We start from the raw sequence: 144,179 nt of genomic DNA, 5'->3' as shown, positions 1-144,179 counted from the left end.
GAGGCCTAGTGTGGGTCACCAGCTTCTCTCAACATGCGATGTTGTCACAGAGAGCTGTGGGGAGCCAGACTGAGTTCCTCCGGGTCAAGGCCTCCCGTGCAGTGTGAGCCCTCAGTGTCAGTGGAGAGGCCTCATGTCCACGCCTGCCCTCTGCTGCTTCTCCCAAGTTTTCTGAGTCCTCCAGACAAGGTCAAGACAGAAGGCATTTTCCAATGCCATCTCCCAATTGATGTTTCCCAACTCCCAGCATCTCAAGAACACTTGGCTCCTCCATGTCTGATAGTTTAATAATTTGTCTCCTCTCTCTCCAGAAAGGGACTGCAGGGTAGAAGCAAAATTGCCTCTGAGTGGGCCATGTTCACTCTGATTTTTCATGTGGTAGAGGATCCTTATATTTGTAAGTCCTTGGTGACCCCATACAGGGACATGAGCGGGGGGGGGGGGGGGGTGTGAAGCTGCCACAGCCCGGCCTTCCAGAGACAGAGCTGTAGGGATGGTTTTGGAGAGAGGCATCTCTAGGCCATTTTATCCCAAGGCCATCAGCAGAAAAGGGATATAAAGAATAGAATTCTGAAAATCCAAAAGCATTTTTGATGACTTACCAGAATGGAAAGACTTTCTTAGACTCTAGAAAGACAGTGCAGGCTAAGGAAGGGCCTGGACAAGGAGTCAGAAGATATGGATTTGAAGACACACACTGATATTAAGAATTATGCTCTTGGAGGCACTTAGGCAGCTCAGTTGGTTAAGTATCTGACTTTGGTTTAGGTCATGGTCTCGTGGTTCATGACTTCAAGTCCCACATCCGTCTCTGTGCTGGTAGCTAGGAGCCTGGAGCTTGCTTCAGATTCTGTGTGTCCCCCTCTCTCTGTTCTTCCCCTGCTCATGCTCTCTCTCTCTTTCTCGAAAAATGAATAAACATTAAAAACAAAAAGAATTGTGGTCTTGATCAAGGCAGCTAATTTCTGGAGCCATGACTTCCTCAACTCTCAATTAGGGGTAATAACTTCTTTTTCTCATGTTTGGCGTAGAGACTTCGTGGGGATTTGTGTGGAAGGCATTTAAAAATGATGATGTGCCACACAGCACTATTATTATAAATTATGAATAATAATGATAGCAAGAAGGGGAGTCTGAAGGTTAGGGTTCTTCAGTCCTTTTCAGAATTGTCTAAGAAAAGAGGACTTTTTCCAGGTCAGTGTGTTTTGAAACGTTATTTAACATGACCCTCAAGAAGAAAAATCATTTTTAATTGTGAGCCAGAATCCATATACACATGTCTGGGTGTACACATCTATATTAGTCAGGGTTCTCCAGAGAAACAGAACCTATAGGAGACTCATTTAGAAATTATAAGGTATTGGCTCATGTAACTTTGGAGGCTGAGTCAGCCCATGATCTGCCGTTGGTAGACTGGAGACCCAAGAAAGCCAGTTGTGTAGATGCCAGTTAAAAAAATCTCTTTTATCATTATTTAATTTTGACAGAGAGAAAAGAAGTGCAAGTGGGGGAGGGTCAGGAAGAGGAAGACAAAGGATCTGAAGCAGGCTCTGCACTTGAGTGCAGAGTGAGATCATGACCCGAGCTGAAATCAAGAGTCAGAATAGGCCACTTAACCGACTGAGTCACCCAGGGGCCCCTAGATTCCAGGTTAAGTCTGAAGAACCAGGCACACCAAGGACAGGAGAAGATTGATGTCCCAGCTCAACAGTTGGGCAGAGAGCAAATCCAACCTTTCCCCACCTTTCTGTTCTAAGCAGGCCCTCAACCAATGGGATGCTATTCACCTGCACCAGAAGGAAGGCAATCTGCTTTCTTCAGTCCACCGATTTGAATGTTAATTTCTTCAGGTAACACTTTTAAGACACATCCACATATATTGACCAAATATCTGGGTATCCCTCGGCCCAGTGATGTGAACCCATTAAAAGAACTGTCATAACGTATAAAAACAAAGGCTTCACAAAATAATACTTACCTAGAAAACAAAAATGGGCTCTGATATTTTCCATTCTTTTTTTATTCTACTTGAAATAAAATGCTGGTCATAATTCCTTAAATTAATTTAAAAACCACTACTAGGTCACAACTGTTGTTTGAAAAACTCCAGACTAATAGGTCAGGAGTCATTAGACCCCTGTAAAGGGCCTGATGCTAAATCTTTTAGGCTTTGCAGGCCATAGAATTTCTGTTGCAGGATGCAGCCACAGGCAGTGCATAAATGAATGCGCATGGCTATGCTTCAATAAAACTTCATTCACACAAACAGGTGGACAGCCCACTGGCCACAGTTTGCTGACCCCAGGTCTGGATGAACTCAAGTCCTTAAGGTAGAACGGTACTAAAGGACTATAAGATTATAACGCAAATAACCTTCAAACCCATCTGGGGCCCGGAGTCCACTGTAGAGCTTGCTAACAACCTCAGTTTGGCCTCCTGTATCAATCTGCCCTCACACGGAGAGAGAATTCTTCCAACAGCATAAACAGCCAGCCCCAGGTCACATGACAAGTTCTCCCAGTGCAGATTAACAAACTGGCATCTGGTTGTGAGTTGAATTACTGTGAGTCATTGCCCATGAGCCTGATCAGACCTGATTGAAAAGAGAGGTCCTGTTCCTGCCTACAGAACTGAGGACCAGCTTCCAAAACGTTACATCTCACAATGTGCTATGTTCCCTGTCCCACTCCCTCCCCTTGTGTCGACCTAGAGAGGCAAGAATGGCAGAATATTAACTATGGAAACCAAAACAATCCTACACTGGAATGTGCAGTTGCCTTCTCATTAGGGATTTTCATGTGACATTGCATGGCTAGGAGAAAAGAAACTGCAAAGATCACTCTGGTGAAGGGTACATTTTTATCTGAAATTTTCTAATACACAATTTAAATTGTTTAAAAATTGGAATATTCCAGAAAATCATCTCGTTTCTGTTTCAAAATGAGCCAAGCCCATCCTGGGCAGCCCCTGACACAGACAGGCTGCGGTTCTTGCAAAACGTAACATGGGGAACCAATGACCTTGAATTATTTCCTTTTTCTCCTTGCTTAGTGCCTAAAGGGCTTTGGCTTCATTGTGAGCCCACACAGGGGTCAGCAAGCCTTTTCATATGAGACCAGATAATGAATAATTTAGGTTTTGGAGGGCCAGAGGTGAAATCAAAGACATGATGTAGGTACTTATAGAACTATTTTTAATGTAATCATCTAAAAATGTAAAAATCATTCTTAACTCAGAGGCCTTACAAAAACAAAAGTAGGGCTACATTTAGCTCATAGGCTATAGTTTGTGAACCTCTGGCTTAGAGGGATAGAGATCAGGACAGGACCAAGGCAGCATTATTTAACTAGGAAGAAACAGGACAGATTTGGCTTTTGGAATATACACTTTCAATGTCACTGCCCTTTTTGAAGGGTAGTATTAACCAAAGGGAATTTTTTGTATAAAAGTAGAGATATTTCGTAGGTTAAAATTTATATACATAAAGTACACCTGGTTATAAGATTTTAAAGGTAAAATTATGTGGTTGAGTTTGCTTATAAATATTCTTTATGATTTAGTGTAGAAATATGCTATTTTAGTATTCTGGATTTAGGAAAACAAGTTTTCAGCAATAGGTTGAAGACATTGGTATGGTGCTATAGAGTAAAATTCCCCAAAAATGCCATATTCTTGAGACCTATACAATAAAATGAGAAAGGGAAATGTTTAGAATCTGGCTAGTAGAGCAGAAGTCACCATGAAAATTACACCTGTGTGTCCTGTTATGGGACCTCGAGCACATGTTAATGACATATAGAAAGCAAAACCATATGAAAATGGAAAATGAAGGACACAGAAACTCAGAGACGAGGAAAGATTATAGTTGAGTTGGACAAAGAACAGAGTGAAATAGTGGAGACCTGACTGGAACATACAAGAAAGAAGCCTGAGTCCTTGTGAATGCGAGCATGTGAGACAATGAGCATTTCTGCCAAACTATCCATCTTCATAAATTCATGTTGTCCCATCTGTTCTGCTCATCATTATTGCTGAATAACCTGAGGCAGTGTAACCAGAAAGAGAATCAATTGGAAATTTTAGTCAAGGAGGAAAGCATGGTCTTGGTCAGGGAAACAGGCTCAAACATCAGGGCTTAAGGATGAGATGAGGCTTAACATGGGAGAATGAGTACAAAGAAGCAGTAATGTGTAGGCATGCAGACCTACATGGTGAAGTACAGGGATGAGTACACAGGAGAGCGATGAGCCTCAAAACTTAAATGGCACCGGGGATACTGGATCCAGATAGTTAATATAACAAAAACATAGCCAGAAAATTTAAGAGCATATTTCCTATGGGAAATCAAGATAATTTTGATTATTCACCATTGTTATGCTCATAAATATATCTTTGTGTGTGATATCTACATCACAGATGGCAGACACTTAACAAATGTGCTGTCAGTAAGAGATAGTCACTAGTTGATCATAGTTTTTTTTCCCCCTGAGCTCAGAGGGAGCTTCAAAATGCTTCTCAAAATAGTCCTACAGTATTTCACTGATAGTCTGTTGTGGTTGGTACATGAAAGAAAACAAGTATGCCATTCTAATATGTGGATTGAGCTGTGAGTTTAAATTTTTAGCACAACATCCACCAAACTTTTATTCTAAGTACTACCTTGATAGCTTATTACACTCAGTTCAATAATTTTACCTGAGTTCTTGCCACTGGGTTCACATTTCAACAGATATTCACATTGAATTTGCCATTTCTTGTCCCTTTCAGGTAAGTGACATAGATTCCATAAATTGTCAATCATTATTAGTTTTATTTCCAACGTAAAGATTACTCCTCCCCTCAAATGATATAGAGTGCTCAGGATTAAACCGCATTCATCTCTGAGGTCTGGAAAGGTAATTAAATTAAGTTTAGTTTTAATTGATTAAAAATTCATTATAATTTAGAATCTTGATGATAGTTTTTCTTTGACTATTTTTATGACATAGATTTTTCATTCTCCTCATGGAAATGCCTGTCACTGAGGTAACATCATTTAGTTGCTAGAATCCCTCTTTACTGAATAAAAGATAAAGGGCAAGATGTTATCCATTTCTGGTAAAATAGCTTGTTGCAGACTAATTTTTCCACTAAGAATAACTAGAAAATCTGGTCACAATTCAAAAAAAGTGCCATTTGAAGGCACTGGAGAGCTATCAAAGCAGCAGAGAAGAGAAGCACATTGCTGTGAGCCTGACATTCTAGATATTTTTCCTTTGAGGCATTTGCTAGTTCTAAAGCAGCTTAGAGCCAAGAGACTAAAAAGTAGAGTATAAAGCAGTATCTAAGAAATTGAAAGGCTATGCAGAGATTTTGGTAACCTCATAGAGCTTGAAGAAAAGATATTGAAGGTCACAGCTCACCACCAAATAGAAGGATTCCTGGTAAACACCCCAGACTTTTAGTTAGAATCATGGGAGGGATAAACCCTAGGAGTAAAGATAAACTGGAAATAGACAAGTCCCCACAAAAACTGAAGCCTTTGTTCAAACCACTCAATCCCAAACTGAATTAAAGAGATCTGACCCAAGTTTAATTGGCTGCTGAAAAGAAAAAAATAAATCCTCTATGGAGGAAGATGTCAGCCAGAGATTCATATGATCTTCATAACATTCCACACAATATTTGACCCTCAATAAAGAAATGACTGGACATGATAGTAGTTAGAAAAGCTCATTAAAAATCAAAAGAGGAAGACAGAATAAAATGACAAGCTGGAAGATTTCATTAGAGGTTTTTTTTTTTAAAGAGACTAATGAAGTTCTCACACTGAAAATGTAAAAACCAAGGACTTATTAGATGAGTTAAGCAGTAAATTAGACACAGCAGAAAAGAGGATTAGTGAACTGGAAGACAGGTCAATAGAAAATATTCAGACTAAATAATAGAGATAAAAAAGCATCAAGGTACATAAAAGGTTTTATTAGATATACAGGTTACATTAATAATATTTAACACTTGGTCAATTAGTGTAACAGAAGAAAAGGTAGAAAAGTATGGGACAGAAGCAATATTTGAAGAGATGATAACTGAAGAAAACGCCAGCAAACTGAAAAAGACACCAAATCAAAGACTCAAAAAGCTATTTGACTCCTCAGCAGAGTTGAAAAAAAAAAAAAAAAACCTTTCCACAAAGAAAATTTCAAGGTAAGATGGCTTCCAGACCATATAGACTAGATTATCTTCAATGATAATCCTAGTCCTAAAACTTTGACTATATATAATAGATGCATTTTTCTTATGCATCATAGAGTAGAGAAGAGCTGTTTCTCCTGTGCCTTGCCTGAATTTTTGACCCATAAAATTATGAAGTTAATAAAATGGTTGATTACACATACACGCACATATACTTTCTTTTAAAGAAAGCCCCAAGACCAGATGCCTTCACTGATAAATATTTCCAAATAGTAAAGGAAAGATCACAATAATCTTCAACAAAAATTTTCAGAGAATAGTGAACATTTTCTTTTATTTAAATTTTTAGAAATGTTTACTATTTATTTTTGAGACACACAGAGAGAGAGATAGACAGACATACCATGAGCAGGGGAGGGGCAAAGAGAAAGGGAGACACAGAATCTGAAGCGGGCTCCAGGCTCTGAGCTGTTAGTACAGAGCATGACACAGGGGTTCAACTCATGGACCACGAGATCATGACCTGAGCTGAAGTTGGATGCTTAACTGACTGAGCCACCCTGATGCCCCTGTAGTGAACACTTTCTAATGAATATTATGAGACAAGTATAACCTTGATTCTCAAAACTGACAAGATATTCTAAAAAATTAAAATTATAGGTTAATTTTTCTCATCAACATAGATAAAAAAATTAAATAGCAAACTGAGACCAAGAATATATAAAAAAGATCATGCACTAGGACTAGTTTTAAGCTTATTCTAGGAGTTCAAGTTTGGTTTTAAAACTCAAAAATCAATTCATTATTGATAATTCTTCCCACTAATAAAATAAAGGGAGAAAATAAAATAATTATCTCAATAGATGTAGAAAAAATATTTGACAAAATTGTACTATGACTCATGATTTTTTAAAAAAGCAAACCATCTATAAAAAGGAACCTCCTTGAACTTACTTATAAAGAATGTCTACAAAACACCAATAGCAAACATCATATTTGATGATCAGCTATTGCAAATTTTATCAGATACTAGAAGTAAGACAATGACTGTACTGTCTCTATTCTTATCTGACTTTGTATTAGAGGCTGTGACCTTTACAATATATTATTAAAAGAAAGCATACATACACATCTAAAATAGCACGCGTGAATTAAAATGGAATAGCAATAAAGCTGTCATTCACAGACAACATGATTGTATACATAGAAAATTTTTAAATCTACAAACTATTAAAATTAGTAAATGAATTTAGCAAGTTTTTTTGCATGTAAGGTCAATCTCAAAAATAAATTTCGTTCCCATATACCAGCAACAATTTAAGAAATGAGTTAAACAAATAATACCATGTAGAAGAATATCCAAATAAAATTTCAAAATCTAAAACCAAGCTAATGTGCAAGCCTTCTATAATATAGAAAGAACAATATTGAAATAACATAAATAAAGCCTAAATAAATGGAAGGAAATATTATATTTCATGGATTAGAAGAGTTAATGGTGTAATTTGCAAAATTTTCCAAGTTGACCTAAATTCCAGCAGGCTTATTTGTGTGTGTGTGTAGGTGTGCAAATGAACAACCTAAATTTTGAAATTTATATGGAAATGCAGAGATCCAAAGGTAGCCAGGATAAATTTGAACTACTTCTACCATCAGACATCATAACTTACTGTAAAGACATTGTAATTAAGATATTAATTAGTATGAGCTTAGATAAGTAAGAGTCCAGCAACAAACGCACACACAAAGGAGCACTTGATTTATGACAGAATGAAAAGAGGGTGTTGTTAACAATAATGGTGCTGGATCAGCTGAATATTTATACAAACAAACAAGCAAACAAACAAAGGGAACTAAAACATGGGCTTTGCCTTAACCCACATACAAAACTCAATTTTAAATGGATTATAGAAGATACAGGAAAATGCTTTCAGGGCTATTCAGTTTGGTAAAGGTGTTTTGTTTTTGGAGGGGGAGGGTTGTTTTGTTTTGTTTTTTCCAAGAGAGAGAGTATGAGCAGGGAAGGGGGCAGAATGAGAGAGAGAGAGAGAGAGAAAGAAAGAAAGAAAGAAAGAAAGAAAGAAAGAAAGAAAGAAAGAAAGAAAGAAAGAAAGAAAGAGAATCTTAAGCAGGCTCCATGCTCAGTGCAAAGCCTGATGCAGGATTCAGTCCCATGACCCTGGGATCATGAACTGAACTGAAATCAAGAGCTGGACGCTTAACTGACTGAGCCACCCAGGTGTCCCGGCAAAAATTTCTTAAATGGGAAAACATAAGCACTACTTGTAAAAGGAAAAATAGGTACATTGGACACTATTGAGAGAATGGAATCACAAGTCATTGATTTGGAGAAAATATTTTAATTCACATTACCAGCAAAAGACACATATCCAGAATATAGAGAGATTATACAAATAAGGTAAAAGACCAATAGAGATTTAAAAAAATTAAAAAATCAATAGAAAACGAGCAAAGGATTTGAACATACAGTTTAAAAAACATATAAAAATCACTAGGACAATGCAAATGAAAGCCACAGTAAGATAACACTGCACGCTCAGAAGAATGAGTGAAAGCAAAAGGATTGGCCATACCAAATCCCAGTCAATTGTGGAGACTCTGGAATCTTCATGCATCTCCACAATGAGTGCACCTACTTTGGAAAGCTATTTGGCATTCTGAAAAAGCTTGTGCTCTGTGATCCAGTAATTCCATTCTGAAGAACACATGTATGCAGCAGAAATGCACACATGGGTTGACCAACTGACATGTTCAAGAATACTCACAGCAGCCTTATTTATAATAGCCACACCTCATAAACAATCCGAATGTCCATCAGTAATAGAATGAATAAATAAATGGAATATTGTAGAGCAATGTGATGAACGAGTTCCTTCTTCATGCAAAATATGAGTAAAACTCATGAAGATAATGGTTCATTTATAGGAAGTTCAAAAACAGACAAAGCTAATCTCTGGTGTCTATAAATCATGCAACTTTGGCAGAACCGCATGGTGGTAGCTGGGCATGGAGTGACTGACCGTTCTGAATTCCCTTGGACTAAGTAAACCAGACACAGGGATTTCAGTGTGAAAACAGGGTTAATCCCAAGCAAACCAGGATGGTTGTGACCCTAACCAGCAGCGTCCCAAGGGGTACCTCTACTGGGCTGGTGAGGTCCTCTTTCTACATATGGTGATGGTTACATGGCAATCACTTTGTGATAGGCTCTCTAGTGATACGTTTATGATTGGCCATCTCTCTTTTCATACATGATTCATTAATATATTTAAGCTGTTCAGCCTATCTAGTATCTATTGACAAATGTAGAATAATGTAGGGATATACAGAAAATGGATTGTCCCCAAGTTGTTTATTGGTTAATGTACGCTTTTCCTGCTGATTGGCAAGGCATCACACTGATACTTACTCACTCACTGTCTATGTGATAGGTGCCTACGCCCAGGTAGGCACCATTCCAGGAGCTGGGAATATGAAGGCGAACAATGCTCCTATTCTCAGGGGACTTTCACTGAGGTGGCAGGGACAGGCAATAAACAAGCTCTAGATTATATAACACACTATTAGGTAGATAAGTGTAAAAACAACAACAACAACGTTAAACGGGTCAATATAAAGGGCAACCGGGACTGCAATATGGAAAGAGTGATTGGAGAAGGCTGTTCTATGTAAGACCAGAAGGGGGTGAGGAACACGTTAACATCTTGGAGGAAGAGAGGAAGAGGGAGCAATGAGTGAAAACTTCCTGAGATGGAAGCATAAAATCCATCACTTTCAAGTACTCATTCCAAATAAAAGGATTTGGGGGCTCCTGGGTGGCTCAGTCTTTTGCGTGTCTGACTCTTGATCCCAGCCTCAGGTCTTGATCCCAGGGTTGTGAGTTCAAGCCCTATGTTGGGCTCCGTGCTGGGCATGGAGTCTACTTTTTTAAAAAGGAGGGAGAGGGGAAGGCAAATAAAACTATCTGTCTAAAGTCTGCCTTCCCCACCACCCATGGGTGGCTCCCTCAGGGCAGGGACCATACCTGACTTACTCACCAATCTTCCCCACTATCATGCATGGTGCGTACACTTCCCCAGTACGTATCTGTAGAATGAATAAATCACAGAACTACATTTTTACATAGCCTTCTGTGTGTTCCTGAGCTATCCCTTCTGTCCCAGGAATCTGTTTCTTTGTGCCTTGGTCCCAGACTGGTTTAAATACTGGGGCTTTAGAGTTTGCCTTACCATTTGGTGATACAATTGCGGGAAGCATGATTCAAGCAGTGGGCTATGTCCCGGAGATATAACCATGAGTAAAAATAGACAGACGATGTCATTGTTCTCATGAGGGTCAAATCCTAGTAGGATCGTGGAGGAAGAAGAGCTTGATTTCAAAGGAGAAACTGGCAGTGTCTTCTAGGTCTGAGGAATAAATGCATAAAAGCGGGAAATGAGTAGAATATCTTATCAGGATGGATGAACAGCTTTTCAGATCAGACATAGACAAATCTACAAAATGAGGCTCGGGTTTTTATTCGAGGTGAGCTTCTTGGGAGCCCTTTGTCAGTTCTAAAAAGGGCGTGCTATTTCCAGTCCCAAAACCAAGTGGTGAGTGTTAGTATCTGTGAAACAGAGCCCAGAATAAATTCCTGCTGAGACTCTATGACCGGTGTGGTGCATGGTGCGATCCGTTCATCTGATCCTCCCAAAGTAGCAGCCACACAAACAGCTCGAACATTCCCCTGTGCCCTCACTTTGAACCGGTGCAGGCCTGGGGCCCAAGGGTTAAGTGCAGATCTAAAAAATTAAACGGCTATCTGAGAAAGTTCCAGGCGATAACCCAGTTGTGCCCCGTGGCGGGTGCCTGCTTCTCCACTGCCCTGGTCAGAGATAGTATTTCGGGCTGTCCTAGATTTTGGAGGGTGAGATGGCAGAAGGTAAAAATGTCACTGTCCTTGGCCAGGTGAGGATGCCAAGGCAGATTTAGAAACCTCGTCAACTCCGTGCGCAGGAGAGCAATCAGACATGTATTTTAGTCTTTGCACCTCGATTGCAAGTATTTCCAATATTTTACTTTTACGTAGTGCTCTCTCACTGAGCTTCCACCCCAGTAGGTGAGACTGGGCTATCTTTTATTTTATAGTTCATATTTTGGTGTAAAGTTTGGTTCTGACCAAATCTTCAGAAGCCCAAATCATGCCCTATGTGATCTTGATAGACCATTTCACAATGCACATAATTACCCAGTTTTGTATGTTTGTGTTTTAAAATCTGACCTTCAATGGGCCAATTGAAGGACCATGGACCCTAAGGACCTTCAATGGACCTTCAACTGCCTGCGTGGCGCAGTTAAGCGTCTGACTTCAGCTCAGGCCATGATCTCTTGGTTTGTGAGTTCAAGCCCCGTGTGGGGCTCTGTGTTGACAGCTCAGAGCCTGGAACCTGCTTCGGATTCTGTGTCTCCCTCTCTCCCTGTCCCTCTCTACTCACTTTCTGGTTCTCAAAATAAATAAATAAATATTTAAAAATAAATAAATAAATGAAAATCAAAGCTGAGCTTCAGTAAAGCCAGATAGCACTGTAGTGAGGCCTCACCTCTCTGGTCTGCAGGCAAGCATGGATGCCGCATCCGGGGAAGTAGCATCACGTGCAATGTGACAGCTGAAGTCACAGGAAGGTAGGAGAGGAGAGAGGCTGACTTCTCCATTCATCAGCGTTCTGTGTTCCTGGTGTGGACCTGCTACCAGAGCCTCATTACCGTCTTCATCCCTATGTGTTCAGATTCTCATCTTGCAGGGAGAAGGGATGTCTCCCAGGGCCTTGGGGTGAAAAGCATCCTTGGCCCTTCCTGGATTCTCTCCCTTACTTCTGGGAACAATCTCACTTCTAGGAAAGTGGTTTGAGTACTAAGTACTTGGAGGACTTGGAGCCAACAGACAGCACTCCTGGAGCACTGTGTGGTCTCAGTCTTCCTGAGTAGAGCCTGTTGTTGACTTGGTCTTGTGGGATACCAGGCTGTGACCTTCCAGAGGGCAAGGAAGCCTGAGTATTTCCATTTGGATGCACACCTACTGAAGTGAACCATTAGGCAGGGGAGATTTGGTTGGTGGAACATGATCTGGAGCGAGTCCACCCCACCTCCTTCATATGGACACTGGACTTCTATTAGCACGTGATGTTCATATTGATTTGTTTTTAAGTACCCCCAACGCGAGGCTCGAACTCACGACCCTAATATCAAGAGTCAAACGCTCTACCAACTGAGCTAGCCGGGTGCCCCTGTATTGATTATTTTTTTAACTACTACATCATGTGATTTGCAAATATGATACAAAAGATTACTTTAACCCTTCATTTTCAAGTGAAATGCACTGAAAAGAGGTCTTCCATTCTTTCTGCCCTCCATTTGTCTTTTTAAAACTTAAGAGTTTCTAATTTATATCCGTATACAGGGTACATATTTTTTTTTTGTCTCCTTTCATTCTCGAGACCTTATTAAAATAGAAAAGAAGTATAAAAAGGGTTAAACCACTAACAGTAAAGAAATAGAGTGGGGAGGGTAGGAATTAAGAATAACACAATTATTGGCTAATGAGAAACTTCTAATACTTTCCAGAAGGCAAAAGCCAATGGGAGCATTTGATAAAGGGAACCATGAAAGCAGGAGTCGGAATTAAATCATACCAGCCTTAGATTTAATTTTGGGGTTGGGAATTTTTGGAGGGAATCTGGGACCTTGCCTCATCTAAGGAGCAGGTGTGAAGATCCCAGATCTTTATCTTGACTAAAAGAGCCCTGGGCAAATATCAGGTCCTTTCCTTATTAATTTGTTGATCCAACACTTACTGTGTCCTGAGGAGTGTCAAGCAATTTTTCAGAAGCAGAGGATCCAAAGATGAATAATATACAGTATATGTCTTTGGGGAATGGCAGGGCCTAATGGGAGAAACAGATGTGTAAACAGCATAATTACAGTGCAGCATGAGAAGCGCTATAATGAAGTGCTTACAGAATCACAGAGCATGTAGTGGTGCCTGGGTGGCTCAGTTGGTTGAGCGTCTGACTTTAGCTCAGGTCATGATCTCATGGTTCCTGAGTTTGAGCCCCGAGTAAGGCTCTGTGCTAACAGCTCAGAGCCTGGAGTCTGCTTCAGATTCTGTGTCTCCCTCTCTCTGACCCTCCCATGCTCATTCTCTGTCTCTGTCTCTCTCACTCTCTCTCTCTCTTTCAAAAACAAATGAACATTTAAGAAGAAACAACAGGCCCCAAATGGAGTCACTTTTGCTAAGCCTCACCAAAGCTCAATATCTACCTGAACTGCAGTGTCAGCCTCTCCCACGAGTGGAATTTTAAACCAATCAGTCTGGAATTTCCTGATCAGCACTAAGCGAGGTAATCTGTAAAATAACACCCCCTCCCATCCTTCTAAGGGAAGGTGACTTTGCTGGAAACAATCTTTTCTCCTCCCACCAAACCCCATGTCTGCCTATAAAACGTCTCCATTTTGTGCAGCTAATCGGAGCTCCCTTCTATTTAGTAGATAAGATGCTGCCTATGAATCATTGAACAAAGCCAACGGATCTTCAAATTTATACCATTGAATTATTGAATTTTGTTTTTTAACGAATGAATAAACAATGTCATCAGTTTTTCTGGGCATTTAAAAAAACACAAACAAAAACTAAAATCAAGCTCCACCATGTTACGGAGGACCAATTCAGCTATAGCTTTTATCAGAGTAGACTGGAAATATCCAAGAGCCCACCGCTCAGCAGATATATCACTAGTATCATTCATAAAGGAAGAAGATCTATGTGGGTCAAGAGCTCTTGTTGAGATTTAAAAACCCTCTCAGAGATGCAGGTATATTAGTTACACGGCAGTGCCATTTGCTTTAATCATATAATCAATACTAAATACTCAGATTAATACCTGAAATAAAATTTGTTCACGTGTGCATGGAGAGAGGTTATCTTAATAGAAGACTTAGGCTTTCATGAAGTAGGGCATTTGAGATAATCATATTATAGCTATCATATTTAAGTGCGTACCTGTAAGGTAGGCAATCTCATAAGTGTTTATCTCATTTTCTTCTTCCAAATCTCTATCAAAAAGAGTATTATTATCTAAGTTTTCCATAGAAGGAAATTGAAGATAAGAGAACTGAAGGACAGAGTCCAAGTTCAACTCAGGTGGCCAGTGATAGGATCAAGACTTAAACCAAATCTGCTGTTTTTACCTACCACTGGGGCTGGCAACATTCTTCTAGAAAGGGTCAGATAGTAAATAATTTTAGTTTTGCAGGCTATACAGTCTCTGGCCTAAGTTTTCAACCCTGCAGATGGAGTGTGAAAACAGCCAGACAAAAATTAAGACACTGAATATGACTGTGTGCCAACAAAGATTCGTTTATGGACTCCAAAATAGGAATTACATATCATTCTCATGTGTCAAAAATATTCTCATTTTTTTTCAACAATTAAAAAATATAGAAACCACTTTTAATGGTGCCTGGGTGGCTCAGTCAGTTAGGTGTCACACTTGGGTTCAGGTCATGATCTTGCAGTTCTCAGGCTGGAGCCCCACATAGAACTCTCTGCTGTCAGTGCAGAGCCTGCTTGGAATTCTCTGCCTGTCTCTCTTTCTCTACCCTTCTCTCATTTGCATGTGCTCTCTCTCCCCAAAATAAACAAACATTTAAAAAATTAAAAAAAATACTTTTAGCTTCAAGTTCTACATATATATATTTACTTTTATTGTATATATAAAAATAATATAAAATATCCATCCTATGACCTTCCTATTGAACTATGCTCTTTCATTTGAGTCCTACTTTAGCCTGACTTATCAATGCAGTTTTGTTGGCATGTGAAGGTAAAATACTTCAGTTTACATTTCAATTAGTGTATTCTCATTTTTCATAAGTTTTCTTAATAGAAAAGTCATATATGATCGTTACTTTATCATAATTATTATTTGAGAGTTTATCATAATTATTATTTGAGATTATTTCCATGCGGAGATAATTGATTTCTTGCTCTTCCTTCATCTATCATTTATGTTAACAATTAGCCAAACTCTGGTTCTTGATAAAATTTCATAAAGAATGATTATTTTATCCATAAAATTTTTTATAGTTTATTTGTTTTTTGAGAGAGAGAGAGAGTAGAGAGAGGGGCAGAGAGAGAGGAAGAGAGAGGATCCCAAGCAAGGTCCACACTGTCAGCGCAGAGCCCAACGTGGGCTCAACCTCACGAATCATGTGATTATGACCTGAGCTGAAATCAAAGAGTTGGACTCTTAACAAACTGAGCCACCCAGGTGCCCCTGTTTATCATTAAAAAAGAAAGAAAGAAAGAAAGAAAGAAACAGGCAATGGGCTGGATTTGGCCCTTGGGTCAACTGCTGACTCGCTATGTTCTACTTCCCTCCACTTTGGAGGCAATAGGAAGGCTAAAGGTGCCTGGGAAGCAGTTTTGAGAAAAGGTAGAGAAGATCTGGGGGGAAAAATGTATGTCCCTTGAAGTCTAGCCAAGGAATGAGGCGGCACTCATGTGCCAGAAGAACTTCATCTTTCTGTTTAATCTGATGGTCCTGTAGCACCACAGGCTGATGCAGCACCCGTTCGATGCCAGGAATAACCTTGAAGTCTGCAAACTTCAGGAATCTCTGGTTCAGCCCTTTCTCGCCAGGCCAGTGCAAGTTTTCTCATCTTGTTTTCACTTCCTCACCCTTGGAGAAGGGAGGAAGCAAAAGAAGTGGGAATGTGACAATCACACATCGGAAAACAACATGGTCCAGACTCCTGTTCTCACTCATTCCCTCCTCTCCATCTGAATTATTTCATATTTACTACTGACAACTGGAAATACAAAATACAGGGGTCTGAAAAACAAGAAAGAAGTGTATTTCCTTCTCTTAGAAACTTAAAGAGTCAGAGTGGATCTTTTCACCTGACTGTCTGGCTGTTAACTGGCAGCGTTCAATGGATGGCCCGAGATGACTGCTCCCTTCTGGCTGTCACGTCTGCATTCCTAAGAGAAAATTGTAGAAGAGCGGGACTTCCTCTTTTCAGGGCACTCCCATTTCTGCTTACATCCTGATAGAACATGGTCATTGTCACACCTAGCTGCAAAGGAATCTGAGAAACGTAGACTCTGACTTTTGGCATTCAACTATGCAGCTAATGTTTACGGTAGCAAGAAGGGGAGAAGAGATGTTGGTGCATAATTGGCAGTTTATGCCACACAGTTCCTTCATGGAGAAGAACCCTTCCCACCTTCTGCTCTTGACTTTTACATCTACCGCACTGATATAAAGGATTCTAACCCCTACTTCTCTCTTGGACAAAGCCCAGAGTTGCTCATCCTGACTTTACACTTTCCCTGTGTATATCTGCCTCGCCTGGCCACCACTATCAACATTCAGCCTGTCTTCCTGTTTACCCTCTTTCTTTACTTTTCTTCATTATTACCTCAGCGCCTTTCAATTGGATTCACGACATTACATTTTTGCAACAGACTTCTGGACCATGGTAGGAGCTTCCAGTTTGAGCTGATTTGTTGGACCTCCCCAACCTGATCCCCTTGGGTGGCTCTTCCATCCATCTCACATTGAATATGTCTCCCAGACTGAACCCATTACCTTTATGCTAACGTTGAATATCGGAAGCACAGACATGAATCCATTTGGATCTCAAGGGTACATTAAAAAATGATAAAGGGAAAACCACAAACACAGGGAAAATGCCTAATTCACCATTGTTTCTCCAAGAAATCAAGTTTAAGTAAAATTTAAAGAGCTACAACACGCTCTCATTATTAGACATTATCAAATCAGTGGTAATAAATTTGATTTTCTGATATGCAAATCTAAGTTTTGAAAAACAAAACAAAATAAAACATTAGTTGAATGGCATTCAGTAGCCCGGCTACTGGTAGGATAAGGTCATCAGTGGAATTCCTAATATAGGTTTGGGTTTTTTTTCAGTTCTGAAAAGAGCAAAATGAGACACTGTCTTTTGTTCTTTTTTTTTCATATTTAGAAGTACAATTAAATGTCATCAGAAGAGATATTTTAAAAAATGTATTGCAGAGTCATTTCTTTGTAAGAAGAGGGGACATTTCCATAGGATAAACTTTTTTCCTGAAGGCTCTTCTCTCCCACGCTGAAGTCCCCTGGTTTTAAGGTTAAAATGACATAAACATGAGATGTGCTAGTTGTGTGTCCTGGATTATGCAGGATAACAAATAGACTGTTCTAGAAATGCCAGTCATGTGTGATATGCAGCCACCCAAGCACCCCGAGGCCAGCATCACTCCTTGAACTTGTCTCTCTCTTATTGGTCAGATACCTTTGTTTACAGTCTGGATATGCAGCTTTGAGTTTACGAAATTGGAAACAAAAGCATGCCGTAGGAGAAACTTATTTTACTAATGAGCCACATTTAGTGGATCATCCTTTTGAGGTTTAAGAATGTTGTGATTCAAAGTATTTTTTTTAATCTTTTTCCTCATCTTTGCCTCCTCCAAAAATCTCCTCCAAATGCTTACATTACTTTTCAAGGCTCTTTTGAGTCTGATTTATGTCTTTGGGGTGTTGTGCTGTGCAGAAATTGTCCTGGAGGCCGTCCAGGATGGTTTTGTTTATATATATTTGATTTAGATTCATACTTTCTACAGATATGGAAGAGTGTCCCCAAAATGGCCTCCAGCAATGTGTTCAGCACTTCGTTTAAAGCATGGGACACGATTGCAAGCAGGCAGGGTCAGAAGAAGCCATATATATCTGCATATGTTGGAAACTAAGTGGGCATAAAATAAGGACATTAGAGTATAAGAGTTTTAAAAAAACATTACCTCCAGTCCCTTCAGCTTTTCTCAGTGCATCTTCTCCAAACGTCTTCAGACTAGGAACTAAGGCCCTTTTCTTGTTTATGAAAATCTATATGCTATGACCAGCATGGTGCTCTCACTATGGTGGCCATGAACTCTTTCAATATCAAGCTTTCTTGGGTTCACATTTGTGAATGCCAGATGTTTTAGAGAACTTCCCAAAGAAGGTGGTGGCTGAATTTTTTAAAAAGTTTTTTGACTGAAGTGTAGCTGACATGTTTAATTTTTTAAGGCTGAATATTTGTTGAATTCTTACTTCCATACCAGCTATGCATGAAGAGACAGTTGAGAAGTTAGTTGAGAATTTTCCCTCTTACAGTTTTTAGCCCGATGTTCAAAGTGACAGGATTTTGTCACTGCCACTGCTTTCTTTGTGTTTAATTGGGTTTTGAAGGACCATTAAGAGTCTTCCTCATGAAATAGTTCCTGAGAAAAGCAGAGAAGATTGAGAAAAATATTTCCAGATTCATAAAATTGGTGATAGGTATAACATAAGAGGCATAATAAGCAATCCAGGGTTGCCAATGAATGAAAGGTGAGGGTAAGTGGGGAATGAGGCTGGAGAACTGTGAATCAAGAATATATAGCTCCTATAAATACTAAAAAAAAAGACAAGATATTAATTTCACAGGTATCACGTTTATAGAATTTTTTTAGTCATTATTAAATAAAAGTCAAGGGCTGCGTGATGAAATCCACCAAAGCTTGTTCTGCTTGCACTGTTTTGTTCTTATTATGGAAAGGAAATAGCTTTAACAAGCAATGGAAAGACCACATCCCGGCAATTACTCTGGTTTTTGCTATTGGTATGAGCCTCGTGTCGCTAAAAGCCTATTGGAAAGTAGCAATTATACTGGAAATGTAACTCTCTATTATCATCATCAGAATTACTTCCTCCACATGTTGCTAATTCAGAACAGACACAACATGGACTTCTTTATTGGCCAGAGGGGAATTGACATTATCTCAGTCCTTGTCCATATCAAAAGAGATTTCCGTTTCCTAACACATTTTCCATAAATGTACTACAGAGGTTTAAATCAAATATTGTGACTTCAAAGTCAAGGGCTTTAGGAGATTAGATCATCAGAGTTGGCTGAATCAAAAGGTTGAGTTGCTGTTGGATTGTCAGGATGCTCCTAGAGAGCAATGGGTCCAATCTGAGGGGTACCTGCGACAGGGCCTATTGTTGTAAGTAGGTTAAGACAAAGAGATCACCTTGGTCTCATCCCTTGCCTAAGGGAGACATGGCCTAAGACAAAAGAAGCCAATATATTTCTGTGAGATTTGGGGTGTCTCATGGATTGGAAAAGATGTGGCTGTTATCCCCTGGAGACATTAAAAAGATAATAGGGGGATGCCTGGGTGGCTCAGTCGGTTAAGCTTCTGACTTCAACTCAGGTCATGATCTCACGGTTTGTGAGTTCGAGCCCCATGTGGGGCTCTGTGCCGACAGCTTCAGATTCTGTGTCACCTACTCTCTCTGTCCCTTCCCCATTCATGCTCTGTCTCTCTGTCTCTCTCTCAAAAATAAACAAACATTTAAAAAAGTGTAAAAGAAAACAGACATTTTGAGAACATGGTTGGACTACGCTTGGCGAAAATGGACCTAAGTTCTAATGATCCTGAAACGTAACATTATCTTTGAAATTTGCACATGGTTTATTGTTTTAAGTGCCATCACCCTAGGTCCCCAATGCCTTGGTCAGCGCATTCAGTAGAGGCATTAAAGTAACCACAAACTTCTTAGTCTTCATCCCCCTTCCAGTGAGCTGGCTCCTTTGCTAGCATTCAGGCCTTCTGGGACCAGTCAATTATGAAATAATATCATACATCTCAGTACTAAGAGTACCCAAGGGCTCAGTAGGGGTGGGACAGGGGAGGGGCAATGATGAAATAAATGTACCCTTGGATGAGTTCCAATTATAAATGGGTCCTGAAGTTTAATGGGTTATCATGCCATAAAAGAATCTTTGATTGGCTTACTGAATGTCATTCTGCCTTCACAGTCTTCTTCTGTCATCTCTCATCTCTCTATTCTCCTCCCATATGCCCCACAATCCTGCTGCATGACTTCCAAAGTACCTCCTCCATCCCATCTACCTTCTCATTCTCTGATCTGCGATGATCAGCAGATATGAAAGAACTTAAAGTCTGTAGTGAGACAGTGTTTCCTATGCTTGGCAGTACAGAAGAAACTACAACCCATTCTACTAGGGACTGAGATGGTCCACATGAAGGCAGCAGCATCCAGGGTTTGGCTTCTGAGAGAGGGGCCTCTCAAAGGAACCAAGAACAGAAAAAGACAGAAGGTGTGCTTAAGTTAAAGCCTGGAGATAAACACTGTGATGTGGTAGAAAGAGCAAAGCTTGGGTGTCAGAAAGGCCTGGGTATAAACTTCAACTCTGTCCTTCATAAATTGTGTGGCATTGAGAAAGTCCTTTCATACCTATGACCTTCAATTTCTTTGTCTGTAAACTGAGTATAATAAAAGGTTATTATAAGGATTGCAAGAAATATATGTTGTGTCTGGCACACAGTAGGTGTGCAATGAATATAAATTATTACTCCAGCATCAATATTATCATGAGGGTTGAGGATCACACTGAAGACACCAAATTCAGTTGGTAAATACAAAGAGGAGTTATAGACAACATAAATAGTAGACAAAAGTCAAGAATCTGAATGGGAGTGAAGTGATTTCTGGGCAGTGTGTCATGAAAGTTGAATGCCTATAGCCTGTCTACATTGGTCTCAAGTCACATGATATGTGAATGGGTTAGGCTTGTTTAAATGTATATGGTGGGTGAACAGTCTCTACTAGTGGGTGAATCTAAAGCTCCTCTTCTGTCCCCAAACCCAGGATGCAGCTTGTCTGACAGGACCTTCTGGACAGAGCCCATCCATGGAGACACCATCTTTTCTCTCCCCTCTACTGGGGCTGGGCTTCTGTGAGTCTGAAGGTGAAAGAAACAATGGAACACAGTCCTGTCTGCAATAGACCCAAATTCAGTTGTTTGGAAGAAGGGTTCATATTACTTTCTTGGTTCAGGCATACCTATGAGAAAAGAGAGGATCCCCAGGGAAAATGAGTGAGGAGCCTCTGCTAGGGAGAAAAAGACATCCAGGACTGAAAAAAACAAAGAGGTTATGCTTTTTACATTCAGTTCTTATGAGTGAATTTTGGACTTAGGAAAGTGATATCCTCATTGCTAAAATTAACAATGGACTTTAGGTAACCACGAACATTAGGCAAGAAAGTAAACCCTTCTATTTCTCCATTTCCTCATCTATAAAATGGGAAAGTATGAGTCTAGACTCCATTAAAAATTGTATTGACTTTTCCTTTGTCTTACACCCTAGTGGTATGTACTCATTAATAGCTGCAACTGGTTGTATAAGAAACAGAGATCAAGGGGCACCTGGGTGGCACAGTTGGTTAAGCATCCGACTCTTGAGCTCAGCTCAGATCATGGTTTCTCCATTTGTGAATTGGGGCCTCCCATAGGGCTCTGCACTGATGATGTGGAGTCTGCTTGGGATTCTGTCTGTCCTCTCTGCCCTTCCCCTGACTGCACACTCTTGCTCTCTCTCTCTCAAAAATAAACTTAAAAAAAAAAAAAAGAAAGAAACAGAGATCAAGGAACAGAGATCTCCCAGAGGTCCCCACCCAGAGGTGCTCAGCCAAATGAATTCCAAATTCAGGAGATTTTGGATTGCATGTATTTATAAAATGAAAAGATAACACCTTTGCTTCTTCTGCTCACATTTCCCCAGGACTAATTTAAACCTAGAAGAAATAAAGAGGTTAGGAAGAACTTCCTTTTGTTGAGCTTGTTTTTCTAACATCATATGTCATCTCATTGCATTGATAACACAACATGATGACCAAAAACATGTTAGTCTTCTTAGGTCAATTGAATTGGTTTCTAAGTAATGGTGGGAACAAAGCCCATAGGGAAATTTTACTTGCCAGACACGTGGCTGATAGGGAGTCTTCGAGAATTAATGGCAGCCCTCTTTATCTTTTTTCATGATTATTATCCAGTTTATTCAAACTTCCAAAAAAACATTCACCCAGTTTTCCCAACCCCAGCCCCAACTCTGGCAACCAACAATCTGTTCTGTGTACCTATGAGCTTGGGAGTATTTTTTTGGTTTTGGTCTTGGTTTTTTAGATTCTATACAAAATAGAAATCATACACTACTTATCTTTCTCTATCGGACTTACTGCACTTCACATAATGTCCTTGAGGTCCATCCATGTTGTTGCAAATGGCAAGATTTCATCCCTTTTTATGGCTGAATGATATTCCATTGTGTATGTATACAAGTTTCTTTATCTCTTTGTCCATCAGTGGACACTTCAGTTGTTTCTATATTAGCTATGTACATAATGCTGCAATAAACAGGATGCATGTATCTTTTCAAATTAATGTTTTCATTTTCTTTGGGTTAACATACCCAGAAGTGGGATTCCTGGATCAAATGGAAGTTCTACTTTTAATGTTTTGAGGAGCCCTCTTACCTTTTCCACAGTGGCTGAACAATTTGAATTCCCACCAATAGTGCACATGGGTTCCCTTTTCTCTACATCCTCACCAACACGTATTCTTTCTTATGTTTTGATGGTGGCCATCCTAATAGGTGTGAAGTGATATTTCATTGTGGTTTGATTTGCATTTCCCTGATAATGAGTGACGTTGAGCATCTTTTCATGTACCTATTCCTATCTATATGTCCTCTTTGGAAACATACCTATTCAGATTTTTTGCCCATTTTTATATCAGATTGTTTGTTTTATAGCTATTGAGTTATAAGCATTCTGTATATGGTTTGGTTACTAACCCCTTATTAGATATGATTTGCAAATATTTTCTGACATTCAGCAGGTTGCCCTTCATTTCATTGATGATTTCCTTTGCTGTGCAGAAGGTTCTTAGTTTGATATAGTCCCACTTGTTTATTTTCATCTTGCTGCTTTTACTTTTGGCATCAGATCGAAATATCATCAGCAAGTCCTATGCCAAGGAGCTTACCACCTGTATTTTCTTTTAGGAGTTTTACAGTTTTGGGTGTTACATTCAAGTCTTTAATACATTTTGAGTTAACTTCATATATGGTGTAAGATAGTGATCCAATTTCATTCTTTTGCTTGTGTTGACACCATTTATTGAAGACACTGTCCTTTCTTTACCGTATGTTCTTGGGTTTTTTGTTGGAAATTAGTTGACCATCTATGTGTGGGCTTATGTCTGAACTCTCTATTCTGTCCTATTGATCTATGTGTCTGTTTTTATGCCAATACCATAACTGTTTAAATTTTTATAGCTTTGTTATATAATTTGATATCAGGGAATATGAGGCCTCTAGCTTTGTTTATCTTTCTCAAGATTGCTTTGGCTGTTTGGGGTCTTCTGTGGTTCCACACAAGTGTTAGGATTGTTTGTTCTATTTCTGTGAAAAAAAATGTCACTGGAAATTTGATAGGGATTGCATGGATTCTGTATCTTACTTTGGGAAATAGGGACATTTCAACAATGTTAATCATGTTAATGATCATATTTTCTGTCTCTCTCTGTTGGAGTCCTCCCTGTGTTCACCTGTTATTCTCCCCAGTTCACAGAGCACCTTTATGGCCATGACTTGAGATTTCTTTTATCTGATAAGTTACTTATCTCCATTTTATTAAGGTTTTTTATTTTTTCCTGAGATTTCACCATGTTCTTTCATTTGGAACGCATTCCTGTTTCTTTTCGTTTAATTTAGTTTTTATTAAAGGTCTTTTATAACATTTGTTTATTTTTGAAAGACAGAGAGAGACAGAGTGTGAGTGAGGGAAGGGCAGAGAGAGAGGGAGATACTGAATTGGAAGCAGACTCCCGGCTCTGAGCTGTCAGCACAGAGCCCGACGCAGGGCTCGACTCTCACTGACCAAATAAGCCACCCAGGCACCCCTGTTTCCTCATTTTGCTTCATTCTCTGTGTTTCTTTTCTGTTTTTAAGTTCATTTATTTATTTTTGAGAGAAAGAGAGCATGAGTGGGGGAGAGGCAGATACAGAGGGTGGGAGAGAACCCGATGCAGGGCTTCAACTCACTAGCCATGAGATCATGACCTGAGCCGAAAATCAAGAGTCGGACACTTAACCTACTGAGCCACCCAGGTGCCCCTCTCTGTTTGTTTCTATACAACTATCTCTCCAAGTCTGATAGGAGTGGCTTCGTGTAGGAGGTGAACCTTACTGTTCAGTCCTGTCCTGGTTCTTTGTGGCCTTTCAAACCTTGGTGCTTGTCCAAGCAGACTCTTACATTCTAACAGTTCCCAGTAGTTAGGGATGTGCCAAGGGGAGACTCTCCACACCTAGATTCAGGCTGACTGGAAGCCAGACCCTCAGGCATCAGCTTCCAAAATTGTACAAATATATCCGGTTCCGTGGGACCTCTATCATAAGCCCTGCTAGCTGCCAGAGCCAGGCGATCTGGAGGTGTTCCCTGGACAGCCACCACAAAAACTGGGGCATCAGACATAAAAAGCAGGACACCAGGCGTGGGTAAAGCTTCCCTCCAGAAGATACTGGTGCTCCGGAATGTGGCAGAGGGTGGGCGCAAAGATAGCACCTGCCCTCCGGGGCTCTGGAAAGGATTATAGTTAGCTCCTAAATGCATGTTTAATTAGAAGCCTGCCCCTCAGGCCACGGTCATGATGATTAGCTAATAGCCCTCCAGCACAGAAACTTGAGCTCCTGGGTCTCTAACTTATTGCTGTACCCTGGGGGCGGTAGCTGTTTAAGAATTCTTTCTCAGTTGGTTACAGTCCTGGGGGACTTGCAATCATAAGTCCCACTGGCCATAGGAGCAAAGTGATGCAGAGGTGCCTTCTGGAAGGAGTTGCATAAACTGGGGTGTGTGAACGCTTTTTTTGGTGACTTGGATGATTGCAGTCAGGAACACAAGCTCCCCTGGCCTTTGAAGCCAGGAGATAAGGAGGTATCTCCTGGGGCAGGGAGGTGGTGGGGGCGGGGGTGGGGGGTGGGGAGCCACAAAATTTAATGCTCCAGACAAAAAGTAAAGGAGGCAGTTGCTTCTATTAAAACCTCAGCCCCAAGGGCAGGCATCTAATTTAACATGCCCCTCTAGAAGGCTGCAGAACACTCTCCAGGGACGGAGTCTGCCAGGTGCCATCTTTACATGTTCCTTATACCATACTCCGTAGTGACTTTCAAGGATAAGAGATCCAGTTTTGTGTGTGTGTATGTGTGTGTGTGTGTGTGTGTGTGTGTTTGAAGGGTTATGTGATGGTTGAAGATGCATACAAACAACTACCACTGATTTTCTGCTACAGGCCAGGCACTGCGTTCAGCATTTTTGCATAAATTATTTCACTTAATCTTCATGACCATCTCATGAGGTCAGTATATATTATTGACTCCATTTGAAGAGGACAAACTTAAAGCTGGAAAATTTAAGTAATATGCCCAAGTTCACACAGTTAGAAAGTGGCATGATATAGGGCAAACCCTGATACCTTCACACACTGACTCAGTAAATACTGATTAAGCACCTATGGTGTTCCAGACACTGTGTTAAGTACTTTGGTACCGGGCTGATTAAAAACAGATACAGTCCGGGACACCTGGGTGGCTCAGTTGGTTAAGTGTCCGACTTTGGCTCAGGTCATGATCTCATAGTCCGTGGGTTCGAGTCCCATGTCGGGCTGTGTGCTGACAGCTCAGAGCCTGGAGCCCTATTCAGATTCTGTGTCTCCCTCTCTCTCTGCCCCTCCTTTGCTCACTCTCTGTCTCCCCAAAATAAAATAAAGACAAAAAATTTAAAAAAAAAGCAGATACAGTCTAACCTCCATCTACCAAGGAAGAGAAATAAGAATGAGCTGTGCAAACAACAATAACAACAAAAACAAACAACAAACAAGAACGCCATGTGTTAGAGTTGTAACAAATACAAGAACTAGAAAGAAGAGTGACATGAAACTTGGAGAGCCACTAGTCAGGAAGGTTGGGAAGATCTCCCTGATGTGTCTGGAGCTGAGGTTTGAAGATAATTATGGGCAGAGGGAATAGCATGAATAGCATGTGCAAAAGTCCTGTGGCAGGAAAGATGATGGCGACTATGAGGAACTAAGAGAAAGACTATGTGACTGACATAGAAACAGCAAAGGTAAAGGTGGTACACCGTGTAGCTGGAGAGCGAGACAGCACCAGGCCATGCAGAGCCCTATGGACCGAAGTGTAGAGTTTTCTTTCTAAAAGGAATAGAATCACATTGCAATTTCTGAGCAGGGAAAACATGGAGCTACTATATTAGATACAAATTTTCTTCCTTACTTTGCCAGTAGAAATGAGGTCAAGTAAACACCCACCTTATGGAGAGAGAAGAACAGAAGAAACTTGGGGACAGTGTTTTATGCTTTTTGTCCTTGAGGTTATTGGCCTAACCAGAGATCATTAGCAACAGGGTGATAGTCTACAGTGACAAACTTTACATGAAAACCCATGAAGGGCCCAACTTGGCTTCTAAGATGCTTTGCCAATAGAAATCTTGCCCCAGTTCTCAGTTACCCTTAAAACACAGTTGCATGAGAAACAGATGAGTTTTATTTATTTTGTCTATAAACCAACAGATTTAAGGTGCCTACTCACCGAATGTGGTAGTTAGGAAGACTAAACACGCATGGAAATCAAACACACTAACAAATAACTACCAATGTCCTGCATTTTAAGTTATTGCAGGTGTTTTTTGAGTGAGGTATGGGCAGTTTTCTCTCTCTGTTCAAGGACCCCAGCCATTTTAGATGCACACGATTCCCCTAGAAGAAATAAACAACCAAGTCAAAATCGATTTCATTTCTTTTATTCAAGAGAGCATATTGTTATCAGCTCTGAGAGAGAGAAATGTGGCATAAGAGGAAAGGCTTGAGCACCAAAGATGCTCAACAATTTCTAGGAAAATCAGAAATTTTGTGCTTCCTTCCATATTTGTGAATATTAAGTTTTTGAACTTGAAGCAGTTCCTTTATAGATTAAAAAGGGAAAGAATCTCAAGTTCAGTTCCCCATACTTCAGGAAGTACAAGGCTGTATAAAAGATCTAGAAAGAAGCAGAAATGGAAGGGAAACCCAGAATATTCTAGAAAATATGTCTTTTATTTGGTGGGAGGTGGGGCATAGACAGCAGAGTGTACTCAAATAAGGCCTTTCCATGATCTCATGTGTCCTGTTCACAGAGTTGATATTCACATATTAATTTCTACAAAGGTAGCGGGTAGTCCTTGCTGCCTCCAGCTGGGATCTCTCAACTCTTCAGCAAGCCCTGCATGATGCTTCTGAGTTTGGCTTCCACCAGTATCTCCACTCTGCTCTGATCTCTCTCCTGTACTTTATGTGGTGGTTTTAAAATATGTCCATGGCACACCTGGGTGGCTTAGTCAGTTAAGTGTCCGACTTTGATTCAAGTCATGATCTCACCATTAGTGAGTTCGATCCCCACATCAGGCTCTCTGCTGTCAGTGCAGAGCCTGCTTTGGATCCTCTGTCTCCCTCTCTCTGGATCTGCCTCTCCCTTGTCCTCTCTCCCTCAAAAATAAATAAAAAACTAAAAAGAAAATATGTCCACAAGTTCAAATTCCTCCTTCCAAAAGATGGGGCTAATTATTCGCCTTCCTTTTGGGCTAGACTTCTCAATTCACTTCTAACAGATAGAAGGTAGTAGAAGTGGTAGGATCTGGCACCTGAAAATAGGTCATTGAAGATAATCAGCTTCACCCTTCCTTTATTTCTTTTTTCTTATTTAAATATTTTTTGTTTGTTTGATGTTTATTTATTTTTGAGAAAGAGACAGAGAGCACAAGCAGGGGAGGAGCAGAGAGAGAGGAACACATAGAAACCACAGCAGGCTCCAGGCTCTGAGCTGTTATCACAGAGCCTGATGCGGCGCTCAAAATCAGAAACCGTGAGATCATGACCTGAGCCGAGATTGGATGCCAAATCTACTGACCCACCCTGCCACCCCCTTCCTTTCTTTCACAGAATGCTCACTCTGTAGGAAGCCAGTTGCGATGTTGTGTAGACACTTGGGCAGCCCTAGGGAGAGGCCCGCATGTGAAGACTGAAGGCTTTCCATCAATAGCCACATGAGTGTGCCATCTTGGAAGTGAATCCTCCAGCCCCAGTCAAGCTTGCAGATAAAGGCAGCTGCGGCCAGTATCTTGAGTGGCCCTGGGGCACCTGGGTGGCTCAGTCGGTTAAGCCTCCAACTTTGGCTCAAGTCATGATCTCAAGATTCGTGAGTTTGAGCCCCATGTTGAGCTCTGTGCCGACAGCTCAGAGCCTGGAAACTGCTTTGGATTCTGTGTCTCCCTCTCTCTCTGCCCCTGTCCTGCGTTGAACTCTGTCTCTCTCTGTCTTTCTCTCAAAAATAAATAAACATTAAATATATAAATATATATATATATATATATAGAAAGAGAGAGAGAGAAAGAGAGTGGCCCTGAGCCAGAGCCCCCTTGCTAAACTGCCCCTCAATTCCTGGCCCATAGAAATAAAGAAAATAAAGGTTTGCTGTTTTAAGCCTCTACGTTTTGGGATAATTTGTTACATAGCAATAGAGGACTAATATATCATATAATAATAGTAACCAAGAAATTTACTAACACTTTAGTAGAATATAATCTCCTTGGAATAAAAGAATCACACATGTGTTTCACCATTGGGACCTCATGCACTGGCCCTAAATCAGTGCTCAATACATATTTGTTGGTTAAATGAATGATAAGAATTCACTTATATTGACTGGTATTATGTTATTCATTTTACATGTATTTTCTTACATAATTCTCCCAGCAATTCTGTGAGGTATATTTTTTATCTTTGTTTTATAGATAAGCAATGTGAGATGCCCCAAGATTATGCTTGTACCTTATGGAATCTCTGGGACTCTAGGACCGAAGGCTTATATAGAAGTCTGCAGAGGCCCTGTGGACTTAGGGCTAGCCACCATATCTGTTTTTGCACTTGCTGTACCATTGGGTAGAAAGGCCTTCTTCCCACACCTCACCTCAGACAGAACCCTGACAACTGAGCCAAAACATGCCAAAGCTCATGTGGAGGTGTAACGGCCAGATATTCCTGCAAGAAAGCGTGAGAATAAGGTCAGTTGCTTAGGATGGAAAGACCCAAGTCTGTTTCTAGAGGAAGAAGGATGGGCAGGACCCACACAGGGCAAATAGGAATAAGCCATTGTTCCTCTCTGCGGAGCCCGCCTCTTGCCATGATTTTACACAAATCAAATCTCTAGCATTGGCAGCAAGGCTTCAGGCTGGTTCAGAACTGTAGGAGCAAAGTGCCTAGCTCTAGGCAAGATCCGCAAGTCTCCCTGGGTGCTCTGAACACAGCACACTCCAGAGATTTTCTAAGGCTCCAGGTCTCTAAATTGCATTCTGGGCCCCTCTCTAAGCCTTGATGGAAAAATATTGAGTTGTTGAAAACAAGGTTAAAAGAGATTAACCTACCAAATCCAATCAACAATCTACTTACAGTGAACACTAACCAGATATGTTCCTGTCTAAATACACAATGTCTTTGTGGTAACCTACTTTTTCCTTTGAAAACATAAAAATCTGGAATGCCACTGTAATTTAGGAAGAGCTCGAGAGTTTACTTTGCACACTGACTTTCTGCACATTTCATGAAATGCTGTGGCTCTGGGATGAGATATTTCAACTTGGAAATAATCTTACCCCTCTTTGCCTTTAATATCTTCAGTCCTTCCTTTAGAATGGCTAATTTTTTGTGTATGAAATTAATTTTTGAATAGAGTTCTAGAAGCTTTTATGGCCCATGAGAGAATCTTGAGATAATGCATTTTGATATTTTCCTGATATGCAGCTTATTTTTTCTGGTGGGAAAAGAGAGAAATAGGGATAACATTTTATATTTTTTAATGTCAAAATAATTTTAGAAGAATATTTAGTACCATAGAAAGAAGCTTACTACTGCTACAAATGAAAAAGAAACAGTACGTATGTTATCATGTACTCATATGAAGCATATAGAAAAATGTATGTCTATATATACAAAAGACCAGAATAAATATGAGATATTAATAATAACCCTCCCTCTCTTCTTCCCTTTATCCATCCATTCTTTCCTTCTGATGTCATTTGCGTGTCTACTTAGCATTGGGCGCCATCTTGGGCTTCAGGTATCCAGAGACAACATTCAATTCTGCCGTCGGGTGGCTCACAGTCTAGTGAGAAAGTTGCTGAAATAAACCAACAGAAGAAACTAGATTTATAAAAGGCAGCATGGCATAGTGGTTCTGAGAACTTACGAGTAACACATACCTGAGTACAAATCATGGTTTTGCATTTAACAATGTTTTTAACAATGTGACATTAAGCAAATTTTCTCACCGCTCCAAGCTCCAAAGTCCACATGTGTAAGTGGGGATGGAAAAACCCACCTCACAGGACAGTCGTAAGGAACCAATGACAATCCTATGAATGTGAAACTCCGATCTGGCCATAGTAACCTAATTGAGGGAATATAGGGCAAGCTGACAGGCTGCAAACATCTCGCCCCCCTCCCAACTCTCAGGGGTGATATATGTGATATTCCTGGACACTCCTGGCTGCCCAAGAACAAAGGAAAGGGGGAAAAACAAATGGTTAACTGATAGAGGCCATAGTCCTGCAGGACCTAAGTCTCTATCACCCTCCATAGTGATGTGGGAAACAAAGGCAGAAGGAAATGTCAGATAGAACTAAATTTCCTTATAACCTGAAGCTCATTGGCAAATACTTGAGGCAGACAGAATAAAATATTTCCCCAGGAACTCCTTATTAATGCTAATATTTTGCTAGAGGGAAAAACAACCTTAGCTTGACAATAGGTAGGCCTCCAGTATCCTGGGTCTTCTTTGGCATATGCAAATCTCACTGGAAACTTCCCCTGGACTTCACCTTCCCCCAATCCAAAGTATATAACCAGTCTCTCATCATGGTCCCCAGGCAGCTCTTCCCGCCCATGGGTCCTGTCCCCCTTCTTTAATAAAATCCCCTTTGTGCACCAAAGGCATATTCAAGAATTCATTCTTGGCCATTGGCTCTGGACCCCATGAGCTCCACTATCACCCCTCAAACCTCATCCCTAACCACTCAATAAATGGCCAACATTGGCTGTTATCACAGAGGGCAGAATGGGAGTTCAGAGAAAGCCAACAGGCTTCTGAAGATATAGATCCTTGAGTTCGTAGTCATATGACTAACCCTGAACTGGCTATAACAAACCACTAACCTAGAGTTTGTATTCTTTGCAAATCCAATCATTGGTCAAAACCTGCCATTGTTCTCTTACAAAAATGTCCATGAAGTACAATGCCTGACTCCTGTCTGACAAAGCCACTCTTTTTTTTATATATAAGCTTTTAGCCACCCCCATGTCTGTGGGCTCTTCAGAAGACCCTAAGGTAGCCCCCTACCACATGGCAAATCCAAAACCAGCTCAAAGACCTCCACCGGAGACCTTCAGAGTCCTGGCTTCCTGCATTGCTTTTTCATTTTTCCTTTTCCTCTTCCTCTTACAGGAAATTTTAGTTCCTATCATAACTAAAACAATTCCTAAATCCTACTTCCTGACGGCAAGAGAGCGAAGGCACAGCCCATGGAATTAGGCAGCCCTGAGCCTGAATCCTGTGGCTCAGGGCCCAGGAATGTTAAGCAAAGAACCTGAGCCAGCCCCGTCCTTCTGTGTTTGCCTGAGAGTGAAAATATAGCTACCTCATGAGTCTGTTGTGACGGTGAAATGAAGGTCACTAGTCCAGTAACCAAAACTTGGCACACACTCAATACATGTTGGTTTTCTTCCTTTTTCAATAAAAACGATAGATTGACTGTATTTACACATACTTTTATGACTGCCACTTAGTGCCAAAACGCCCTCAATCTCTTTCCATATGCATTCAGAGATAAAGTAAATAGGCCTTTTAGATGCTTTTAAAGTTGTAGCCCTGAACCAATTATGTATGTTTTGAGGGGAAGGTTCACACCTACTCATTTTTAGCATAATCAGACAATAGTGACAAGAGGAGAAAGGAAAACAACTTTGGTTAGATTGACTGAGTTCCATTCATTACCTTGGGTCGCCTGGGTGCATTACCTTGACCCATCGGTCTGAATGAAAAAGGGTTGAATTGAAAGGTTGAATTGGAAAAAAAAAAAAAAAAAAAAAGAAAGGTTGAATTGAAGGATTAAGATACTCCAAGGTCAAGCAAAAGGACCCAAATGTTTTCTTCATTCATTTATGCAGATTGTCACTCCTTCCGCACCTATGAGATAAATGCATAGCACTATCCTGAAAAAACTGTAAGGCAATATCCTCTGTTTCCACAAGAGAGAATTTGATAGATAAAATCAAACCTACATTTGTGATCTCTCTTTACAGGGCTCCATATTCCGTTGCCTACAAATACTGTGCACAGGTGTGCTCTATTCCATCGCCTCCTTAACATACCTCAGCTGTTTATTGGGTACCTGCTCTCCCCTGAATCTATTTTCTCAAGATACCAACAACCTTTTAATTGCTCAAACAATGGACTTTTTCCCCCACCCAATTCTTTGGGTGTGTACTGAACAGGGAAGGGGCAGAGAGAGAGGGGGACAGAGGATCTGAAGCCGTCTCTGTACCGACAGCAGAGTCTCGGGGCTCAAACTCACAAACCCTAAGATCATGACCTGAGCTGAAGTCAGATCCTCAACCAACTGAGCCACCAGATACCCCTCTCCTCCATCCAGCTCTTTTTTTTTTTTAAATTTTTTTTCTGAGAGAGAGAGAGAGAGACAGCATGAGCAGGGAGGGTCAGAAAGAGCGGGAGGCACAGAATCTGAAGCAGGCTCCAGGCTCTGAGCTATCTGTCAGCACAGAGCCCAACGCGGGGCCCGAACCCATGAACCGTGAGATCATGACTTGAGCCGAAGTTGGAGGCTCAACCGACTGAGCCACCCAGGCGCCCCCATCCAGCTCTTAGCCAACTGGGTTTCTCCCTGGTTTCTACACAGTTCACTGCTCCTTTCTCGAATTTCTCTCCAGGTTCACTTGTGTTGCTTCACTTTGAGTCATCGTCTTCATTGTTGGCCAAGTTATCTATTGAAAATCCAGTTCTGAGGGCTGATGAGGGTGGGGAAGAGGGGAAGGGAGGGTGATGGGCATGGAGGAGGGCACTTGTTGGGATGAGCAGTGGGTGGTATATGGAAACCAACTCGATAATAAATTATAAAAGAAAAAAGAAAAGAAAAGAAAATCCAGTTCTGCCTCTATTATTCTCCTGTGTAGAATCCTTTAGCATTTTCCTATGGCCTATGGGATAAAGTACATTTCCCTAATGCTACCTAGCTAGGCCCTTTGGACCTTGCTCTGGCCTGTCCTGGCAGCCTGGTCTTCTGGAAGTCCCCTTAAAAATGTTATATCCAATGATGTGAAACTACTTTTTTTTCAAGCTGGTAATGCTCTTCTAACCCTCCATTCTGCTTCCACAGGCTTACTCAGATGGGGTAGGAAATTCCTGGGCTTAACATCAACCTGGCCCTTGAAACTGTTGGATGCCTGTCTCCATCTCCCGCTTTTTGAGTTACGTTATGAGAAGAACATACTTCCTCTTGATGCCCCAAGGTCTAGCAAAACGCCTGGCTAATCATGGGCAGTGGGGGGGGGGGGGGGGGGAATCAAACTTTATTGGGTAAACAAGGTTCTGTTGGTTTATCTCTGTAATTTCTCAACTGTCTCTATCCTCATTTGCATTTTCTCTGTAGTGTCCCAAACTAGAGGGTTAAGTCTCTTAGACTCTCACAAAGGCTTTTAATTATTCTCCTTTGTGTTCTATGTCTTCTCCATAATATTCATCCAAAGCACAGATATCAAAGCAACAGTCCTAAAGTATTATTTGCACATCGGCAGTTGGTAAATAGCCACTGATGCAGTACCCCAGCGATGCTCTGCCAGCCTAGCCACCAACACTCTTCCTCCAAGACCTTGGGTTGGAGGAACCTGGCACATCAAGGGATTTCTAAGACCTGGCCTCCAGAGGAAGGCCAGCCTCGATCCCACTTGGTTGGTGTTTAGCCTATACCTCAGTGTCCACTTACGAAGCTGTTAATGGTTGACATGACCTATCAAATAAAGTCAAAATTCTTTGTCATGGTATCAGGGCCTTCAAAATTAAATACCATTTTCAGCCTTATTTACAAATAATATGTATTAGATCCTATACCAGTATATCACAGAACTTAACATGCTTAGGCCTTCATTTGGGGGATCTTGCCCCAAATGTAGATTCTGATTCAGTAGGGCTGGAGTGAGGGTCCAGGACGGCATTTCTATCAGGGACCAGGTGATTGTCAGTGCCTCTGCTCCACAGACCACAGTTTTTGAGTAGTGAGGGACTCAATTCAAACCGCCTCGGCTCCTTTTACTTCTACTTGGAATGCTCTCCGGTCTCCATTAATTAACTGATTAATCCCCCAAAGCCAAGCTCAAATGCAACCTTCTCACTAAAATGTTTTCTTATCTCCTGAAGTAAATACAGACTCATTCCTCTTAGAATTCTTGTATGTTTGATAAGGGAAATCAATCACCCAAAAGGTGTAACTAGCAAAGTTTTCATGTATATTTCTGTTTTAAGACAAGTTTAATTGTTTCCCTGTAAGGTGACCCAATCATACCCTACAATGACCTACACACTCATTACTAGTTCTCCAAGTAATTAAAGTACTATAGAAGGCTCCCATTCATTCATGATAAAATAACCAGAAAAATGTGAACAACCTCGATTGTTAAGAATTGCACGATAATAACTTATGTTCATGGTAATAACCCAGAAGCACAAGGAGCTTAAAATAGCTTCTGAATCATCAAAGAAAGGTTACAATTACATTCAGCACATTTTAGTGCTAAATGAATTTGTGCTCTAAGTCTCTGAAAACTGACATGTGGCATATGTGTGTATGTGTTCCAATTATTTACAGACATATAAAGACTGCATAATTGTCTTTTATAGTTACGTGTAATATTCACACTCTTGGCACCAACTTCATGCCTGCATTCCCCTAACACATGCACACACACACATTACACACAAATGTGTGTGTGCACAAGCCACATGATTTCTCATGAAAAAAAAATAGAAATCTAAGATTCTACTTTACTTGCTAAATTTTCAAAATAAACTCCTCAGAGCTCTCAGTTTTTTCCAAAGTTGAAAACCTTATAACTATCTGGACTGAGCCTGGGACTGCTTATTTCTCCACTTTTATGTATTCCCATAATTAATGCATATTGCTCTTCATTCCATAGAGATTTGCAATGGATTACTAAACACACACAATAACATTTCAAAAACAAATTAACTTAAATATGCAGAAGGAAAAACAAGGGTTGAATGTGAATGAAGCCAGGAAGAGTGGTTGCCTGGCCATGGATTTCATAAGATGCTGGATAATTGGGGCACCTGGGTGGCTCTGTCGGTTGCGCGTCCAACTTTGGATCAGGTCATGATCTCAAGGTTCATGAGTTTGAGCCCTTCATTGGGCTCACAGCTGTCAGCGCAGAGTCCGCTCTGGATCCTCTGTCCGCGTCTACCCCTGCCCCTCCCCCGCTCATGTTCTTTCTCAAAAATAAATAAACATTGAAAAAAAAAAAGATGCTGTATAATCATCAACCTGGAGCAAGGATATCAGTACATGTAGGTCTGACTTCCTGCTTCCCCTTCCTCCTTCCTCTTAGGTTCCCATAGCCCATCACAGCAGATGAACAGGTGCTTCCCTTCTTCCTCTTCTCTGGAGCTTGCTTGTACACGTGCCCTCCTCATCCAGAGGTACTATACGCCTCCCTGTCTTCCTTGGGATTATATCAGTATCCTTGCTTAATAGGGAGAAGAAATCACACAATTGTTTCATATCTTTTCAAATTATATGCAATATATTCTCTCCTAATATACTTTTATACCTTCCCCCCACACTGAGGACATTTCCTTTTGTTCAGGAATCTAACTCCTTTCAAGAAAGGGAGAACTAGGGGCCCCTGGGTGGCTCAGTTGGTTAAGTGTCCGACTTGAGCTCAGGTCATGATCTCACAGTTCGTGGGTTCGAGCCCCGCATCGGGCTCTGCGCTGACAGCTCAGAGCCTGGAGCCTGCTTCAGATTCTGTGTCTCCCTCCCTCACTGTCCCTCCCCTGCTTGCTCTCTGTCTCTTTCAAAATGAAATAAAGACAAAAAAAAAAAAAAAAGAAAGAAAGAGGGAACTAGATCTTGTCCTGCACTTGTGTCTTTGTCCATCTTCCAAGCTCCCAGAGTCAGGCCAGATGAACTTCATTATCGGCTGAAAGTCTCACTTCCCATCAATGAAGATCCTTTCTCGCTCTCAAAAAACTTGACTTTCCCAACACTGGCTCTCTCTTCAATGGTATCTGGCCACACAATCAGACAAAGCTTTCCTGTACATGAGCTAGCTCCCCAGCCGACACCACCTGCCTCATCCTGCCTATTGCCTCCAAAGTGTTGTGCAACAAACAGGTGCTGCCTGAGCATTGTTCTACTTCCTGGTTTCCCAGAAGCACTGGCGCTGCTCCTCCCCTAACGCCCACCCAGTTACCTTTAGGGAGAGGTCTTTCCTTGTACCTTGAATCGTTGGTATATCATCAGCATCTGTACTTCACAAGGTGGATCTGTTAAAAATTAGGAATGACAGGGAGGCCTGGGCCAGTACCACTGAGAGAAGATAGGCAGGCATGATTCCAGAGTGCAGGATTCTCAGCAGGAGGAAAGGAAGGGCCACAGATCTTTATCTCTAAGGCTCCTTCGTGGATTCTTAGTGTTTGAAAGAAGTCCCTTTCTAGAGAAGAACACAAACCCATCTCCACAGCATAACCTTAGGTCAACAACAAAGGGCCTGGGACAAATTTGAACTGGCCATGCTATAGAGAGGGAGATTGGAGGCCATTGCCTGGCCAGAAGGGAGATTGAGGGTAAGCTGTCTGAGTGTGCAGAGCTGCTGAAGAGTTGGTCATTCATAGGATGAGGCCAATGCCAGCAAAAAACCCAGGGTGTCTTTTTTTTTTTTAATTTTTTAACATTTATTTATTTTTGAGAGACAGAGAGAGACAGATCATGAGCAGGGGAGGGTCAGAGAGAGAGAGAGGGAGACACAGAATCTGAAGGAGGCTCCAGGCTCTGAGCTAGCTGTCAGCACAGAGCCTGATGCGGGGCTCAAACCCACAAACTGTGAGATTATGACCTGAGCTGAAGTCGGATGCTCAACCGACTGAGCCACCCAAGCGCCCCCAGGGTGTCTTAATCAGTAGAAGGAGTGACCATATCTTAGTCTTCACAGCATGAGGAGAGGGACTTCTTTTGTAAGAGAAGAGGGAAATAGCAGAAGCAGGCTAGACCTGGTGGCTGCTGACCAGGGTCGCCCACTGCTGCCATTGGTCTTCTATCCTTTGGTAGAAGAATTCTGTGCCTAGAGGCCATACTGGGGTCCCTTCCTTGGCTGACCTATTGCCTATGGACAATGCACTAGAAACTTGTTAGCACCTGAACAAAGTCTTGAACTTTGAGGAGAGAAGGGGAAAGTGGTGGGACTGGCAGAATGGACCAGAAGTTTTCCTGAGACAGGGCAGCCGTAGGGCATGCTGCCCCTGCTATACTGGCTCTCCCTTGTCTTCTTCCTTGCTTTTCTCTCTGCTTTCAGCTTTTAAGAATCCTTTGGTTCCTGGGGAACCTGGGTGGCTCAGTCGGTTGAGTATCCAACTCTTTTTTTTTTTTTTAATGTTTTATTTATTTCTGAGAGAGAGAGAGAGAGAGTGTGTGTGAGCAGGGGAGGGTCAGAGAGAGAGGGAGACACAGAATCCGAAACAGGCTCCAGGCTCTGAGCTGGCTGCCAGCACAGAGTCTGACGCGGGGCTCACACCCACGAACCGCGAGATCATGACCTGAGCCAAAGTCAGACGCTTAACCGACTGAGCCACCCAGGCACCCCAATTCAACTCTTGATTTAGTCCCAAGTTATGATCTTGCGCTTCGTGAGATCGAGCCCTGTGTCGGGCTCCATGTGCTGACATTATGGAGCCTGCTTGGGATTCTCTCTCTCCCTCTCTCTGTCCCTCCTCTGTTCATTCTCTCTTTCTCAAAATAAATAAATAAACTTTAAACAAAGAATCCTTTGACTCCTGATTGCCCATAAATTGTCTTCGACATAGCTCAAAGCTTCAGGGTTTACGCTGGCCTATTTCTTATAAATCTACTTTACTTCTTACACACAATTTGCCTTGATCTCAGTAATTTGTCTCTGCCTTGATTTAAAGCCTCTGACTTTCTCCTATCCATGACAAATACCTGACTCTTTCAATCATGTTTTATTTTCCTCAGTCTCCATTTCCTACCTTTTATCGTCAATGCACTGCCATTTACATCACTGCATGAGAATATCTGAAATGATCGTGAAAGGTATCATCTTTGTGTTAGTAACTATGAAGAGAGAATCATATGAGGATTTCCTGGATGACCAAGTTCTCAGCACCATGACAACTGCCTATGTGATTACCCAGGAGAAGTTAGGTGGTAACGATAATGATGATGAATACTCACTCCATTATTATTTTTATATTACAATTGAAGCACAGTCTATTAGAATTGAGGGGGTGGATGTTGGAGATGATAGGATTTAACACTGCCATTTTACAGAGACGTAAAAAGTGATCCAGAAAGTTTAAGTCTTTTGCCCAGAATCTTAGAGCTAATCAATAAAGCTGCTAAGGCCAAAACTGAAGTTTCCAGAATTCCAAGTATAATATTCTTGCCACTGCATTAGAAGCTCATTTAACACTATTTAAATATTTAGTAAATAAATATTTACTACTTAAATTTACTATTTAAATAGTAAATAGAATTGGACTTCAGTGGTGAGGCTCAGAAGAATTTGCTTCAATCATTTATTCTATTCCCACTTAGAGAGTGCCCCTACAAACACTCAACCAGGATGAGGAGTTAAGGGCATAGATGTGAGCATAGATGCCAATGCTATCTATGATCTTAGACATCAAGCAAGTATCCATGCAAATTGATTATAGCACATCTCATTTATTTTAAGATGCAACTATTTATTTAAACATCTCAGCAGATTCAATATCAAGACTCCTAATACCATTCTTACCATCGAGTTGGCCTGGGAGTCAAATTCTTCCAGAGAGCATTAGCACTTGTTTCTTTTACCTGGGGCTACTCCCAACATGGGACACACACACACACACACACACACACACACACACACACAGCCTTTAAACTACATTCTCTGCTCCAAGGTTTCCTGGACCACACTTATAGTTAGACTTCAGACCACAAAACTGTATGATGACCACCTTCTGGCTCAAACTGCCAGGAGAGATTTTTCTACCTCCTTCCACCAGGGGATAAGGTTGAATTTTTAAAAATGTTCCTACAAGTCCATACTATAATGGTGCATTTTACAATCAATGACATCTTTTTTTTTTTAATGTTTATTTCTGAGAGAGAGAGAGAGACAGCGTGAGCAGGGGAGGGTCAGAGAGAGAGGGAGACACAGAATCTGAAGCGGGCTCCAGGCTCTGAGCTGGCAGTCAGCACAGAGCCTGACGCAGGGCTCGAACCCACGAACCGTGAGATCATGACCTAAGTGAAAGTCGGACGCTTAACTGACTAAGCCACCCAGGCACCCCAATCAATGACATCTTAAGTTCTACCTATTATAGTGGCTGCAAATTGTAGTAAGAGTTGCAAAAGAATAATGCAGGGTGGCTCAAGAAGACATACAGGCTGACCTGATTTAATTTTTTTAATGTTTATTTATTTTTGAAGGAGAGAGAGTCAGAGCATAAGTGAGGGAGAGGCAGAGAGAGATGGAGACACAGAATCTGAAGCAGGCTCCAGGCTTGCCGCTGTCAGAGCAGAGCCCGATGTGGGGCTCAAACTCACCAGCTGTGAGATCATGACCAGAGCCAAAGTCAGACACTTAACCAACTGAGCTACCCAGGTACTCCTGGGCTGACCTGATTTAGATGGAAGGCCTCTGTAAATAGATGATCAGTAAACTGTATTAGTTTGTGAGAGCTGCCATAACAAAGAATCACAGACTGGGCAGCTTAAACAACAGAAATTTATTCCCTCACACAGTTCCGCAGGCTGGAAGTCCCAGATCAAGGTGTTGGCAGGTTAGCTCCTCCTCAGCACTCTCTTTTTGGCTTGTAGATGGCCATCTGCTCTGTGTCTTCACATGGTCTCCCCTCTGCGTATCTGTGTCCTCATCTCTTCTTCTTAGAAGAAGTGCTATCAGATTACGGCCCACCCACATGACCTCATTTGACCTTAATTAGCTCTTCAAAACCCTATCCCCAAATACAGCTGCGTTCTGAAGTACTGAGGGTAAGACTTCAGCATGTTAATTTTGGGGACACACAACCCAGCCCCTAACATAAACTGAGGACTGGGGATTGAGACCAATAACCCAGGAGCTAAGCAGTCCACACAGGGGGAAGGGCCTGTGCAAAGCCCATTGAGAGAAAAAGGCCAGAGTTAATTTTAAATTCCTTTAGTGTGAAATCTCCAAAAGAAAATAACGTCATTTCAGTGAATCAGTTTCTCTTGAAAACTTTAATAGAAATATGATGGATTCCTACTTAGAAATTACTCTTAAAAATCAGACTTTTAAAAGTAAATAGGGCTATGCTCTTTGATTATAATTATCACCCACGACTTCCTCAATCTGAACTTGACTTTGTTCTTTGTTGCTGTGCTAAATGTGCTGTGAATTGACATGCAGATCTGTAAGACGATAAATTACCACCGTTACAGACATATACGGGGAGGTATTAAAACCATTTCTTCTCACTGCTTTTTTGGAATAGCCTCATTTCCAGGGGCCGAGCATTCCAGACAGGGCAAACAGCTTGTGGCATTGGAGAATAAATTATGATTTGTAACAGGCTCGTAGAAGGATGCACTCCATCTGGTGCCTGGAGGAATCCATTCCTTTTGGCCCATCCTCTTTAAATCAGCGTAGAAGCTCATGGCCATCCCAGCATTCCTTTAAAGGTGTATTGTGGGACTTCAAAAAAGTCCATAATGACTGTTGGCCATCTGGATGTTCAACGTTACTAGTCATTGGGGAAAATGCAATTAAAATCACAACGAGCTATTGCTTTACACCTGTCGGAATGGCTAAAATCAGAAACACAAGAAATAAGTGTTGACGAGGATGTGGAATAAAGGAACCCTCATGCACTGTTGATGGGCATGCAAATTGGTGCCTCCCCTGTGAAAAACAGTGTGGTGGTTCCTCAAAAAATTAAAAATAGAGTTCAGTAATTCTCCTGCTAGGTATTTACCCAAAGAAAACAAAGTCACTAATTTGAAAAGATATATTTATCCCTATGTTTACAGTATTGTTTACAATAGCTGAGAAATGGAAGCAACCCAAGTATCTACCTATATGTAAATGGGAAAAGAATATGAATATGAATATGAATTATATGTATAATTTATATATATAATGAAATATTAGTCACAAAAAAGAATGAGATTTTGCCATTTGCAACACACGCATGGATCTAGAGAGTATTATGCTAAGTGAAATAAGTCAGAGAAAGACAAATACCATATGATCTCACTCATATGTACAGTTTAAGAAACAAACAGGGGCACCTGGGTGGCTCAGTCAGTTGAGCATCCAACTTCGGCTCAGGTCATGATCTCACAGTTCATGAGTTTGAATCCCAGGTCAGGCTCACTGCTGTCAGCCTATCAGTGCAGAACTGGCTTCAGATCCTCTGTTCCCCTCTCTCTGCCCCTCCCCTGCTTGCGCTCTCCCCCAAAATAAATAAATATTTTTAAAAAAAGAAACCAAAAAAATGGGATAAACAAAAATCAGACTCTTTTAAAAATTTTTTTTGAACATTTATTCAGTTTTGGAGGAGAAAGAGACAGCGTGAGCAGGGGAGGGGCAGAGAGCGAGGGAGATACAGAATCTGAAGCAGGCTCCAGGCTCTGAGCTGGCTGTCAGCACAGAGCCTGACTCAGGGCTCGAACCCAGGAGTGGTGAGATCATGACCTGAGCTGAAGTCAGACGCTTAACCAACTGAGCCACCCAGGTGCCCCACCTCAGAGTCTTAAATATAGAGAATAAACTGGTGGCTGCCAAAGAGGAGGTGGGGAATGGGGGTGAAATAGACAAAGGGGATTAAGAGTACATTTACCCTGATGAACACTGAGAAATACATAGATTTATTGAATCATATTGTACACCTAAAACTAGTTTAACATATGTTAATTATATGGGAATAAAAAAGTGATAGTTGGAAAGTACAATTTCTTCTCCCACCACCCCATATATGGCTCTATAGCAAACAGGACCCAAGAATTGTTCCACTTTTCCTGGGCCATCTCAAAACTCAGAGATTTGAAATCCCAGTTTGTTATAAGATTAGACAATAAGGACATCCTTGTATTTTCAGAGTTCTGCTACAAGAGCTTCTGTCAAGAAACCAATAATGCCTGGCATTGTAGAAGTGTCCAGTTACAGTCCAGCTCATCCAGATGAAGTGCTCGGTTCTTCTGCAAGGAAGTGCTCTGATCCTGAGTGACCAAAACACGTGTGTGAATTCCTAGGAGCGTGTTCAGCTTTTGCCCGGCTCTGTACTTGGATGGTACAGTAAGCAGACCTAAATGTCCCTTTGTATTTCCTAGGCTAGTATGCGGGGTTCGGGAAGCTCCTTGGCAGGTCGCTTCTTTAGGGCAAGGGCACATTTATCCAAGGAGTTGGAGAAGCCGCTGTGAGCTACTTCTTTGGTTACTAGTGGTCAGCCGTCCTCAAGTCGAAACAGGAGAGGTGACCCCCAGCAATGAGAGGTGAGACAGCCTAACCTTAAATTGGGTGGAAGAGGTGGGAACTTCTCACCAGCCGGCTTCTAATTCTACTTCATTCAAGACCCCAGGTTGGTCATTATGAACATTTCAGAAAAAGAAATCTCCCAACCTTTTCCTCCCTATTACGTGGTACTGTGATCATTTCACGCAGAGAAGAGACTGGCTTACAGTGTTGGCAGGTGAGCTGGTCATTCATTCATTCAAGCAGTAATTAACAGGCACCTGCTCAGTGCTCCCTGCTGCTCTGTGTATGAGCCACACTGTTCCCAAGTCTCTTTCACTGAATCTGTTATGTGGCATATCTTCATCTTCTTCCTTTTATTCTTCTCCTCCTTCTTAGTTTAAGGCTTATATAATTGCTTGATTAGATCAAATAATTGCATTTGGTTTGAAAAAAAAAAAAGAAAGAAAGCCTCAGAATGGTTAAGTCCCAACTTGAGTTGTTAATTTCAGGCCGTGTATAACAAAGCTGCTGTACTACTTCAAAGATAGAAATAAAGCAAATATTCAGCTATTGTAGATCTGAAGCACTTTCAAAGGAAAGAGTGAACTGACAGCAATAAAATTCCAAAAAAGTTGATTAAACCAAAATTTCTTGCACCTGGGAAAAACTGTACACTTATGTAGTGAAATAAACCTTTTATTTCAGAGTTGAACTTTGAAGTTTGAAACTAAAAACTAAAGACGTGTGGCCCGGGGCACAAGGGCTGCCCCAACCTAACGTGCTAGTCGGAATTTCAAAGGGAAATGATTAGAGGTGAGAACTCTCCTATGAGCGCGAGCTCTGGGAACCCAGCACTGAGGACCAGGCAGGACCTGCCGCTAATATACCCACCAGATAACTGATTGGCTTCCATGTGGAAAAGTTTAAGGCAGAGAACCCTTGAAGGGAGAGTCATCCAGTCCTGCCTGCCTATGATCCTGAGTCAAAGACCAAAAACAGGACTTTTCCTCTCTCTTCTGCCCTCCTCCTGGAAATGACCACCTAAGAGGCTAGGACTGGGGCTCACAAGGTGGATCTAGATTACAAGGTAGATCCATGGGAGATGTAAAGGAGTGGAGCTTTTATGTGAGAGCTTTTAATTTTTTTTTAAGTATATCTATTTTTGAGAGAGAGAGCAGGGAAGGGGCAGATAGAGAGAAGGGGAGAGAGAGAGAAAGAGAGAGAGAGAGAGAGAGAGTCTCAAGAAGGCTCCATGCCACTAGCACCGAGCCCCATATGGGGCTCGAACCCACAAACCAAACCACCAGATCATGACCTGAGCCAAAGTCGGACGCTTAACTGACTGAGCTACCCAGCACTCCTACCTAGGAGCTTTTAAAACTTTTGGTACTCAAATCATGCTGGAGAGAGGTCTGAGGATGACCCATTAAGTCAGGCTGTAGCAGTAGGTGGTTGAGAACCAGGAATTAGCATGTTTTGAAGCCCCTTGTGTCTCTAATGCATAGCAAGGGAGAGATAATTTCTTGCCATTTGAGGCAGGACATCTGCTTGGCCATGACAGACCTCTCCTTCCTCCTCTCACCATAATACCATGGACCTGGGAAGAATGGTTGGTCCCGTATCTCCATCTGGACTGTCTCAATCCCTCCTCCTTCTCCTCGTAATGACACTGCCAGACCAGGAAGGAAAGGACTCAGGTCCCCTCCGTAGCAGGTAAATACGCTCAAGCTTCTTCCATCTTTAAGCCAACAAACAAGCCAACTCACCTCCATAGACTTGGGGTTCTCCCCAGCAAAACCTCTCTCCTTCCTTGCACTCAGCTGTCTTCAGAAAAAGAATGCACTGTGTGCACATACTGTCCATACTCTCTTAATTGCCACCCTGTCAGTACTTAAAACGTGCTGGTATTTTGCTTATCATAGACCTTTTTTTTCTTTGCATTAACTTTGATATTTTAAAAACACTGCCTTAAAATATTAGTAATCTTGATTATTTTGTTTTTTAGCACCCGCTTAGATTTTGCTCCCAAGGCGAGTGTTCACCTCACTCATCTTCCCAGAGTCCCGGCCCTTTTCTATTTACTCCTCAACTCATTATAATCTGTCTTCTGCTCCCCAAAATGCAATGGAAACTAACCTTGAAATGTTCCTAAAAATCCTTGATGTGTTATTTTTTTAAATACATTTTTTTGGGGGGGGCACCTGGGGCTCAGTCTGTTGAGTGTGTGACTTCAGCTCAGGGCATGATCTTTTGGTTCATGAGTTTCAGCCCCACGCCAGTCTTGCTGCTGTCAGTCTGTCAGCTCAGAGCCTGCTTCAGATTCTCTGTCCCCCTCTCTCTGTCCCTACATCCCTTGGGCTCTCTCAAAAATAAATAAATATTAGAAAAAATAATACAATACTTTTTTTCACTCTGTTTTAGTTGACTTTTTTTGAGCATTTCAAACACTTCAAACAACAAATAAAACATGCACAAATACAATGATTACAAAAAAACCCCATTACTTATACCTAAACTTGTACCTAAAATGTCAACATCTTGTTTCTTTCCCAATTTCTTTATTACTTTAATGTCACTTCTATACTTCCTAAAATTACAGTGGTACTTAATTACAAACCTTCCTGAAGGAAAAGTATTCTTACCAGACCAAAGAGCAAATGAGTATCAATTCAGAGAGCCAAGGTTGCAGGATCTGGTTGATCAATTGATTACTGGTTATGGCACAAACCCAGGTTATTTCTCCCAGTGCTTTTCAAACCCAAGCCAGGACAGCAGGCTGAAACTTTCTTTTTAAGATAATCTTTTCTTTCTGTATCAATTAAGAAAAAATGTAGGTCCAAGCTTTTCCAATGGATTATTGCTTTTAGTAACCTGGAATTTCCCCCATCAAGTGTTGAAATCTTGGGATGCCTGGGTGGCTTTATTTAGTTGAGTGTCCAGCTCTGATTTTGGCTCAGGTCATGATCCCAGGGCCATGGAATTGAACCGTGTTGGGCTCCATGCTGAGTGTGGAGACTGCTTGAGATTCTCTCTTTCTTTCCCTCCACCCCTCTCGTCTCCTGCTTGCACACATGTTCTCTCTCTCTCTCTCTCTGAAATATAAAAGAAAGGGAAGGGAAGGGAAGGAAAGAGAAGGGGAGGGGAGGAGAGGGGAGGGGAGAAGAGGAGAGGAGAGGAGAGGAGAGGAGAGGAGAGGAGAGGAGAGGAGAGGAGAGGAGAGGAGAGGAGAGGAGAGAAGAGAAGAGAGAAGAAAAGAAGAGAAGAGAAGAGAAAAGAAAAGAAAAGTTGAAGTCTTGGTGGGGATGACATAGCCCATTGCCCTACATTGTGATAACTGGGTCATTGTGATAACTTGGTCTATTGGCATTATTTAAAATGTATGGATGTCAGACCAGTGTATGGTTTCATCTCTCAGGAGCGGATGAACAAAGTTATGCAACGAGGGCTCCTTTATAAGGTATTCGGCCTATTTGTCATCTTGGAATACAGTTTTGAGCCTCGTTTCTGTTGAGTTCTTGTGTGTGAGCACTGGTGCCAGTAAGTCCCTACTCTTGGCTGGGTATATTTTCCGGGGGTGATTTGGCTAACTCGGTTCCCTGTGTTTTTCCTCCTGTAATCACTTGAATAGGCATCAGTTTCATGTCTCCGTTTTAAAATCAAACCATTAACAGAAGAAATAAAATACCAATCCATGTTAACCTCCTCATTAAAATTAATAAAAAAATTAAACAAGTCCCTTTATAGCTAACTTCTCTGCTCATCCTAATTACCTTTAGTGTACTTTATATGAACTTTTCTCTTTAATATCATTATGAAATTATGGCCTTTCACAAACTCAACATATTTCAATTAACCACGATTATTATATCCATTCTGATGCTCAAAGTCCAATTTGGCTGGTGGGGGAACCTCTAAGCTACCTCTTTTGTTCTTTCAGTATTGTTCAGCATCTTTAAAAGCATCTCTGCTTTTTGGCAACCATAAGGTATTCCAGGACGATTCCAGTCTGTGCGTATCTGGGCAGGGCGTGCACATGCGTGGACCCCAGACATGCTAAACAGCAAAGAATCAGAGATCCAAATCTGGGCGTTGAGGGCTTGATGAGAGAATAGGCAGTGAAGAGAATGATGCTGCTGTTTGCATACTTCTAGCGAGAAGAAAAATGATTGCTTTTTAACATCATGTGTTCACATTGATTTTTTCCCTGTTATTAACATAATTAAGTCTCTGTACTTTACTCACCTTCTAGCATGAAGTTTTATTGACCTCTAAGACTTTCTAATATATTATGCAATACCTGACCTCAGCTTGAACCTTCTTTCTTTTATAGTTCTACCCATGATATTGGCTTTTGTGTTTGTCTTCACATCACACTGACATTCAAGGACTCTGAGCAACTGGTCTTTCTCCCACCACCTCATTGTAGTCATTGTGGTCACGGATTTTCAGTTTCATCAGAAATGAATTCTCTCAACCCCTGGGCAATGTACCTAAGTGTTTCTTGCCCCTGAGGAAAAATTGTTCCGCGTGGCTACATGTTGGTTTTCCTCAATTCTGAGAAAGTCTTGGCTTCATTGAATCTGAAGAGTTTTCTCTCTTTGGGATTCAGCATTTTCCCTTTTGTCCACGTGTCCTCTACCACCAGCTCTATATCTGCCCCTACAGACTTTAGTCATTGACTTCCAACATATTTGACTATGGGACTATGAAAGAAGAAAGATGTGATCTCTCGATATTCTCAGGGATGACGTTAAAAGGACAGTAGCATCTTTGCGCTGTCTCAGCTTGGTTAATACATTCCCCTCTAGAAGTCCCTGTTTTCTTACATTTTTAATGAGTGTCTTCCATGACTGGTAACCTTAGAGTTCCTGATTCCTTTGTTTAAGGGATCTGGAATTCCACCAGGGTTTGCCCTGGCTACTACAGGTTTAGCTTCCATTCACCAGTTGGGTGGGGGATGGGAGGCACCATTACCTTTGGAGTTGTGCCAAAGATAACCCTGTTACCTTTACACTTAGGGAGAAAGATCTGGAAGAGGAAAAGGGAGAACACTTGCTTAAAGAGATAAGAGAAAGTAAGAGAATACAAAGGGACACCTATCAAATCTCCTATTCAAAATAACCTTAGCAGGATGAATTTGACAGCAGCCTGAGTTTCATTTTACACCATTGAGCTGGAGCAGGGCACATGAGAAATGTCAGTTTGCTGAAGGCTTCCCATTTAACAAGACAATTTGGGTACAGAAATTATGGAGTATGTATAAATTTTTTTAATTGCAATCCTAATGCATATTATTTTTTTAATGGTAACTTGGAAATGTACATGAACATCAAACGTGCTATAAGTGAGCCAGGCTCCGTGCCAGATGCCGGACATTACATACCTCTTCCAATACTCACAGCAACGTGCTGGGGCAGGTCCTAATTTTATTCCCGTTTGAAATATAGGTAAATTGACGTTTAGGAAGGTTAAGTAATTATTCATGGTCATAAATTAGTAGGTAGTAACTTCAAATTTAGGTGATTCAAATTCAGGTTGACTCGGACTCCAGGCTCCATGGTCCTAAACAAGCTGTATGTATATATGTGTATGTATAACAAAAATTGGACCATACCACACTTCCAATCTGGAATCCTCATTTTTTTTTTAATTCATTAGTTTACTAAGAGCATTTCTGCTTTCTTATAATGTCTTATAAGACATAGTTTAAAAAAATGGGTGACAACCAGGGCACCTGGGTGGCTCAGTCAGTTAGGCATCCGACCTTTGGATTCAGCTCAGGTTGTGATCTCATGGTCTGTGTGAGATCTAGCCCCGAGTCAGGCTCTGGGCTGATGGCAGAAAGCCTGCTTGGGATTCTCTCTCTCCTCTCTGTCTGCCCCACTCTGCTGCTCAGTTGAGCTCTTCCTCTCTGTCTCTTTCTCTCAAAATAAATAAACAAAAATTAATAAGTAAACATTTAAAAAATGGGTAACTACTTGGGACACCTGGCTGGCTCCATTGGTAAAACATATGACTTTTGATCTCAGGGTTGTGAGTTCAAGTCCCATATTGAGTGTGGAGTCTACTTCAAAAAATAACAAATAAAAATGGTTGAATACTGTCTTTTATTGATGATGTAAATGGAAATGTAATTGTCAGTTCCTTATTAATGAACATATACATCCTTCCCAATTTTTCAGTATTGTAAATAATTATTCAATACATATTAAGCAACAAACAATAAAGCATCGTACTTGTATTTTTACTTGTGTCTCTGATTATTTTCTTCAGGCAGATTCATTAGAAGAGAATTATTGAACCAATGGAAGTGAACAATTTGAGTACCCTAATAGGCATGATCAAACCGCTTTCCACAGATATTACAAATTCACACATTTGCCAGCACTTCCCTAGTGAGCATTTCCATCAAACCTCTACCAGCACGGATAATTTTCTTTTTTTTTTTTAAGCATTTATTTGTTTTTGAGAGACAGAGAAAGACAGAAGATGAGTGGGGGAGGGTCAGAGAGTGAAGGAGACACCAAATCTGAAGTAGGCTTCAGACTCTGAGCTGTCAGCATAGACCCTGTTGTGGGGATCAAACTTGGGAATGGCAAGATCATGACCTGAGTGGAAGTCGGATGCTTGACCAACTGAGCCACCCAGGTGCCCCTTTCTTTGCCAGTTTTATATCAGTGTTACATTAACTTCACACAGTGATTCTTTATCTTTCTAGCTTTTGTTTTTATATCTGGAAAAATCATATGACATGAAATTATCTATCCTAAAAGTCTGCAAGTTATCTCTGGTGAAATCTAATGCAACAGGATATCTTTAGAGGTAATTATTTTAGGGTCAGGTCAAGTTTTCCATTAAAATATCTATTTATTTCCGTTTTCCAAATTTACTAACACATTGCTTTTGAATAATACTTTTTGATTTGCTAAAAATTTCCTCTGTTATCTTTACATTTTGTTTTTACTTTAAAGTTTTGTTTTTTCCCTCTACTTTTCATATATTCTTGAGTGTGTTAAAAAACAGTTCTTGGATTTGTGCATAAACTTTACTGTTTCTATTTTAATAATTTGATCATTTTTTCTATGCTTATCTTTAGAAAATCTTTTCTTCTGTTTTCCTTATTTTAAATACATTTTAATTATACATAGTACAGATTGTTTGAAAGGTATATGTTTTGGCTACTTGTTTTTCCAAAGACTAGTAATTCTATAAAAGACTTGCATAAAAGAATTGTTTCTATCCATTTCTTCTTATACATCTTTGCTTTATGTAGTTGATGTATAAAATATATATGCCTTTTGTATCTTTAGTGAAGACTGCACATTTTTTGCACACTGACTCATTTAATATTTTTAGCTCTATATCTAGTCTTGTATGAATTTAATATTAATATCCTTATTTCTTTCTTTGTTTATATTTTTCGAGTAAGTCTTTATTCATTTTTTATTTTTAATCTGTATGTATCATTTTGTATTTTTGTTTTGGATACATTTCTCAAGAGTAGATCACAGTTGGATTTTCTTTGCCCAATCCTGATGTTTTAACATTTTGATGTAGGAGGATGAATCATTTACATTTAGTATTATAACTGTCCCATTTTCTTATCCTGGATAATTATTTGGGATATCTGAGGGTTTGCCCAGGCAGGGTTCAGGGGTACTAAGCCCCAACACTGATAGAAGGAACAACTACAGCCATGAAAACAAGGGAAAGCTCAAACTTGGTCATGGCTGAGTCTGTGCTGATAGATGGCTCAGAGCCTGGAGCCTGCTTCAGATTCTGTGTCTCCCTCTCTCTCTGACCCTCCCCTGTTTATGCTGTCTCTCTCTCTCTCTCTCTCAGAAATAAATAAAAAGTTAAAAAAAATAAAAATAAACTCAAGTCTGTGGAATTAGTCAGAAATCTAGAACAGCATCCAAATCAAAGAGTTTTCAAAAAGCAAACACAATTGAGGAGTGAGTTCACAAAACAGAGCCAGGAGAGCTTCCTGGGGAAGCTTGGGGAGACCCAAGTATTTTCAGTCTTTTACTGTAAATGATAATGAAAAGATATAATGATGGCCACAACAATTTACAACAACAACTTGTTTATTGACATTGGACTAAGTTATTTCAATAAAGATTCTCTTTAATCCCCACAACTCCCCCATGTTATTCTACTTTTACAGACAGGAAAAGAGTCTCTGCCTTTTCCAGGCCAAAGTGAGTCAGTACCAGAACCACTTTCAAAAAACAAATTTCCCTAAACCAAAAGCCCACGATTTTGACCATAATGTTATACTGTTTTCTTCCCAATATTATAATTGTTCTTGTTTTTCATTTTCCCAATTTTTACAAGCATATATTCTCTTGAATTATTCGAATTAGGTTTTTCAAAATCATGCTTGAATGCATAACTTCTCTATCAAATTCATGAGCATAATTCATAACTTTTGATACCTTCTCCTATGAGATAAGGGAATGGGGTACCCTTCTACTTCCCCACATACTCTTTTCCCCCATCTTTGCCAATATCATTTGGAATTATGGACCTATTTATTATTGGTCTTATTTTTAATTATTCTATTTCAAGAAGCAACAACAAAAACTTTCCATTTGTACTTCTATTTTATTTATAGCATTTTTTTTTTTTTACTTAATTCTGTATGTTTAGCTGGGTCTGTCACAGTGTTTTTGAACCCACTTCTGCTATTCTTGAGTTTTAGTCTTTAATTAATATGTTGTTCCATTTGAAAATATCTTTAGGTAAATTTTTTAAGAAAAGTGGGGGGGGGGCGGTATCTCTTTTAGCCCTGATTAGAATATCTAAGAATGTCTTTTGTTTTTTGTTTTTTGTTTTTTTTTTTTGCAAATTAACAACATTTCAGCTTGAGTCAAGTGCATTTTCTCTCAGTACCATTTAGACTTTGTTCCATTATCATTTGGCATCCAGTCTTGTGATGCACAGTTGATTTAGACTGTTTTCATTTGATGATAAGTAACTTTTAATGTTTTGTCTGGATGTTCACAGAATTTAAAAAGATCCTTCATATTTAAACAAATTTGCTATATTATGTCTAACTGTGAATCTTTCTTTATTAATTTTGCCTGGAGATGGTGCACCATTTTAAATTGTACATTCCATTCTTTTTTTTCAGCTTGAAAAGTTTTCTTCCATTGTTTGTCTTCAATGTTGTAGCAACATCGTTTGTTTTGGTTATATCTTTCTGTGGGGGAAAGGGGTCCTTCTTATCCATGTAGTAAGTCTTTATTTGTGATCTGCCAAATCATTCATCTTTTCTATCATCATTTCTATCTTTGTTTCTCTTCTCTACGATGATAGTAAACTTACTCAGCTTGTTTCCTGTATCAATTATTGTGTTTTCTGCAATTTTGATTCTGATCTTTACTGCCTCAAGATCAGATTTCAATGCCACAATTTGATTTTTAGCTTACCAGAGTCCTATTCTTATCTTTCAGCTTCCTCTTCAAATTCAGTTGGAATCTCAAGCATCATATTTGTCATCTAATGCTTTATTATTTCATATAGTACATCTGTTTAGTATTTTTCAAAAACACAAAACAGTGGGATTAAATTCTTTCTTGTCTTATCTAGCCAATTTTTTTTTTTTTTTGGTAACAAGCAGATTTTTCTTTGCCTCTTTGTTCTGGGGAGTCTGTTTTATGTTACGGAATATTTTTCATAGATTCTATGTATCTTTATCCCACCTTCCAATGCATGCAGACTCATTGCTTCTTGAAGGAAGGAATATCTATGCCAAGTTGGTTGTACTCTGGATCTGCTAGAATCTTCCTCTTAAATATTACATTGGAGAGGAAGTTATGGTGTATACCCTCTGCCCTAATTTCCAGTGCCTAGCTAGCAATGTGAATTGTTAGATCAAGGCAGAAATTTCCCCTGCTTCCCTGACTATTCCTTTGTAAATGGGAGGTGAATTAATTATGAGATAACTTGAAACATTTCATAGTCTTTTTGTGGCCTGAAATAGTGCATGAAGGGCTTTGATTCCCAAGAGGCAGCGCTCTCAATGTACATGGCAGTGTGTTTTCAAGACTGGCCACAGCAATATTTATCCCATCTTGTAGCTTCTTCTAACAATGGGGCTCTGACTCACTTTCATCGAGAGATGACTTCTGTGATCTCTTCCCCTGAGTCTAGATGGAGATTTGCGGCTGCCTCCATCAACAGAACGTGGTGGAAATGATGCTGTGTAACTGAAGGCTACATCGTAAGAGTCCCATGGTATGGCACCCCCAAGGCTGCCATTCTGGAGAGATCATGAAGAAAGACCACAAACAGATGGACCCAGGAAGGCACAGATGTTCCAGGCCCCAGCTGTTTGAACCTTTCTAGCCCCGGACACAGGCATGTGAATGAGTAAGACCTGCAATGATTCCAGCCCTCAGCCCTGCAGCTGCCCAGACTGATAGCAGAGTCCAGTTCTCCCAACCAAGCCCTGTCCAGATTGTAAATTCAGGAGCAAAATGAATCCATGAATACTGTTGCTTAAGCCATTAATCCATGAATATTGTGGCTTGTAACATGGCATTAGATAATCAAATTTTTTTTCCCATCCCCACCCCACCTGTATTACTCTATTACCCACTCTCTATATTACTATATACGTTATATTCTGGGACATCCTCTGCAAGACCCACCCCTTTCACCGAAGCCCATTGTGCTTTTCTGGGATTTACAGCTGCATAGATTTAGCAAGATGAGAGCACTGAGCTCAGTGACCTCGGGCAGCCAAAAGGTGACCATCAGGCTTTCTGACTGGGGAGTCAGCCCAGGTCCCCAATGCAGAGCCCTCCTGTCCTTTCTCCTCATAGAGGAAGGAGGCAGTCTTCCTTGGTCATCCCATTTGAAACTGGACAATCTATATTCGGGATCCTGGGGTTTCAGCCAGATTAAGTCCTGGCAGACCTTTTCGATTTTCATGGGTATTTTAAGCAGAGCTTGGAAAGGGAAGTACAGGCGGCCTTCAGGACCCTGAAGTCCTGGCTTGTGTTCTAAGGTTCAGTGGTGTTGCTGCAACAACAATCAGACACAAAATGGAACCACAAGTGGCCCCCTCTCTTGAAGCCCTGGCCTCATCAGTCACCCATGCTCTGTGGGACTCCGTGGTACGATGCTTCCGGGAGAAGGGCGATAGCCAGTGTCTTCCTTGGAGCCAGCTCTTCATTGTAGTCCTCCCTTCTAAAGCCCCAAATACAAGGAAGCGGGGAAGACACAGAAAAGTTAAAATGCTGCCGGAAGTCACCTAACTCCAAGCCACCTTTGCTTGCATCCTAGACCGTTTCTCTTCTCAAATCTTTTTTTTTCTTTCTAAAAAAATTTTTTTAAACTTCTTATTTATTTGAGAGACAGAGAGAGACAGAGCACTAGTGGGATAAGAGCAGAGAGAGAGGGAGACACAGAATCTGAAGCAGGCTCCAGGCTCTGAGCTGTCAGCACAGAGCCCGACGCGGGGCTGGAACCCATGAACCACGAGATCAGCCGAAGTCAGACGCTTAACCAACTGAGCCACCCAGGCGCCCCTCTTCTTCTCCAATCTTAACATGCATATGAACTGCTTGGGGATCTTGTTAAATTTAAACTCTGGTTCAGAACATCTGGGTCGTGGTCTCTGTATTTCTAGCAAGCTCCCAGGTGTCACGGGTGCTGCCTGGCCTCAGACCACACTTTGAGTGCAGAGGCTCTGGGCAGTTCCTGCTGCTTGCATTTCCTGAAGGCAGCCCAGAAAGACTCTCACTTCCTGCCTCGCTAGGTGTGGTTTTACAGCTATTGTCACTGTCATGTCCCCTGTCTCTTTGCCTCCCAGTGCCTATGGGCTCCTCCTGCCATTTCGTTCTGTCCCACAGCTGCTGGGCAGCTCAGGCAGGGAAGAGTCGCTTCCTGTGTCCTAATTTGTTTTCTGCCCAGTAGTTACTGACCCTTCTGGGCCCAGCACCTCCAGGGGCCGAAATACAGAGATGGAAGACATTGATCAGAGGCTAATCAGGAAGAAGGGCAGAGAGTGCCCTCCACAATGTGCCCAACCAGTGGGATGACATAGGTGGTAAGGGGATGTAGGTGGTGGGGAGGCAGTGGGGAAGCTGGGAGGGAAAGAATAAGAGGGTATTCTTTAAAGGCTTCCTGGAGGAGGTGATATTTTAGCTGGATCTTAAGGTACTGGTAGTTGCAAACCAGCTGAAGAAAGGGGAGGAAAGGGCATTCCTGGCAGAGGGAATAGCGGGTGCAAATATTTGGAGAAAAAAGCATGGTGATATCAAGGGACTTCAATTACTTAATTATGGCCAGATCATGGTGTATGTATGAAGGGCTGGGGGAAGAGTAAGTTAGTGGAGTAGCTTGCTCCAGCTGCCCTAACAAAACATCACAGACTGGGTGGTTTCACCAGAAATTTGTTTTTTTCACAATTCTGGCCACTACAAGTCTGACATCAAGGTGTCGGCAGGCTTGGTGTCGTCTGAGGCTTCTCCTATTGACTTGCAGACGCCCTCTGTTCCCTGGGTTCTCACGTGGTCATCCTTCTTGAGCTTCCTGTGTCCTCATCTCCTCTTTCTATAAGGATGCTGGTTGTGGATGAGGGCCCACCCTAAAGATCTCATTTTACCTTAATCACCTGTTTAAAGTCCCCACCTCCAAATATTGTTATATTTCGAGGTGCTGGGGACTTCAACTTTTGAATTTGGGGGCAACCCAACTCAGCCCAGAACAAGCAATCAGAGGTAGGATGGCCTTCTTGCTCGATTGTTTTGCATCCTCAATCCTTTTTGTTTGCTGTTCCGAAGGGGAGGAGCTGGACAGGGTTTGGAGGAAGGAAGTGGGGTTTGGGGGAGGACCCTAATCCGAGCTGAGGTGTTCCTTTCCCTCATCTGCTTATGCTTTCTCTATTACTAATACTCTTGATTTAGGTTTTAGTGGCATCCTACACCTGTGGCATTTTAAAAAAATGTTTTATGTATTTTTGAGAATGTGCAAGCTTGGGAGGGGCAGAGAGAAGGAGACAGAAGATCCAAAGTGGGCTCTGTGCTGACAGCTGTGAGCCTGATGTTAGGCTTGAACTTGTGAACTGTGTGATCATGACCTGAGCTGAAGTTGGACACTCAACTGACTGAGCCACTCAGGTGCCCCTTTTTCCTGGTCTTCTCCTACACCCTTTCTTCCATCAGCCAGAGGGATAATGGGCCGCAGTGCTCTGTGACCACCTGGGGTACCCAGGGCTAGAGCCCACCGCCCCTCAGGAAGGCAGACAGCTGCGGCCACTTTCTGCTGGCCTCAGGACGCACAGGACTCTTAGCTTGTTATTAACCTGGAAACCTCACAGCTCTTTGACAGATGCTGGCACATGTCATTTGTTCATTTCATTTGCTCACATTTACCATGAGTACCCACCCTTAAAACACAAGGGTTTGAGTGCATTTTTGAGACTGGGAGGAAAACCTGGACACTTGCCCTTGAGACAGAAGAGGCGTTGTGTCGGGGAAAGACACTCATGAGGACAAGCCTTGATGTCTTAGGGATGGAGGGGCAGATCCCTGGGGAGAATCCCTGGAAGGAAGTTTTCTATAAACCTTGACACCTTCTGGGTCATTTTCCTGTACTGGTCATAAATATTAAGCTTCTGGGCAGGAGGCCTATTAGACACTGAGCAGGACAAATGATCCTCTATTTTTAAAGCAAAACACTCTGCTCTTAAGAAACTAAGTCTATTTGGATAAACACTTTCTACGTACCCACAAATCAATTGAAGGCAGCCAACGATGAATTCCCCGAATACATCAATATTGGTAAATGTTTATCATTTGTATTGTTTTTTATCTCAAGGCTCATCTTCCACAAATGAAACACATTTCTAAATCCCAAGTTTCCCCTAATGGTTGTCCAATTTCTGTGGATGTTCTTTCTTTTTGCCTTTCTTCCTTGTCTCCAGTTGGATTTGGGTTTCACATTTTTAAAATTGCATCTACACTGATGTTTATCCTTTTCACTTCTTTGCTGATCTATTCAAATTGAGAGACATAATTGAAAATACAGAGCTCTGAATATAGTAAGCGGCAAACACAGGCTATACGATAGAAAGGCATATGGATCAGCCTAATTGGAAAGTGGGGGTGGGGAGAGAAAAACTCTGAGAAAGAGAAAAGAAGCTTCAACTGAGCCCAAATATTAGTTTCAAGCCAAAGAAGTTGGCCTAGCCTCAATTCTATCCTTGGTTGGACACAATACACGATTGTTGTATTTTCAGAAAATGGAAAAAAAAATCCATCCATAGGGTGAGAATATAAGCACTTATTTTCCATCCCAGTGACAATCAGACATCATTCTTTGCATTTATTTTTCAACTTTGTATTTGCCTGTGAACAAAATTGAAGCTGGCAAAGGATGGTTCATGTGAATTACTTGAACAACAGTTTCTCATTGTGTTGAATTACATTGAGGCTGCTTGCTGGGAAATGTTGCCACAGCCCAGTAACAGTGAAAGATATTGTCATTTTTTTCTCCCTCATGGCCATGAAGTTAACCCACTTCTCTCCCACACAAATGAATTGATGGTCCTTTCCAAAGTGGGGGAGAAAGGCTCTCCAAATCCTAATCGCCACGCGTTTATATACGGCTTATTCATATTTTTAGAATTGAAAGCCAGTCTATCTTCCCAAGTTACCGACTTTTAGCATGCTTCCTTTCCTACATCACATTTCCAGATGACACGGCTTGTCACTGTTTGGAATACCTCTAGTAGCCAACAAAGTAAAGAGTGTTGGAACCCCGGGCCTAGCTAGCAATATTTCCATCTAGTTTAGGAAAGCTCGATTTAGAACCGAGGCAAGAAAAGTAGTAGAGAGGCCAAAATAATCGCAAGGATCCTCTAGGCCTTTGTAATGTCTACCGTTCCTGAATTCACCATCCACCACTAAGGGGAATATGTGATGAAAAAGGGTCCAGGCTGGAAGTGGTGGCTATGGCATTGCTCCAAGGGAACATTTAAGGTTGTCCAGTTGAGGAATTGGGTGGGATTTAAGCGCTGTTTGCCTTGCCTGCCACAGGATGACCAATGATCCATTTTGGAGGCTGGTTAGAAGGGGAAGCAACAGTTCATGGGAGGGTGGGAGCTCCTCTGGGTGCTCCCCCCTCCTCCTGGGTGCTCCCACCAATTTGGGGTGGAAAATGCAGTTTTCAATTCCCACCACTCGGTAGCCGGTAGCCGTAAGCTCCTAAAAGCCACTTGCTGCTCTTACTCATGAGCGAAATAGGGCTTATAAGAACAGCGCTCCCTGTTGGGAGATTTGGATGATACACAGGGTATTAACATACTCAGCAGTCATGTGCTATGCAGATATGAAGATGGTCCTGCTCCTTTGCAGCTCCCTCTGCATAGAAGAGAAGCCAAGCATGAGCACCTGCTCATAAACCCACCTCCTCAACCCTGGAGCCCCGATCTACAGGTAAATATAGGATGAGCAACAAGGGAAGGAAATTAAACGTGTTCGATTCCCACTGATGGTTGTTGAGGCTGACACCTGATTTGCTTCCCTCTGACTGTGATCACTCTTTAAGGCTTTAGCCACAACATTCTTTTCATGGCTGCTTACCGTTAATCATATGAAGAAGCTACAACCCTAATCTGGAGTCCTCTCTCTGTCAGCAAAAGTGTTTGATTTCTTGGGGCATCTGGGTGGCTCAGTTGGTTAAGCATCCGACTTCAGCTCAGGTCATGATCTCACAGCTCATGAGTTTGAGCCCCGCATCGGGCTCTGTGCTAACAGCTCAGAGCTGGAGCCTGCTTCGGATTCTGTGTCTCCCTCTCTCTCTGCCCATCTCCCACTCGTGTTCTGTCTTTCTCTGTCCCAAAAATAAATACTAAACTTTTTAAAAAAGTATTTGATTTCGGGGCGCCTGGGTGGCTTAGTCGGTTAAGCGTCCGACTTTCGCTTAGGTCATGATCTCGCGGTTCATGGGTTCGAGCCCCGCGTCGGGCTCTGTGCTGACTGCCAGCTCAGAGCCTGGAGCCTATTTCAGAGTCTGTATCTCCCTCTCTCTCTGACCCTCCCCTGCTCACGCTGTCTCTCTCTCTCTCCTAGAAATAAATAAAAATATTTAAAAAAAAAGAAAAAAAAGTATTTGATTTCTTTAAGGATGGTTAAGTTTTTATATAAAATAAATGACAAAAAACTGAATAAAGTCTGTGCCCCTCTTGAACTACACATAAGTCAGTGTGGTACAGAGTGAAGAGAGCTGGATTTGGATTCAAGTCCTGTCTCCTTTGAGCTGTGTGATGCTGGGCTAGTCAGTATATATCTCTGAGTCTCCATTTATAAAGTAGAAATGTTCCCTTGCCCCCAAGAGACACACCACTGGGTGATAGGGAGTCATCAAGAACCTGGACTTGCTTCAAAGGCTAGTCCTGCCATTGACTGGCTATGTGACATTGGTAAGGTGAGTCACCTTTTCTGGGCTCCTGTTTTCTGACCTGCTAAATGGTCTAATAATAGTACCTAGTTTAGAGGATAGTTGTGAGGATTCAGTTGTAAACACAGGTGAAGCACTTCGAATGGGGACTGGCCAGAGTAAGCACACAATAAACATTAGCTCTTGGGGGCGTCTGGGTGACTCTGCGAGTTAAGCATCCGACTCTTGATTTTGGCTCAGGGCATGAGCCCATGGTTCGTGAGTTGGAGTCACATTTCGGGCTGTGTGCACGGAGCCCGCTTGGGATTTTCTCTCTCTCTCTGCCCCTCCCCTCCCCTCTCAAAATGAATACACTTAAAAAATTAGCTCTTGTCATTACGAAGCATATAAACGACACTTATAGACTATAATGCACTCTGCTGTTTCAACAGCAGTGGGACAAGTAAACATCTCAGTTTTGCAGCATAAAGCCACAGAGACAGGAAGGGAGCTAGCTCATCAAAGGTCTTCTCAGTGGAGAGAAGCTGGGAGAGGCCCCAGCTCTTCAGAAGCAGGACTCAGGAGAAAAGTCAGCTGTGAGGCAGCATGGGGGGTAGGGTTTGGAAAGAGGCCGTAGGAAGGTGACAGATTCTTCGGAAATGGTGCAGCCCCAGGTGACAGGAATTGGGGGAAAATGGCAAAAGACCTCTGTTTGGGGGAGCCAATTCAGATAGCAGACAGCCAAGACAAGGGGAGGAGAGCATCTGAAAAGGACACCAAGTCTAGGTGAGATCATGTCTAGAACCAGAGGATGAAGCCGTTTTTATTTCAATGGCATGGCAAGATGGCACCCCCACCATCCAGTCCCATTCAGGTTCTTTGGGAGGAAGTAAACATTATGGTTGTGTAATTGCTCTTCAGTTTCAAATTTAAGCCTGCGCTGTACACAGGAGCCTAGGAGAATGGCACATTTTCTTTGACCCATTATTAACTAAAGGCTTCGTAAATAATTGTTTGAGCCCCACAATGGCCCAGGCAGAAGTTGTTGAGTGCTTCCCGGTGCTGATCCAGTCCTTTCCAGTTTCTCTCAGCTTCCAAAAGTCGCGGGACCACTAGATCCAAATGGTGCTGCCTTGTGGCCCAAACTCCTGGTAATGATTATAAAGAGTGGCTGCCTCGGGGCTTGGGCTTTCGGGCCAAGACCACGAAAGGCAGCGCGGGCCACAATACTAAGGGAGGGGTGGGTACCAAGGCAGGCCTGTGGCTAATCGCTTCCCGCTGACTTCAGCTTCTTAGGCTGCATCATTCCTGAGGATGGACTCCAGGCAGATGGAGAATGGACAAGGCCCTCTGCTGGGGTCGCTGCGACCTTGCAGCCACCTAGACACCGCGGCCTGGGGGCGATTGATAGTCTGTGCGTTCTCAAAGGATTACTCTAACTTCCCTCCAGTAGAGCTTCCTTTCCTTGCGGTCGGCCCGGGGGAGCCGGAGCAGGGGCCGGCGGGCTGCGGAAGCCGCCAGCAGCTCTGACCTCTGGCACCTCCCCAAACCCCGGGCGCAACATCTGTCCCCAGAAATACCCGGGCGGAGGGGGAGAGAGCGCGCCCACCCCTTCCTGGGTGACTCGGTCTTCGCCCTCTTCCTAGAAACCACCCCTCCCCTCCCGTCTAGCGCCGCGAAGCCGCAGCACTCGGTCCCCGGCCCGCGGGGGCGCCCGCGCACCCCAGCGAGGCGCCCCCAGTTCCTCGCGCAGCACCGCCCAGCGCCCGCGGCGGCGCCCCGTGCCCGGCAGCGCCATCTAGGGGCGGGGCACCGCCTTCCTCCCTCCTGGGCACCCCCTCCCTCCCCGAGCGCGCGCCCGGAGCCGGTCCCCCTCGCGCCTCCCCGAGGGCGCGCTGGCGGCGAGGGGCGGCCCGGCCTCCGGGCAGACGCAGGGGAGGCGAAGGGAAGCGCGCGATGGCAGCGGCGGGCGTCCGCGGGCGGCGAGGCGGCGGCGGGCGGCGCGCAGAGCCCCTGTGATTGGCACAGCCCGAGCCTGAGGAGGAGGCGGCGCGGGGAGGGCGGAGGAGGAGGAGGAGGAGGAGGAGGTGGTGGAGGAGGAGGAAGGGGCGAGCGCGCGCGGCGGCGGTGGCTGCGAGGAGCTGTGCCTTCCACCTCTCCAGCCCCGGCAGGACGGGGGCGGCCGCCGCGGGCCCGGGGCGGGGACAGCACGCAGCCTCGCCGCGCGCACCCCCGCCCGGCAGCGGCCCCGACACCCGGGGCGAGCGGGAAAGCGGCGGCGGCGGCGGCGGCGGGGGAAGGATGCAGGGGAAGAAGCCGGGCGGCTCGTCGGGCGGCGGCCGGAGCGGCGAGCTGCAGGGGGACGAGGCGCAGAGGAACAAGAAGAAGAAAAAGAAGGTGTCCTGCTTCTCCAACATCAAGATCTTCCTGGTGTCCGAGTGCGCCCTGATGCTGGCGCAGGGCACGGTGGGCGCCTACCTGGTGAGTCCCCGTGCCAACTGCGCCGTGGGGGCCCCCTCCCCGGCCCGGCGCTCGGGCGGCCGGCTGGCACGGGCAGGGGGCCGCCCGGGGCCCGGGGGCAGGCGGGCATGACCTCGGCCCGGCGCGGAGGTTGGCGAGTGGTGCCGCGGCGGCCGCCGGGGGAGCTGCCGGCCCGGGCTGCCGAGCGAGCGGGGAGCCGGCGGGACCGCGGATGCCGGCAGCTGCTCGCGCGGCCGGCGGGGGCCTGGGGGGCCCGGGGAGGAGAGGCGGCGGGCAGGTGGCCGTGGAACCGTTCGCCTCCCCGCCGGGAAGGCGCAGCCGGAGGGTGAGTTCAGGAGCCCCCTTGGAGAGGCAGGCATCGCGGGTTTCAGGTGACCTGCACATGGGAAGAAAAGCCAGTTGAGCATCCTGCGTCCTCCGCTCTCCATTCCATCCGCCTCGAGAACAAATCCATTATGCATCATTTTCTCCGGGCGCTTTCTCCATGCGCCAATTACGGGGCGGGGGGGGGGGGGAGATTTAACAGCTTGGAGTAAAATGCGCCCGAGTGTGGCCCTGATACGTTACTGGGCTGCAAGGGGAATATTCCCTCTCCGTATCCCAATAGCCATCTTTCGGCGTCTGGGATAAAGTTACAGCTGCGAGTTTGTCAGTTCCTGCTACCCGTGCTTAAGACCTTGATTCCCCACCGAGGTCTCTCGCCCGCAAGGGGGTCGCATCGTTTTGCACTGTGTGCATCTATTTCATTTGCCTTCTGACAGGGGATATTAATGCTCAGACGCCCAGGGGTGCCTCGCATATCAGAGGAAACAGCTTGTAATGACTCAGCACTGTCAAATACCTACTTTGTCCCCCTGTCCTGCCCCGCCTGGGTGGTCCCAACTTGAGTTGCAGAGAGTCCACTTCCAGCCCTGGGTCCAGCCCTGCCTCCACAGGAGAAGATTTTGTCAGAGGGTATAGTGTTAAATCATTACTTTGGCGATTGACCTGAAACTGGCATGAAACGTCAGAGACTTTGAGGGTTCTGTGAACAAGTTTGGCGAAGACAGAAATGGACAAGAATTTGGCTGTAGGATAACGACATTCTCAGAACCATGCTCTTCCTGATGTACCACTAATCCCTCCTTCCTGGCCTTGGGGTACAGTTAATGAAGGCCAGACTGCCGGGTGCCCTGTACCATTCATAAATAGTCTCCAAAGACTCCCTGCTTGCAGTCAGAGGGAAGTAGAAGCAGGCTTGTAGTGTAGGGAACGCCAGTTTTGTGATTAGCAGGGAGGGTCGTTCAAACTCAGCTCCGTTCCTGGGGTGACAGTTAGAGGGCTTCTGAAAATCGCGCACATTTCCTTTCCTCCTTGTGAGATGAAAGTGTTTTAAATCTCTGTCTCTGTGCATCCTTGGCTTGTATGCGGCAGGTGAACCCCGTAGCCAAAAGCACAGTTTTCTTCTCTGTTTAGATTTTTGTTTTATAAAATTCACTTTTCTCGTTAGTTACAGTGCAGCCGGTCCCTTTTTGGGGCTCAGTGTATCAGCCCTTTCATGGAGGGAATTCGTCTGTTACGGTATTAAAATAGCTACGTGTATTACCAAGATGCAAATGTACATTAACAAAATATTTGTGGGTCTGTACTGGAGCCTATGCAAAATATGTACTACCTAACTGGGATCTGTGTTTGGGGAGGTAATTAGAATATCAACAGCTGCCTTGGGGTTTAACAGTTTGTTTGCCTGAAGCCAGTTTTGCTCAGTAGGGTGCATCATTTATGCGTGGCAAACAGCAACAAAACTTTTCACACTGTGAATGAGAAAGGCCTGGTCTTAGTTTTAGCTTGCAGTGATCTAAGGGTTTCAGAAAGGAATGAGGCTGAACTTCAACCAGATGAGCAGCCTAAGCTTCTTTAGAAAGTTAAGAAGCAGAGAGCTGATGGAGAGGTGCATACATGAAGGCAGGGCTGGCTGGCACCGGGAGATAGGAAGTTGACTTTAATCCCAGAGTAGGCCAGTGGCAGGCAGAGGAGGAATTAATTCAGTCTACCTGGTTGGGGGCCTGAGGGCATTTCCAGCCTGGGCCAATAGAAAGCCTGGTTCAGAGGGGTACTGTAGGTAACAGGAGTCAACAGGTGACTGACAGAAGGCAGATAAAGGCCCAGGAGAGGACAGGCCTACGACATTGAACTTATTTTGATTACTAGGAGTGGTGGCGTAAGGTGCCCAGGGCTCTGCCTTGCCCACTGCCCTGGTCTCTCTGTTGTCATCTGAACCTCATGAAGATAAATAGTTTGCTGGCCAGGGTGGACTGAATCGTGTTGCTGTGGGTTTGTCTTTTGGGGGCCACTGGGGAGTTTTCTGTTCATCTGTTATCTTGGAGGTGGAATAAAAAGTTATTCCTTCAGCTGTGTGACTTCTTCACGGATAATTTGAGAATGAAACATTGTAGGATGTTTGCAGGAAAGGCACACTTCTCCCTTTTTTTTTTTTAATATATATATTTTTTAAATTTATTTCTAGGAGAGACAGAGAGACAGCATGAGCAGGGGAGGGTCAGAGAGAGAGGGAGTCACAGACTGAAACAGGCTCCAGGCTCTGAGCTGGCAGTCAGCACAGAGCCCGACGCGGGGCTCGAACCCACGAACCGTGAGATCATGACCCAAGCGAAAGTCAGACGCCTAACCGACTAAGCCACCCAGGCGCCCCACACTTCTCCCTTTTTTTCATCACGGCTTGCTTAATAAGAAACCCGAGAGCCTGCTTTTGTAGGTGATTATACATACGGGCAAGGTGTGTTATATATGATCTGTGCATTGGCCATCAGCCTGCCCCTCTGATGAAGCATTTTCAGACACCTGACGAAGGGCACACCGTGGGACACGGCCAACAGTGCTCCCTTTGATGGCGAGGGGGGGTTATTGAAAGTTCTATGCCCGCGACATTGTTTCAATCTATTTGATCCCACTAGTAGTCCATACAGCTAGTTTATTATTTTGTCTCCCCAGATGCCGTGTTTTATATTTAGAGGCTTCATTTCATTTCTCCCTTTACTTTCTGAAAAGGGCTTGCCCGGTGTCTTCAGTGACACTGGCGTAGGCTTCCCAACTGCAGAACTGAAGCAGGAAGTTGCCTGTGATTTGAGAAGCAACTTTGTAAAGCAGGACTCTGTGTGTGTGTGTGTGTGTGTGTGTGTGTGTGTGTGTGTGTGTGTGTGTGTGATTTCCCTCAAGAACCTGCCCAGGGAGGAAACTCAAGAGAGACTTGTGTATGAGACAAACACTGATTGTTAAGCTGGGCAGGGGACCAGCAACTTTGTGCTTCCATGTGTGTGTGTGTGTGGGGGGGGGGGGGTGTCTCCCAGGGCAATACTGAAGGTTATTGACCCTGACACCCAGACTCTGTGATAGGAGAGATAAAGGTGATCATGCAAACCCCAGGCTAGCTGTGGATTCTGAAATCTTATACACTTGCAAGTGTTTTAATTGGACGTCATGCTTCACATAAGCCAATGTCACAGGGATGTTTTCTCTTAGTCCCTTAAACTACCTGAGCGGCTATGACTTATTTTGCTGAGCATAAGAAGAGGGATCCATCCAGCATGATCGGCATGGTGTACTGGGTCAAGAATGCAATTTTCCTTCACCTGGGTCTTTCCTTTGGGTGGCTCCAGTCTGAACTGACCTTGCAAGAATGTAACATCTGCTTAAATCTTGGCCCCTTGGAGAAGGCATAGGCCTATGGGAACTGCAGGGAGAGAAAGTTATTTTGTATGTACTTCATGGTGTTGTGTGGAGACGCCTGGTGATGCCTCAAGCCATTCACGGAGGGTAGCCGTGCGTATAGAGGTTCATGTGAGTTATCAAATCACCAAGGACTGGAGTCGATAAGGATGTGTACAGGGAATTCAAACCTCCAGACACCTCTGGGCAGTTAGGATCGAGGCTCACGTTCAAATGCATTTGAATTTCCTCTGGATGCAAACTTGAAAAGGCCTGTTGAGCTCCAGGGTGGGGTGCCTAGACCCCTAGACAGTACCTAGGACCCGGTGGGGGGGGGCATACCCCTGTTTAGAGCTTTGCAAACACTAAGTCTGAGGTTGTTGCGACAAAATAAGTAGCCGGGTGACTGAGTGCATGTAACAGAACTCCCATCTGACTGATTTATAGTCACTTTAAAAATTTTTAGGCCTGAGAGCGTTCAGTGGTTTGCAATTACTTGTAAGGTGAAACTGCTGGATTTGTTACTTTTTTCTTTTTTTTCCCTCTCCCTAAAGAAGCATCATTTTGAAGATGGGTTTTTGCATCTCTTACCCAGAAGCAGACAGCTGAGAGACATTTTTAAAGTCCTTGTCAAATTAGTGTGATGACTAAGGCAATCGTATTTTACTTAATCAAATTATTTTACACACTTATGGTTATTCAAAGTGACAAATTCCCTTCCATTTGCATAATTACTGTATAGCCCCAGGTAGTAAGAAATACAATTACCATGATTTTCTTTTTCTTGCCGTTTGGTTGCACATGTTTAGCTAATAATTATTTAGGGGAAAAATGATTTCTGCAAATTCCTCTCAACCAGCTCTGTGTACACAGCCGAGTTTCTCTAGGGGTTTTCTCTTGTGTGTTTCACAGTCAGAGAAACAGAATCAGTTAGTCGTAAAGTGAGCAAGCTCCTTCTTGAATTTTGGAACTCCCCCCCCCCCACCCCCGCCGGCCCCGTTTCCATTTTCGAGCCCTTACAAAGTAGAGGACACAGAGGCCTCTCCGCAGAGGCACTGGCTTGCTGATCACATGCCCAGCATTTAAGCTCATCTTCCTGCTTGCCTGCTTCCGGCATAGCATTGCTCTCTATTAAGCTGGATAAGTTTCCACTTGTGCAGAGGCATTTGGAGCAAGAGGGTCTCTATTTCTCTTGCACATCTTGAAGCAGGCTTTGAAGTACTGGCTTGTTCGGGGAGGGGCTCCCTAGCCAGCCCACTGGGGATGAGTAAGTGTAATGTACCAAACACAAGGAGGAGGCAGCCCCATTTGATGAAGATGAAGGCCTTGAATAAAGACCAACACCATCTGTGAATGTTACTGGTTAATTGCAGACAGTGGTGTTCCTTTCAGGGTGTCGGCCTCCTGCTGAGGCTGGGGGAGTCGCAAGGACTCCCGCTGAGCTGAGCTGACCTTATGCCTTGGATTGTGGAGGGCTCCTTGGGGTGCCAGGCCAGGAGGGTGGGGCCTGCTAGGTGACTGGGCAGGCAGGTGTGCAGAAGTTGCCCACCTCTTGCCAGGGTGGAGAACAAAACTCTACCAGCAGTATTTCTCCTTTCAACTCTGCAAACACATTTACCTCGCAGGGATTTAACTGCAACACATCATTTAATAAATAACCACATTCCTCCAAAGGAGAATCAAGGTACTTATCACTTCTCCTCGGGTTTTGCACACCTACTCTGTTATGTACATTAATGTGTGCATTATATATTTACGTACATACATGTTCTTGGGTAGGGATGCCTACAACAAATATTGAATGCTCTCCTTTTGGGATGTGAAGGGACATTTCAGCAGTAATTTTGATTGTGTGGCTTAAACCTGGGTTTAGAACTCCGGCAAAGTCAAGTCACCTATATTCTGTTCCCTCTCAGAAATGTTTTTGGTAATCTGTAAGCCAGAAAAATAGCATCCTTGTTCTTTTAACTTAGTTTTCCTTTCTGTTTCTATATCTGTATCTACAAAATAGGAAATAAATAGGAGGAAAAAGAGGGGATTCACTAACTTCGGTTCACAGGATAAGTAAGTTGGTAAGGTTTGAGAAACTTGTATTTTATATAACCCATGTGTTGATGTGTGCATAGAAGAGGTAGTAGTGCTGAATGGTTAAAACCCCACATGAAATGGTTAAAATTGCCAGGTAGGAGAATGATAAGCATATGTGGCAGTTGTGGCTCAATGGAAGAGGTTCAGAAGACCTGGGATTCATGCCCACGTTCTCCCCTTCTCAGCTGTGTGTTCTTAAGCTGATTACTTAACCTCTCTGAGCCTTGGTTTTTCATTTTAAAACTCGGGTCCTAATAATACCTACCCTCATAACGATACTCTGAGGATTCACTGAATTGGTACGGGTAAAGCACTTTGAATGCTAACTGGCGCACAGTGTTTGATATATCCCAGCTATTAATAACGACATGGTTTTACATATTTTCTGCATTCAGTTTGTAGCCCCAACAAATGAGAAATAGAATTATTTCAATCAAGCTTTGATATGGGTGTAGTGAGTACACTCAGGTAGTTTCCTGTTCTACATGAACATTTTGTCTGGGAGATAAAAGGTGTTTTAGAAGGAAGAAACAAGTATCAGTTGCTAGTTCTGTTTATTTCCTTATTACAAATGTAGCAATCTGTTTTATCTTAAAGGCGCTGTAAAAGTTACCAGTCATGTGGGAGGCGAGTTTGCTATAGTAATGGTTGTGTTAAGCATTTATAGTCCGTAGATAGTTGGAGGTAGGTGGAGCAGGGGCGCTGAGGACAGCTGGGACGGACAGGTGCTCTGACGCCTCGCTTTGGGAGGCCCTCTTACCTGTTGCTCTGATCTGTGGCTAGAGGATGGGGAATCCTTTACGGTTCTCTATGTTGCAGGCAGCTGAGGAGCAGTGAAAAGAGTGTTGGACTTGGAGTCTGAAGACTTGGATTTGAACCTGGGCCTGCTGCTTACCAGCTCCTGGTGACTTGACTTACCTGAGCCCCAATATTGTCATCTGAAAAAATGGGACCAACTTATAGATGGTTGAGAGGTTTGAATAAATGGACACATGGTACAGTACTCTATTAGGGCTCAGGATTCAGTACTTGCTTTAACACAAATGACATAACCCTCGTCCCTGAACTTGGCACAACCGAAGCCCTTTCCTAGGGCCTGAGAATTTGGGATATTGTGTGAGGCCTTGGTTTTGTTGCTCACATTGGAGATTGGGACCCTCATAGCTCGCTCTGCTTCTCTGGGTGAAGAGTGGCCACTTCAAAGCAGCCTAGGGTATCCGGAGAGGGGGCGGATCAAGGGACATATGTCCTGGACATATGCTGTCTCTGGGCAGTGACCTTGGAGCTCGGTCCTGGTTGCCAGGGGGGCTCAGGTCTCCTGCCACACCCACTGCCTCGTCTTAACCCGCCGGCAGTGTTAAGCAGGGCTCAGTGGGCACAAATGGGGCATTTTCCTCCTCTTGATCCTTTTTGGTTTCTCGGATGCAGAGTGAATAGGCTCTTGGTAGATGCAGTGCTGGTTCTCATCCCCTAGATCTGTTCATCTCCGCTTATGATGATTGGGTAGGGGGTTCGCACAGCACCCCTCTGGTCACACCTGCTCTTGGGAAGGAAGAGGAATGAGCTGGGCTCAGTGAGTCAAGTTGCAGTGTCTGTTTTAGGGAGGTTCTTAGATTCACATTCAAGGGCCACAGGCTTCCCAAGAGAGCGCACGCTCTCTGAAAACTGCTGCTCCCCCAAACCCTGCTGGCTGGGTGTCGACTTCACTGAGGAGGCCCTGGCCCTTCTGTAGCCACACTTGTGGAGGGAGCAAGCCTGCGTGGGGGGAGCTTTGTCATGGGCATTCCAGTGACAACCTACAGAGCGAAGCACTCCACTGGGTGCAGCGGAATCTGCAGCTGGCTGTTTCCAGCTTCTTTATTTCTGTTCTTCTTTGTGGCTTCAAGCTGAGCCTTTCTGAAAAGGGATGCCCTTCGTAACGGAGGATTTAGTAGCTCAATGTAATAGAAATGATGGTAACTGACCCAGCTATTTCCTGAAATGAATGGACATTCCTCTTCAAATAGGGAGTTGTTGTTTCTCTAAGACATAATAGTTGGTCATTAAAATTATTTTTGGACTTAATACAAATGTGTCATTTATGACTTCCGGTCAACACTTAAGTGGAACTCTTTAAAAGCTGAAGACAACATAGGTTGGCTCTAAGCCACAGTTTTTGAATGGGACTGGGGAGCAGGTAGTGTGGAGCCCACTAATTACCCTTTGCCTTCATGATTTCCTTCGTAAATACAATACCCTGGCCATGCCTCTTCAATACTCTGTTCTTCTGGGATGTCACATCCCCGGTGGCATTTTAAGATACCTGGGAACAGAATAGAAGAGTCTTGAGTGTAAGAGGGATGGATGTCTTCCTTCCTTAGTGTTGGGTTTGGTTAAAATCTTTGCCACAAACAGTCTTGGTGTCCTGGAAGCAAGCTGTGGCCACAACCCATCTAAGCTGGCAGTGGTGTGCTGTGTCCCTGGTGTGTCCCAGCAGGTCTGAGTTACTGTGCGATAGAGTGAGTCCATTCAAAAGCCTAGCGAATGCCTTTCTTCTGTCTGTGCATCTGTCCGTCCATCCAGCCACACTCCTATGTGAGTTCTGTACTAGGTGGTGGCAGATTCTGATTTCGTCTGGCAAATTGCCCTTTGGGACGAGTCTCTGGATAATGAACTTGGCTGTCCGGGTGACCCTTGAAACCTTTTGGTGGTAGGTCTAAAGCCTGTTGTGGCTGTCTCTTCATAGGTACCCCAGCTCCCGATGATGTGGAGCTAGCAAAAATAGGAAGGAGCCAAGAGTAGGCTTTCACCAAATAGTCTTGGGGGAATATAATAGAATATTAGGCATATTGCTCCCTAAATCGCTGCCTACACAACTACTTGCACTTAAGCAAGATAGAGATGATTATTTTTACCTCCATTTCTGCACTTGCAAGGTTGGTGCTGGGAGAACAGTGTCACAATGGTGCTTTCAATTAAAGACTATTGTCGTATGTTCTTGGGAATGGCTATTGTCTTTCCCTCCTCCCCGCTTTGGAGAAGGCTTACGTAAAACAGACCTGCTCCTCTAATTGTTGGATCTGCTCCCCCAGCCTGACACTGTCTCTTTTCCATCCTCTGCTGATTCGAATGAGAAATTACCACCTTGAATATAAGCAAGTGGAAATTGGAAAGCTGCCCTCCGACTGATTATGTAAGCTCTAAAATACGGTACCTGAAATCTTGTGTTTACCTCGCTGAGAATTCTCTTAATGAAGATACAAATTTCTAAGCACGGACCCATAGGTTTTTATTATGTAAGCTTCAATTATTGTGATCCAACCTGTAAAAAAGAATGGTGTTGATTAGTTCATCTCTCCGTTGGCTTTCAGGGTCAGAGAATTATTGGAAGTAGACTCACAGAGACACCCAGAGCTTTCCCCCTGGAACTTGGCGGCCCACTGCTTCAGCACCAGCACCTTCTCTCCGGGGGTGCATAGGCTCATCCTGGGTCTGCGGCCACCCTGACTCTCCAGGTTGCAGAGAGCAGGTGTCCGTGAAGGCTTGAGAGATTGCTCGTGCGGTTCAGGGGCATGTCCAGGAATACAGCCACTGTCGATTGTGAAGAGCTTTATGCCTTGGACATTTCGTTTCCCAAACTCCCCCTGCCACGGCCTTTGGAATGTACTTTTCCTTGCATTGTATGACTTGCTGGTCTTTTATTGTGGTTCATTCCCACCATCCTCTTCTCCGGCAGCACACTGCATGATCCGTTTCACGCTTACAGCCTCCTAAACTGTAGACAAGAAACTTGTTTTGTGGTCAGTGTGGACACCCGGCGGAAAGACTTAAAAGAAACCAGACAAGGGGTGCCTGGGTGGCTCAGCTCAGCTCAGGTCATGATCTCCTGGTTTGCGGGTTCTAGTCCCACGTGAGGCTCTGTGCTGACAGCTAGGAACCTGGAGCCTGCTTTGGATTCTGTATCTCCCTCTTTCTTTTTTCTCTTTCCCGCTTGTGCTCTCTCTGTCTCTCTCAAAAATAAATAAGCATAAAAAAAAAAGAGGGGCGCCTGGGTGGCTCAGTCAGTTAAGCATCTGACTTCAGCTCAGGTCATGATCTCACAGTTCATGGGTTTCAGTCCCGCATCAGGCTCTGTGCTGACAGCTCAGAGCCTGGAGGCTGCTTTGGATTCTGTGTGTGTCTCTCTCTCTCTGCCCCCCCCCCCCACTACTCATGCTCTCTCTCTCTCTCTCTCAAAAATAAATAAACATTAAAAATTAAAAAAGAAAAAGAAACTGGACAAGTTGCAATAGATCTAGAAGGACTTCAGATAGGCCTCCTCTGTCTTTATGCAAAAGATTTAGGACAAGCCTCAATTGATTGTGCGATTTATTATGCGGCATGTTGCCTTGTCTCCCCAGCGTGGTAAATACTGTGTCGGCTGGGGGGCTGAACATGCCAACAAGAGTTTTCCAGCCAAACGAAGGGTGTCTTCTGGAAACAAAACCCACAAATGAGCACCTTCGCATTACGTTTGCCAATCTGTGGAGACACATACAAATCACAAAGTCCAGAAGTGTAATACGGCCACTCGCGGCTAATAAGAGCGGGTGGGGAGGGCCTCCCCTCTGCACACGGGCTCAGCGTGGCGAGCGGAGCCAGCCCCATTTGGACTAAGAGCAGATGCGGCCCCGTGAACCTTCTGAAATGCACAGGTGGGACTGATTGTCCACCTGGCATCTCGTCCCTGTGTCCCAAGGTTGGCCTTGGTCTGGGTTCTTAGGTCAAAAGTAACATTGCTGGGCCACCTGGGGGGGCTCCGTTGGCTGGGTGTCCAACTTCGGCTCAGATCATGATCTCACGGTTCGTGGGTTCAAGCCCTGCATCGGTCTCTGCGCTGGCAGCTGGCTCAGAGCCTGGAACCTGTTTCAGATTCTGTGTCTCCCTCTCTCTCTGACCCTCCCCTGCTCACTCTCTCTCTCTCTCTCTCAGAAATAAATAAAACATTAAAAAAAATTTAAAAGTAATCGTGCTAAGGGGTGCCTGGGTGGCTCAGTCAGTTAAGTGTCTGACTCTTGAATTGGCTCAGGTCATGATCTCGTGGTTTGAGGGTTCGGGCCTCGCATTGGGCTCTTCACTGACAGTATGGAGCCTGCTTGGGATTCTACCTCTCCCTCTTTCTCTGCCCCCTCCCCTCCAATAAATAAATAAACCTTAAAATATTTTATAAAAAAATATCTGCCCTTGTTGCTTTTCATCTTAGACAAAATGGGCACAGGATTAAATAACTGACCGAAATGTGCAGCCCCTACCCTCCTGAGCTAGCCCACATTAGCTGGCAGGGTGAGCAGGTGAACAGTCTGGAATCATGGAAATCATGATTATAAACTTATGAATAGAAGTAATTTTTTGGTGAATGTAGGAAAAAAAATCACTTATATATATATAAGATTTCCTAAATCTGGTGAGCAGGTAAAGCTACATGCACTTGTACTTAATCTGTCTTCTGATACTTCAGAGTTCACTGGGGAATGCTCTTGTCACTTGAAAGTAATAGTACCAAGCAAGGCAGCTATTAAAAACGCCTCCAGGGCTCTAGGCGCCCAAGGCTGTCAGGGAGACTGCAATGTGACAAGGGACACATTTTAAAGCCCCAGAAAGGAAGCTGAGTGTTCCGGTGTTCAGGTCCGTCATCTCCGTGACTGCTTTTCTCTTTGCACTGGATGAGCTGAGCTCTGGTGGTCACGGTGCTCAGCTCAGCTCTGTCGCCTCCTGGTTGTTCATTGATTTTATTCTTGCCTCCCTCTGCTGGCTCCTGACGCCACAGGGCCACGCTTCGCCAGCCCTGGCAGGATGTCCCAGTCCGACCCATTAGGCCTCTGTGAGGGCACGCTCCCATGAGTCCAACCCCGCTCACTCCTGAGTCGGACTCTTGTGCCAGGCTTATGCCACAGGCAGTCAATACCCTTCTTCAAGCTCCTTCCTTTGTTGGTGTCTCACCATCCTCGTTCAGTGGGTAACACAGCCGAGCTCTCAGTTCTATAGGACATAGAGGTCTAGTCCCACCCTTGACCGCAGACTGTATGTTCATTCCTGCCTTCCAGGGCGGACCCTATTTGTATTTTATTTGGGGCTGGGGGTGGGGGAGTGGGGTCTTCATATTCTATTTAAACCTTCTCCTGTGGAGTTCAGAGGATAGTAGGGGAATCCCCAAACATTATCTCTGATGTTAGAGGGAAATTGGGTTATATATTCCCCCTTAGATGTATAGAAAGGTGTGACGTGTAGTACAGAGAAAGGGAATTTGACAGTTCAGTCTTTGGTTGGAGGTAGAGTTGGGCCTGGGGGCGGGAAGGTGGATGATGATATGAATGTGTTTCTCGTGGGCATTTCTGAAGGAAGAAACGGGGTGTATTGTTTCCCTGGGGCTCTGCTGAAACAGATTAACCATACACTGGGTGGCTTCTGACTACAGATTTATTTTCTGGCAGTCCCGGAGCCCAGGGGCCTGAAATGAAGGTGTCGGCAGGTACACCCTTCTTCTGAGACCCCAGGTAGAATCCTCTCTTGCTTCTTTGTAGCTCCTGATGGTGGCTCTTGATCTTTGATGTTCCTTAGGTAGGCGCTGCACCCCTCCCCTATGTGACTCTGAGGTTACGTGGCATTTTTCTTCTGTGTTTCTCTCCTCCTCCTAGAAGGCCACCATTCCTGTTGGATTAGGACCTAACCTAATGGCCTTGTCTTACCTTACAAGATTACATTAGGACCCTTGCAAGGTCTTACATTTGCTAAGACCGTGTTGCAAATAAGGTCACATTCACAGACATCAGGAATTAGGGCTTCATCACAGTCCTTTTAGGGGGACATAATTCAGCCCATGATACCAGGGGAGAAATAGAGCAAAGGACCCTAAAATGGTCTGATGGTACAAAAAAGAAAAAAAAAAAGAAAAGAAAAAGACAGACTCTTTGCCCTGTCTGCCAGAAAGCTTCTGGGATGTTGGCTGGTGTGTCCTTCTTTGCAGATGTGCTGCCCTGTGACAGTCCTTGTTTCCCTTCTGAATAAGTAAGGGGATAACTATGTGTCTGCCTGTGGGGTGGTGCTTAGGCTGTGGGAGTGAGCCCAATTGCATTAATGAATAGCTTTGTACAAACCCTTTCCTGATTCTGGGCATAGCTGAGTGCAGGGAGTGGCTGGGATGAGTACAGCATCTGATGAAAGGAAATGCATGTTAAAAAAAAAAAGGCTAGAAATACATGTGGGTGAGCATTATGTGTGTATATATTTAGAGTGTGTGTAGTACGGCTCTCCCGCGCCTTACACCCGGGACTCCTTAACAGGAACCAGGCCCGGTAAAATGTCCAGCTGGCCCTGTCCCCTCCGAGGCTCCCTGAAGCCCTATCTGATTTGGTGAGACTGGAAGAGAATTTTATGACTGTGCCAGCCAGTCCCCAGATTTGGCCAGGTATAAGTTACATTAGGACCCGACACCTGGGTTCTAATCTCATTCATCTCCAGGGTTGTTTTTTGTTTTTGTTTTTTTTTCCTGGGGGTGGGAACTGTCTGATTCTTGGCATTTCTCCACATTGGCTCTTAAAAATTTTTTTTCTAATGTTTATTTTTGAGAGAGGGAGAGAGCATAGGTTGGGGAGGGGCAGAGAGAGAGGGAGACAAAGAATCCAAAGCAGGCTCCAGGCTCTGAGCTGCCAGCACAGAACCCAACGCAGGGCTTGAACCCACAAACCGTGAGATCGTGACCTGAGCCGAAGTCAGTCATTTAACCGACTGAGCCGCCCAGGCACCCCAGCATTGGCTTCTTCTAAAAGACTTGAGCTTGGTGTCTGCCAAACTGATGACCTTGGACAGCTTCTTGAAGTGCTGTGAGCAGCATCGACTCAGTAAAGGCACCTTCTTGGGCCTCAAGGAGTTTCTATATCCTAGGAGGAGGGATGGCATGTGTATATTTTTTTTCACGAATGACTCCTTCATGAGACTATTCCAGGCCCTGGGCCAGGCCTCAGCCCTGTCCTCTTGGAGCCATGCAGCTGGCCCGGCTGTATCCGTCTTCGCCGTGGAAGACAAGTGTGTTGGCTCAAGGTGGGAGGTGATATTGGAGATGGGCCTGGAGAGAAGAGTAGATGTCTAATAATTTCCTCAGCCCTGGTCAGGGTGGATCCAAGGGGAAGGAGGTGTCAGGCAGGTGTTGTAAGATCTGGCTGCAGAAAGCCTTCGCAGGTGGGATGGGGGTGAGAAGCCTACGGTGGAGGAGAGGGACAGGCTGGGAGCACAGAGCCGCGGCCACATGCAGGGGCATGTCAGGGCCAGCCAGCATTGTGGGGACCGTCGGCACCTTTGTTGGCAAGGCTCACATCCCTCCCCACAGCTTTGAAGTGGTGCCCCTCAAATGCCGCTATAGGCCTTTCTGCCGGCATGTGGAAGGCAGCCACATCAAGGCATCCTCAGACTTCCATAGAAGCAAGCATGGCCTCATTGCATGGTGTAGCCAAGGGGCTGAAGGACACTGCCTGTCCCAGTGCATCGTGCTCACCGGGATGGGGACTGTGGAGGAGGGGCGGGGTGCTGGGATGTCCGTACACAATGCCACCTCTCTATCCAACCTCTCTTTTGATTTATCGACAGAGGAGATTTCTGCAAGATGAGCTAAAACGAGGAAAGGTCCTATTGTATTGGGCTTTTTTTTTTTTTTTTTAAACACTTTTACTCGGCCTCAGATGTATCAGTTCTGGGTAACTTTAAAGCTGGTAACAGAACAAAGTGTGTTCACACACAGGAAATGTCTCCAAACACAAAGTGGGCGTGCAGTTTACAGTTTAAAAATTGAATGGAGGCCATCCATTGGAACTTCCCCTCCTGTTCTCGAGAAGGACTTGGCAAGCTGTTGAGAGGGGGCATTCCTCCTTGGAACAGTCATGAGGGTCCAGAGGGAAGCTCCCTTCTGAGCAGAGCTCACCAGCTGTGGGACTGAGGCGCCGATGCTGTGGGGGCTAGGAGGCTGGAGGAACGTTTCCTGAGCTGGGTGCCCTTCAACTTCACATCCTGTGCAGAGGGGATGTGGAGTGTGGCCAGAATGCCTCTGGCCTGTTGGCTCGCACCTGTTGCCCACAGATGGCTGATCTAAAAACACGGGCTGAGGCAGCTCAGGAACCTTGTGTGGTCCCATCACCATTAACTTGAACTTCAGATTCATGCTTGTGGTACCTAGAGAGACACTGTCAACATTTTGGGGCCTGTGCTTTTCAATCTCTGGGACTACCTGCATTTCTTTGTGACTGTGAGGACAGAGTACAGGTGACCCTCGAATGATGCGGGGGGGTGGGGAGAGTTTGGGGCATCAATACCCCTTCCCCGATGTCCCCCACAGTTAAATATCTGTGTATAACTTCTGACTCCCTCAAAACTTCAACACTAATAGCTTCCTCTTGCCTGGGAGCTTTACCAATAACATAAACAGTTGGCTAAAGTATATTATATACATGTGTTATATGCCGTATTCTTATAATCCAGTAATCTAGAGGAAAGAAAAGGTTATTAAGAAACCCATAAGGAAGAAGAAATACGTTTACAGTAGTGTACTTGATGGGGGAAAACCTGTGTATAAGGGGATCCATGTAGTTCACTTCTGTGTTGCCTAAATGCCAACAATAATAAAGGATATTGGGTCTGTGAAGTCCCGGCCTACTGTGTGTTAATCTTACGTGGCTTTGGGCAAATGGCTTTACCTCTCCATTTTATGTCTGAGACTGGCATGGTATTTTTACCATATTTCATACTAAATGAGATAATCCATTCAGAGTGCTTACCCCGTGCCTATGTAGTACGATGCTATTGTTCATATTATTATTTTATAATAAAATCAGATCACACTGCACATTCTATTTAAGAACTTACTCTTTCCCCTAAACCATTGTGACTGCTTAAAAAATATTTTTTAATGTTTTGTTTTCTGTTTTTGAAGGAGAGAGAGACAGAGTGTGAATAAGGAAGGGGCAGAGAGAGAGGGAGACACAGAATCCAAAGCAGGTTCCAGGCTCCCAGCTGTCAGCATGGAGCCAACGCAGGGGTTGAACCCACAAACTGTGAGACCATGACCTGAACTGAAGTCGGACGCTTAACTTACTGAGCCACTCAGGCGCCCCCTGTGACTACTTTTCTGTAACATCAGATGTTTTTCTCTGGTGTCACTGTTTTAAAGAAGAACGACCTTTATTGTTTTTGTAAAAACAATCCTTATTCATGATAAGGAATCTTAAAATGAAGAAAAGTTCAGATAAAAAATATTTTAAGAAATTATAAATTCTACCGGAATTCAGAAATAATGACTGATTTTGGTGTTTGAGGGGTGATGGTTATCTTTTCTCTGTTAACCTCTGCTCCCACCAATTAATAATCAAGAGTGTAGTAGACACAATAGCCAGCCACAGGGGTATAAAAGTAACAGCTTGGAGTTGTATGGAGAAATTTGGAGCTTGGGTTGCAAAAAACTCAGTTTGTGGCCAGATCAAGACTTCAGACTACATTGCTCCTGGTCAGAATCATGGGGTGTCTGTTTCTACAGGGGTGTACCTGTTTAGGTAAAGCTTACCTCCTGGAGGAACAAAGAATGCATGCATCCTGAAGTCTGTTCACAGAAGGAGACGAAAAGGAAGAGGTCAGGCCAAGGTTGTTAGACTTCCTTTCATGAATTTATAGACCTGGTAAGTCCCCCAGGTCCCCTTTGGGGAGGACAGAGTGAGGTAGTCAGAAGAACAGATCATTTTCCTTTGTTTCTTCCAGAAAGTAGAGCCTCCTCCTTTAGAATGGATCGGGCATGGGTTCTGGGAAGACGAAGGAGTAAACTCCCTTATAAATCATCAGTGGTATAGCATTTCAGGGTTCTTTCTGTTCTTCCATGGAAAATCGGCTGGCTGGCTAGATATACTTTGTAAGATCCATGTTCTTAAAATACAAAGTAGTAAATTTAACTTCACTCCAATTTCACAGAAGACTTGATTAAAACTTGGAAGAAGTCACTGCCTCCTACCCTTGAATGTTGTTATCGAAGAGTCCGAGGCCAGCCTGCTTTGTTCTTCTTTATAGACTACGTGCTTCTAGATAAGATGTTGGAGGAACTCTTTCTTAGTATCTGACATGTAACTTAAAGAGCATATCACCACCACATGAGATGTGTCATATTTTTGTGGCCCTTGGTGTGTTCTTTTAGTCGACAGATTCAATTCTTTATTAATAGTCTCAGGAGAATTTTCTTATATTTTCTCTGACTTTTCTTGGTTCTGGGCATCGAATTCTCTGATAGAAGGACACCAGTTACCTGTATATTGGATTGTCTTTGAACACCATACCTGTTTGCTTTTCTTTGATTACTTGGATCCCTTGCTTTTATCAATAGTCACTGTTGGGTTTTTTCTTAATTTTTTTTTTTAATTTTAGCTTTCCTGTAGTCAGTAAATTGATATGAAGCCATCTTTCTTTAGTTTGCTGTAGATTTTACTTTATATATTGCTTTCTAATGTTTATTTGGTCCCCAGTTTATTTCTGTAGGTCTACAATCTCGTTCTTTTTTTTTTTTTTTCTTTTTTTTCTTTTTTTTTTAGGGGGGTGGTTAATGTTGCCTTTGAATTCTCAATTTACTACACTCCTATTCATATTACCTTCTATGGCTCAAAGATCTTTCTAGGGTACTCCTCCTCTTCTTGCATTATGTTTTCTTGTAGGCTGAATTCTTTGTCTTTGCTACAATGTTTTATTTGTCCTTTCCTCCAGGAGTCTGTCTGTAGGGACGAGGCCTTTTTGTTTGCTTTTATCCACTCTGTTCTTGCCTGAGTGAGTGAGTCTATGCAGATCTTTGTTGTTCTGGGTGTGGGTGATTTCTTGATTTGAAGCCTCTCTCTCTCTCTTTTTTTTTTTTTTTTGCCCCCTTACCACGCAGTTGAAGTTTGATGGCTAGATTTTTGTTTCCTTCTTTGCCTTCTGCGCCCTGAGGGCCTCCAGAGCCTTCAGGGCTGGTTACGCAATAGCAGGTGGTATGCTGGGTGCTGACCTTTCATGTCCAGGAGATGTTGGCTTGGTGGCTTTTGCTTCTGGAATGTTTTAAAGGTTCTTTTTTTTTTTTTTTTTTTTTTTTTTTTACAAATAGTTTATTGTCAAATTAGTTTCTACATAACACTCAGTGCTCATCCCCAAAGTGCCCTCCTCCATGCCCATCCCCCCCTCCCCTCCACATCCATCAGTCCTCAGTTTTTGTCAGCATTCAAGAGTCTCTCATGGTTTGCCTCTCTCCCTTTCCCCCACCATTTCCGTCCTTCTTCTCCCCCTTGTTCCTCCGTCAAGTTCCTCCTAATCCTCCTATACGTGCAAACATATGATATTTGTCCTTCTCTGCCTGACTTATTTCGCTCAGCATAACCCCCTCAAGGTCCATCCATGTTGCTACACATGGCCAGATTTCATTGTTTCTCATTGCCATGTAGTATTCCATGGTATAGATAAACCACATCTTCTTGATCCATTCATCTGTTGATGGACACTTAGGCTCTTAAAGGTTCTTTTAAGTGGGTTCAGGGTTCCTGTGGAGGAGCACCCAATGCGTACCCGTGGGCAACATTCTCTTTGCTTTGGATCACCTCTCCCCCCTACTCCCCCCCCGCCCCTTTCACTGGGTACTCCTGGAAACTTCCCTTCCTACAGCAGAGGTAATCAGCACCATGGCTCATGGCCTCCCCTTCCTCCTTTTCTCCCCCGTGGATGTTGTCACTCTTCCCCAGTCAGAAAAGAGGAATCTGTTGATATCTACTCAGGTTGCTTTGCTCCAGAGTTGGTGATATTCACAAAAACTCTCCAGATTTTTATTTAGTCACTGGTTTGTCTTCCTGCATGCGGTAGATGCCGGGTTACAAGCCTTGCTGTGCCATTCTGTTCTGTTCTGTTCTGCAGTCTTCCTTTACTCTCCTTGGTAGCCCATATTCCAATTTTACGACATTGGGGTATACTCATTTTCTTGGGTTTTTTTTGGTTGTTGTTGTTTTTTTTCCTGATGATTTTTTTAAAAAATTCTGGTTTAAAATGTTTTTGGTTAAGTTTTGGAGGAGGGAGATTTTGTAAGAAGTTTGTACCATTTTTTAAAAAATGTTTATTGGGGCGCCTGGGTGGCTCAGTGGTTAAGCGTCCAACTTCAGCTCAGGTCATGATCTCACAGTTCGTTGGTTCGAGCCCCGCGTCGGGCTCTGTGCTGACAGCTAGCTTAGAGCCTGGAGCCTGTTTCAGATTCTGTGTCTCCCTCTCTCTCTGCCCCTCCCCTGCTCATGCTGTCTCTATCTCTCTCTCAAAAATAAATAAAATATTAAAAAAAGTTTATTTATTTTTGAGAGAGAGCGTGTGCTAGTAGGTGAGGGACAGAGAGCGAGGGAGACAGTGAGAGGCAAAGGATCTGAAGTGGACTCTGTGCTGACGGCAGCGAGCAGGACACAGGTCTTGAACTCATCAGCTGTGAGATCATGACCTGAGCGGAAGCTGGATGTTTAGCCGACTGAGCCCCCAGGTGGCCCCAGGAGTTTCTACCATTTTAACTGAGAAGTACCTAGTATCACTTTAAAAGTTTGCATAGCATCCCATTGTATTTCCTTCCCCTATATATTGTTGATCAGTCACAACGAAGGAGAGGGGACAGATGTTTTCAGAGGGTCTTCTGTGTGCCAGGGAGCATGTAAATAGTCTGATTGGATTCTCGCTGCAACCCTTGTGAGGTAAATGCCAGTATTTCGTTTTACAGATAGAGACAAGTGCTCGGAGAAGTTGAGTCCCTTGCCCAGGGGGACACAAGTCATGTGTGATCTCAGGTCTCTCAGCTTTACCTTGCTCTGAAATCCCTCCTCTTTCATCAGACCACGCCTCCTCAAGAAATCAGAGCCTAAATGGAAGGCTGAAGCATGCTTGGTGTTTTGATGTCATTTTAATACATTACGACTCACAAGAGAACACTGTTCTTTTTCTTTCCTTTTAACTGGTAGCGAACGTTGAACACAAATTCACTGGGGCCAGAGACTTGTATTATCTGTCTCTGCCTTCGCCGTGAGTACAAAATGGCATTTGCAGGAGATGAGAGCTCTGAAAATGAGCCTTTGAACATTCCATGCCCTGTCGCAGGGCCCCTGCTCTGGGCATGTCGCTACCTGTGCGCTCAGCCCTCAACTAGGTTCTCGCTCTCAACAGCCAGCCACTCAAAAACAAGGGCCATTATGTAATAATCCGGCCCTAACAGCCCCCACAAAATTACACACTGCTCCATGCCAGTGTGAACAGACACTAATGAATGTTTACCTCTTCACCAAATGGCCATTTTTCAAAACCTTAGTACAAAATCACATGCCCTGTATTCGAAAAGTATTCCACAGAACTTACGGATAAGTAACATTTTGGTATTTACTGAAAGACTCCTCACTGGGATGTCATTTATTTACTTTGGGGTCTCAGTTTTACTATCAACAATGAAAATGGGTACAAAGCCTGTCTTACACATGTGGAATGTTTAATGAGTTTCAAAGCATTAGTTGTCCGGCACCCCAGGGAGATGGGTGGGGTATTTTTGACCCACTTACTTTTAACTCTATATTATAAGTTCTCAGAGCAGAGAAACAGAAACTATAGTTCAGCGAATACCCATGTGCTTACCACTTAGGACCAAACAGTTGAACAATGTATTGAACAACACACACACATGCAAATATATGCGTATACTTTTTAAAAACCACCCTAAAGGAAAGTATAGAAAGGAGGACATTTCACATCTAAACATTTCACTATGCCTCCACATAAAATATGATTCCTATCCTTATAAAACCACTCCTCACAATGTAACTCTTCCCTAATTTCAACTAATACCTGCCACATAGTCAAATCTCTCCAGGTGTTCCCAAATATCTCCATTGGCAATGCTGTTTATATCCATAGCCATGTCCCGAGTACCATCTCCAGAAGGCTTTACTTATTTTTTAGACAGCCAAAAATCAATCAAAGATCCTGCATTTCATTTGTTATATGATTTTTAGTCTCCCTCTCTTTCTTTTTCCTTTTTGATTTTTTTTATTGCAGTAAAATACACATAATATGAAATTTACCACCTTCAATGTTTAAAAACATTTTTTTAATGTTTCTTTATTTTTGAGAGAAAGAGACACAGTGCAAGCAGGGGAGGGGCAGAGAGAGAGGGAGACACAGAATCCGAAGCAGACTACCAGCTCTGAGCTGTCAAGACCTGGGCCAAAGTCGGACGCTCAACCGACTGAGCCACCCAGGCGCCCCTCATCTTTAACATTTTTAAGTGTTCAGTTCACTGACATTAGGTACATTTATATCGTAATGCCACCATCACTGCCAACCATTTCTGGAACTCTTTCCATCTTGAAAAACTGAAACTCTGTGTCCATTAAATACCAACTGCAGTCCCTTCTCCCCTGGCAACCGCCATTCCACTTGCTGACTCTCTGAATTGGACTCCTCTGTTCTCTTGCATCTGGCTCATTTCACTGAGGATAATGTCTTCAAGGTTCCATCCACAGTGTGGCCTGCGCCACAGCTACCTTCCTTTATAAGACTGAATAATATGCCGTCATATGTAAATACCACTCTTTGCTTCTCCATTCATCCGTTGGTGGGTGCCGTGTGCTTCCACGTTTTAGCTGTTGTAAAGTCACGCTGCTGGGCACGTGGCTCGACAGCCTTCCTCCTCTGTTAATCTAGACCAGTTCCTCCACTTTCCCTACTATGTCAACGTTTTGAAGACATGGGTCCAGTTGTCATTTGATAGAACAGCCTACAGAATGTTCCTTGTTTTGGCTTTATCTCATTATTCCCCAATGGAATATTCCAGTGGTTCACTGGAAGTTAGTTTGTCTTGACTGGATTTGTTTTGTTTGATCAAATTGGAGACTTGCAAAGGCATTCTTTTAAATTCTTCAGATTAAATGCCTGGCTCATCCCTGTTCGTGATGCTAAGAGTGACCACGGTGTTGATGTGGGTAGTGCCTGCCAGACCTGTCCATGTGAAAGGGACATTGCTTCCTTGAAATTGGCGAGTGAATCTCTGCTGTCACCCTTTATTTATTTATTTGTTTGCTTGTTTATTATTTAAAATTTTTTTGATGTTTATTTTTGAGAGAGACAGAGAGAGAGAGCAAGCAGGGGAGGGGCAGAGAGAGAGAGAGAGACAGAGAGAGAGAGAGAGCAAGCAGGGGAGGGGCAGAGAGAGAGGGAGACACAGAATCTGAAGCAGGCTCCAGGCTCTGAGCTGTCAGCATGGAGCCTGATGCAGGGCTCGAACTCATCAACCATGAGATCATGACCTGAGCCGAAGTCAGATGCTTAACTGAGCCATCCAGGCCCCCTCTGCTGTCACCCTTTACATTTTTAAAAATTTTTATTTATTTTGAGAGAGAGAGAGAGAGAGGAAAGGGGAGAGGCAGAGAGAGAGAGAGAGATAAAGAGAGAGAGAATCTGAAGCAGGTTCCTCGATGCCAGTGCAGAGCCAGATGCGGGGCTCCATCTCTTATACCGTGAGACCTTGACCTGAGCCGAAATCAAGAGTCAGATGCTTAACCAACTAAGCCACCCAGGTGCCCCTGCTGTTACCCTTGAAACAGATGAGGCTGTTGCCGAAATTCTGAGCAGGCACTAACTTGCTTACTGATAATAACCATCTGTCTTTATTATTTGCTGTGTGCTCGGCACCAATGCAGAACTTGACTCATATTATCTCATTTAGCCCTTCAGGATTGTCCCCATTTTGCAACTCAGTGTTGAGGACTCTACTTGCCCTTCTGTTATGAAGACACTTTTCGGACCCCTCCCCCTCCTGCTTTGCTGTTTTCCTTGTACTGCTCCCAGCCCATGGCGGGGTCATGGCCTTACCCCCTCCTCTGCAGGCTGGCTGGTTTGATGTGGGCACTGTCTGTCCAGTTTATATATCCATGGAGTAAGGACTTGACTTTGGAGCAAGGCTACCTGCATTCCCACCCTGCGTCCACCCCTCACGTGAGACTCTGGGTTGGTTCTGCAGCTTCTGGACTTGAGTGTCCTCATCCGTAACTTGGGGATGGTGACTGCCCACCTCAGAAGGTTCTCGTGAGCGTGAGTCTCGTGAGCGTGAGGTACCATATGTGGAAGGCTTAGTGTCGTGCCTGGTACGTAATAAATCTCAGCCTCCTTGAGGTCACCCCTTCCATGGGTCCCTGGAAACAGTTCCTCAGGATTTTTGCCTTGAGAGGTTTGTTGTAATGCCCGAAAATCTGGAGGAGACACCAGAGTAGTGAGGAGAGTTCTAGAACAGGGACCAGCCAGCTACAGCCCAAAGGCCAGATCAGCCTTGTAGGCTGTTTTTGTACATCAAGTTTTATTGGAACGCGGCCATGCTGGTTCATTTACATATCATTGTTTCCGGCTACTTTGGCGGTACAGCAGCAGAGTCGAGTAGTTGTGACAAGACCATATGGCCTGTGAAGCCGAAAATACTGGCTGGTCTCCCGTAGAAAACCCTGCAGACCCCTGCTCCGGAATCTTAAGGAGTTCTTAGAGTTGTGGTCTCTGACTGGGGGGTCTTGGCTTCCCAGAGAAGATGCTACTTCCTGGTGAATTCGCCCTTCAGCTTTCATTTCCAGGGGTACCAGTTGCCCATCTTTTTACCCAGAGCCTAAGGCTGACACCTTCCTCCGGGCAGACTCCTTCTACTGATTTTAGGCTGGCCACCTCTGTGCTCACAGCCATTCTCTCGGCTGGATAACATCTGGGGGCTCGGAAGACCCCCCACTGGAGGGTCCTGTACTCGGGGTCAGTCGAGTAGGCCTGCTTGTGTTCTGCAGGATACCTTCTAGAGGACCCAGGGAGCTCCTGTGCGCCCCCTAGGCCTCCCTGTGTGGTTACAGTCTGTGGTGGGAGGTTGGGCCTTCCCTCTAGTCACATTCCTGGCCCTGGAACCTTGTAACCGCTCCTTGTAGATAGTTTACTTCTGCCAGTATGTTTGGGGTCCTACTGTTTGACCCAAATGGAACTGATTCAGCTCCACTGAATGAGAAACCTTATTTCCATAAGTTACCTCTGCATTTGGATGGCAACACACCACTTCCCGAAAGTCATTTTCTCTTGCGTGCAGCTTATACTACTAGATTTATTTGCTGGTCTTTAAGATCATTTTTATTGATCTGAGGCATTACATTTAATTCAGAGGTGGAAGATTCTCTTCCCTCATATTTTATATTGTCTCTTAACCTCTTAAATCATTATTTAACATTTTAAATTAATTTGGCTTGGGGCCTCTAGAAGCAATAATGGCATTGGATATACTTTTTTATATTTGATACCAAGCCCTGCTCTCTTCTCTCTCGCCCTCGCGCTTAAAGCGTTTAAGATGTTTGTATTCTGGAACACCTCCCGAGTTAATCAAGACGGGTTTATTGAGCCTCTGTGATTTGCCAGGCACTCTTCCACGTTTGGGGGACAGAGCAGTTATCCGAACACCTAGAAATCTCCGCTCTGAGGGCTTTGACGTGATGGTCCTTTTCTCAAAACCTTTGCTAATGACGTCAGAGCCATGGTTGCGATTCTCGAAGGAGTGTGTGTATGTGGCTGAATGTGAAAAGTCCCTTCGCATCCTCCGAGCACGAGGAGGCGGCAAGGCCGCACACACGCTATTCTCCTGACTCAGGGTGTTACTGAAACACACAAAACTGTACCGAGGAAACGGGGCAAAATCTAGCATCCCGTAAATGAAACCATCATATGTGAGATCTTAAGCAGGGTGCGCATTTGGGCATCACCGGTTGGCTGGGAGACTCCCTAGTCCTTGGTGGGAGCTAGAGGGCATCAGAAGGAAGTAACTCAGGGGGCCTGGGTGGCTCAGTCAGTTGAGTGTTGACTTCAGCTCAGGTCATGATCTCACAGTTCGTGAGTTCGAGTCCTGCTGTCAGCACAGAGCCCACTTAGGACCCTCTGTCCCCCTCTCTCTCTGCCCCTCCCCCACTCACACTCCCTTGAAAATAAATACTAAAAAAAAGATTGTAGCTCATTGGGTGTTTGCAGGATATGATCTTATACATATCGGCTTCTACAGCACAGAGACTAAATGATGGAACTTCTTGCAGCTTCTGTTGAGGATGTTAAATGTGAAATGTTAAGACTGACATCTTGACAGGGACAGATCAAACACTCTGTTATGTTTTAAAACCAGACTCTCGTTTTGTGTCAAAGCATCCAGAATTGTCACCTCCTTGCCACCTTCCTTGCAGCTCAGAGTGTGGGCTTTTGTGTCCAGAAAGAACTTTTCATCCACCAACGTCTAGACTCAGAAATATGTCCAGGGACTGAAAAAGTACCCCAACTTCCTCAGTAAGACCTTATGATTATGGAGAGAAATGTTGCCTTTCCTGGAGATTTTATCATTTGCTTTTCTTATCTTTTGGAAGTAAGAATTGAGGCTCTTTTCCTCTCTCTCCCCGTTCATTCTCTTTCTCTCATTAGCAGTTGTGTTCTTTCTTCCTGGCATTCAGATAGTTCTGGAATGTATTCTCAGGCACAATTACAGCATAACTGTAAAGCAGAATACGAGACTCTGTTTGCAAGACCTGCCTCTGATCTGTACCTATGCTGTTGAACACACACTTTTACCCACATGCAGGGAATGGGGTGGCCATATCTCCAAAGGCAATTGTGTAATTCGATAGGCGCTATTATACAGAATAGCTGTTAGCATAAGGACGCTACTAAAATATTTATTGCTTGTCCCTGAGCTGGCGCCCCATAATGCAGGTACTTTATGCATCACCACTTATACTGTGATATGCTTGGTTTCTATCACTTATTTTGTCTGCCTTTTTTTGAAGCCACCACCTGCATTTTCCACTTTGAGGTCCATTAGTTCCTATGGAAACCATGATGTCACTGGTGGGGGTGAGGGTTCGTAACATCCACCAGGACCGCATGAAATTGTTTTATTTAATGGTTTGAAATTTATACTACTCTTGGGGGAAACTATGGGTATGTTTGAGAGAACGGTGTGCTTCTATGATCATAGCTAGCATGATGCGTGTGCACGTAACAAAAGTCAGCATTTGTGTGGTTTTTTTTTTTTTTTAGGTTGCAGACAAAAACATGCCTGGAAATTAAGAGAAATAGACAAAGGAAAGAAAAAGGAAGGCCAGGGGATTCATGTAATTGTTCCAACTGCCCAGGGCTCACAATTACAGCAGGTGCATAGAGTTCCCTCTATAGGTGTGTGTAAGTAATGGTGCATTTTTACCCACGTAGATACCATTCAGGTTAGGTCTTTGGCTCTGTGAGTGACACTTGTATTCCGGGCAGTGGTCAATCGATTCTGATGTGCAGCCAAACTCTTAACAAGATCCCTGAAAAGGTGCCGGTGGTCCCACAATCTTTTCTTCTGTGTGACAGGAGAGGAGGGGAATCTTGAGTCCCAGGAAGGGCACCTGGATCTTTTTAATAAGAACTCAGGTGCTATGCAGAGTGTCTGAATAAAGCTGGCCTGTGTTCTCCTTCAAAACTGCTCTCAGGGAGCCTGGGTGGCTCAGGTGGTTAATTGCCCGACTTCAGCTCAGGTCGTGATCTCACAGTTCGTGAGTTTGAGCCCCGTGTCAGGCTCTGTGCTGGCAGCTCAAAGCCTGGAGCCTGTTTCAGATTCTGTGTCTCCCTCTCTCTCTGACCCTGTCCCGCTCATGTTCTGTCTCTCTCTGTCTCAAAAATAAACACTAAAGAAACAAACAAAACTGCTCTCTTTTTCCTTTTAAACTTAATTTTGAGGTAATTGTACATTCACACACATATATGTAAGATACTACAGAAGGACACCCAGTCTCAAAGGTAGCATTTTGCATAGCTGTAGTACATTGCCGCAGTCAGGAGATTGGCTTGGATCCAGTCCACCGGCAGACTCCCCCAGTTGTCTGTGCATTCGTTTGTATGTGTGTATTTAGTCTTAGCTGTTTCATCTTCCGGGTGGATTCATGAGATCACTGCCACGGTCAAGGAACATAGCCGTCCCCCTCATGAATTTCCTCCTGCTGCCCTTGTATGGCCACGCCCTTCCCTGCCCCCTGACCTCAGGCAGTCACTGATCCGGCCTCCATCTTGGAAATGCTGTCATGTTAAGAATGTTACGCATGGGGAATCATTCAGCATGTGATCTTTGAGGTTGGCTCTTTTTTCCAGAGATCCCTGGAGATCTGTCCAAGGTCCACCACGTCTTCAACATTCTAACCCCTTGTCTTTCCTTTCATTTAGCAGTCATTTCCGTAGGGATTTCCCCTCTCAGTTATTTGTAATTATCTTTTTTATTTTATTTTATTTTTTTTAACATTTATTTATTATTGAGAAACAGAGACAGAGCATGAGCATGGGAGGGGCAGAGAGAGGGGGAGACACAGAATCCGAAGCAGGCTCCAGGCTCTGAGCTGTCAGCACAGAGCCTGATGTGGGGCTTGAACCCATGAGTGGTGAAATCATGACCTGAGCTGAAGTCGGATGCTCAACCGACTGAGCCACCCAGGCGCCCCTATAATTATCTTCTTTTATGTCATTATATACCCATACAAATTGCTGTTGGTTATAAATTCCAAGTTGTGATTTGTATCTCTTAATAATTATGAAGTCAATCTTTTCACACATTATTCATATCCTCCTAATGATGGCATGTGTCCTACTGGATGGTATGTAGAAATGTTTGTTCCAACTCTTTTTCAGGTAAAATCGTATTGGTACTATCTCTGGGAGCAGCGTCCTGAGCTACATATTCAGTCAGTCCTGCCTGCTGGCTGGGAACTGTGTCACATGCAATTCATGCATCGCCCACTTAACCTTCCCGCTGATAAGTGCACAGAAATGTTGCACAGAGCAGAAAGCTTGGCCACTGTAACATCACATAACGTTACATCGATGGTCAAAATAGTTACAATGAACGATGAGAGTAATGATACTGTTCTAAGGTTTTTACATGTCTGAATCTATTGAAGCATCTGAGAACCTTGCATAATAAATATGGCTTATTACCTTTATTTTATAGATGGAGATTCTGAGTTCCTGAGGGATCAGGAAATGTCGGTGTGACTCAGCTTGAATGGCGGTGCTGGGCACCGGAAGCAGGTGCCCGACTCCAGAAACTTTCTTTTTTAATAATAAAAAGCTGTTTTAAAAAATCAAGAAGCCACTATTAATTTCTTCAACAGAGATGATATGAATCACTAACATCAGAAATGATTACGAAATGTCTATTTTCCAGTATTAAATGGGGCTTAAGTGATTTTCACCATTTGCATCTTACTAGAAAGCTTTGAGAGTCAGATTTGGGTTCTAATTTTGACGTTTCCTTTTTTAAATCGTCATCATGGGTTGTTCACATTAAGCGCTTTTTGAAAACCCACTTTGTCCCAGGCCCTGGACTGCGTGTGTCCCACACATCCCATTTAACTCTTAAAATAGCTTGATTCTTCGAGAGCTGGAGCAACTGATCTCCTCATCAGAACCTCTCCCAGTTCCTTGAGCTCAGCATCTGGAGGCCTGCGGAGCCCCCCTCACCTGTGTTTCAGGAGGGTGGTGCCTGATGTCTTTCTCTAGTGCATCAGGAAAGCTTTCTGGGAGAAGGTACGGGTATGCGGTTTATCTGATTCTTGCTCATTTAGTAGAAAAAAGCCTACTCATCCCAGGTGGGGGGCCAAGAAGGAAGTAGATGATGAGGGGCGGGGCTGCTGGGCCTGCCTTTCTGCACTGGGGCAGGTTGTAGGTGAGTCCTCGCAGAGCAGAGATGATTTCCTTTGTCCCTTTGCATCATTACCGAACAGCACCAGACCTGACTCTGCCTTTTCTGTCACCACCTCCTCCTCCAGGGCTCCCTTCCCAGTGCTTACTCCTGAGGGCCATACAGCCTTGATGGCTTCTCCTTGAATGAGCTCAGAGGTCAAAAGCTTCTCAAGGGAAGACGCAGGACATCAGAGGCCAGAGTGCCCTTTTCAAAGCTGTCTTGGCTCCTATGTCTCCAGTAGAAGCTGGGCAGACTCCACTTTCTTTTCACAGCCAAAATCATCTACAGGAAAAGGGAGCTCTTCTCCGCTGGGCAGCTGGGTCAGGAACGCCCAGGATCTTCTAATAATGCTGAGAACGGACCCTTGTTTGGTTTTTAGCTTTTGTAAGAAATCAACCCTTAAAGTACGAGGATGACCCTTGAACAGGTCCATCAGTCTCTGTCCTTGATTGCGTTCCACAATAGGCAGCTTGGGGTGGACCCTACTGTGAGAAGCCATATGCCGCCTCAATTGATCCTCCCCCCCACCCCCGCTTTTATTTCACAGCTAATGTATGAGATGGTAGAGAAGCCTCTCTGGGCAGGTGACATTTGAGTAGATTGGAAGGAAACAAACTACATAGTCATTCAGAGCACTTGTGTTTCAGGCAGAGGGCATGGGAAGTGCAAATGGCCTGAGGTTGAAGCATGCTTGCTGTGTATGATCAGACAATAGAAAAGTTAGTGAGTCTCTAGCTGGGGGAAAGTGGTAAGAGATGGGAGCAGAGGTGGCTGCAAGACCAGTTCACAGGGCCCTGTGAGCCATCATATGGCTAGATTGATCCCTTTTAAATATTTTTTCAGGCTGGCAGGAATGATCAGTTCATTTCTCCAGTGTCCCTATTAGCCTCTGTGTGTTTGCTTTTCCTCCAGTGTGTCCTGTGTTTCCCCTTGGTCTCTGTTAATGGTGCAATGGGAACATTTTCCCTACAGTGGTAATAGCACAAACATCCATACAGGAAGCTTAGAGGGTTGTATCTTTTTCTGTGAACTCTTATTAGCTGAAAAATGACATTAGAGCTCATCTCCTATGCTTCTCTTTTAATTAAGATCTGCCTCCCCTCCCCTCCACCCCCTCAAACACACAGCCCTGCCATTAGGGGAGATCTCCCATGGACCCCTGAGTCAGGGTGGCTTCCTCATTTGTCTTCATGTGGGGGGAGTGTCTGAAATCCATCCCCCTTCTCTGCATATGAACATGGACAAGAGCTATTTGCCTCCTATGCTGTGCCCTTCCAAAGAGAGATATTCTATCCCACACCAGTGCTGTTTGTACAGTGTGAACCTGTTTATATGTTTACTGACTGCTGAGTCCCCAAGTGCCTGGAGACACTCAGCGTCCTCACCTTTGTGGCTTTGTTCTTAGGACCTCACACCAACTCCATCAGTCTGAATGGCCCGGCGTAACTGCAGATGAGCTCGGAGGGTGTGATGCCATGGTGCTTTGTTGATTCTCCACAGAAGTTGGGAAAATGAGGGATCATGGGTATTTAATGAACCCTTGAAGATGGCAGATGCGGTCCGGGGCCTAATGCCTTCCATTTCTAATCCTGCAGTTTATATATTCTTGTTCAGAATGTGCAGCTTGCAGAGGAAAGAATTTTGCTTCCAGCTGACGTTGCACTTGACCAGGAGAGGAGGCTGGAGTTTACTTCCCTCTCCTTCCTGCGTGCATCTGTGTGATGGCCAAGGCTCACTTTCTCAGTGGAACCCCTGCCACCCTTGTTTTCTTAATGTTTTATTTCTGAGAGGGAGCGAGAGAGAGAGAGTGTGAGCAGGGGAGGGTCAGAGAGAGAGGGAGATACAGAATGTGAAGCAGGCTCCAGGCTCCGAGCTGTCAGCACAGAGTCCGACGCGGGGCTCGAACCCACGAACTGTGAGATCATGACTTGAGCTGAAGTTGGACGCTTAACTGACCGAGCCACCCAGGTGCCCCCACCATGAAGGTTTTAATTAGGGTTTATTGGCCTGCAGGCTGAGCTAGTGCGGCAGCAAAGCCTGCGCCCCTCGCCCACCCCACCCTGTCAGGTGACATTTGACATGTCAGGTGACCTGTGGGTGCAGGAGTCCCTCAGCAGCTGGTGCCAGCTCCTCCTCATCTTGGCATCTCCGGATGGCCTGGCAGCTTCGGCTGTTTCGAGCCCGGCTGGAACCAGGGGGGGACGGGGCTGCTGGGCTGCCCCGCGGAGGTGATTTGCCGCTTCGTGCTAACAAACAGATTTCAATCCTGGGAACTGCTGAAGACCCACCACTCTCACCCTGTCTTCTTCTTTTTAAAAAAAATTTTTTTTAAACACTTATTTATTGAGAGACAAAGAGAGACAGAGCATGAGCTGGGGAGGGGCAGAGAGGGGGGAGACACAGAACCCAAAGCAGCCTCCTGGCTTTGAGCTGTCAGCACAGAGCCTGACGTGGGCCTCGAACCCAGAAACCATGAGATCATGACCTGAGCTGAAGTCGGACGCTTAACCGACCGAGCCACCCAGGCGCCCCTCTCACTCTGTCTTCTGACCAGCTTTGGGATGAAGGATGTTGGAGGCAGCCACACGGTTTAATGAATCCAGGCTGGATGCACTGCTGAGGTTTTAAAATCTCCTTCTGCTGTGCTAGCTGTGTGTCCCGGACAAGTCACTGAAGCTCTCTGAACCTCTCCTCCTTGATCTAAACTGAAGTTAATAATACCTGTGCCACGCAGTTCGTGCCAGGATTTAACGAGATCAGGCTTGCGGAAGGCATTTCATCCAGGTCTTGGCATACTGTCCGCGCTCGGTAGATAATTAACTTTCCTCCTCTCCTCAGCTAGGATCCCACGTGGGAGAAGAAAAGGCCAAATGAGCTGCAAGACGTGCTGCTTTGCTCTCTGCAGTGATCCGGGCTTGGCAGGTTTCAGACACTTACAAGCAAAAGTAAAAGAGCTTTAATTATGCCCTTGTTTGTGGTTTGGGTTGGTTGTGTTATTTTCCGAAGCGGGGAGACTGCGGCCGTCTTTGCTGCCAGTGAGCGGAGGGCTGGCGGGGAGTCAGGGTGGAGAGCCAGTACTTGGTCAGGGGACTCCCGGTCCCCCCTGCCTCTGATGCCAGTTGGTGGCATCATCCGAATGGGGTGTGGTCCCCGGGCCCAGTTTACCGAGCCCCTGGGCGCTGCTGGACCTCCTGCTACATCTTCAGGCTGTGTGTCTTTGGGCCCTGCAAATGCACTTGCTGTTCTTTGCTGGTGGTTCATTCTCTTAACGTAGGGCACTTCCACCGGTGCACATGACCCGGGCATGGCTCTGATGCGCATCTGCGGCAGCGCTTAGCATGCCTCTGGAGGCACACTGCCCAGCCTCCAGTTTACCTCTCCTGGGGTGGCCTTGGGCATCAGGAACCTCGGTTTCTTTGTCTGCAAAATGGAGTAGCGATAGCCCTTACCTCATAGGACTGATTGTATGAGGATTAGGAGGATTAATCCAGAAAGGAACCTACTCATTAAAGGCTGCATGTATTGATATTTATCCCAGATAATACGTGGGCATTGATTATTGCAGAATAAATAAATATATTCCAGGTAAGTGGACATTGTTAGTTTTCTGTACAGCAAGCTGTGTAATTCCTTCACTAAGGTTATAAGGTTGGAGGTGTAAACTCCTTAGCTAAAATTAAATTCTGTATTGTCACTGGGGAAGGACTGTGGGTGACCACACTGAATCTGGGGTGTATTTTTTTTTTTCCTTTTTAAGTTTATTTATTTATTTTGAGAGAGAGAAAGAGAGCAAATGGGGCATGGGCCGAGAGAGGGAGAGAGAATCCCAAGCAATCTTCCATACTGCCAGTGTAGAGCCTGATGAGGGGCTCAAACTCACGAACCATGAGATCATGACCTGAGCTGAAGTCTGAGACTCAGCCAGCTGAGCCACCCAGGTGCCCTGGTGTGTATTTTTCCCACTTTGTGGGCTTTGAAGCACCCTGTGTCTCTGATATCTTCCATTAGGCTGCAACTCATTGCCCACATCTTATTCCGGAGCCTAAGTTTCCCAGGGTTTCTGGTCCAAAGCTAATATCGTTTCTCCTTACACTTGTGGGTGACCGTGGCCGTTGGTGCTGGGGTAGCAGGATTGTGCTTTAGTTCAGGGCTCCATGCCCTGCTGCACACAATGCTGGCTTGCTCTATGAATTTACTAGCCTGGAAACTCTATAAGATAGACTCATTTCCAATGCGATTGCTATTCACTTTGTGTCGAATTCCACATAATTATTGACACTTAGTATCTGCCCATACTTATCTGTATAACAGAATGCTAAGCCTTGCTTTCTACGTGTTCATTTAGGCTGTTAGCCCAGGCAAATCAATGTGGCAGTTAAGGCAAATGGAAGAGATTTGAACTGTGTTTCCTTCCTTCATAGGTTGAATGATTTCATTTGGCATCATTCAGAATTATTATTGTACGACATATAGTTCATAAATACCTTTTCCCCTGAGCAGTTGTCTGTTATGGTTAAGAGTTAAGTGACTTTAAGGGGAGATAGTATACAGTTTGCTGATTTTCGCTGTCGAGGAAACGCTGTGCCATTCATTTCTTGCCAGAACGAAGTACAAACCCAGACTGGGTATCTTCCTTTTTGTTACATGCCTAGTCCTCTGCTTATATTTGGGTTTTATTTACTTATGGCTGTATGTGTATGTATGTGTGTGTATATATATGTATGTATATATATATATATGTGCGTGTCTGCTTGCATTTTATAAGTACATGCACATTTAACACTTAGAACATAGAAGGATTGAGATTATGTTTTGTTCCCTCTATACTATCAATCATTTCCCCCCAATATTTTATCATGAAAGATTTCGAACATGTAAATGAGTTGAATTGTCCAGTTAATACCCATATACCCACTGTTATGATTCTGCAGATAACATCTTGCTATATTTGCTTTATTGTATAATTATCTGTCTCTCCATTACAGCATTCATTTCCGTCCTTTGGGTGTTGTGTTTCTATGTAAGTTGCACAGTGCCCCTGTTCTTGGCCATGTGCTCTTTTTTTGCAGAAAATGTGTTTTACTTATTGGCTCTTCCTTGAGCCTTCCCTGGACCTTCTTTTTGACACCTACTTATGACTGGGCTAGAAGCCTTACCAGCAGGCTCAGAGCTCTCCCATCAACCTCTCCCAGGGCTGTGGCCCTTTTGGTGTGGCCTTAGCAATTCTGATTCTTACTGTGCATTAAAAAATTTTTTTTTCGTATTTGTTTTTGAGAGAGAGACAGAGTTCGAGTGAGGGAGGGGCAGAGAGAGGGAGAACAGAATCTGAAGCAGGCTCCAGGCTCTGAGCTGTCAGCACAGAGCCCAACATGGGGCTCAAACCCACAAACCATGAGATCATGACCTGAGCCAAAGTCAGACACTTAACTGACTGAGCCACCCAGGCGCCCCTCTTACTGTGCATTTTGAAGCAAGGGTATTCAAGATGTTCTCAGTCTGCCTTTCTACTTTTTCGTGCATAGAGACTCAACTAAATTTACCAGAAAATACTCTCCGCTCCCATTTCTTAGCACCAGCCAGGTCAAGGCTCCCACAGACGCCAACTCCTGATTTAGCTTCAGGTTTCCCCTTTGGTTATTTTCCAGCATTCTCTGGACAGGGCAGCCTCCCTTCCTCCTCCAGCTAGCCATCAGGCTGACCTTTGAGATGAAGCAGTCCACTACTGTCCTGACTCACTGGTGCCCCAGTCCTGCCCTGGCTGGAATGTTCAGAAGGAATGTTGGAATGAAGGCCTTGCTGGGAGCAAACTTCCCATTCATTTTAAATAATGGCTTTCTCCATTATGTTTATTATAATAATGCAATAATTTCCATTTAACATGTGCATTCTGTGAAAAAATAATTTGGAAATAGTGAAAAGTGTGCCCCTTATATAATTATAGACAGAATCCGAGTCAAATATATATATATATATATATATATATATATATATATATATTCATTATTAATGGGAGAATCAGTAAGTTGGTAAAGCCAGCTCAAAGAGCATTTGATGAACTGGGTATTTATAGGCATTTTGAAGAGAATATCAGAGATAGAAGAGAATAATTAGGTAAGTTTTGGGGGAAATGGTGAGGTACCATTCAGATCAGCCCTGAGGTGACCCAGCTTCTGGAAGTGTTGCCAGCAGAAAGCTCTGTAGTGGAGGAAGAAATTTTCCTCGACTCTTTTAGGTTCTTTTGGCTAGTCTGTTAATTGACATAAAACAGATTAACAGGAGGAAAGTAAATTTAATTTCATATGTACTGGAGCCCCTGAGAGATCTGAGAGCCTCAAAGACAGGCAGTTGAGGCTTATCTGCCATCCTGAGCTAAGGAGAGGGTGGGAATCTAGGGTTTCATTGAGAAAGGAGACAATTTATAGGAAGATGGGATGAGCAAATGTTTGGTAAACAAATGTTCGTTGGGCCACAAAGAGAACATGGGGACACACACAGGGATTGCACAGGTAGGCCCTGCGAGACCCCTGTCTCTCACCCCACCTGGCCCAGGCTCTTTGTGGTTATCTCTGGCAATAACTCTTTTCCCGTACTAGGACATGTGTCTAAATTCTTAGAGGCACTTAAAGGGGAGATTAAAAGCTCTTCCTGAGTCTTTTGGACCTTGACTATTTTCAGCTTAAAATAATCCATATGCCATAGCGGTGCATTTTGGGGAGTTGGGGGACTTGCTCTGAATCCTTTTAGCCCTTAGCTGTCCCCTCCCTTCAGGGATTGCCCTGGCCGGAGAGAGCCACCTGCCAGAAGACATGCTCCCTCCTGGGGCAGTCCATGCTCACTGTCCAGTCCATGAGAGGGAATGGAACACAGACCTCTCACCCCCCGTGTGATCTCCTGAGGGTCATCCTATATTCAGAACTGTGCATATGGTCAGCCAAGCCTGTCACAACTGCATACTGGTTTACCTTCTTTCTTTACTTAGTGCTGCTTCCTTCCCCACCTTCTTTGGGGCTTGACCCCTAGAACAGTCCTTCATAAACTTGTGACTCCATAGCGATCATTCCAGAGTCTGCCTCCTGCAAATCCCAGTCTGTCACAGTTAGATACAAAATCCATGAACGTCCTACAGGGTGGTGTCACTGTTAAGTTTTGGGGTTATTTTTTCCGTGGTATAGAAGGCTATAACTTGATATGTAGTTTCATAGTGTTCAAGCTCCTGATATATAGGCAGTAACAAAATCAAATCCAGATATGCTCCTCTAGATTCGGGTTTGGCTGACCCGTAAAGAGACAGATGGTAAAAGTCTTAAGCTCTACGGACCACACATCTCTGTTGTTCTCACGCAGCCCACAATCCTGCTGTGGGAACAGGAAAGCAGCCTCGATGGCGTGGCTGTGTTCACAAAACCGGTGGAGGGTGGGATTTGGCCTGAGGGCCGTGGTGTGCTGACCCTTGCCCTAGATGGTTAAGTCATCTGCGGGTAATTCTCTTAAACAGTGTCCTGGTATGATTGACGTGGAAATGCCTGACATCTTTTCCCCTTTGATGCTTTGAGGATTTAATTTCTGAATCCTGCCGCAGCCCATGAGGTGTTCATATTTACCATTTCGAGAATGAGGTAAACAGGATGAATGAGGGTTCTGCATCTTCTTTCTACTTAAGTACATGACGGTCCCTGGAAGTGACCATGGCGGATTTAGCCCTCATGCCTGCTATTTTTCCCTCCATTAGTCTACCTCACTGAGTCATGGGAAACACAGGGATAAGGGTTTGAGTCACTGTTGGGAGAAAAGCACCCGAAAAACAGCTGACTGCAGATTTCATAGTGTCTGGAGGTGTTTGATGAGGCTCTGCCCGACACCACTCTCTCTCTCCACGTGTCCTGGAATTGTCACACAGTGGAGGGGGAGGGGTACCTGTGAGCAGGGCAGTGTGAATGCAGGTAGCTCTTACCCATTCAGGTTTTAGAGGAATTTTCCAGCCTGGACCTCGTACCCTGCTACACAGCACCAGTACAGTGTATTTCCAGCACATTCCTCTGACAGAAGTAGGGAGTCAGAATGGCTTACCTGGTAGCAGCCAGGCTCTTAGCTGAGCCGTGCCAGATGCTTACCTGAGCAAGCCCCCTGGTCAGCTTGAGACTCTTGTCACTGTTAAAAAATATGGAGGATCTTTCTAGTCTTTTCCCACTCTGCCTTTGTAAACGGCCATTTTTTTAATGCTTATTTATTTATTTTGAGAGAGAGAACGAACATGAGCAGGGGAAGAGAGAGAGAGAAGAGAGAGGGAATCCCAAGCAGGCTCCACACTGTCAGTGTGAAATCAAGAGTTAGGTGCTTAACCAACTGAGCCACCCAGGCGCCCCTATAAACAGCCCTATCACAGGGTCTGGATTTGAATTCTGACTCCTCACCTCACCAGCTGTGTGATCATGGGCAAGTTTCTTAAATCTGTTTTGTCTCTGTTTCCTCATGTGTAAAATGAGGATAATAATAGTACCTTTAATGTGACTAATTCGAAAATGAAATTGTACATGTAGAGTTCATAGAGTAATAACTGGTAATACATAGTAAGTACTATGAAAGTGTTTTCTGCTATTGTTTTTTGTTATTATTACAATTACCATTATTTTCGAGCCCTTGGTACGGTGTCTGGCTAGTAATAGGTGTTCAATTAGTGTACTTCAATGCATAAATGAGTCACATAAGAAATTAGATTCAGATAAAGTTCTAGAACAGTGCTCGCCAATAAAACTCTCTGGGATGATGGAAATACACTATACTGGTGCTATCCAGCAGGGTAGTGTAGGGGAGGAAAAATAAACTTCCCTCTACTCTTTTAGGTTCTTGATGGAGACGTCTCTGATAATAAAAGACAGGTTAGCAGGAGAAAAACAAATTTAATTTTGTATGTACAGGACCCTAAAGATATGAGACCCAAAGAAGTCACCAAAGCTGATGGCTTTTATATCTTTTTGACAAGGAAACAATAGAGTTTTGAAGAATTGACAAGACAAAGGAGTCTGAGCTTGGGTAATAAATAAAAGGAAGCAACAAGGTATGTTTACATAGTCTTCTGGGCTCCAGATTCCCTATGTCTGGTGATAAGGATTTCTCCTTTCGTCCTGGTGCAGGGAAGGTACCTTTCATGTGGGAGATTCATTTCCTGCTTTTCGGGAGACAAAGGACAGTCAGAGTGTCCTTGTATCAGCTGTTTCTTATGTAACTTTAATCAGAATAATGAAAACGCCGGAGTGGCACTTTTTTTTTTCTAGGAGAGAGAGAGAGAGAGAGAGAGAGAGAGAGAGACAGCGTGAGCAGGGGAGGGTCAGAGAGAGAGGGAGTCACAGACTGAAACAGGCTCCAGGCTCTGAGCTGGCAGTCAGCACAGAGCCCGACGCGGGACTCGGACCCACGAACCGCGAGTTCATGACCTAAGCGAAAGTCGGACACTTAACCGACTAAGCCACCCAGGCTCCCCTGGAGTGGCACATTTTGAGATTGTCTGCCCTGAACTCCCATCAGTTGTCACTAGCCGCATATGGCAAAGGAGCACTTGACACGGGGCTAGTACAGTCAGGGAACTGCGTTTTAAATGTTATGCATCTTAATGTCCACTTATAGCCACCTGTGGCTAGTGGCTACCATGGTGGACAGAATAGGTGTCTGAACAAAAGTGTTCAGAGTTTGGGATTCCATTGGTCTGGTTTGGGCATTTTTGCAAACACCTGTGGGTGATTAACCTGCAGCCAGAATTGAGAACCATAAGACTGGAACTTTCAGGCCAGCACTTTTTCACCCACCTACCCATCCATCCATCCATCCATCCATCCATCCATCCATCCATCCAATTACTCTTCTTGGCCAGCACTCAGCAAGGAGATCTTGGCTCTCAAAGAGCTTGCCTGCTACGGAGGAAATAGATCATGTGAAGGCACACAGTATATGAGAACAAAACAGGGCTTTGCAGTGGTGACTGGGTTGAAAGCGATGGTGGTGCTTGTTTAAGGAAAGCCTCTCTCAGGAGGAGACACCTGAGCTGGGACCTGTTTGATGGGGAAACAGTCTTATCATGATCCCAGATAAGAATGTTCCTGGCAGAGGGAGCAGCCAGTGGTCTTAAGTTGGGACCTTGTTTGGCCTGTGTTCAAAACAGGAAGAAGGCCGGGTGGCTGGGATGGTGAGCACAGAGGACTGTGGCCAGAGATGATCTTAGAGAAGAGGGCCAGGTGGAATTTTTTAGGACCTTGTGGGCCAGAGTCTGGAGTTCAGGATTTTTATTCTGAGTGCCATGGGGAGCTGTCGGAAGGTACTGGACAATGCCTCCTGTACTGCATGTATCTCTTAATTGCCATAGAGCATGTGGGTGATATGGGGAGGGGAAGGCGGTGGCTGGGGTACAGATGGTATAGTGGAGATAGAAGAGCTTACAGATGGGGATCTATCAAGGTGGAGCCGACAGAACTTACTGATGGGTCCATTGGGTATGTGAAGGTCGCAGAGGGTTTATATAGCCTCCTTCCCAAGTATACCTGAACAGTGAGATCGGGTATTTGGAGTATCCAATGACCAAATAAGCTTATCTTCCTTCTGTCTTCGGGAGACTGCTTAAAAGCCTTGTGATGCCATGGAGTATGGGTTAGGGCACATAAAGTATGTAGCCTGGGGCAGTGTTTCCCTGACAGTGATGTGCAGGTCAGCTGGGGATCTAAAATGCAGAATCTGACTCCTTAGGTCTGGGGTCTGAGATTTTGCATTTCTGAAAGACTTTTTGGGGGAGGTCCGTGCTATCCGTGTTTGAGACCCACTTTACCTCGTAATGACTGACTCGACCCCCTAATGTATGTTCCGGCCACACAGAGCACAGAACTGTGACACTGAAGGCCCTGTGCGCCTCGGGAGCAGGTTGTAACAAGCCAGGAAGCATTCTCTCAAAGCTGAGCCTGTTCTTCCCCATCCACACAGGCATCTTGGAGGGGTGGCCGTGAGCCCTCTTCAGACACTCAAGGAATTTGCTTTGTGGACACAGAAGACCCTGTTCTTGGTCCTTTGGGAACAAAGTTCTATAGCAATTATTTCACAGCCAGTAGCCATGTACCCGCAGCTCTTCAGGTCCAATCTCTAGAACGACATTGGAGGGGATGTATTTTACATGAAAAAGAAGGCTTTAAAACAAAATGACCCACAGGCAAGAAGGCATGTGACTCTCTGTATTTAAGCAACCCTGTGTTATTAACACAGTGCATTTACTTGGTGTCCCAGTGAGAGAAATGGGACGTAGTTACCAGAGATGTTAACAATGGGATGATCAGTTCCGGAGATACTAACAATGGGATGATGGGTTTTGGCAGAGGGAACGTCCAGTGCAGTGCCTCTAGCTCTCATTTCTTAATGAAATGGGTAAGGAGGTGTCAAGAAGTTTCATATGATGCGTTTCCCTGCAGAGCATTACAGAAAGTGAAAACAATTACCAGGCTGTAGGAGTTAGGGTTGTTTCGAAATGGGTGTGCTCCCTTGTATAAGGGGCCAGCTCAACCGTATTGATCAGCCAGGGCCAGGACAGAATGCTTTATTGAGGCAGGATTCCTTATGGAAGCTTTTTGTAAATGAAACTAACATTTGATTACTGGGAGAAAATTACTGTGACTTGTTATTTGGTTTCCCAGCCGATACCATTGATTCATGGTGCCTCTAGTAGTTCTTAATAATCTGTCCCATTTCATACTAGATGAGATATTGCAGCTATTTTCTTGACTCCCAGTCCAAACATTTAAGGCTGTTGTACCAAGCTTGTATGCCAGCTTCCTTCCATCTAATCTTTGGAGTTCCCAAGTGCTGTGGCATTTATCATCACAGGTTATTAAATTGTTATGTGGTGGTTTGCATTTTTATTACGTTCTTCCCTTCTAATAAAGGCGAATCTCGCCTTTAGAGCCTGCATAGAGATTTAACACGGCAGAGTGGGGGACATGGAACTGTCTTGACCCCCCTCAGTCATAATGAGCCATCCCCCTCTCTTGTTTCTGAGTGGGAAGCCATTCAGTAAAGCCACTCACTCTGTCTGTGATTTTACCCCTCCATAGACCCCTGATTCCTCCAATTGCAGTTTAACCCATTTGTTTCTCTTCTCTTCATGGAATTACAGCTAACTCCAGGGATAGATGCTGGAAAGGAAGAAACAGGCATGGGTTAAGGGAGCCCTTAATGAAATGGTCTTTAGTGCATAATACGGTCCTAGAATCAAGGCAGGGGGCTTTGCTTGTGTGGATAGAAAGGCTCCCAGCATAAGCATATGCACTTCTCTCTGTACCCTGTACTCTGTAAAACAGCACATTATTTCCCAGGTTCAGGGTGATGGCTCCTCTCGCAAAGCTGAAGAAACGTAACCTGCCAACCAAATAAAAGTCCCATCCGTGCTATGGCCAGAGTTACTGCTCAGAGGTGGGACTCCAGGCAGAAATGGCATGTGGATAGACTTTCTAGTGTGAATAAAGGTGAGCCTTACATAAGATGTTTATCATCAGGACGTGTTGTGTCTTGTAAGAGAATGGTAAGAACTGCACTTAGAAAATGCCTCTCTGATTCCAGTTAAGATTCTGCCAAGAAGTATCACGGGTTTAGGAGCCAGACAGTCCTGGGTTGAAATCTGTCTCTGCCACCTTCTAGCTGTGTGATCTTAGGAAAGGTACACCACTGTGCTGATCTTGAGTCTCCTCCAGAAAACAGAATAATGCCTTCTTGGCAGCCAGAGGGCTGGGAGAGTTAGCAATAAAGTATGGTAATTCCTACCACACCATTTGCCACTTTCTCCGCAGATTGTTGTCTTTAAGACAAAACAAAACAAAAATATTAGGTTGGGTGTTACAGTTAGCCTCTTACGTAAAGACTTTCTGTTTTCATGGTCTTTGGCTCAGAATAAGCCCACCGCCGTCTCCCGATTTCTGACCATTTCCTTCATCCTGGCTCCGTAGACTGTCCCATAACACACGATGACAGGTGTCCTGGCTGAGGCAAACGCTAGGAATATCATCTTGATAAAGCTGTGTCCCGGGACACTGGTGGCTAAGTGGACGGCTTTGCTCCCGTGTGCCAAACTCCGTCCGCCTCGCAGCCCAGGCTCCAGCAGCGCTGTGCCAAGGAACAGCATGCCAGTATTGGAACTGGGTGGCCGAGGCCAGCAGTTGCAAGCATCTCCTCTGTTTACCGACCCCATCGAGGCAGGCTGCAATCACTAACCTACCAACCCAAGCCCTAGCTACCGGGGCAAAGCCAGGTGAAGTTGAGTGAGAGAGGGGTTCTTTGCTCTAGACACACAGTGTTTTCTGAGTAGAAATTGAATGAGATGCAGAAAACAGACGCTTGTGTTTTGTGTCTGGCGTTCTTCTTGGCTTACGTGAAGGTGTCTCTTCCAGCACATCTTATTTTCTAAGCATAAAGTCAAGGGGAGATAATGTGACCCAGTTAATAGGATCGCGCTGCGGCAATCCCAGGAGATGTAGCCGTTGCCGTCCGTCACACGTGGGGCTGGCTCCCTGCTCGAGAACAGAGCCATGGTCCCTGTCGCCGGTGCACATGGCAACACCGCTTGCTCGCAGCTCTCTGGTCCGGAGTTGGGCAGTGGCCAGTTCTTACCAAGGTGAAGAATCGAGTGCCCTGTAATGTCCAACTGGAGAGGCAAATGCCCTTTTTTGTTCTAAAACCTGGAGATCATAGCCCTTCCAGAGAGTGCATTTTCTTTTCTTTCATTTTTTATAATTTTTTTATATGTTTATTTAGTTTTGAGAGACAGAGTGAGTGGGGGAGGGGCAGAGAGAGGGGGAGACAGAATCTGAAGCAGGCTCCAGGCTCTGAGCTGTCCCCACAGAGCCCGATGCGGGGCTCCAACCCACAAACTGTGAGATTGTGACCTGAGCTAAAGTCAGATGCTTAACCAACTGAGTCCCCCAGGCGCCCCAAGAGAGTGCATTTTCTTTTACATTTGATAATATTTCTAATACTGGCTTAGACCTGCTTGTCTGTATAGTTTCTCCAAGCTGTGTCTCTGCTGGCTTGTAGCTTTTAATAGACATAAACCATGCCATTTCTGTAATAGCTGTGCTTATTGGGCCTGGGTCTATTATTCCCTGGCCTCTAGAGTCATTTGGGTCTTTTCTGGAGGGGCAAAGAAAGCTGTACGCACTTCCTCATCTGCAGTTGATCTGGAAAGATTCAGTTAAAGGAGTTTAACATGTTAGATGCCCAAGAGACTAGCATTATACCCACCATGCTGGGGTTCCCCTCTCCCTTCCCCATGAGATCCCAAAACATGCCTTTTTTTTTAATGTTTTATTTATTTCTGAGAGAGAGACACACACACACAGCATGAACAGGGGAGGATCAGAGAGAGAGGGAGATACAGAATCTGAAGCAGCCTCCAGGCTCTTAGCTGTCAGCACAGAGCCCGATGTGGGGCTCGAACCCACGAACCGTGAGATCATGACCTGAGCCGAAGTCGGACGCTTAACTGACTGAGAGGGCCACCCGGGTCCGCCCAGAACATGCCTTCTTGATGGAGGTGAAATTGCTAGTGGAGGGGAAATTGCTTCACGTGGGTGGGGAGGGGCACAAAAACTACTTTTTTATGTATAAAGTGTAGATTTACATATAGTATATAAACATGTACAGTGTATCTGTGGTATTAACATTTCATGGGGGCCAATTAGGAAGAAATGTCTCAAAGGGCTCTTTGAATGTGATTGTTAAAAAAAAAAAAAAAACCCTACTATAGGATTTTACTATAAATGCTTCTTCCTGCCCTAGTCACAAAAAATAATGCCTGAAAGGAAACCCTTTGCTCTCTATGTGGGGTAAAGATGTCACCTGGGGTAGTTCTGGAAGAAACGCTGGTGTGTTTTAAGCTGAAGAGCTCTTTGGGGCAAGCCACCCATGAGTTTTAAATAGCATTGGAGCCTTCCAGAGAGATTTCAGGAGGGCAATCTTGGACCCCATCTCAAATGTACCCTGGAATCTTCTGGAGCTCTGAATATCACTTGGGTGATTCCTAAATAGCCAGACTGACACGAAGTCCATAACCACTGTTCTAGAACAAGGAGAGAAAATGGTTTAGATTGGAAGCTGACCGAGTGCCAGAAAGGGAGACCATCTCATGAATCTCCCTCTCCTCACCCTCCCCCACCTCCCCCTACCACTGTGCTTCGGCACACCAGATGGTACATGGATCACCAAACACGCCTCGGCCTTTCCCACCTACAGTCATTTGCTTCTTAGATTCTCTCCACTTGGATTTCCTTTTTTTCCTCTTAACCTGTCCACTTTCTGCTTGTTCTACAAGACCTCACGTCCGTGATTCCTCCCGTGGAAAGCCTTTCATGAAACTTCCTTGTGACGTTACTTCACTTACACAGTCTACCTTAACTTTTTGGCTATTTGTACTTATTGTTTTCTTTTCTCCCCCCATGTTCATGAGGCATAACTTAATACACCATAAAAGTCATCCATTCCAAGTATACAATTAAATGACTTTTTAGTTAAGTTATAAAATCATGTAATCAACACCATAGTCGAGTTTTAAAACGTTTCCATCACTCCAAAAAGTTTGCTCATGCCTATTTGCAGTCAAACTCCACCCCATCCCAGCTTGAAACACCCGTCTCTCTCTCTCTTTCTCTCTCTGTTTCTCCTTCTCTCCTTTCCTCCCTCCCTTCCTGGACATTTCGTATACAGGGAATAATACAATATACAGCCTTTTATCTCTAGCTTCTTTCAATTAGCGTGATCTTTTTGTGGTTAATTTATTTTTTTAAGTTTATTTTTGAGAGAGATAAAAAGCACAAGTGGGGTGAGGGGCAGCGAGAGAGAGAGATCGACAGAGAGACAGAGAATCCCAAGCAGGCTCCGTTCTTTGATGTCAGTACAGAGCCTGATGTGGGGCTCAAACTCACGAACCATGAGATCATGCCTGAACCGAAATCAAGAGTTGGATGCTTACCTGACTGAGGCACCCAGGCGCCCCTGAAGTTAATCTAGGCTGTAGCATGTATTGGTGGTTTGCTCCATTTTATTGCTAAGACTACTTTGGTATTGGGATTTAGTAGATCCTATATTAACTGGATTGGATTAGTGTTTGCTTTAAGGCTATACCAGGTTTTATTTATCTGCCCATTAATGGACAATGTGGGTTGTTTCTGGTTTAGGGCTATTATGAATACTGCTATCATGGTCTTTGTATAGACATATGCTTTCAATCCTCTTGGGTTGATTGGGGGTGGAATTCTTGGGGCATGTAAATTCATATATAACTTTTTAAGAAAAGCCCACCTGTTTTCCAAAAGTATCTGTGACCATTTTATCTTTTACATTCCTACTAGCAACACAGAAGTCTTCCAGTTTGTCCACATGCATGTGAGTGCTTGGTATTTCTCTGTTTAGTTATAATACCCATTCTAGTGGGTGTGTAGTGGCACCTTTGAATTTCCCTAAAGAAGAATTGATGCTAAGCATCTTTTGAAGTGTTTATTGGACATTTACATGTCGTCTTTGGTGAAATTGTCTATTTAAATTACTTGCCTCTTCTTAAAATTGAGTCCTTGTCATTTCATTGCTCAGCTGTAAGATGGGAAGAAGGTGATGCTGAGATTATCTTTAACCTTGCTGATTATCTGACTAGTTGTTTTATCAGTTACGGAGAGGGATATTAATGTCTCCAATTATCACTGAATTGTTTATTTCTCCTTTCATTTTGTCAATTTTTGCTTCATGTGTTTTGGGGCTCTTAAAGTTGGTCTAAGTTGGGTTGAAATCTGCCATTTCACAATTTGTCTCCTGTCGTTTTTATTAACCTGTTCCTTCTTTATTGCCTTGTGTGAAATAGATATTTTCTTGAGTTTCATTTTAATTCCTTCTCCCCCCAAGTTTTGAATTATTTTCTTGGTGATTGCTTCTATAGTGTGCATCTAAAGCTATCACAGTCTATTTCAGATCAGTACTAACTTAATTCCTATAAAATATGAAACTTTTGCTCCAGTACAGATCCATTACTTTCCCTCATTTGTGCTATTATCATATATATAACATCTATATGTGTTATGAATCTTAACAACACAGTGTTGTTGTTTTATGCAATCCTCTGCCTTTTAAAGAAGTTAAGATGGGGCATCTAGGTGGCTCAGTTAAGCATCCAACTTCAGCCCGGATCCTGATCTTATGGTTGGTGGGTTTGAGCCCCACCTCGGGCTCTGTGCTGACAGCTCAGAGCCTGGAGCCTGCTTCAGAGTCTGTGTTTCCCTGTCTCTCTGCCCCTCCCCTGCGTGTTCTCTCTCTCTCTCTCTCTGTCTCTCTCTCTCAAATAAAACAAATTAAAAAAAAATAAAGAAGTTAATAGGAAAAATATATTTATACAGCCTTTTATACTTACCTTCATATTGAACTTTTCTAGAACTCTTTAATTCTTTGTGTATATTTGTGTGTATATTTGAGTTAATGCACGGTATTGTTTTCTGTCCACTTGAAGGATTCCTTTAGTATTACATAAAATGAAGATCTGCTAGCCATGAACCATCCCAGTCCTTGTTTACCTAGGAAATCTTGATTTTGCCTTCATTTCCAAATGATAGTTTTGCTGGATATGGAATTCTTTTTTTTTTTTAATGTTTTATTTATTTCTAGGAGAGAGAGACAGCGTGAGCAGGGGAGGGTCAGAGAGAAAGGGAGTCACAGACTCTGAAACAGGCCCCAGGCTCTGAGCTGGCAGTCAGCACAGAGCCCGATGCGGGGCTGGAACCCATGAACCACGAGATCATGACCTAAGCGAAAGTCGGACGCTTAACCGACTAAGCCACCCAGGCGCCCCTGGATATGGAATTCTTATTTGACAGTTTTTTTCTTTGAGTTCTCTAGGAACACCATTCCACTGCTTACCACCTATGTTTTTTTCTGATGAAAAGTAAGCTGTTAGTTTTATTGAGGATCTCTTGTATGTTTTGTTTTTGTTTCCATTTTTGCTGCTTTGGAGATTTTCTGTTGGTCTCTCCCTTTCAGCATATATGTGAACAGACTATAATGTTTCTGGGTATGGAGCTCTTTGCTTTTATCGTACTTGGGGTTTGTTGAGATTCTTGAATCTATAAAGATTCTGTTCGTTTTTCTTCTTGGTTCTTCAGATTGACAATAGTAGTTATTAATTTATCTTCAAGTTCACTGATTTCTTTCATCTGACATCTCAAATCCGATATTGAGCCCCTCCAGTGAATTTTTCATTTCAATTGCTGTACTTTTAACTCTAGAATTTCCATTTGGTGTGTGTGTGTGTGTGTGTGTGTGTGAGAGAGAGAGAGAGAGAGAGAGAGGGGTCTATCTTTATTCAGATAATCTATTTGTTAGATTATTAATATAATACTGCTATTTATTTATTTAAACATGGGCTTATTTAATGTTGCGAGTATATTTTAATAGATGCTTTGAGTGTTTGTCAGCTAGGTCCAACATTGGGGGCCCATTTTCAGATGACTTTTATTTTATTTAATTTTTTTAATTAAGTAACTTCTATGCCCAATGTGGGGCTTGAACTCAGAACCCTGAGATCAAGGGTTGCACGCTCCTCTGACTAAGCGAGTCAAGCACCCCCAGAGGACTTTTATTGATTGCTCTTTTCCTCCTGAGTAAGGAAAGGCTATGCTTTCCTCTTTGTTTTTGCATGATTCTGAACTTTTTGTTGAAAACTGGACATTTTAGATAATGTACAGTAGCAACACTGGATTTGGATTTCTGTCCCTCCCCCAATGCCACCCATTCCTCCCGAGGTTAGTCTGTTAATTATTCGCCTGAACTAAGGCTATGATCTCTGCCTGTCCTTTGGTGTGTGGCCATCAGCATACTTTGTTTTTAATTTTTAGCTCCTTTTTTTCTTTGCATGTTGTAAATTCTTGTTTTTATTTTAAAATCTTTTTTTTTTAATGTTTTTATTCATTTTTGAGAGGCAGGGAGAAACAGAGCATGAGTGGGGGAGGGGCAGAGAGAGAGACAGAATCCGAAGCAGCTCCAGACTCCAGGCTGTCAGCACAGAGCCCAACGCAGGGCTTGAACCCACGAACCATGAGATCATGACCTGAGCCGAAGTTGGAAGCCCAACCAACTGAGCCACCCCATCGCCCCCTTGTTTTTATTTTAAAGTCTGGCTTCCTAGGGGTTGCCTCTGTGTCTGCATAGTCAGTGGTCAGAGTTCATTTTCAAATGCCTCAGGCACAAAGATTTCATTCAGAATTAACGCAGTTTTTAAGTTTCCCCAGCTCTTACTTTCTTCTGGGCCCTTTTGCGTCTCCTTTGTCTACGCACACCGGCTCACAGTCAGCCAGGAAGGAGTAGAACACTGAACCCTCTCTCGTTTCTCCTCTGCTTCTCCAAGTCCTCTCAGTCAACCATGGAGAGCTTATCAAAGACTCTCGTGGCTGATCTTGCTGTTGAGTTTCTCTAGTTCGCTAGTCTGTTACTTGCCCCAACTAGCACCTCAACCTCAGAGTAGCTGATGTCTGCCATTTCATTTGCCATCGGGATTGCTATTTTTCACTGACAATGCCCCTGCGGGGGGCGGGGGGGGGGTTCATGTTCCACTTCAGATCAAGTGGACTCCTTCCAACCGCGAGGCTGCGGGTTCGCATGGCCCACCCACGTGATGGAAGGTCTGTGCCAGCCTCCATGGGAGGGGCTCGGGAGGGAAGGAGCCCAGAGTCCCCATTTTCACCAGAAGTTCAGAAGTTTTCGTGACAAATGTTCCTCAGTTTGTTGTGTGTTCCCGTTCATCTCCAGAGTCTTGAAATGGTGTGTTTTGTTTTGTTTTATAGTTTTGTCGAGGTTTATCATTGTTCTTTTTAAAAAAAAATTTTTAATGTTTATTTATTTTTGAGGGAGGGAGGGAGGGGCAGAGAGAGGGAGACAGAATCTGAAGCAGGCTCCAGGCTCTGAGCTCTCAGGGGCTTGAACTCATGACCTGAGAGATCATGACCTGAGCTGATGCTGGACGCTTAACCAGCTGAGCCACCCAGAGGCCCCTTATCATTGTTCTTGAGAGAATTTGTCACATTGCTCATCCTGCCATCCCATCATCTAGAGAGCAAACATCATGTGGCAGTTAAATAGGATTGACTCTGACACCAGATTGTCTGGGCTTGACCCCTGGCCCTGCCATTTACTACCTATGAGACCTTGGCCAAGTTACTTCTGGGACTCTGTGACGGCATCTGTACAATGGGGATAATAATAGTACCTACCTGGGGTGCCTGACTGGCTCAGTCGGGAGAGCATGTGACTCTTGATCTTAGGGTTGTGAGTTTGAGCCCCATGCTGGGTATAGAGATGACTTAAAAAAATCTTAAAAAAAATTAACGGGGCTGTTGTCATATATACAGAGGGATAGGAGCACACTGTGGATGCTATAAAATGGTAGTTCTTATTATTAGTTCTCTGAGGGAGGGACTCTATCTTACTTACTATCTTAGCTCCGATATTGTTTGGCCTGGTACTTTCCACATAGTCAGCTCATCTGACCCTCAGATCATCTTTACTAATCTTTTTTTTAAATTCTTTTTTTTTTCCTTAAGTTCATTTATTTTGAGAGAGAGACCAAGCCTACATGTGTACGCGTCAGACAGCCGGGGAGGTGCAGAGAGAGAGGGGGAGAGAGGGAATCCTAAGCAGGCTCTGCACCATCAGTGTGGAGCCTGGTGTGGGACTTGAACTCACAAACCATGAGATCATGATTTGAGCTGAAACCAAGAGTCAAGATGCTTAACCGACTGAGCCACCCAGGCTCTCCTCATCTTTACTAATCTCATTTACCGTCTTAGCCCCCATATCCTTGGCCTGGTACTTTGCATTTAGTCCGTGCATCTGACCCTCGGATCATCTTTACTGAGTGCTGCCTGACATTCAGAGGAAACGAGGGCACCTCTCAGAGTAACTGCAGGCGTGAGGACGAAAGACTGCAGGGAACCCAAGCACCAGATGGCTCTGTGTCTCGCTGAGGCCAAATGTTGGTCAGTCTTTGTCTTGGGCTCCTGTGTTTTTCCTCTCAGCCCCAGGAGCTGCCTGAAATGCCTGGTGCTGCTCACATACCATATTGAGTTTGAGCCCGGGTCTGCCCACTTGTGTTTGTTTCCAAGAACTTAATTAGCACAATTGCCACCATTTCCAAGGTTCCTTTGCATCAGGCACCTCCAGGAATGGATAGAGCAGCTTGGCTGAGATGCTTACATAGGTACTTGCGCAGAGCAAAGGGCCACCCGGGAGATCTGGGAGGGCAGGGAGTGTTCCACGTGTGCTCATCAACCCAGGCTCCTGCTCACCCGTACGGAGCCATTGGGCCAACGGGGAATCAGTGCTCCTTCCTCCAGCGCACACACCTGGGGGACCAGAGTACCGGCTGGATTCCATGCTCACTCACTACCTCCACGGGACACCTTTGTGCAGGAAAGTGTACGTCTCACGTTGCTGTGTGTGGTGACCTGCCTTAGCCACCATGTGCTCTGCTCTGTGGGCTGCAAACATTAGATGGTCCTTGTTCCCAGGGTATGTGCAGCCTTCATGAGGGACACCAGGTGTACCAAAATCACGACTGCAGGGAAGTCTCTATCATGTACTATGGTTGCAAGGGAGAAGGTGGAGGTTGGGGGGGGGATTTGCAGAGGAGGTAGATTGCTGGCCAAGCAGGGATCTCTGAAGTGAGTGGAGTGAGCTGCGTGGTATTTTGGCCCCTTTGAAAATGTGAAAGCTGGAGGATGAGACAGATCAAGGCCTGTGCAGGAAGGTGCTGCTAGGGATTGTTGTAGGGGGGAAGCAGGCGGCGGGATGCGGCCAGATGTTGGGGTTGACTGTCAGGTTTCTGGGGCCTGCAGATGTCAGGGAAATAACTGACGTTCATGGAGGGAGGGATCAGAAGGGCTGGGCTTGATGAGCCCGGGCTGGGGGTGTTGGAAGGGGTGGAGAGCAGAATTCTGTGCAGGGACCCTTGGAGGCTGGGTGCTATGGTCATCCTCCAGAGGGGTCTGGGGCATGGAGGTGCCGTATGGCTGCAGGGAGAGCTGGGGTGCCATCAACATGCGGGAGACAGATGATGGAGTGTGTGGATCCCCCCAGGAGGTTGTACAGTGACTCAGTTGGATGTGACCTTGCAGAATTCTGGCCATAGAGAACAAGAGAAGAGAGGAGGCGGGGAGCAGGTGCAGATGGGTGTTGAAGGACAGCAAGTTGCTCCTGTCCTGTGTCAGAAATCAGAGAAACTCTGTGTGAGAAGGGCAGGGAAAATAGTGATCACATTTAGGAAGTAGGAGCTCAGTGGGGACCTTCATCAAGGGCAGTGTCCCATGGCCATAGCACAGTAGGGAAGCTCAAACTTGGGTGAACTTAACCATAGAAAACAGGTAATTCTACCCTGCAAATGTGGACTTCCTTTATGCCTCTTTTTTTTTTTTTTAATGTTTATTTATTTTTGAGAGAGAGAAAGAGATACAGAATGTGTGTGGGGGCAGAGCAGAGAGAGAGAGGGAGACACAGAATCCAAAGCAGGCTCCAGGCCCCGAGTTGTCAGCACAGAGCCAGACGCAGGGCTCGAACCCACAAACCACGAGATCATGACTTGAGCCGAAGTCAGACCCTTAACCTACTGAGCCACCCAGGTGCCCCTCTTTTTGCATCTTGATGGAAGACAAGAGGAATGGTGGTGACAAGAATGTAAATCGATATAGCTGCTGCAGAAAACAGGATGGAGGTTCAGCAAATTAAAAATAGAATTACCAGATGAGCCCGTAATTTCACCACTGGGCATTTACCTCCCCAAAGGGAAAACAGTAATTTGAAGAGGTCTATGCAAGCCTGTGTTTATCACAGTGTTATTTACAAGAGCCATGATCAAGAAGCCACCTAAGTGTCCACTGATAGATGAATCAATAAAGAAAGGGGGTCTTAAGTTGTTGTTTCCTGGGGCACCTAGGTGGCTCAGTCGGTTAAGCGTCCGACTTCAGCTCAGGTCATGATCTCATTCGTGGGTTCGAGCCCCGCATCAGTCTCTGTGCTGCCTGCCAGCTCAGAACCTAGAGCCTGTTTCCGATTCTGTGTCTCCCTTTCTCTCTGCCCCCCCCCCCCCCCGCTCATGCTATCTCTCTCTCTCTCTCTCTCTCAGGAATAAATAAAACATTAAAAAAAATTTTAAGTTGTTGTTTCCTGTGGATGAGAATTGGGCATATTTGTGGACACGGTAGAGAAGAAGCCGTTGAAAAGAGGGTGGAGAGGTGAAGAAAGGTATTCAGGGGACAAGAAGGGTGCGTGGGCCGAAGGACCCACCTGAGTGGGCGGGAGCGAGGGAGGGAGGCTCCTTCCCTGGGTGGAGGTAAACTGGGCATCTTATGGCTGCATTCCCTCCCTTATCCTTCCTCTGAACAGGATCCTCCCTCTGGCTTCTGCCCAGAGAGGCAGTGTTGTTCCATCCCACCCCAATGATAACTCTCCATGACTCTATTCAATTAACAGCTTTGGTACTTTTGGTACTTAGTTTGGTGTTTACTGGTATCGCATATTTAGCACCTTGGACAAGGTACCATACATCCAGCAAGTAGTAGACTGTTTTACTTATGGTCAAGTGAGACCAAGTAGTGTTAGGGTTGCTTTTACTTTAATGTGGGAGGCCCAGAGCTGAGCTGGGCATCAGGAAGTGTCTCTGTGATGGACAGGTATATGATCCTGGGCAAATTACTTCATTCCTCTGGGCTTCTGGTCCCTCCCAGTAAAGTGTGAAGAATGGGCTAGATCATCCTCAACATCCACTTTAGGAGTAACATCCATTGTTCTATGATCAATCACTGCGTGTCTTAGGTGAAGCTGAGGGTGTTTTATGCCTGAGATGCCTCAGAAGGATGGACAGCAGAATCAGAGCAGGGAGCTGGTGTGAGCGGGCTAAGGAAGATGAACTCGTACCGTGTGTGACTATTTCCTTCAACTGCTCTGACACCAAAGTTTTGGCTTTCTTATTCCAGAAGCTTTTTAGCGATGCACAGGGAACAGGCATTGTTTGTTCTGAACTGTGTTTATCTCACACCTGGATGCACAGGCTTTGGCAAACGTATTATTTTCTTATCAGCTTCTTTGTGGGGTTCATTTCTTTGAGAGGATATAATTAAGTGGAAGCAGATTATCTTGGGAATCAGGACTTAGGTATTAGAATTTAAATACCTGTCTGGTGGGTTGCTCTTGAGGAATTTTTTTTTTTTTTGAGGAATTTTTATGTAATGGTTTTGTGTCCTGTTCTGGTAGAAGCAATTTGTACATAGTATATTCCTGTAGAATTTGAAGACCAGGGAGGAGATGAAATGCTATGTGCCACGTGGCTTCCTGCTCCATTGCTCTAGCATGGCTGCAGGCTTCTGTCTGAGATTCCTGGTAAGCAAAGCAAAAAGGGAAATACAGCTATTACCATATACTGTTTAATAGCCTTTAGTTGAAGATAGTGAGGAAGGGAGAAGCCATACAATTAGTTCCTAGGAGAAACAGACCTCTTTCTAGTACTTAATTAAAAACATTTCTCATATCAGCTTTAACTCAGTATTTCTGAAAGTATGTACATATTTTTGGATATAGCAGAGTATACCCAGGATATAGGAGGATATATTTTGGGGTGCCAGGGTGACTCACTCAGTTAAGCATACAACTTTAGCTTGGGACATGATCTCACGGTTCGTGAGTTCGAGCCCCACATTGGGCTCTCTGCTGTCAGTTCGGAGCCCACCTGGGATCCTCTGTTCCCCTCTTTCTCTCTCTCTGCCCTTCCCTCCCCTCAAAAATAAACATTAAAGAGGTGCCTGGGTGGCTCAGTCGGTTAAGCATCTGACTTTGGCTCAGGTTATGATCTCATGGTTTGTAGGTTTGAGCCTGCGTCCAGCTCTGTGCTGACAGCTCAGAGCCTGGAGCTTGCTTTGGATTCTGTGTCTCTCTCTCTCTGCTCCTTCCTCGCTTGCACTTTGTCTCTCTCTCAAAAATAAAAAAAACAATTTAAAATATTTTTAAAAAACATTAAAAAACATATTTTTTGATGGATGAATAACAGTGAATGTTACCATTTGGAAATCTCTCATTAGTCTTTTAGTAAAGAAACCTGTGTGTCTTTGTTCAACCTGGAATTTCAAAATTATATATGGCTTCAGAACTCTTTTCCTCCCCTTATAACTTTTAACAATAATCAAGATTTTTACAAAACTTTAACTGTTCTTTTTCTTTTTTCAGCACGTTTGGTTGTCAGATGCTTGGGGCTGCCTCTGACCCGTCTGCTTTCAGCACATGGGTGGGGAGAACCACACTGAGGCACGGAGCTGAGTCCTCCGTCACTCAGGCGTGAGGCCAGTAATTGGATTTCAGTTCTGGCTACTCCCTCTGCTCACTAGCTGTGTGGCCATCAGCGGGACAGTCATTTTCTCCTGCATCCAGTTCCTTATCTGTAAAACTGTGATGCAGTATTACCTACGTCATGAAATCATAGTGTAGAATGAATGTGTCATTAGACTTAAAACCCTCGATACTATAACTGGCATAAGTCATTAATAACTGGTTAGGATGACTATCATGAATATCACCCCTGTTCAGGAGCCTGCCCTGAATCCACATCCATTCCGAGGTACTGGGTACCAACTATACTATTTCTTTGGGTACCGACTGTGCTTCGAAACTTCTTCACCCTTCATGATCAATGTCTATTTTCATACCTCCATCTCCATGATTTTGCGAGCTGGTTGAGGGCATCAGCAGCCGCTGGTTGAGGCCCCGGGATGGCACTGATATTCATGGCTGGGTTTTTCTACTCTGCGGACAGTAAGCCTGCACCCTCAAGCACATAGGGAAGTTTAATTCAGTGAAAATAATTCTGCCTGGGGGAGTGTTTGTATGCCTGAGTTGTTAGTGTATTATAAATTTCTTTCTTAAGGCTGTGTCTGGTCCTGGGGCGCCTGGGTGGCTCAATGGGTTAAGTGTCCGACTTTGGCTCAGGTCATGATCTCGCAGTTTTGTGGGTTCAAGCCCTGTGTTGGGCTCTGTGCTGACATCTCAGAGCCTGGAGCCTGCTCCAGATTCTGTGTCTCCCTCTCTCTCTGCCCCTCTCCACTCGTGCTGCCCCCACCCTCTCAAAAATAAGTACATATTAAAAAAAAAAAAAGAGTGTATCTGGTCCTGTAAACATTTCTGTTGAATGCTGAGGAAATCATTAAACTCTTACTGTTCTTGAAGTTTCTCTAATAGAAGAGACCTGACATCACATACATGGTGAATTGAAAGGATGACTGAAGTTCTTGTATGAAAGGTGCTAAACACAAATTATTAATAATAGCCTGATGTGAACATTTATGGTAATGACTTTAAAACTCAGTAACAGAGTGGAAGAACATTCTATTACCCAGCTGGGATGGAGAATCTTTGTTTTTTCCATGATGGACCACGGAGCTATAGAGAAGAATCGATGATGAGATTTAGAAGCAGGAAGCCATTAAATTTCGAGATGCTGTTTTAGAAGAGAATCATAAAATGTTGTCCATTCTCATAGAATTAATTGAACATAAGATTGAGCTAAATATAAGGAGCAATAAAAAGTGTGTTTTCGTTGTACTTTAGGGCTATTTAGGGAAGAGAGTTAGCAGGGGAGTGAGAGGAGAGGAACTAAGTAATGGGATGTAGAGGGAAAAATAGTCTGGGAAATATGCATATAATGACTAGAGAAGGGTGCAGAGAATGGCAGAGACAGAGGCTTAGAGCAGAGACCAGGGAGGCCTAAGGAAAGCCAGGTGGCAACTCTCACTTGGGGTGATCAGAGGAAACATTGTTGCTCCACATAGAGAGAGAATCTGGGCTCCCAGGATGCTGCTGCCAGGAAGGGGAAAGCCATGTTGCATATTCGCAACACCAGGCATCTGACAAAACACTTCCCCTACATTTGAACCTTGTGGCACGCTGTGAGGACAGGATTGCCTTCTCCACGTTACAGATGGGGAACAAAGGAGTCGCAGGTGTGTTAAATTAAATGCTTTGCCTGTGGTTCCACGGCTAACATTGGCTCCCTAAATCTGTTGTGTTTTCCTCCTGCCCCCTCACGCATACTGATAGCTTTGTTGTGGGCCGAAGGCCAGAGTTATGTCTAAATCAGAGATTCTCTGCGTAATTCTTACTCTGCTTTTTGCGAAAAATGGTTGGAAGATGACAGCCATTTATTATGTGGTCATAATACTGGCTAATTCATCCACCAGAAAGAAAACAATATTGACTTAATGTCTCTCTTGGCTGGCTGACCGGTCTGTTTGCCACCGGGGCAATTATGGGAGGTGTTGTCTTCTGGTCCCCGGTTTTGCAAACCTCCTGTCCTGGAATTCGCAAGTGAGTGCCTTCTGTGTAGCATTTCCCTTGTGCCCTAAATTACGTGCTCCAAGCAGCTGCCGCTCAGATGTAAAACAAACCCACCCAGGGTGCCTCATTCACCTGATGCAATTCCTGCTGCAGCCTCAGCACAGGACAGTGTCATCTGGGCTTAAGTGGTTAAGCCCCTTCCGCACCACCCCCGTCCTTACTGCAAGAAGACATGCCCTTGGCACATCAGACAAGAAATTGAAGCTGCCTTGCAAATTACTTTCACAGAATTAAAAAGCTTGCATTTAAGACTTGCCTCCATTGACTTTTCTGTGCCAGCAACAGGAGTGCTCCACAAACTTGTTATAAATGGCCAGCGTTTTTACTGCCAGACACAGGAATAATGTGATTTCCCAAACTGGATTGATGGAGAACGGTAGAGCAAGGAGTTGGGGGAAATCTGTGGCCTATGGCCAAACTCAGCCCACTGCTTGTTTTTGTTAATAAAGTTTTATTGGAACATAGCCGCATCCATTGTTTACATAGTGCATATGGATGCTGCTTTTGTGCCAAGATGGCAGAGTGAGTATTTGCTACAGGGACTGTGTGGCCCAGGAGCCTAAGATATTTACTTTGGGTCCTTTACAGAAAATGTGTGCTGGGCACCTGGGTGGTTCAGTTGGTTGAGCATCCGACTTTAGCCCAGGTCATGATCTCATGGTTCATGAGTTTGAGCCCCGCGTCCAGCTCTCTGGTCTCACTCAGCACAGAGCCTGCTTCAGATCTTCTGTCTCCCTCCCCCGCCCCCCGAATTAAATAAACATTAAAAAGAAAAAAAAAGTGTGCTGATCCCCGTTCGGGATTCTCTGCACAGTGGCCACACGTCCTTTATGTGACTGCAGTTCAGCGTGAGTGTGACATGTCCTGGATTGTTGCCGCCTCTGCTCCCTGACATGGGCCTGGCTGCTGGGCACCAGAGTTCAAGGGTGAAGCTTCCTCCACGTTCCCTGGGGCAGCCTGCTGGGCTCTGTCACATCCTGAGCCCCTCGGACAGAAGTGCTTTGAGATGTGGGTTCTCCACACTCAACGGGCTCCTTCCAGCCCTCACATAGCTCTGGATGGGGCCACAGGAGACTCCCCCCAAGCTGCTCCAGGCTGCCTTGCTCCAGGCCCCCTCAGCTGCCCGCTCTGCCCTGTTTTCCTTCTGCATCTGTCCCACGGGTGCCCTCTGACATTCTGCCACCACGACCCTGCTGAAGCCTCATTACCCACCTGCACTGCTGCGATAGCTGCCTCAGCAGTTTCTCCTCATTCCGTGGTATGCCTCACTGCCTGGATACTGTTGCTTCTGCTCAGGAACCTCCCTTGGCTCCCCATTGACCTCCAAGTCAAGGGCAGACCCTCAACCTGGACTTCAAGGCTGTATTATTTCTGATTATTCCTCATGCTGCTCTGAGGCCAAAAGGTCTCCCCCACTACCTTACCCCAGGGTGGTCTGGACTGAACCCCCACTCCCCAATCTCTGCTCTTGGAATGTTGTGACCTCCCCCCCTCACTACCCCCCGTTCATCCTTATTGCATCCCAGAATCCTACATGTATTTTCCTTCTCGTGCAACCAAATACCTGCTCTTACTCTCTCGAACCCTCTGCCACTCTGTCCCCCTGTATGGTGGGCTGTGTTCTTCTTTGGGGTGGCTGCTTTCTGCTCTCCCCAGATTATAAAATCCCACAGAATAGGGATCGTCTCTCAATCATAATTCTGTTTCTTACACCTGCCACGGAGCCAAGCGTGCACACCAGCAATGAAGGCAGCGCTTTATGTGCACCTACTGTGCACCAGCTGCTCTGATATGGGATCTTATAACGCTTGCTCAAGCAAGCATCGTTACCCTCATGGCACTGATGGGTGGAGAGGCTCAGCAGGATTGGCCAGGTGCCGTCCAAGGCAGACATGACCTCGAGGCTTCCCTGTGCCCATGCCACACCAGGATGACCGTGTTGCAGATTGTAAAGACCCATGCAGGCACAGTGTCTCTGCTGCGTCCATACAGCGTGTCTGCGCACACACAGACCCCTGCCTGACTGTGTCTGAGAATCACCTGGGAGCTTTGAAAATATGCATGCCAGGCCCCGACTCTCACAAATTGTATGAGAGTCCGGGGAGGTGGGGGTGGGGCTGGCACTGGTTTTCAAAAGCTCTCCCAGGTGATTCCAGTCCAGGCCCCATGCCCAAGCCAGAGTAAGAAAACCCACAGACCTCTGGAAGGTTCCTGGGAGCAATCATGACCATCAGCTGCTGCTGTTAAGAGCCTCTCAGTGAGTTCCTGACAACCTCGGCACTTTTTGAAGGTGAGGAAGGGCTCATCCGTACGTGGCCGTGGCCCCCGGTACCTCCCGTCTGAGGGGATTTACAACAGCATGGACTGAAGTTCTCCCTTTTGGGCTGGGCCCCCCTCGCTGCAGTTGGCCTGAGTGTGCCTCAGGTACCCTAAAGAGGTGAGCCTCCCAGAAACGCACCTCCAGTTTTCCCACGCGAGCATGTCTCTAGGAACTGAAAATGAGAGCGCTTGCGATTTGTATTTAATTTAAATAAGAAACTCTTCAGCCTTGAGCAGGGGTAGGTTTGTTGAGGACAGAACAGTGGTTCTCAAAGCGTGGTCCCCGGAGCATCATCACCACCACCTGGGAGCCAGAGAGCTAGAAATTCCTACCAGCCCCACCCCAGACCTGTTGCATCAGAAGCTCTGAGGTTGGAATCTGCCAGTGATACCCGCCAGGGGACCTTTCTGCCCCTGAGGTTGAGAAGCTCAGCTCAGGACTGATGGTGAGGATGTGGGTGGACCCCTGAAATGTCAGTGGTTTTCTTCCCCAGCTGGCCGTCCAAGACCCCCCAGAGTCTTAGAACATCTCGAGCTCCTGGGTCTCCTCTTAGGGTTTGGGAAGCTGTATGTCGTACACGTGCTCCCTGAGATTCTGAAATGCAAGCTTTTTTTTACGTTTTTTTAAACTGCGGTAGTAGAGACCTGATAAATATTGTATTTTAATAATAACTTCATATCCACTTGGCACAGGGTAAGGACTCGCTGCTGAAATTACGGCTCCTTCGTCTCTAATTACCAAAACGTTTTCCTTCAGCCCTGTTGCCCATTAAGTAAAGACGTTCCCTTTAGCACGCATCTTTCTCGTTGCCGGATTGTTCACTGCCACATAAAAACCACAAGTGGGTTTTATGGCCTCATGCATACTTAATTAGTCCATCTTCTCAAAATCGTGTTTTAAGTGAGTGAAAACATTCGCCACTGATCTAATTGATCCACGAAGCACCTTTTCAGAATGTTTGCGTGGCCAAACGCTCGATCCAGGGGGGTCCTTGAGGCTGGTGAGGGACCATAGGTCAAGGAGGCAAAGACCGTGCTTCTTCCCTTCACCCCTGTGGGTGGCTCTGCAAAGAGCAGGTTCGAAGCAGGACAGAAGCTCCAGGTGCAGAAGTCCGCTCTCTCTGAAAGAGCTGATTTGTTTTTGTTTTGCCCACAGCTGCCTCTCTCCCCAGCACCCTTATCTGTCATCAGAAATGTCCGCACCTGTGTGTGATGCTTTATGACGGGGCGCACCTGGCGGAACAGAGCTGTTGTCACGTTTGAGATCTGCCACCCAATGTGTGTGTCATGAAGCCTCATGGCAGGGATGACAAACGGCTTCTGCTCCAGCCTTCCCACCTGCCCACCGCCCTGCTTCTGCTGTCCTTTCGTCCCGTGGTGGAGGTCACCAGGCTCCAGAGCCACCAGGCTGCTCGAGAGGACCGTAGTGTACCCACAGGCCCCTGCCTGCACGTGCTCCTTCTCCATTTCTGGTTGTCTGTCAAGACTCAGCACGAAGGCCTGGGTGAAGCCTCCCAGCCCCCCATCCCCTCCCCAAGGCAGATCGGCAGTCATCTTTTGCACTCCCACGCGGCATGGCCTATCGTAAGCAAGGCTAGAGCTCGTACTCTATCATGTGTGTTTGTGTTACAAACCAAAGGAGTAAATAAACGAAGCCTTTGTTTTTCCTACCCCAGACCTTCCAGGAAGAACTTCTTTGGCAGGATTTGAAAGCCCGTTTAAGGAGACCAGACTTGCTAATACATTTCTTCTCTTGCCACGTGCAAACACTTGGTGTTTGGAAAATAATCTAGCCGCAGTAACTAGGGCTGACGGAGTTGCGAGCTGGCTTTGATGTGGCCACAAAGTGTGGTGGAAACAGGAATCCGAACTGGAATGTGGGCAGCAGAGTGGGTGCACAGCTGTCTTGTCACGGGATAAGCTTTAGGACACGGCTCTGGAGGGCTCGCCCCCAGGGCCCGTGCTGGAGGAAAGACCACGGTCGTGGGTGCCATTGCATTAGTGCCGTGCTGCTCACCCTGGACGGAGCCATCTGGGGACCGTAATAAAATCCCTGAGACCATCTGAGTCAGAAATCTGGGGAGGGACCAAGCATCTGAAATCCTTTCCCAAGGGCTTCCAGTCTAAAGGCAGCATTGAGAACCACTGGGTTAAAGAAGGCTGTTTCAACGTGTGGGGTTGAAAAGGAGGGAGGGAGGAATCAGTTGGCTCTTCTGTTCTTTTTCATAAGGCGGATAGAGGCACGCTCATCCTTCTAGGTATAGCTGTGTGTGCGCATGCTCGGGGGCTGTGGCTGTGTGGATATTGACAACGGTGTACATATTTATATGTTTGGAGGAGGGCTAGATCCACATGACTCCCCACATTTCTTAGCGCACAGCCTAGCATCTCTGAAGAGAGAATTCTGCCCTTACGAGTTAAGTTCTCCTTCTCATTTCCCTTGCCACTGTACGGACTCCGGCCTTTCCTTCTCTCATTATGAGTTTGCTGACATTCCCTTCTTTACTTTTCTACCATCCATTCACCACGCCTGGCGTCTCTTCTGTAAAAACCTTCAATGTTCCCCAATGTCCACAGATAAAAGACCGTGGTTATGGATTACCCTTCCCGGCGTGGACACCTGGAGGGTGTTTATTCCTGGCACCGGCCCTAAGGGGTAGCACTCCTCCCCATTTTATAGACAAAGTGAAAGATTCAGGTAAACTGCCCAAGGTCACAGTCGGGACGGACCCACCCATTCTGAACCTAGAGTCCTGGTTCTCTCTGCTTTGCCTTCCCTCCCTATGCTCGCCTGCTCCGCGGGGAGAGACTGCTCTGTGCTAAGAGACCTTTCGTTATTTCCGATCTTTGTGTGTACATCCTGCTAGGTTGATACTATTTCAGTTTTACAGAAATCAAGGCTTGGACAGGTTAAGCAACTTGATGGAAATCATAGAGCTAATTAAGGGAATAAGCTGGGTTTCAAACCAGGTGTTCCCTTCTCTGTGCTCCGCTTTTTTTTTTTTTTTTTTTTTTTTTTTACCACTCTGCACGGGATTGTCTCATTTCCTTAGGGTGGCATCTATGGCTCTTTTCTGCCCGAGTGTTCTTTCCTGCCCAGCTAGGGCTATGAGACCTCCAACGACAGGGACTCTTGTTGATAATACCCTGTGTAGAGGCCATTTGCATTTTCTCTCTAACTCACAAGCCCTAAAATAATGCATCTGCTCTTGCCCCTCCCCCCCAGTCATTTGATGGTTGCAGCCTGAATGTAATATCTAGTCACTTTGTGTTTAGTTGTGCATGTCTACTTTTCTGCTAGGTGGCATCTTGAGGCCAGGTATCCTCTCTTCCTTCTCTCTCTCTCTGTCTCATATTCCCCCCACCTCTTTTGCCTAAGGCATTGCCAAGCCACCAGGAGAGGTTACTAAGTATTTGTTAAACAAATGAAGCTCAGACAAGAATACAGAGGTGGGGAAAGCGTTTAAAATTTTCCATCCAAGGGGCCTCCGAGGGGCTGCATAGAAGAGTCAGGGATGTGTTTACCTGATGGCCTTTAGGGAAACGTATGTTGGAAATTTCCAGAAGGAGACAAAGCTAATGATTATCCCAGTGAGCTAATCTAGCATATCCATTTTGCCAACTAGGTTTTTGTTTCATTTTATTTTCTTCCGATATGCTTTGCTAACTTCGTGAAAAAGCCCCTGTCTTCTGAGCCCTAAATCGGGTATAGTTGGGAGTGTGTGAAAATGGACTTCAAGGCTTTTACGACCGTGAGCCAGACTACATGGTGGTGGGTGCGGGGAAAGGAAAGTTGTGTTTCCCAAATACAGGCAGAGCCTTTCAGGATGGGAGCAGGTGCCAAGAAAGAACTTCCTTTGTGATTGGGTAAATTAATTCTTTCAACCGTTGACTTGGAGCTATCATACTAAGTAAACGGTTTTAGGACTCTTCGGGTTGAAGTGGCTTAAGTCACTTTTGCATCCCGTTGAAACTGCCCAGCGTCAAGGGCAGGCCAGGCGGGTGCGCTGTGAGGCCAGAGGGGGCTTCTGCTTGGGTGGCGTCATGAGCACTGGTCTTGAGATTTCATTTTGCACCCCGCAGGTGAGCGTCCTGACCACCCTGGAGCGGAGGTTCAACCTGCAGAGCGCCGACGTGGGCGTGATCGCCAGCAGCTTCGAGATCGGGAACCTGGCTCTCATTCTCTTCGTGAGCTACTTCGGGGCGCGCGGGCACAGGCCGCGTCTCATCGGCTGCGGCGGCATCGTCATGGCCTTGGGTGCGCTGCTGTCTGCGTTGCCCGAGTTCCTGACCCACCAGTACAAGTACGAGGCGGGTGAGATCCGCTGGGGCGCCGAGGGCCGCGACGTCTGCGCCGCCAACGGCTCTGGCGGCGACCAGGGCCCCGACCCGGACCTCATCTGCCGCAGCCGGACGGCCACCAACATGATGTACTTGCTGCTCATTGGGGCCCAGGTGCTCCTGGGCATCGGTGCTACCCCCGTGCAGCCCCTGGGTGTCTCCTACATCGACGACCACGTGCGGAGGAAGGACTCCTCGCTCTACATAGGTAGGAGCATCTCGGGTGCCGGGCCCACTTTCCTGTGGTCCATGCTTTGTTAGTAGCAGGGACGCCTTGGCAGAGGAAGGCAAGGTGGGCCCCTGAGCTTTATGTGGTTCTGAAAGGTGGCTGCACATCTGCAGGGGTTGAGAAATGGGGATGCTTGAGTTGCAGCCCCAGAAAATCTGGTGTGGTTGGTCTGTGGTGCCACGGGGTGGGGTCATGGACTCCCCAAATGATTTCTGTGTGCAGCAAATTTTGAGGTCCTGCTTTTCTAGAGCATTAAGAAGCTAGAAGTGGGAAGACGTGGTCAGGAGGGGTGTAGCATGTATTAATCTGCCATGTGTATGAGGACTTTGAGCCATCTGGCATTAGCCATCCAGGTCTCCGTGGGGTCTACACCTTGGAACCCCAGTTTCTAATAATCAACATGATCTTCTGGTCATTGTCCTGTTGAAGTTCAAAGGGAGCGATGATTGCACCTCCCCGGCATTTGCTATCATTCAGAGTCGGTGACTTCTGGTAACTCTCTGCATTAGGGGTGTGCACAGGACCTGGGTATTTAGGAAGAAATAAGGTATGTGTGAATCTTAAATTTCACACCATCATAGCTTCTGTCACTCTGTACTGGGAAGGTGGAAGCCCTTCACATGTTACAGGGTTAAGAAACCTCTCTACGTGTGAGTTGTTCTTGAAATAAACGGGGTCCTCAGTCACTGCTTTTAGGCACTGTGGCAAGGTCACTTGCAGCATGAGGGCCTGACGAGCATCGCTGCCCCTTGTTGACTAATTAGTGTGGATTTTTAAGACCTGTCTCCACTCACTGAGTGCTAAGCTTTGGCAGAATGACTTCTACCTGTGGAAGCTTTTTGCATCCTGAAGCCCTGTGCTTTGAAGTATGAAGTTAATGATCACGTAAAGGTTGAGGTTAAAATAGAACTTGAACAGAACTTGACATAAAGCTTTCTACCCGTGCAGCTTCGTCCACTGTCCAAGGCTTATGAGATAGGAGGGTTCCATTATACAGCTCCATGCCAAGTTTCCTCTGTGACTTTCCATCCCAACTGTGGTGTAAAAGCTTTTGTTGAAAACCGGTGTTGCATATGCAGATGTTCGCAGTTCTCTGTGAAGAAGCTCAGGGTAAGAAAGGTAGATGGAAAGTGTGTGCCTCTCCATCTAGGGCTGGAGCACCTGGGGCCTGGTGATGACTTCGTTGTGGAACACGACATGGGAGAGGAGACTTCCCAGGCCCATGATGGCCAGACCCTCTCCCCCTGTGGTTAGGGTGGGTACTGAGGACATCATTTACATTTTGTTAATTCTAAACCTTGAGCGACAGCCACCGCAAGTCAGTCTCGCAGACCAGGACATGGGCCACAGCATGTAGCCAAGCTCCTGAGGTCCAGCCAGACCATTGGTCTAGGAGTTGACTGATGGAATCCTGAGCCCCTGGGAGAGATGTTTTCCAGTAGCAGTTAATAGTAAGTAGATAAATCAGAACTCAGAAAAGGAAATGGCGGAATGAAAAATGTAGTTCTTGTCTCTGATGATAGAATCAAGCAGAAAAATTACTCCAGCGTCCTTCCTTCTAGAGGCCTAGAACCTTTTTCTGCAAGTCTCCCTGCAGAGTTAGGCTGTGGTCTTTCCCTGCACTGAGTGGGGCCTAGTTTATATGTGCATTAGGATGAAGGGGGCTTCCATTTTGTTGGGGAGGAGGTGAGGGCATGGTCAGTGGGGCTGACCATTCGAGGCAAAGGGCCGCCTCCAGTTTTGAGGCCACGTCTGTGAGATTTACCACAAATCTTCGTTAGGAAGACTGTTTCGGGCAAATTTCTACTTGGGCACCATTTTCTTTCTTCTGTGACAGCTGGAGTTGGCAGTGCCCATTTGGTGCATGGACATCTTGGTGGCGCTGGTCCATCTGGCAAACTCCAAAACATGACTGCACATAGCCATTGAGATGGGCTCTCTGCGTGCCTCTGAACTGGTTTTATGGGTCTGTGTTTCCAGGGAGGAGGAGAGAGTAAGCCTTCTGCAGAGACTGGCCTTAGTGGATGGCCTTATTATCCCATGCAAGCTTTGGATTGTTCCAGGAACAGTTTAGGAAGACCACAGCATAGGCAGAGTATAACTGGTTCATTCACAAATTGTATGGGACATAAGGAGGTGTTCGTGACCATGAGGATATTTTAGAATTTATCTTCTCTAATGGGGAGCTAGTTCCTGAAGCCACTTAAAGCTTCAGGAGGTATTTGGAGGAACCTACTGAATAGGTAGCATACCTTGTATGCTGCCTGGAGAGAGGAGGGGAGCCTGAGGACTCTGGAACTGTGGGTATGCATGCACATGCTTTGGGGTGGAATAGCACATCTGTCTCCTGTTTCCAGCTCCTGCAAAGCTGGTTAAGAGAGCGAGGCCCACGACCAGCCATCTGGTCATATGCCTAATAATGTGATTGGAGATGGAAAGGATTATAAAGACTTCCATTTGTAAAACACAGACTTCTTCACGGCTGAGCCTTTCCTGTGGGTGTCAACGGGGGAAGGGAATGATGACCATGTAGTCTCAGTCACAGGCCACCGGTGACCAGGCCTGCCTCTAGGTTGCACGGTGCTGGTGGGTGCCATGCGCCTGTATGTGGCCATGCCCAGGACCTCTTCACACGGGGGAGATGAGAACTTTCCATCTTGAGTCAACTGAGCCTGTCCACTGGAATGAGTATTTGCTCTGGACTCCTGTGGCTGGGCCACTGCCAAGCTCCTGGGTTCCTCGAAGGGCCATTCACAAGGGGCTTCTCTCTGGCTGGCACCAATCCGTGGCTGCCCCTTTCCAGCATGAGGAAAGGGAGCCAAGGGAGCTCATTACCAGGGGACAAAACCCGCTGAATGGGAACACGACTCTCTGCTGGCAGGCTTTTCACTAACGCCCGGTGTGGAGCCAAGCCTCACGGAGCTAGACAATGACCTGTGGGTGGCACGTGGTGCTCTTTCTTCCTAGATGGACTGAGGGGCCAGAGAGGCAGTGGAAACCATTCGATGTGGGCATGACGAGGGTCCAAGAATAGACCCTTTGGGAGTCTCCTCAGTGAGCCTCCATTAGCCCAGTTTTCTTAGCTGGTTCTGTTTCTTTCAAGTTCAAAACCTGGCAAGACCTACTATAAGTAGGATAATGTAATGGACTCACCGTGTCCTTTCATTAGGTTGCTATGGCAACTGGTTGCAACCTTGTCCTCTTTGAGAAAGAAAAAGGTGACCTGAGTGTGGTAGAGACTTTCTGAGTAACTTTATTCCTAGTTAAAAACTATTATGTGTTCACTGTTGACAAGGTTGGAAGTATGGAGAAAGAATAAATCCTTACTCTTGGGACACCTGGGTGGCTCAGTTGGCTGCGCATCCAACTCTTGATCTCAGCTCAGGTCATGATCTCATGGTTCATGGGTTCGAGTCCTGAGTCAGGCCCTATGCTGACAGTGTGGAACGTGCTTGGGATTCTCTCTCTCTCTGCCCCTCCCTTCCTTGCTCTCCCCCAGAAATAAACTTAAAAGAATCCTTACTCTTAGCTTTGATTACAGAAGGTCTTTTTCTGTGTTGGTATGCTCTTCTACCAAAAATGTGCTCATAATAAATGCCTTTCTCTTAATATTTGATGCACATTGCCCCATGTTACTAAATATTCTTCTGTAATGTTACTATTGCATGCATAACATTCTCTGGTGGTTCCGTACTGTAATATTTAATGCCTTCTATTGTTGGACACAGTTTTTGTGTTTTTGTTTTGTTTTTAAGTGTTTGCTGTTGTCGGTAAGGCAGATGGGACTCTCTGATTCTGAGTAGTTAAATGACTTACCTAAGATAACTTAAAATGGAGCTGGACTCGGGGTCTGAGGGTGGAGGTTTTTCTATGTACGGTTGCGGGGGAGAGGGCTGGTGGATGGTCCAAGGGGACAGGTACAAGTCAGGGCCTGCCACAAGATAGCATGAAGTCTTCAAGAAGTAAAAAATCTCAGGAGCCAGCAAGAAGTGAAGAGAGCGATGTGTCTCAAAGCTGAGGGGGGAAGTGCGATCAGAAGGGAGAGTGGGTGGCATAGACCAAGGTGTGGAATCTGAGGGAGAGGGGAGGGTGGTCCCGGCTCACAGTCCAGGACAGGGTTGTGGAGCCATTACTGCTTTGAGTAGAGATGGATGCAGGTTAGAGCCCGCCCTTCTCAGCCAGGGGCCGCTTGGGTTTTCCACCTTCTGCTTCTCTCTCTCTCCAGAGTTGATTCCCTTTTTGAACCACAATAGCCATTAGGTAATCATACTTCCTTGTATTAGAAATCTGTCTCCTTACAGCTTCCCACATGCCATTAACTGCCCCGTAGGCCCCCTAGAAGACTTATAGTCTCTCTTCTTGTGTGTGTGTGTGTGTGTGTGTGTGTGTGTAATAATCATTTCTAATGTTTTATTTTTGAGAGCGAGAATGTAAGCAGGGGAGGGGTGCAGAGAGAGGGGACAGCAGATCAGAAGTGGGTTCTGCACTGGCCGCCGTGAGCCCGATGCGGGGCTTGAACTCCGAAACTGTGAGATTATGACTTGGGCCGAAGTCAGATGCTCAACTGATGGAGCCACCCAGGCGCCCCTCTCTTCCATGTTTTGATAATTCACCAGATGACTGAGCACCAGCCTCGCAGGGGTAGGGAAGGAGTTACCTGCGACGTAGCTCTTCTGTGCTAGGACCTTTGTTTCTTACTTGACCTGGTTTTCCTGCTACACGTGAGCCACCATTTCCCTGGTAAAGATGGATGCTGTGGGGGCTCATTGCCAGGGGACAAAACCAGAAGACTGAGGTGTGCAGGATGTGGGTCCTGATTTAATTTGCTAAGGCCGTCCTAACCTAACACCACAGACCGAATGACTTAAACCAGACAAATGTCTTTTCTCACAGTTGTAGAAGCTGGAAGTCCAAGATCAAGGTGTTCTGAGACACAGATGGCTCCCATTCCTCCTCTTCCTCCCTTCACAGGGTCTTTCCTCTGTGTGCTCACACCCCTGGGGGCTCTTTGTGTCCTCATTTTCTCTTCTTAAAAGGACAGCAGTCGCAGGGGAGTAGGGCCCAATCTTATGACTTCATTTAACCTTATTACGTCTTTGCAGCTCTGTCTCTAAATACAGGCATGTCCTGCAGTCCTGGAGGTTAGCGCCCCGATGTATCAATCTGTCAAGGTGGCGGGGCATGATTCATTCCATAACCTGTATCGAGGGGATCAGTACCAAACTAAGCCAAGACCCTTGGGTCTTTTGCCCTAACTTTTCTATAAGGAACTGCATTGTGTGTGTGTGTGTGTGTGTGTGTGTGTGTGTGTGTGTGTGTGTGTAGTTGTGCCCGAGAAATTATTTGAAGATGTAGCTTTAAAAAAAACAGAAACAAAACCTTTGGGGCATCTGGGTGGCTCAGTCGGTTGAGTGTCCGACTTCAGCTCAGGTCATGATCTCACAGTCCGTGGGTTGGAGCCCCATGTCAGGCTCTGTGCTTAAAGCTCAGCCTGGAGCTACTTTGGATTCTGTGTCTCCCTCTGTCTCTCCCCTTTCCCCTGCTCGTTCGTTCTCTCTCTCTCTCTCTCTCTCTCTCTCTCAAAAATATATTTAACAAAACCTTATTTTGAGATCACTCTAGAATCACAAGTTGTTGCAAAGTACAGGGAAGTCCCCCATACTCTTCATCCAGTTTCCCCCAGTGGTAACATGGCACATGATGGTAGCACAATATCAAAGCCAGGAAATTCATATTGGTATCATCTTTGAAGCTTATGCAGATTTTACCAGTTTTGTGTGCATTCATTTGTGTGTATGTCTATATAGTGCTGGGCAATTTTATTATAAATGCACGATGTTGTTTTCAAAATGCAGAACGGGATTAAGGTGGAACCAGATCATTTTGAGTTCTGTGAGCATGTTTGGCAAGCATATACACGTGTGACACTGATAACACACGCATGCGTGTGCATACACGCCCAGTGCGGAGGATACTGAGACAGAGTCTTACGTAGAATGGAGGCTGGCCAGAGGAAAGGGATTCTTCGAGAAGCCTTCCCGTGGGAGCCTTCTGAATTCCCAGGAAGAATAGAGTCCTTGCAGACTGCCTGATCCACAGAGCGATTGTTCCGCATTGGGCAGCACATGTATTAGACACAAATGTGTCATGTTTTTTTTGTCACTTCTATTGAGACCCAATGGAGCCCACTGTGTTCCAGTTGATACAAAGAGAATTATTCTCAGATTTCATCTGCCAAGTGTTTGTTTAGCACAAAGGTCACTGTGATACCAGCCGGCAACCAGAGAAACCCAAACTTCTCCTCTGAGCCCTGGGAGCTCAGAGTTCTTTGGCTTCTGATGGGTTTTTATTTTAACTTGACATTGGGTAAAATGTGTTTTAACTCTCCAAAGAGTGTGGGTCGGGTATGGATCAAATACACTGTGACTGCAGTTCATCTGAAAAAATAATTAAAAAGCTCTCCCTCGTGGGAGCAAGCCTAACTCATTATATTCTTGCAACTTCATTGATATTGAAGTTTCCCTCATTAATTTCTTTTTCTAAAATAAATGGCACTGTAACACTGGTCAATTTGTTTTGGCTGTGTTCCACCCCCTCTCCCCAGCTGCTGGTCACATGCCATTTTCAGTGTGTGTTAGCAACGTGCTAGGAAACGCGCACGGATCTCTTATCTGGTACTTCCATATTGCCTGGGCTGCTAGGTGCTTCTCCTTCATTTTCAGCTGCTCATAATTCATGCCCTGTGGCTCATGGAATCGCTTCTGTGCTCACTGCCTGGGTGACCTTGGACAAGACTCCCAGCATGAGCTCTGGAGTCCGACAGTTTTGAGATTGAAATCCTGGCTCCCCTTCAGACCTGCCAGCAGGATTTTGGACACCTTTCCAGTTGACTTCAGCCTGTTTCCTTAGCGGTAAAAGGAGGCCAGGATCTCTACCTTGCAGGGCTCGGCCTTGCTATCATTTGCATCAGGTACCCCATCCACGGTGGAGATTGATAATCACTGTCCTGTTCATTTTTACAGTCCTCTCCATTTCCAGATGTAGAAAGTGAGGTGTGAGATAAGTGACTGACTTCTTGAAACACACAGGCAGATCTTTTGACAAGAGCACTCGGATCCTGATTTTCAGCTTGGGACATAATCCACTTAGTAGATCTAGAATAGCTACCTCTTCAGTCCTGCATTAAATCAGCAGGGCTCTTCTTTGCCTGCAGACCCCTTCCTGTGGCTCCTCTCAAAGTACATAAAGTGCTAGCATGGCCCCAGGCAGCATGCGATCTGGTTCATGTGAAGTCAGAGGCGCCCTAGAGTATGGCCATTGCCACCACATGATACATTGTTTAGCTTTCTAGGTTTTGACACATTACTTCTGAATGTGCTTCTTAATATTGGCTCAGTTTTTCAGAAGAATGTATTCTCACTTTCATAAAATTGGGAAAACCCAAAATCTAATAAGAAAACCTAAATAATTTCTAATCTAGTTACCTATAGAAAGCTATTGTCAATAGTTAGGTATATTTTGTTCCAGCCTTTTTCTTTTGTATTTTAGTTAAGACCCTATTATATATGTAGACCTACTTTTAATGGACCTATTGTAAAGTTCTTAATATAGCAATTATATGTGAAATTATTGTATTATTACCAAGATAAAGTTGCAGGGTATTAATCTAGAAATGCTGGAATGTGCTCGTTGGCCGTTTGAATGATGAACATCTCTGTGGTGTGAGCCACATCCATCCACATTTGCTGAAGACTTAAAAGCTTGGGTATGGAAGAGGGCACTTGTGGGGATGAGCACTGGGTGTTATATGGAAACCAACTTGACAATAAACTATTTGTAAAAAAACAAAAAAACTTGGGTTAGTGCAGATGATCCCGTGTGGACTGGAAGGTAACCCTTTGGGCTCGCTGTGACTTTTTGCAGAAGATAAGTTATGTGAGGCACAAGTGTGTCATGAAAAGTTGCCTCGGGCTGGCCAGGAGTGTGGGTGCTTTTGTCAGCCCCAGGCCTCTTCTGCTCAGTGTAGAAATCTTAGGTGCCACAGGGACTCAGCCAGCAAATGAGAAAAGCAGACTAACGTGGAGGCTGGAGAACTGAGGGTTCTTGCTTCATCCTTGCCATTTGTTTCCCTGTGGGAACACAAAGTCAGTCTTGCCAAATCTTCTGATTTCTAAGAGTGATCAGAAATCCATAGTTTTCAAGTGGACTGAATCGCCAGCTCGTTGACTTCCTTTCTAAGTCCTCTGTGGGTCAGCAACACAGAAACCAGCTTGAATACATTGGTGGCTTGTCATTTTGGACTCTTTGCTCTACGTCGTCCATTTCAAATCGCACTTGCCTTTCGAATAGCAAATAAATAAAACAAGAAAGGAAGCTGGGTGGTAAGGAAAGCAGTTGCACATCATGGACGCCACAGCCAGAATAAATAGTGTGATCTACTGTGATCGCAGATGATCTGCTTATTGGGTTGGGCAAGGGGGGTGGGGGTGGAGGACTCTTGCACAAACACAAGACACAGTGTGGAAGAGAGGAAGGAGCCAGGACCTGTTGCTGAGCTCAGGATGCTATTCCGGCTGAGGCATGGGAATCACAGAATGGAAAAGAAGTTCAACCTTTGTTCCCAGCTAAGCATATCTGGATGAAGAAAACCATTCAAGAGTGTCCTGAAGGGAGGGTTAGAGTAGAAATCAATACCATTTGGGGCTGGTTGGGGCCTGTGGGCATTTTCTGTGTGTGCGGGAGCACCTTTGCTGAGAGATTTTAGAACATAGCGTTCAGGTGTTTGATGACTCCATGTAAGACCAGAGAGGCCCAGACTGACCTAGAGAAGATTCATTGCGAAGGTGAAGGTACACGGGGCAGGGTCGGGGTGGGTCCCATCCTTCAGAACCACAAAGGCATGTTGTTTCTATACCACCAACCTCTTACTGCACCTGCCTCGTGAAAGAAGATTCATTTCACTTTTCCTTTCAACTGTAACACAGGCATTGTTCTTAAGTATAAAAGGTTCTGAGCTATTTCCCTAAATAACCTGCATATTCCTTTTCTTCAGTTTATTTGCAGACTACTTCTTTCTGACATAGAAAAATCTCGGCTTTATCTCCCTTTTCCACCTTTCACCTCCAAGAGGCATTCAGTGAGAGCAGCTGTGTGAAGGGTTTGGTTTCTGTAAAGGGTTGTGATTTTGCTGTTGTTAACACCGGCATTGGAGGTTAATGGCCTTCCTCTTCAGGGCGAAGTGAGTTCTTCATTGCTAGAGGATTCTCGTGTTAAAATGCCTCATGTAAGCATCTTTGTTGTGGCTTTTTGCCTGTCTAGCACCTTGTTTTTGTGACCGAATGCTGCCTTTCCCCAAGGAGGGCTGCGGACATGATCATGTGGTCCAGGCGTGGCCAGCCATGACACAGAGAAGGGCTCTCATGTACAAGGATTGGCCCAAGGATTACGATGATCAAAGTCTACCATGAGGTTTGACAAATGGATTCTGAGAGAGAGAGAGACCAACAGAGGCCACTTTCTCTTCTTGCCCTGTCAGTTGTAAAAACTTAATGTCCAGAGATTCTGATGTCTGTCATTGCTGCCACATGCAGGGAAGTTGACCCAGGAGTGAAGACCTCATAAAGGAAGGTAGATAAAGGGAGAGAGAGAGCAAGAGGGCTCCCTGGATCTAGCCCTGCCTGAAGTGAGCCTCTAGCCCTTGGAATCCCCACTTCTTGAGCACCGAAATGATTCTGCACAATGTTTGCAGTTCTCAGGCTTGAATGCCTGGTCATGTCACGGTAAGAGTTGAACTGGATTGCCTTCCTCTTAAGATTTGACCACTCACCTTCCGATGCGGATAGCGTTTCTGTGCAAGGAAATCCACGTGAGATAGTTGTGCTCTGATTAGAGAGCTAGCTCTTTTATGATCCCACAATATTCACCTATGGTACCCTGAAGACGTGAACAATGCCTGACCCCACGCATTCAATGAACAGGGTTAGGTTGGAAGTTCTCATACAGTTTTCATTTCATTATTTCATAGCCTATAAGTTGCAGGAAAGAGACCTAGAAATCAAAAGGAATGCCCCCTTCAGTTTCTCCCTGACCACCCCAAACAAACAAGGTGTTTAAAAATAACCCATTGGCAGGCAGGCAGCCTTTGTCCAGCACATCAGCTTATTACTCGGTGGTGCTGTTGATTGAATGGAAGAAAGCTAACCGATCTTGGCTCTTTTACATGACTATGTTCGCCAGAGCTACCTTTGCTCCAAGCAATGATTTCTTATCGTCGGGGGCAAAGAGGCTAACCGAGCATCCACCATTTGGGACTTGGCTTTGCTATTTCATTCCTGCCAAGCCATGTGCATGTGCACATGCTTATTTTTGCTCCTGTGCAGACAAACATCTGAACCCACCAACGCGTTGGGTGGCCGACGGGCACTCACCAAAAACATAAGTGTAGACCTTAGAGCTGGGGCTCAGGAGCTTGCCTTATGAGTGTGAAGAGAAATTGGGGGCTACATAACAGGGCTGCTTCAAACTAATGTTTTTTGGATGTCCTTTAGGGGAGGGGTCCAGGACCTTCTGAAATTATTTGGAGATGTGTGTACACCCTCATGGGGAAGCTTTGACTGGCTTCTCAAAGAGGTTCAGGATCCCAGAAAGGTTAGGATCACAGAAAGTCTTTATGTTGGGTGGACCGTGAGGGTGGGCGACTTGGGGTAAGATAAACCAAGATAGTTGAGGTGATGGGCTGCGTGGAGTGACAGATGGAATGTTGTGCACTGCTCAGCTGTCAGCTTGATCTGCTCTCTGGGGAGCAGCAGTACATCCAACAGGAAGCATCACTCAGGCAACTGTGGGTGAAAAGTCAGAATGTGTTCCCAGCCACTCTGGAGACACCCTCCCAGCCCCCCCCCCCACCTTCCGCCACCCAAAAAAAAATTCCTTTGGGGCTAAAATTTTCCATCCCTTCTTTTGGCCTAACTGTGGGTGTTTTGGGTAATATTCAGCAAAATTTTCTGTGCTGGTTTGCACTGATGCACAGATAGGAAAAGCAACTTTTTTTTTTTTTTTTTGCTCTAAAAGCAAAAACATTTTTAAAATGCAGTGGTTCATAATGGCATCTGAATTCCCGAAGTCAAAACTTTCCATGTGTTCTTACTAAGAAAAATTCTCTTGGGCAATTAAAAACAAACAAGGAGGCAGAAAGTTGTGAGGGACCCCAGAAAATCATCTGGGGACATGAGTGAACTTGGCAAAGGTAGTGTGGGCAAAACTTTTTTCCCACGCTTTTTGGGACAGTCGTTGCATTTAAGAAACCCCCTTGCTGTCCTGACCAATGCCCATCACCTCCTCGTTCAGGTATGAGGTTGAAGAGGGGCAGGGTTTGGGGGTGAGGCACGTCCTAATCTCTCTCCAAGAAGAGTTGTTTTTCTTCTTTTATCTCTAATGGTCTAAGCATGTGGCCCATGTGGATGTGATTTCTCAGTGCCTCTATTTCTGCCCAAGGCGTTATTACCATAAGAACATTCATATTTTTGCCCACCTGCCTTGTGGGCTGTTAATGGAGTTTACAAAGGGAATTTGGATTCCCAGCAAGAGGCCTCGTTAGCACAGCAAGGGTCCGATAGATTCTAAAATTGTGTATGGACACTTGGAACCTTTAGAAACCCAGTGGTGTCTATTATTAGATCTGAATTAGTTCACCTACCCCAGCCTCAGTCGTTCTGTTTGTATCACAGGGGAGAGAACCTTGCCTTGATCCGGGCGGATCAGCTGGACTGGCTTATGCGCGCATTAACGCCTGTGATTCTGGGGCCTAAGGCAAGACTCCAAAGCCCTGGGGCGGCATAAAGAGCAAAATGTCTCCTGCATGGGTGCTTTTATTTTATTTTTTAATACCTACCTTGTTACTGGTTGTGAGCAAGTGTTTAATTTTAGGGATCATTATGGTTGCAAAGAGAATTTAACAGCTGTCTGCTTATTTGGACAAGTGCGTCAAGCGCATGTGGGTTTGAATAATGACCATGACAACACTGGGTACACTAGCTCTTTTTTATGGTGTCCTTGGTACACGACAGAGAATGGGAGGCCCTGCCTGTGGTCTCTCGCTCCCTCTTCCTAAAGCCCAGGGAGACAGGGATTGCTATTCTCATTGTGCCGATGAGGAAACTGAGGCACAAGGAGGTCTCTCTCTCCCTCTCCCTCTATCCTTCTCTCCCTCCCTTCCTTCCTCTCCCCCCTTCCGCTTCCCTCTCTACTAGTACCTGGTATTGTTCCTGACTCCAGCAGTAAAGTATGAAATGGTGAGGAATGTCTCAGCTGGGAGAGGTTGATGGCTGTAGGGTACTCAGGGCCTGGCTTCTCCATGGGAATTGTTAAAACTCTCATCCAGCTTTGTTCCTACGGAAAAAACCACGTGAGTTATTTTCACAATCTCCCCGTAGTAAAGTGACAGACGCTCACCAGACAGTTTTGTTTACATTTCGGGCCCCGCAGCCTTTAATTGGTATACAGTCACTGCTCTTACACAACTTGGACTTGGGTGTTTTGTTTTGTTTTGTTCACTCCCAGGCTTGGCCAAGCTGGCTTGCTTTGCTCTGCAAGTCAGGAGTGAGTGTATGGATGCCTCACTCGGCCACAGCTGGGACAAAAAATGGTAAGAAGGGAAAATAAAAAGGCTTCGTGGATGATGGAGGAACAGGTGAGGAAGAAAGATTAAAGAACAGACAATGAGCTGAAATAGTGTAATTCCCAAGGCTTTGAACATGAGAAAATAAGCAGCAGCCTGATGGTCTAGACAGGTGGTGTTCTGAAGACCTTCCAGAGTAGGATGGCCATGGCAATGAACTGGTAACAGGAGAAGGGGGAACCTGATGGATCGGACGGTGGTAGAGACCTCCTTGCACTAGCCCGAAGGGCATGATGGCCAGGTAGCCGCATGCTCTTCCCAGACCACATTCATCCACACTGTCCTACAGGCTTCTTGGTGGCCTGTGGACAAATGACCTCCTATTGGCCCCACCTAGGAGACTGGAAGGTGGGTTCAGAGGTCAGACATTGGGTATGACAGTAATTGGCCACCAAGTCAGTGCAGATGGGAAGTTGGGAAATTGGAAGCGCCTCTGGCTCATGACTCCAGATTCATATTTCTAGCTTTTTAATTTTTTTAATGTTTATTTTTGAGAGAGAGAGAGAGCATGAGTGGGGGAGGAGCAGGGAGAGAGGGAGACACAGAATCCTAAGCAGGCTCCAGGCTCTGAGCTGTCAGCACAGAGCCCAGTGTGGGGCTCAGAGTCACAAACTGCATGGTCATGACCTGAACCAAAGTCCGATGCTTAACCGACTGAGCCACCCAGGTGCCCCAAGCTTTTTTTTTTAGTTTTTGAATTGTAAAACAAAAACACCAAAATTCACCATCTTACCCATTTAAAAGAATGTACAGTTCAGTAGTGTTTAAGTGTATGCACATGGTGATGCAACATTTCTCTAGGACTTTCTTCTTGTGGAACTGACACTCTGCACCTGGGAAGCAGCCCCAGCAACCAGCATTCTGCTTTCTGGCCTTACAGAGTCTGACTCCTCTCGTTAACTCTTCTAAGAGAAGTCCTACGTTATTTGTCTTCTTGTCACTGGCTTGTTTCATTTAGCAGAATGTTCTCAAGGTTCATCCATGCTGGAGACTGCGTTCAAACTTCCTTCCTTTTTAAAAGCTGAATAATATCCTTTGGTGTGTCTATACCACATTTTATCTGTTTATTCCTCAATGGGCATTTGGATTGCTTCCACCGCTTGGCGATGGCAAAGAGTGCTGTATGAACATCTGTGTGCAATGTATTTCTGGCTTGTTAAAAGTCAGCTCTCGGGGCGCTGGCATGGCTCAGTCGATTCAGCATCTGACTGCCGCTCAGGTTATGATCTCCCGGTTGGTGAGTTCAAGCCCTGCATCAGGCTTGCGGCTGTCAGTGCAGAGCCTGCTTTGGATCCTCAGTCTCCTCTCTCTCTCTGCCCCTCCCCTGGTCACTCGCTCTCATGTGCTTGCTCGCTCGCTCGCTCGCTCAAAAAATATATTAAAAAAAAAAGTCGGCTCTTTAATTAGGTGCCCTAAGAAGGTGGTGAGCTCCGTAAGTCCAAAATTCACATCCTTAAGTTTCCCCCCAAATTTTCTTTGTCATTGTTTCACCCTGCCCTTTTCCTCTCATCTCTTGCATTTAAAAGCCACTGCCTCTTAATCAATGCTTCTGAAGGTCGCTGGTGTCTGGCCCTTGTCCCCTCTTCATTTACCTTGGTCATTTCAGGCCAGGCCCTCAACACCTCGCACCTGGATGAGTGCGTCTACCTTTGATGTGTCCCGCTGAGCCCAGTGTGGTCTGTGTCCAGGTTGTCTGGCATCTTGAGAAGCTCCAAGGCATGGTCTGAATGTTAATGAACTTGAAGAGATGAACGTTGTTCTCGAACCCCTGTTATAAAAGTTCTAAGGCATCTGCATGGAATTGAACTGAATTTCATTATTTGCTCCATGAATAATGACAATAGGGTTATGTATATATTAAAATAATGCACGTTTAGGATAATACTATATATTTTTGAAAGACATAAAGTCACTTGACTCCTTTTTTAAAAAAGTTGCTTTTAGTGTTTGTTTATTTTTGAGACAGAGACAGAGCATGAGTGGGGGAGGGGCAGAGAGAACGAGAGGGAGACACAGAATCTGAAGCAGGCTCCAGGCTCTGAGCTGTCAGCACAGAGCCTGACGCGGAGCTCAAACTCCTGAACCGCAAGATCATGACCTGAGCTGAAGTGGGATGCCTCACCGACTGAGCCACCCAAGCACACCCCCACTTGACTCCTTTTTAATAAACAGAGGCAGGTTAAATGTAATTGTCTCCATTTTCACTCATGCATTGATTTAACACATGTTTAATTGTGAGCTTACCGTATGTCAGGCCGAGTGCAAGGTGCTGGGGGGTGGTGCATGGCTGGGTGGGACCTACCATCAGGCTGTGTGTGTAATAATAATATCAGGCATTTACGAAGCACATTCTGTGGGCCAGAGACTGGGTAATGTTCTTTATGTATATTATCCAGTGTGATTCTTGAAAAACTCCTTTAGGTTTTATTGTCTGCAGTTTATGGAAGGAAGTCGGGACATAGAGATGGGTAACCTGCCCAGTAAGGACAGTATGGGGACTTGAGCCAGGGGAGCTCCTTCTCCAAGGGATGTGTTCCTCTGCTTCCTGGAAAACTCTACCAGCAACTGTCATAAAAACCACGAGCTTGAAACACAGGGAGGGCAGGTTGAAGCACCAGGCTGATGGGAATCTACAGATGCATTTGTATATGTAGAGTTGGAAAATATTCACCAAATGTGCTCAGGAATATTTTACAAGTGTGAGTAATGACTCAGCCTTGCAAGAAGACACGCCGTCTTCCAAACCATAGCTGCTGTTAGAGAAAAGAAACAACCTTCTGCATGTTCTCAAAGCAGGAACTTATGTAAACTTCATTTTTCATCCGTGTCAAATGCCGTTCCCTGATGAGATGCATTATCTGGTCAAGGAAGTGACTTGACAAAGCCTCTCGCCCAGGCTCAGAAAGGAAGGCAAAGTCTGAGCTGGTTGGCTGGATGTCTTGGGAAAGAAAGCACCTTTAAAACTGGTGAGTGTTTGGGGGCACCTGGGTGGCTCAGTCGGTTAAGTGTCCCACTTCAGCTCTGGTCATGATCTCATGGTCCATGAGTTGGAGCCCCGCATCGGGCTCTGTGCTGACAGCTCAGAGCCTGGAGCCTGCTTCAGATTCTGTGTCTCCCTCTCTCTCTGCCCCTCCCCAGCTCATGCTCTGTCTCTCTCTGTCTCTCAAAAATAAATAAATGTTAAAAAAAAAAATTTTAAACTGGTGAGCGTTTGCAGCTGCTGGGAGACGGTGTTTTACTTCCTGTGAATCACATAGGGTCAGCCTGAAAGAGGCCACCTAGCCGTGGGCGTGTGTGTGCATGTATGTGTGTATAAATGGTGGAAATTGCTATTCACATAGAACATGAGCATATTCTTTTAAGAATATCACTCCTACTGGAGACAATTAAGCAAGTAATCCACAAACACACTAGACGGGTCTTTAACTTAAAGTCAGGGGGGTAAGATTTGGTTCCGTAGCTTGCTGCCTGCTGTGGTGTTTCCTTAGAAAGCTGTGGGCAGTGGGAAGCCTCCACTGGGAGAGTGCATACCGCGTGCCGGGCACTCAAATTAGTTTCTCCTTTCCTCTCTATCCTGGCCATTTTACAGAGTAGAAGATGGAGGCTCAGCAGAATGAAGTTACTTGTCTTAAGTCTATATCCCTTAGTAAGTGATCAGAGTTGAACATAATGTCCACTGATTGTGTCTGGCCCAAAGCTGAGATTTTGTAGAATAACTGATTTTTTATCATGGGAAATTGGAAACGCATACAAAAATGGGCTAGTTGAATGGGCCACAGCATGTTCATTATTGTTACCAACTCGTGGCCTGCCTTGTTTCATCTGTACCTGCACCTAGTCTCCCTTCTCCGTGGTTGTATCAGATGTACAGTTTCAGAAATTTTAGATCGATCATTCTGTATGTAAATACTTCGTATTTATTTCTAGAAGATAAGGACTCTATAAAAACATAATTACAATACTACTCTCATGCTATACATTCTAATGATAATTTGTTAATGTGGGTTAACACATGTAATCAGTGTTCATATTTCTCCAGTTGGCTCTTTAAAACACATACACACACACACACACACACACACACTTTATTAGATCTAAAGAGCTTTATGCTTTGCAGTTAATTGCCTTGTTTCTTACATCCCCTTTAATCTATAGTTTTGTTTTTTTCCTTCCTCTCCCTGCCTGGTTAAATAAATGGAATCATCTGTTCTGTAGTTTTGTACAGACTGGATGGTGCTTGTTAACATGTTCTTCTATCCCCCACCTGTAATTTTTGTAAATTGGTTGTTAGCTAAGGAAAACTGATCAGATGCAGGGTTTGTGGTTTGTTTTGTTGTTTTGTTTTTTTTTGCGAGAAGTACTTCATAGGTGATGATGTAGATTTCTATTAATGAGACCCATAAGGTCTGGCTTTCTCTTTCTGTAGCCTTGACAGCCATTAATAATCATGGCTTCTGTTTAGTGGGGACGTTCAAATTCTGTCATCCCATTTTTAAAAAATTCTATGAAGAGAAACTTCCTCATTTCAACTCTTTTGTTATCTTGAGGTAGAATTTGATTAAGAAAAGCAGGAAAAGTGGTTATGTGATTACCAAAAGCAATTTAAGATTTTTTTTGTTTGTAGTTTATTTTGTCCTTAAGGTATATTCTTTTAGGGATATATAAATTACTGTGTCTAAATAGCTTTAAGAAAATGGCTTCTCTGTGGTTTGGACTCTAATTCAATGAACAATTAAACACTTTCCATTTTGTTTTTGATTTTTATAGATTACTTCTTAAGCTAAAATTTTGTTTGATAATTAACATAAACTACACGGTGTCAAAGTCACATCTACAGAACAGGAATGTTCTGAGAATTCTGGCTTCCAAAGCTATCATTGTTATTCCCGCCCACACCTTAGACATACCCATTTTTCTTTTAGTTTTTGGTTTTTCTCTATGTGAAAAGTTTAAATACATCTATATATGAGCATCTCCCTTTTATTTATAAAATGTAACTTATTATATGCATTTTTTTCACCTGACTTTTTCACTGAACAGTATACCCTATAAAGGAAGATTGCATTATAAAGAATTCGGATAATTGGCATTGTTTCTTTTATGTCTTTATTTTATTTTTTGAGAGAGAGACAGAGACCGAGTGTGGGAGGGGAGGAGCAGAGAGAGGGAGACACAGAATCTGAAGCAGGCTCCAGGCTCTGAGCCATCAGCACAGAGCCTCATGCGGGGCTCGAGCCCATGGACTATGAGATCATGACCTGAGCTGAAGTCGGATGCTTAACCGACTGAGCCACCCAGGCACCCCAACATTGTTTAAAGACTTATGGAATCATTTAATTTTCAGAGCTGGTGGTAATGATAGCACATATTCATGTGGCATTTACGGTGTTTTTGTGCCTAAATTCATTCAGTAATTTTCATAACGGTAACCCTCTGGGATATGTATTCTTGTCAACATTCTATAGGTGGGAAACTGAGGCACGAGGTGGTTAGTTAGGTGACTTGCCCCGTGTCTCAGACCTAGTGAGTGGCAGGTCCTGGATTTAGATTCAGGTGTCTGCTCTCATAGACTACATTATATTGCTTTAGAATTTCTAGAATTTGGTTTTCTGGGTTTTATGAGTAAGGAAGGTCTAGCCCATGAGCAGTTACATTAAAGATGTCACTTCCCACTTGCACTGTCTCTAGCTTTATCACTTTTTCAGATGATCACCAGCTTGCCGTGCAGCTTCTTGTCGAGTTCTAGAATTTGATCATAACTCATGGTAAGGTGAACCACTTAGCCTGTTGTTATTTCATGGATGCTCAGATGATGAAACTCGTGGGTCAGTTAAAGGACTTCATCACTCTTAACGCCCTCATCAGCAGGTTGTGACTATTCCTTTTGCCCTGAAGTACCACAGAGGTGATGCTCCAGATGCAAGTGGAGGTGGAAGTCCTGTTACAAGACACCAAACTTGGACGATCAACTGCTTTTATAGCAAGCAGTAAGCAACCCTAGCCATTGTCCCAGAGGGAAAAGTTGCTTACAGTTGCTCATTGGGAAATGGTTGCGTTCTGAATCTTGCCCACATCTGTTAGCTACTGAATGGGCACTGTTTACTTCCACTAGCCTGATGTTAGAAGTCTAATAAGGCTGCTAGACAGGGGGTAAGACTCAGCCTTTTCTCTTACCTTGTGTTCTTGGCACATGTAGCAATACGTGATGTATAGGAGTGTGGAGACCCTCAGAGGACTTCTCCCGACATTTCTTTGTACCTTTCTTGTTTGTTTGAGAATAGTCAGGTGGGTCCCCATAGCACTTCTTTGACAAATTACAGTGTTTAAAAATATTTGCCAATATTCCCTGATGTACTTATGGTAAGTTTTGTATTTCTCAGACTCTGTCACAAAACCAAAATCCAAGTGAGATCCCTTTTGAAGGCCACCCTTAACACATCTTAAACGCTCGTCATGTTGCAAACTTCTGGATTTTCTTTATTCGTGATGAGCAACATTTTGAAACCAGGCGGAGGGATGAGGTTGACAAGCGTCCATTAGTCTCTTGAGTTCATAATAGAGTGTTTCCTTTTGTTTTCCTTTTATTTTCTTTTTCCTGGCTGAAACTCCTTTAAATGTTGAGTCCAGTTTTTCTTGCCAGTGACTTTTTTTATAATTCTGTAAATTACTGCCCTAAGATGCTGATTGTAACTTTACCTTTTCATAGCAACACGTGCAGCTTTGAATGGGAACACTCTCTTGGAAGGCAGCTCTCCCTAGCAGTTTGGCATCCTCAGTGACTTTCC

The 144,179-nt window shown here is 44.6% G+C and overlaps 1 protein-coding gene across 1 annotated transcript; it reads left to right on the top strand.

Moving 5' to 3' along the window:
- The first annotated feature begins 61,485 nt into the window (after positions 1-61,485).
- Positions 61,486-127,379, top strand: LOC120240904 (solute carrier organic anion transporter family member 3A1-like). The gene is made up of 3 exons (XM_039245777.1): positions 61,486-61,851; positions 124,232-124,697; positions 127,291-127,379. The coding sequence occupies exons 1-3, from the start codon at positions 61,672-61,674 to the stop codon at positions 127,377-127,379; spliced, it is 735 nt and encodes a 244-aa protein (XP_039101708.1). The 5' UTR covers positions 61,486-61,671.
- The last annotated feature ends 16,800 nt before the right edge of the window (positions 127,380-144,179 follow it).

Source organism: Hyaena hyaena, unplaced genomic scaffold (assembly GCF_003009895.1).
Source record: "Hyaena hyaena isolate Hyena2069 unplaced genomic scaffold, ASM300989v1 scaffold_266, whole genome shotgun sequence".
NCBI lineage: Eukaryota > Metazoa > Chordata > Mammalia > Carnivora > Hyaenidae > Hyaena > Hyaena hyaena.
This window is presented reverse-complemented; position numbering and strand designations above follow the sequence as displayed.

Coding starts and splice junctions, on each gene's coding strand:
- LOC120240904 (XM_039245777.1), top strand. CDS start 61,672: ATGCAGGGGAAGAAGCCGGGCGGCTCGTCGGGCGGCGGCCGGAGCGGC. Junction 61,852..124,231: donor GCACGGTGGGCGCCTACCTG/GTGAGTCCCCGT, acceptor TGCACCCCGCAG/GTGAGCGTCCTGACCACCCT. Junction 124,698..127,290: donor GGACTCCTCGCTCTACATAG/GTAGGAGCATCT, acceptor GCCTGCCTCTAG/GTTGCACGGTGCTGGTGGGT.